At 43.5% G+C, this 144,179-nt stretch overlaps 2 protein-coding genes and 1 long non-coding RNA gene across 7 annotated transcripts in view; 1 reads left to right on the top strand and 2 right to left on the bottom strand.

The window, feature by feature from the left end:
• Positions 1–6,739, bottom strand: part of LOC110343737 — a 14,218-nt gene extending 7,479 nt beyond the window's left edge. The window contains exons 1-2 of the long non-coding RNA XR_005880695.1: positions 6,590–6,739; positions 4,707–4,963 (exon numbers count right to left, since the gene is read on the bottom strand). This is a non-coding gene — a long non-coding RNA (uncharacterized LOC110343737). The remainder of the gene's footprint in view (positions 1–4,706; positions 4,964–6,589) is intronic.
• A 49,715-nt stretch (positions 6,740–56,454) lies between these two features.
• On the bottom strand, positions 56,455–78,659 carry Map3k8 (mitogen-activated protein kinase kinase kinase 8). Of its 3 annotated transcripts, none has more exons than XM_040755356.1 (8): positions 78,639–78,659; positions 73,111–73,469; positions 67,237–67,404; positions 65,229–65,490; positions 64,124–64,230; positions 59,315–59,467; positions 58,470–58,716; positions 56,455–57,552 (listed from the first exon to the last, which is right to left on the bottom strand). In XM_040755356.1, exons 2-8 carry the CDS (start codon positions 73,444–73,446, stop codon positions 57,422–57,424), a joined length of 1,404 nt encoding a protein of 467 aa, XP_040611290.1. In that variant the 5' UTR covers positions 73,447–73,469; positions 78,639–78,659; the 3' UTR covers positions 56,455–57,421. The 3 variants fall into 3 exon arrangements, with proteins under 3 accessions (XP_040611290.1, XP_012979987.1, XP_005085228.1); XM_013124533.3 differs by lacking the exon at positions 78,639–78,659 and adding an exon at positions 77,076–77,461; XM_005085171.4 differs by lacking the exon at positions 78,639–78,659 and adding an exon at positions 76,777–76,922.
• Positions 78,660–102,876: 24,217 nt separating this feature from the next.
• LOC101833365 (mitochondrial poly(A) polymerase) lies at positions 102,877–125,078 on the top strand. 3 transcript variants are annotated; one of them, XM_005085170.4, is made up of 9 exons: positions 102,877–103,067; positions 107,007–107,179; positions 107,948–108,181; positions 110,256–110,480; positions 113,940–114,151; positions 116,530–116,756; positions 122,749–122,841; positions 122,920–122,993; positions 123,816–125,078. In XM_005085170.4, the coding sequence occupies exons 1-9, from the start codon at positions 102,908–102,910 to the stop codon at positions 124,173–124,175; spliced, it is 1,758 nt and encodes a 585-aa protein (XP_005085227.1). In that variant the 5' UTR covers positions 102,877–102,907; the 3' UTR covers positions 124,176–125,078. The 3 variants fall into 3 exon arrangements, with proteins under 3 accessions (XP_005085227.1, XP_040611288.1, XP_040611289.1); XM_040755354.1 differs by lacking the exon at positions 102,877–103,067 and adding an exon at positions 105,159–105,179; XM_040755355.1 differs by lacking the exons at positions 102,877–103,067; positions 107,007–107,179 and having other exon boundaries at positions 108,045–108,181; positions 110,252–110,480.
• The last annotated feature ends 19,101 nt before the right edge of the window (positions 125,079–144,179 follow it).

Genomic DNA, 144,179 nt, shown 5'->3' with positions numbered 1-144,179 from the left:
TCAAAGGACGACTATGGGCGAACACATAGTCACCTGAACAAGGCCAGGGAGGACCACCCTCACAGACCCTGCCAAGTCCCCTGAACATCACACAGGCAGTGGGTGACTTTACCCACTGGTCTGCACAGCTGTCAAATCCTTTCATTACAGCACTGTGATTTTTGCATGGCCACACTGTAGTTAAGAAAAGGGTTTTCACCATCTAGATATCCCCATAGAACTGTCCCATCAGCAAACCACAACTCTCCAGTTCCTCATGCATGTCACAACGTGTCAGTGCATGGATGCTGACCATGTAAGCCTGCCTCTGCCTCTTGGTTCTGACATCTAGTGCTGGAGAGACCTGATAAGCTTAGTTAACTTTTCAAAGACCCCCCTGGGGCCATCTATGAATCAGAGACAGCAATACTACATGCCTTACAGAGTTAAGGGGGATATTGAGGGCATATGTGTTTTCTAGCTTGTGTTCCCAAATGCCCATGCACTAGGCTTGCTCCCACATGCTATTACTGGGAGCCAGTGGAACCCTGAGGAGTTGAAGCATGTAGGAACTCTGGGTCCAGAAGCATGCCCTTGAGGGTACTTGTGGAACACCGAATTCCTCCTTTTCATGCCATGCAGACATAAGGTGAATAGCTGCAGCTACAATATGCTGCAGGCCCTGAAGCCCTGAGGCCAATTGATCAGGGGCTGAAACCTTCAAAGCTGTGTCCCAGTGCGCTTTTCTTCTTACAAGCTGGGTAACTCACAAGTCTGTCACAGCAATGAAACCCTGCCTGGAAAGGACACAGCGTGGCACTCTGGGTAGTGACTGTCAAGGAAGCATTGTCTGTACACAGTGTTCAGGATCAGCCTGAGCTACACGAGAGTCTCTCTCAGAAACAAATAAAAACTGGGGAAAAAAAGACAAAGGAAAGTCAGGCTTATGTGAGGGCACTAACTGCAAACATGCTACTCAACCCCATGACCAAAGCACACATCTCTCAGTGCCATCTCATCACTTTAAAGGTTAAAATTTCAATATGATGTTGGAGGCTACTCAAGTATTTATAGCAGGGGCTGGAGACACTGCTCAGTGCTTAAGAGTGATTGCTGTTCTCTAAAGACCTGGGTTTAGTTCCCAGCACCCACATCTGGTGACTCACAACCACCTGTAACTCCAGTTCCAGGATCTGATACTCTCTTCTGGCATCTGTAGTCACCTGCAGGCATGTGCACATAACACACACACACACACACACACACACCTTTAAAAATATTCATAATATAGCAATGACTAATTCCAAAACACTAGTATGCAATTCTGTAAAATTTCTACCCATTCCTTTTGATACCTCCTATTTTATTTTAAAATGTAACTTCACTACAGTGTATTGATGTAACAATGGATAAACTGTAGTTAATCAGTATGTGCCTGTTACTAAGTATAGTTAATAAGTATGTGCATTAGCCTAAAGTTTTATACATCAACATGCATAAGAATAATTCAAAAATGAAAATAGTAAGGCCACACAAATGTTTATTTCCTTTGACCCATACCTACAAATTTAGTCTAAAGCAAGTATTGCAGTAAAAAGTAGCTGAACATACACAGCTATTTCCAGTAGAAGTACGTACAATCATGAAGAATAGAAAACAATGTATAAATGAAACCATCGAGAAGGATCAGGTGAGTCTTGGATATTGCTTGATAAAATCATATGCAACCACAAAATGGTAAATATGAATACTACATGAAAAATTGAATGAACAAAATATGATATATATCATATATTGTGTGTGTGTTATATAAATTGTGTTTCTACAGACCAAAGGTAAAATTTTAGAACTCTATCACGAGCAAAGAAAGTATGTCCCCTTTTACCATCTCATTTCAACAGTGTAACTGGAGATCCTAGTTAATGCAATAAGATAAGAAAGAATAACGGAAAGTGTGCCAATCCATCAAGACATAAGAGTGTCTTTATGCACAAAGTTACTCAGAAAGTATAAAAGAACAGCAGCAAAAGACGCTCCCAGAAGTAATTAGCAGTTACCATAAGGTTACAGAATACAATATCAATGTAAAAAAAATCAATGGTTTTTCCACATGTTAGCAATGAACAAGCAGAATTTAAGATTAAAAATTCAATACTTTTAATATTAGCATTAGAAAAAAGTAAATGCTCAGGTATAAATCTAACAAAAAATAAGACCTTTACACACACACACACACACACACACACACCTCATGCTTTCTTTTCTGATTGGGAAGAAGAACAGGGGCTATTGAGATTTTTTTTTTAATCTCAGCATAACATATGGGCATCTAACTGCCTGCTCTTACCCATCAGGCTTCCCTTCTTCATTTTTCTCCTGACTACCTTTCCTTAATAATCAACCACTGAGATCCTGTCATGGGTGGACCTTGTGCTGTGCTCTAGCCTGTAAAATGGCTCCAGAACTCCAAGCACACCCTCTTTCACAGGAACTCAAAGCCCAACAACACAGGGTCACACGAAAGCCACACCTCATGCTTGTGACTGGCCTGTGGAGGCCCTGCTTTCCCTCAGTCTACAGAAGCCCAGCTCCCCTGAACCCACCTCTTCCATGACATCTTCCTCAACCTCCCTCATTAAAAGTGCTCCCATCGGCTTCTGTACTCCTTGGCAACCCTGCCTATCTCGTTACAATAGCACCTGTTTAGTTAGGGTCACAGTTTGTAAGGCAGGGGTCTTTGACTCTTGTTAGATACTGAGGTGTTGAAATCACAGAATTAATTTTACTCATTATTTATTTCTGAGCGCCTAGAGCCATGTAGGTGGCATCTAAAGATGCCTCCCAAATGGGCTGCTCTTTAGTCCTTAAGGCTTTTTGAGTGGTTATTTATTACCCAGGCAGGTCGAAGTTTCATGCCTGTTAAAGGTTCCATGACTAGTGCTGTTGTTACTCTTGTGTTTGTTTTCATAGAAATTTGATCATCAAAATTCCAAAAGTGAATTCCAGTTTCCCAAGTTATCTAGTGTAAGAGGTGAAGCTCTGTAAACAATTGACATGAAAATATCTGGTAGCTGTTAATGTCTGTAATGCAGGGATCTCTGAGACTACACAGCCAGCAGAGTTAAGATCTGAGGGAAGCAGAAGGTCATTTGGTACCAGGACATGTGTGCCTCCCACATATAATGAAAAGGCAAGTTTACGTAAAAGAAGACATAGGCTTCTTACAGGAAGTATAATTTTTTTAACCAGGCCTCTACTTAAATGGCATCATCCACTTATTCTGGCTTTCAGTGGAGGAAGATTTTTATCTCGTAGTGGGACAAGTGCACATATCATACATGAACATATTTACATGTATATACTACACACACACATAAAATAAAATTTTATCTAGGCAATAATGTTTTCACCTGGGCGGTGCTGAGGAAGGATTTAATTTATTATTATTTTTTTATCATTTTTTATTTTAATTTTAAATAGCTTGTTTTACATGTCAATCCTATTTCTTTATGCTTGTTTGTGCTTTATATTTCCTACAATAAAAATTTTAGAATAAGTAACAAACAATGTGAAGAAGAGGCTTGCCTGGAGCTTTCCTTGAAAAACCAAACAGAGAAGGAAGCGCATCTAACATGTGAGGCTGAAGAGGCTAAAGACCTGCCCCGTGCTAACCCTTAAATGAGCAAACCAAATGTCGAGGTCACACTGTCCTTGCCACACATCCAGTTTCACAGTGGACCTGTAAAACACCTCCGAGAAAATGCTGGTTTCCCCAAAGACTGCCGTCATGCTTTGAGAGTAAAACCACCTTCTCTGGAACAACAAATGATGTCAATCCCAGAAGAGTTTTCTCTTTCTATTGTAAGCTTGGCTCTACTCTGCCAGATCCTCATTGGCTGGTGACCTGGAAGATGCCTCAAGCTCGCCTCCAAGGCCACTTTCAACTTGTTCACAAAACCCACTACTTTCGCAAGATTTGAATTCCACACTGTGGTAATGGGGTTGGGTAGGGCTGCCTGACTGCATGGTCCAGCAGAGTAGATGGAGAGGGCCACAGCAAAGCAGTGGATGAGACCAATGCTGTTTCTTCATGTGTAGACACAGGAAAGACCAACATAATTCATGACCCAAAATCTAAGACTAAAGTGAAATGAACAAAGCATGACTTAGCACAAACCAGTCTATGAGTGACCAGTGCGCTGGTGAATTGTATGGCTAGCGTGGGTTTCTTTAGACAAAGTGGCAGATTCAGGGACTCAAATGGACACTCAGCTGTGGAGGACTCCACTGTACAAAGGACAGGAACCCACTTCCCTCAAAAGCATCAGTGACTGATTTTTTAATGAATTTTTTTGTATTTTTTTTTCTGTGCATTGTTGTATCTGTGTGAGGGATCCCTTGGAACTAGAGTTACAGACATTTGTGAGCTGCCATGTGGGTGCCAGGAATTGAACCCTGGGTCCTCTGGAAGAGCAGTGTCCTTAACCACTGAGCCATTTCTGCAGCCCCAACTAACGTTTTTAAACAATTTGAAGACTCCCAGGTAGGTACTCCAAGTACATCATCACACATATGAAAGTCCTTCTTAGACTCTGACGTCCTTCGAGTTTCCTCCTCTCCCCGCTCCTCCTTTCTAGATCCCGTTTTCTGGCCTCCAGCTAGGCATCTTTCCCCTTTCCAAATGGACCTCAAAATCCTCCCTACTTCTCATAAATGGAGGATTTTACCTTGGCCCGACTCCCCTTCTGATATTGCATGCTCCACACATCACTTCACCATGGTAGATGACCTACAGCCATCTTCACCATCCGCCACTGGGCAGGAGCTGAACATCTGGGATTTTGTTTGTTTGTTTGTTTGTTTTCATGTGAGCACATCAGTTGTGACCTCCTCTGCGCCAGTGAGAGCATGCTGCCTCCAGATGTAAAGATGTCAGCCCACAGGAAACTCCAGTCGGCGCTGTTCCTCACCTGGCTGTATGTGGCTGCATGACAGAGAACCGAAAGCTATTTTAGTGCATGTGATGTCAAAGCAGCAAAACGAAATTCTCGGTTTTCATGTTGTTGATCTGTGATATCTCAGAGATGAGCATCTAGTGAGCTAAACCACTTCTTCAGGCTGTGTGAAGGATGAAAGCAGAACACATATCAGTGAAACAGACTTGCTGTAAAGATGTTTTGCAGAGAAAGGTGTCTATTTTTTATTGAAAAGTAGAAATGTCTGAAAGGTTTTGTGTTTCCTTTGCTTTATTCTTATCTCTGTTAACTGCTTGTGTGCTCCATTGTTTGACTGGGAGAAGAGACACTGTCAAACAAGGAGTCTGGTAAGGGGAGCATAATTAGCCATGAGCCTTTTGCCATCAGCACGTGGCTGGTGTAACCAAAGGGGTTACTCCAACTCTCCCCAAATCCCTGCATCTTATTTAACTAAGGCAGCCTTTCTTTTAAAAAAATCTTTTCTGACTAATGGCTTCAGGAAGAATTGTCTTTCTAAGAAGACTCTGGGAACAGGAACCTGTGATAAAGGGTATCTCACCCTCGAGAGAACTCTTTCTCCCCACCCCTGCTGATCACAGACCACCATCCCCACACTAGAGTATCCATACCCCATACGTGTGTCTACCATCTGCTGTAAGTCAACAACTTTACAACAGAGCCTATCATTTTACTTCTGCCTGGCAGAGACCTTCCTTCCTCATGAACAGTAGAAAGAGGGGATAAAGCCAAGAGAAGCATTCCAGCTAGCCAGATTTAACCACTCAATTATGCACCACACCAAGTCAGGGACTGACACAGTTTCACTGCCCAGTTGTAACCCCAGTGCTGAAGGTCACCTGTTCTTCATGTGGCCCCTGTGCCCTTGTCATCCACATCTTCGCCAAAGCCAGAGCCTTGAAAGTCACTCTTAGCTCCTCCTTTATTTCCCACATCAATTAGTTGTAAGTCTGTATATTACATTCCTTTTCTTCCCTTTTTACCTTAAAATGCTGCCAGAGCAAATATTCATTCCCTTTAGCATGGACCTAAATGCCTGCAAAGTGAGATTGGTAAAATGTGGTGGCATACTTTGTGAGCTCATCCCTAGCTGTGAGTCTGCATCTCAGTTTTTCAAATATTACTAAAGGCTGCACCTGGGCATGGTGGCTGATGCCAGGGATTCCAGCACTTGGGAGACCAAGGCAAGAGGATCACGGAGAGGCCAGCCTGGGCAGAGAGACTGAGGGAAACTAAGTCAATGGATAGGTGGTGGTTGTGGTAGGGATGTTGACAGAGTAAGCCCAGACTTCTTATCAACTCATTAGACACGAGACAACTCAAGAACTATATTACTGCCTCTCGGTGCCCAGTGTGCTTGGCACATGAAAGGTCCTCAACAGAGGTGGCGTGCCTCTGAAGCCACTCTCCCACTGCTAGGGAAAAGCTCCCGTCTTGTGTTCCCCTAATAGGGCATCTGCCTGTATGGGATATCGATGTTACCCACCCCAAAGTTTCCGACTTCCAAATGTTTCTTCATTTATATCTCCTTCTCATTCCAGCTCTCTCTCCCCTATTAAGTTCCTTGTTCTCTCTGAGACAGACAGAGGCACGAGCCTCCCAGGATGTCTCCTCACCTCTTCCAATCAAGCGTGTGTCCCTCCACTCGGGTAGTCCTTGTCCCTCCACTCAAGCAGGCCTTTGCTCAGAAGCTCCCAGAGGGACACTGTGTGTGTGAGCTCAAGCATTGCTTGCTCTTCCCCATGGAACCCCAGGGCTCTGACCACTGGCTGCCCACTCTCCATCTGTCCTCTGCCCCAGTAAACCCCAACTTGCTCTTCATTCTTCCTCTATACCCCCGCCTCCCTTCACCATGCCCCAGACTCCAGCAACCCATTTACCCCACGCACATTTCGCACAGCTCAGCTAGCTCTGACTTGTAACATGCCACTTAACCCACGCATCTCCTTCTTTGCATACACATGCACACCTTGCTCCCACGATGTGTGATTATGTATACAAATGTCTAGATCATGGTTAGTGTATTGACTTCATATTATTTTCCTGTTTCTTATGTTGCTCTTTTGAAAGCAGATTGTATATCTCAACCACTACAAGCACCATGAAAGCTTGTCTAGAAGTCACAGTTTTGAGGGATTGCAAGTGTAGCTTAGAGGCAGACCACATGCTTGACATGAACTAGGCTTCCTGGAATTCAATCCTTATGACCAAAATAAAATCACATAGATAGATCCTGAATGAAGACACATTTTAGAGATGTCATTTAAGGGCTAACCAGTGAACGGGGATGGCTTGGTGATCAGGTGCCCTGTGAGGGGAATCTGATTTCTTTTTTCATATTGCCAATCTCGATTATATGGAAGATAGACTTGGCTAGAGACATCTATGAGTGATTTTTATAGTTTCAGTGGATTGTTATAATGGGACTGTGTATGAAACTCAGGAGAAAACTAAAGAATATATTAAGAAATCTAAAGATGGCTCTTTCCCAATTAAGGGATCCCTTTAAGAAATCAAAAAGCAGAAGCAATGGGGCTGCATCTGAACTGCTGCTGGAGTGTCCACAGGGCAGAGGGAATGTCAACATTCTGGTATTTCCCCGAGCAGAGAGCATACATGCAGGGTTAAAGTAACCCCAAGGGAGAATTTGCTGTAAAAGAACCAAGGAGGAAGAGAGGAGACAAGAGAAGTGTCAGAAATACAAAAACTAGCAACACAAATATTTTTCATTTGGTTGTTAAGATTAGGTCATAGTGTGAGCATAGTTTTCTGTGTTTTCAGAGGGTGGGGCTCTGTTCTCAACATTCCCAGGACTTATTCTATATTGGCATGGGCTAGGGACAGTACAGTGAGCTGAACCAATAGTTGTATCCACCATATGTTACCGTGTAACAGAAGATCCTAAACTCTAAGAGTTCCTGTTTATGTCTCTGTGGTGGCTCACATTTGTGGGCTCAACTAAGTGCCTGCTGGTCTCACTTGGGATCCCTCCTGAGGTCAATGTCATGTGATGGACTTTAAGGTCACTGATCCAACAGAGTCTCATATGTCCCACAATGATGATAGCTGAGAATGTCCATGTGTTCTTTCATTCTTAAGGAGGTCTGCCTAGACTTCCTTCTTTGGAGGACAAGAGAGATGAAACTGTATCACAGTCATGCTTTTGGAATCTTTATCAGGATTTACTACTTTGGTTAGTCAAGGCAATGGATGTAAGCATTTTGACCGATTGGATGGGATGGACAGGGATAGATTCTGGCACTCAGGAGTCACAGACTATTGAGTGTTGCTGCATGGGTAGAAAGGTATTCTGGCAATAGGGAGCCAAGGAATAACACAGGTCACAGTAAGCATAGCAGTTTACAGCTCTGCTTCACGGAAAGGCTCCAGGAGAGGGTTTTCCCCAGTGAAGCATTACAGTTCAGCTCCAGTCCCCTGCAGAGCAGAGTGTAACAACTTCGCTTTGCCAAGGGAAGGTTTCCCCAGGGAAAAGTGTTACATCTCTGCTCCACCCAAAAAAGGTCTCACCCAAACTTCTTCATACAAGAGATTTATTGGGAGGGAAAAATCCAGGAGAGTGCCTTCTGCCAAGGTCGTTTATATAGGGATTCTTAGGGGGCAGAGTTTTCCCAGAGAGTTTTCCAAGGTGGGGTCAGATTTCAATCCCTGAGCTCAGAATGACTAGATCTCCTGATCAGGGATTGGATGGTTTTCTGCACAGGTTTAGGGTCAGATTTGGCCTAATTTTAGGGCCAAAGTGTGTTTTTTTCACTGGTCCTTTTTAGCCTTTTGGCTCTAATTTTAGGGCCAGGGTATATTTCTTTCACTGGCTCTGATTCCAGGACCAAAGTACATTTCTTTGGCACTGGTTTTAGGGTCAGGGTACATTTCTTTGGTTCTGGTTGCAGGGCCCAAGTGCGTTTCTTTGGCTCTGCTCAGGGTGTTTTTCTTTGGCTGGCCCTTTTTCCTTACAATGGGAACGTAGAAAAGTCACACTACATTGGTGTACATAGAGAAAGAAGAATTCATGGCCATTTACCTATTGATTCCCAGTGCCTTCTGATTTAGTTCTGGGTGTCCTGTAAATACTGAAGGTTGGTAGAACTCACTTCATGAACTGTAGATGATGGAGTAACCTATTGGAAGCTGGCAGATGAAGCCAAGAAAAGCAGAATGCACACACCCAGATGTTTCTGCATGGGACAGTGTCTCCTGATTCCTCATGACACTGATCTGTTTAAAGTCGGTCATATGGGTCCTTAATATGGAATTACTAAGCTGAAAATCCTTGGTATAGCATTCAGACTTTTTCACAATTTCTCCCTGCCTTCCTCAAAAAGGTGGAAATCAATAGAGGAAGGACACTCAGTGTCTATTGCTAGCCTCCACATGCACACACACTGGTGTGTACACACACAGAGTCACACACAGTCACACACATGTGAATTATAGTAGTGTTTTATAGTATGACAAAAAATGAGCACCCTAAATGTATTATTGTAAAAACAGGGTTTGTTTTTATATTTTAAAAGTCAAAGGATGCATAAAACAAATCAAGCCATACTTGTGGTGATACATTTTTATGAAAATATCTCTTGACTCCAAAAAGAAAGAACTTTTGCTGGACTTTGCAGACAGGTTAATGATAGGCATTGAGACCGCTTAAGTCTATGTACTTAGCCTGCCATCCCACTGTGTACTCAGCCTGTTCAAATTTAGCTCACCTTATGAGAACAGGGCAAACAACCTCACTACACCTCAGATTTCCCGTGAAATCGGCTTTTACAAGCTAAGCTAAATACCTGGATTTAACCTTATGTTACATAGTTTCTACACTACCGATCTAGAATATAGTGTGTGTGTGTGTGTGTGTGTGTGTGTGTGTGTGTGTGTGTGTGTGTGTGAGTGCTGTAATCATTTTCTGGAAGCAGCTAACGGCTGGAAGCAAGCTTAAACAAAGCAAATATCCTCCATAAATGTTGAAAGCAACATGTGGAGATAGCTGCATTGCATCTGTTTACAATGCTGGGTGCTATTCCAGGTCAGTTGGGGTTAGTCTTCTCTAGTAGAACCCCGTTCAGGATTTCTGCAAAGAGTCCCTCATTTCTTTCCTATGTCATGTTTTCTGCTCTGTTCAGTAAGTACGGATCAAAGTCCTTTGTGGGGAACAGGCTCAATCTGTAGGCGTCTGACACAGACACACAGATTACAGACAGTAGCCACAGCTGTAAGCAGAATAAATGCCCAGGGATGGAAGTAGAGAACTCAGATGTGGGCTCTCTCTTAGTTAAGTCAGTCCAAAAAGAAGCTGCTTTGTTTTCATCTTTTAATGGGACAGCAACACATTTTGGTGGCCCCTCTTAGGCTGTCTTTAATGCAACAACAGATCCACATACTTATATGAATGAATGATTAAATAATACTAAGAGGCTGCACACAGTGACCTCCTTAAGAGTACGGTAAGTAAAAAGGATGAGGTGAGATTCAGCTCACGTTGGAAAAATTTGGCAGATCCCCTCACCAGACCATGAGCCAACATTAGTAGTGGCAAACTAGGTTGATAAGGTGTGATCTTGATATGATGTGACAGGAGTGGGTTCGTGTGTGGTCTTTCTCCCTCAAACACATAACTCTAGACTAACTGCAATAAACAAAACATCAGAAGAATCCCAGTTGAGAGATATTGAACAAAATGCCTGACCAGTGGGGCCTCAACATTGCCAAGGCCATCAAAAATAACGAAATCCTGGGACTGTCACAGCCCATAAGAGCCTAACCAGACATGGAATTGATGGTATCCTAGAACCAAAGACAAATATGAGGTAAAAGCTTAGGCAATATGAATCATGCACAGACCTTAGGAAACTCCAGTGTGTAGAGACTGACACCTTGGTTGTAATAGATGTACCACACGTGTGTAAGATCCACAGTGTGCCAGGAGGAGCTGCAGTGTTGTGAGACCTCTGACCTACCATTTTGATTTTTCTGCAAATCAAAAGTTATTCTAAAACTAAAGCCTCTTTTAGAAAATATACAGGATGGAAGAGAGTTATTATACACCCTAACCTGTGGGCTTCAGATTAAGGTCCCATATTGTTTAGCATTCATATTCAGTGGCTATGAGTATTCATCCAGCAACCATAAAGTAATCTTTTCCTTCCTGATTTTCACTTCCTCCAGAATAAAACCCAGGGGATGTGACCACTCAAAGAGGGTCATATTAGCTGTGTGGCTTCCTCAAAGGCAGGCGGTACAAGGAAACTTTTCTTGCTGATTTTAATAACACTGGTGCTGGAGATGGTCTCTGGAGCTAAGGTCTGTAGGGTGTCAGGTACTGTTTCAGGTCGCACGTATTCACTACTTTAGTTCTCCTGGTAGTGCTAATAGGAGCCATTTTCCCCACAATCTGAATTTCCCTTACTCCACTGGCATCCTCACACCGCTGTTTAACACACTCGTTCATCTCCTGTTTCCTGAGGACAGATATTTAGGGATGTTACTGAGATTCTGGGAAGATTCAAGTTCATGTTTTGGAAACATTGCAAAGTTCTTAATCCTCCCACACTGTGGAGCATACTATCTGGAGGTGTCTGTTTTGTGAGGATGACAGAAGTTGACCATATTGCCTAGATACATTGACTCAGAAAGAGTTTGCAGGAGGATGCGGTTCTAATCATGTTTCCCACCTAGAACACTTCCACTAGAAGATATTTCCCTTTCCTAGCTAACTGGTTAACATTTCCCATTACTTGCCAACTTTCAAAGGATCTAGCTCCCTAACATCTCCCAGCAGTGGCTATTGAAGGTTTGACATTTCCGTATTATATGATCCTAAGGAGGTTATAGATCAAACATTTCTATACTCCGCCTCTGTCCATCCCACTGGTGTCCAACCTGTGCTGTCTATTGCTAGGCGAGCAGTCTGCATGACATCTGTTTGAGTCGCTTCCTTCCTTCTGCTTGGATGGAGATGCTTTGGGTATCTGTGCACTTGTCTCCAGGGTTCAGTGACTTCTCCAAGGAACCCTTGTCCCCCACCACCTGCACAAGCAATTTCCCTATCGTACTTTCTGTGGCACCATGGTATTTTGTGATTATCTACTTGTCTATTCCTCACCTGGATTCCCTATCTAAGTCTTTAACTTTCCCAGGAGAAGACCTACACTTCTCTTGTCATTCTATTCTCAGTGAGTATGTTTTGATAAATGACATTATTTATTTTGTAGTGCATATATTAAATATGCATTTATTTCATAACATAAACAGAATGAATAAAATACAGCATGAGTATGTAATAATTTAGAGGATTAATGACTATAAATTAAGGTGACAAGTAGTCTAGTATTCAACATCTAACAAACTAGGTTGTATAGTAATTATATTCTATCTGTATACCTTTGTACATTTTTAAATATTGACTTCACATCTGAAAATAGTCTTAGATTTATAAGATTAAAATCAAAATGATAAGAGAGGTCTCCACATATATTTTGCTCCTATGGTTTCTAAGACAGACATCTTATATCACACACACACACATTTGCCCAATCAATTAATCAATATATACATTACTATTATGGCCATTTATTTTAATGCCATGTCTGGCTACAAGAAGTAATAGAAAGAGTTATTAGAGTACTAGTAGTTCATTTCTGTATTGAGCAGATGTGGTGGGACCCTCCTTTACCTTAGTACTCAGGAAGCCGTCAAGGGGATCAAACACTCAGGCTAGCTGGAGTATGGAAGGAGACCCTGTCTCAAAAACAAACCTTTTAATGTAGCCGTGTTCGGTGACACATCCCTGTAATTCTAGCACTTGAAAAGTTGGAGCTGGAATACTGCCAAAAGCCTGAAGCTAACCTGATCTACATAGTGAGTTCTAGGTCAGTCACATAGTAAGACCTTGCCTCAAAACTAAACAAACAAAGCTGGACGGTGGTGGCACACGCCTTTAATCCCAGCACTCGGGAGGCAGAGGCAGGCAGATCTCTGTGAGTTCGAGGCCGGGTTGGACCGATAGCCTCCAAAACAATACAGAGAAACCCTGTCTCATAAACCCCCCCAAAAACAAACTAAACAAACAAAAAATTGATATGAACTAGCTATCATTTTTCTTCTTTTCCCTTTCAGAAATTCCCATTTTTTTGTAAAAGGATGCATGACTTGCATAGTAAGGAAAACAAAAGCACATATGTGTTTAAGCCATCAGAACTTGGAATGTCCCCAGTATTTTTCCATGGCCAGTTCTTTGTTCCAGGATGAAGCTCTCAGCCTCCACAGTGAACTGCCCAGAGCTGCATGTACCTCACCAGTTCAAGTCCCTGGGCTGACTCATTCCCCGAGGTACCTCATTGCTTGTCACAGAGTCTTGGTCCCACCCAAGGTTTAGGAACATGTGAGGCAGGGTTGCTCAAGGCAGGAAGAACAGATGACAATTCTCTCTGAACTTCCCAAGTCACCAACTTCCGGGTTCCTTCCCACTGCACCTTCCTATCCTAGAAGTGTGACCACTCCAAGCCTTGCTGCCTTTCCTGCCATAGGTCTGAGCAGCCAGAACATCCCATTGCTGCCCATGCCAAGTGGACCATAAACTAGGAAAAGACCACAAATGGGCGAAGCATGCACGATACTGGGTGTTTTTTGCCGAAACTCTCAAATGGGACCTTTAGTATCGAATGCATTTTCCCAAGCCCAGCCGTGGCAGATAAACTCAGTCCCCAGCCAGATGAAGAGATCTCATTCTCCAGGCAGCCAGACAGAAAGGCAGTAGGGCCACTTGTGAAACTCTCAGGAGCTTTTTGAGCTGGAGAAAAAGCCTGCTGGAGTGAAACTTATCTGCTACCTCTAGTCTGTAATGTCAGAAAGGCCAAAGGGGAGAGGGAACTTTAAAAGGAGGAAGTTGCTGGAGCTCTGAGAAGTGGGAATACACTAGGGGTGACTGGTGACTCTCAGTGTTCTGAACTCTCAAATGTTGAAATCTAAAGATTGTGAAAAGACTACACAAGGAAAATGTCAGTCTTGCTTACAATCTGGGACAAAGGGCAAAGTGGACTGAAAGCCACACTAAGTGAACATTAATGTTCAGCACAGTGAAGACAGCGACTCAGCAGGTGCTCAGACGGGCACGGGCTCTGCTTCAGTCAAGAGAGCTCTCCCTTAGTCATCAGACAACACCTGGGAGTCATGGTATCCAGTGTGACACCAAATGAGATGAATAAATACCGGAATGCTGAGCTTCCTTTCTGCCCGAGGCTGAGTGACCAGCTGGTCACAGGCACACAGGATGATGGAAATTACGGACAGATTAAGTCCCAAGTAAGTGAGAGCATTCAAATGGCAGTGATGCCATACAAATGTGATTCACAGAGTCTGGCATAGTACATTAACACCCCATTCACGCCCAAAGATGGCTGCTTTGTGGTTTGGGGTAGAACTTGTCTCCTAACATCCAGAACTTGACTTTGTATCCAAAGGGAAATAAGTACATCTCAAAGTGCCACATCAGCAACCACTGAAGGCTGTGACAGTGTTTAGTCCAGACGGAAAAGAGAGGTAGAAGGAATAGGAGAATATTTGGATATTTCAAGCACTTAGAAAGTGTATCTGTGGAAAGCCACTAGACTGTCCTCAGTAGAGAAGACAGATCTATGTGAAATGAAAAAGGGAGGTGTTTCTGTCTCTGAAATTGCTAGTGATTTGGTCTTCTGTGGTGTGGATCTTAATTATCCAGAGACCCTCACGTTGAAGGAGTGGTCCCCAGAACACATTATGGGAAGGTCATGGGGGTTTTACAAGATAGTACCTGTGGGAGGCCTTTGGATCGTTAGCATTGTGCCCCTGAGTGAGACTGTGGAACTCTGCCGCTTCTCTTTCTGAGGTTCCCAGTCACGAGGGACACATTTGCTCTGCTGCATACTCCCCAACATTACAGGCCATCAGTTGCAAGCTTAGACCACTGGGGACGAACGATCATGAATCAAACCTTCAAACCTGGGAACCAATACCGACGTTTTCACCGCCTACGCTGACCATCCCTTCCAATGTGTCTGCTACAGTAACAGTCGGCTGACTTGCAGACCTTTCCCAAATGGATGTTGCTTCTAGAGGGGCAGATGTAAAGTAGATATGGGTTTTTTGTTTTGTTGTTGTTTTTGTGTTTGTTTTTTTGAGACAGGGTTTCTCTGTGGCTTTGGAGGCTGTCCTGGAACTAGCTCTTGTAGACCAGGCTGGTCTCGAACTCACAGAGATCTGCCTGCCTCTGCCTCCCGAGTGCTGGGATTAAAGGCGTGTGCCTAAGACTAATGCCTGTGTAAAAACTGCCAAACCAAGGAGCTTTTTACCCTGGATGACACAAGCCTTGAAATTCTCCATCCTTCTTTGATGCTGGAAGTCAAACAGCCTCCCCCCAGCAAGGCTCGGAGGCATTGCTGTCCCACTTAGTGGATGAGGCTTTGCAGCTCCAGCACAGAGAAGTTCACTGATCTTCCTAGTGTTGTACTTAATTGCTTTTACTTGCTTGCATTCATACTCTGGCTACTTCAGCTCCAGGCTCAATGACTTTCCCCACCCCAACACAGACAGACAAACAGATAGATACACACACACACACACACACACACACACACACACACACACGCACGCACGCACGCACGCACGCACGCACACACACACGCACCAGCTATCACACTAAATGAAAAACTTCCTTCTGTTCAATTTTTATGACAACAATTTACATTTTTCAGTATGTGTTTTCTTTATTTCCCCTCCTGTGTCAAGGACTCTCCACAGGCAAGCTGTCCTTTCTCTCAGTCTTGACGTGAAAGGTCTGTGTTGTATCTCCACTGTCCATCACTGACAACTCAGAGCAGCAGGAGATGGCAGGAATGTCTGCGGTAAAGCATCTAACACAACAACCCAGGGCCAGCCAGCCATACAGTCAGCAAACAATGAAAAGCTTGGCCTGGGTAGGTAGCCAAAACATCACAAAAGCAGACAGACCCTGTGGTCTGCCATCAGGACCCCAGGGATACTAAACATTAAGGAACATGTAAGTATTGGACAAAAGTCTTGGTACTCAGAGTAGAAGTTCTAAGAATTTCAAATGCTGTCTTGACAACCGGTATTCTGATAGTCTTTGGCAGTGGGAAGGGAAACTCTCCAGGGAAGTCCTTGGGCTATCCATCTGTGTCATTGCCCTCGAACAAATGGCTATTGGGCTATCCACAAAGGACCATCACAACAGAAAGAGTGTGGCGATGGGAATTAGCCACAGCTGAGTTTGCAATCCAGACTCACCACTCACCAGCTGGAGGCTCTCGTAGCCATGAATACTAGCCTTTATGAGTTTCAGTTACTCATCTGGAAAGGACGCCAAAGGCTTCGTGACTACCATAGAGGATAACCCATCGGACAGGGAAGGCCAGCAACATGGGGCTGTGCTGACAGGCAGGTGTTGAGACTTGTTAGCTCTCCTATCAGTCACACTTACTGGCCACCAGCTTCTGTCTACTAGTGATCTGTGTCCCAAGCCAGAGCTCAGCTTCCACTGGTTGGGCTATGGAGCTCTTGGCAGTATGGTTCTGAAGCCATGCCATCGATCTGTGAACTCCTGCCTGGCTGGGCTTCACTGTCACAGACTCCTGAGATCTGAGACGATCAGTTTAGGGAAACAAACAAACAAACACGTCATTCTGACTCAGCCTGGAAGGTGTTGGCTCATGGTAGCATAGCCCACCACGGCTTTTGGGTCTGTGGTGAGGCAGGTGGCCTTTGTAGAAACAGGAGATTTCCGATACAGTATTGAGAGGAAGGTTCTGAGGAGTGGCAGTTGCAAAATGGAAGGTCTGTACAACCACAACTACCACCGCTGTTGCGGCGTAAATGACTTCGCAATGTGGATACTGGTGTGACAACCAAGTCCGCTCACTGAGTGACCCAGCACAGACAGCTACCTCAGTCTAAAGTTGCACCTATTGAATTCACAAGTACAGTGGCCGTGCCGTGTCCAGAAGGCAGATTTCACAGCGTCCCTCCCCACCCTTCAGCTCTGATGTTCTGTCTGCCTCCTCTTCTGCTGTGTTTCCTGAGCCTTGGCAGTGCCCGTGATCCAGTGGGTGACTACACCCTTGGACATAGGGCAGTACTAGCTGGACTTAGTGGTTGTCTTTTAAAAAGGGACAGGGTCAGGAAACTGGGAGGGAGATGTATCTGAGGAGACATAGATATGAATTGGAGGGGGTAAAAAGGTATGATCATATTTCATTATACACATATATGACATCCTCAAACCATCAAATCTGAAATTAATAAGTAAAATGCCCCTAAGAAAAGGAAGGCTCTTTACCGTGGAGACAGCTTAGTTTCAGTTTGTGGGGCCCTCCATTATTATTCCCAGTGAATGGTGAACTATGTGGGTTGCCAAACTCTCACAGAGAAATCTCACTCAGCATCCGGGGACAGCCCAGGGTGTCCCAGGCACTTCTCATTCCCAGTATCCCCAACAGGCTCTAAGACTTTTACTGCTTTTGTTTTACAGATAAGGGAATTAAGATAAAGACATATTACGTATTGGTTGAAGGTTTCTCAGTCAAGGAAAAATCTAACCGGGGTCGTCCCCTCTCCAGTCCCTCAGGTGGCAGCCCTGTGCTTTTGCATTAAGCCTTCTCTCATAGCCTGTGGTGAGTACCTGGCCTGTCCCTGGCTCTGACTCAGGCAGTAAAGTCACAAACATCCATAGTCCCAGACCTACTTAGAGGAAGAGAGTCTCAGAGTCTGTTAGATGAATGCCTTATCTCATTCACTATGGCATACAAGGTACTGCACCAGCCAGGGGGAAGTTCTCCTGTGGCATGGTGGGAGAAAGAATTGGTTTACTGGGAAAAGGGAAAAAAATCCCATAGTCCAAAGATCAGAAAAAGAAGGCAGGGCATAAGACTCAGCTTGACAAACAGGTAGAAATAAATAGAATGGATATAAGCATATTTTAGAAAACACAGAGAAGCCAAAAGTTGAGGAATATTGGTTTCCCAGAGCATGTTGCATACAGTAGTTCCTTTATCCATTGTGACACACCCCAAGGCCTCCCCTGGATGTCTGAAGCTGTGGAAAATATTAATGCTGACATACACTATATTTTTCTATATGTATATGCATATCTAAGATAAAGTTTCATGTATGTTCTACACTGTAAGAAAAAATAACAAATTAGACAGGAAAATTACAATAGCATACCCTACTAAAGATGATTTAAAACTTGCAAATTTTTTCTTTGTGTGATGTTTTGGGGCCAGAGCTGACGGTGGATAACTGAAACCATGGCCGTGGGAAGCACTGTCTGAGTTCCTGTTACACCCTGTGGACAAATGAAATGCTCGGTGGACTTAACGGAGATAGGGTTGACTTTAGTTCACAGTTCTGGGGAGTTTTTGGTGGGCGGGCAGGAAGGCATGGCAGTGGGTAGGGCACAGAGGCATGTTCCCATGAGAGCGACAGGAAGAAAAGGCAGGCCTGAGTCTTCAGAGATAAAGCCCTGACTTATATGTCCCTGCCAGGCTGACCCTACCTCTTAAAGCTCCACAGCCTTCCAGGAGCTGGAACGTTATGTTCAACACCCAAGCCTGTAGGGAATGTTTCCAATTCAAGTTCTAACGCAAGGCACCCTGTACCATCTTCACTTCCAACCACGGAGTCTAACCTGTGGGGAAAATTTTTTCTCTGTTTTTGCATCTAGGACTCTTTACACATGGGGAAAAGTATCTCCCCTTTGCCCTTCTAAGGTTGGAGGCTAGGTACAAGACACATTGAAAAGAGACAAGATAACAAGAGAAAAACCGTGTTAATTATGTATGTATACGCCAGAATCCCACAAACCAAAAGACATGAGGATGGGTCAGATGATGGAAGCTTGTAGAGCATCCTGAGCTAGAGAAAGGAGGAGGGTTTGGGATTTCTATGGGGTAGGATAAGGCGGGAGGAAGGTTCTGGAGTGAGAAGGTTGTCATGGAGATGGAGTCATAGGTAATGACAGTCACTGTAGACAACTTCCTACACACACACACACACACACACACACACACACACACACACACACTTCCTGCCATAGATTTCCTTCATGAGCACAATTTCCCTTCAGAGACAGCTTTTCAGAACCATAGTTGTATACATAGTAAGAACAATAGGCTCTAAATATTCCATGTAGTTTGTTTTAGAGTGTCACAGTCTTGTCTCTTCCAGCCATATTTTGGGGTAGCATTTTCTGAACCCCAACATCTCTGTGGACAATCAAACAGCTCCCTTTGCTGGACGTGCCTCTACTCACCTGACCTCCAGCCTTCATGAATGACCCAAGACAGTGGTATTTTTCCCTAAACCCATTCTTTCTGCAAAAGTAAACCCTTTGCTGTGGCTTCCCACGGGCCACACCTTCTTGAGTTAGACCCTGAAAGTTCAGCCATTCCCCATATCCTTGTCAAGACCCTGTTGCATGTTCTGTTATAGTTCATTTTGCTTTGATCCCATCACATTGTGACACTATGTCACAACCCATGCTTCAGTAAAAGCTGTACGAGGAGCAAGGACCGTGTCCTTCCCGTTATCCGATGTATGTCTGTGTTGGGCGTGCCCCTGGGTTGAATTAATGAATAAAACAAGCAAGAACAGAAACATTTCAGTCACTGGAAACTCAAAAGCCACCAAGAAAGTAAAATTCCCCACCCTATAGAGCAGATCTGTGTTTTGGAGACTGAATCTTTTCATTTTTAAACATAATTTTTTAATGTCATCTAGATGGGGGCATAGAGCACATTAGCCTATGTTGAGAGGGTCTTAGGATTAATCCCTAGCACTAAATACTGCTAGCATTAATATTACCAATAAGCAAGAGTTGACTTCAGTTTATCATTTTCCAAGTTAGGATGCTCAAGATTCATGTTAAGGTTCATGTGTGAAATGCCCTGCCAGGTTCATGGGTTTGAACACATGATCCCTGGCTTGAAAGGCTCAGACTCAACACCAGAACCTTCAGGAGGATTATAGAGCCTTTCAACGACCTGCCTAGATAGACATGGGGTAATGAGGGATGGGCCTTGGGTGTGACCTGACCCTGCCTCCAGCCTGTCTGTGTTTCCTATCTGCCCCAGCTGTGACCAGTCGCAAGATGCCACCACCCCAGTCCCGGCCTTTCCAGCTGCCACACCTTCTCTACCACCATGGACTCTCTCCCTCAAAACTGTGAGCCAAGATAAACCTTCCCTCTCTTAATTCCTTCCTATCACCGCAGTGAGAAAAGTAAGCACTACAGTGACTGAATCTTTAACCCACAGGACCAGAGGAAATGCAAAACAAACCAAGACATTCAAGTAAAGCTATTGACATCTTCCTACAAGAGTGAAGGCCATAAAACAAAGTAATGCATCACCCAGATTCCCTGAGCTCTGTGGGGTTCTGTGAGGCTCCTCTCCTGTCCTGGGTGGAGAGATGTGAGTGGTGCAGAGATGTGACTGCATTTTGAAATCTTACCACTAGATGGCATCACACGTTTGCCAAGATAGAAACAGTTCTGTTTTCGTACCTCAACTCTAATTAAACACATGTGGATTTCTTTTTTAAAAAAAGAAACAGTCTACTCTGTGTGTGTGTGTGTGTGTGTGTGTGTTGGTGCACATGAACCATTGCACTAGCGTGGAAGAACTTTCTGCTGTCAGTTAGCTCCTTCCTGTTCAGGGATGGAATACTCGGGTTGTCAGTTTTGTAGGAAAGTATCTTTACTTCCTTCGCCACCTCAGTTGACCCACCACTAGAGTGTGTGACAGAGTATTTTCCCTAGTGGATAATGCCCTGGTGTGACTGTTCTTTTTTTAAAAGTGATTTTAGAATAAGCAACACTTAATCCTGAAGCAGACACCTGAGAATCCTATGCATGCAGAGCATGAAAACACCATCACCTGGATAACCAGACCCAGAGCTGTTCCATGAACTATTGTGATGCATTTCCATGCCATTTGCGTTCATGGGCAGACCTCACCGACCAGCAGCAGGAAGGTGTGCAAAAGCAAAAGCACAAACCCTGCTCAGAGCAGCACACATGGCGGCCAGGATCTGGGAAACGTCCCGTGCCGAGTCTGCCGTTCGGTGACAATCGAAAGCTGAAGTTTCGAGCAGGTCATGGCAGGTCACCTGACAGTTTGTGTTTTCTCTTCTTTTACCCACAGGCATTTCCTGAGTAGAGAATCTCAGAGCATGAAACACCAAGAAGGGAATCTTTAGCAGACAGCCAGAGTTGGCCTCTTGCGTGAACTTTGGATGCTGAGAATGAAGCTCCCCAAATAAGCAGCCACCCCAGCTTCAAATACTCGGGGCTCTGCTGTGAACTTTGTTCATCCTCCAGGCTGTGAAGAGAAACAGCCAGCAAAGCAGCTGATGCCTGTCCGGCCATGTGAGTCTGCAGTCCATCCCACAGAAACCTGGGAGAAAGTACATCAGACCACGCCCTTGCCAGGTGTGGCCATTCCTGTGATCCAGGCACTCAGGAAGCAAGGCAGGGGGACTGTGAGAAGAGACCACTCTGGCCTACATAAGGAAATTGCCAAAAGTCGAACCACTCACCCAAAGCTGAGGGTGTAGCTCAGTAGCAGAGCACCCGTCCGTGCTCAAGGCTCTGGGTTCCATCTCCATGCCATAAAAAAAGAGTCATGCTCATTTGATGGCTGATGGAAGAAAAGCTTATTTAGTGATCTTGCCCAAGGCGCCACAGCTCTGGACGATACAGCCAGACTCAGCAGCACTGCATTGTGCTACTCCCCAAGGGCAAAAGTTCCTTAAGTTAAAAAGTTTTAAGCTTCCTTGGGCAGTTTCACTACTATACGGCAGGGTTCCAGAGGCTGATCTGGAATTACAGCAGTACCTTTCTTTAGCCCTGTAACAAAGGAAACTGTAGGTACATGAGAAGGTTGGAGAATAGAATGTGTGCTATTACACACACATGGGATTCAAGATGAGCCAACATGATGTTACATACATGACACCCAGCCTAAGAGATGGCCTGCCTCCTTCCCCATGGCTCTCTACTCTGCACTCCCTAAATATCTTCTCTCCTGCCTCATGGATCTTGGATGCACCGTGACTCACGAGCGCCACCCGCCTTCTACAATAGTTAATGCAATTAATGCTACATGTACTAACCAACTGGCTTCAGGGGGACCTACCTGAGCAGTCACACAGGGCTACACAGCCAGAAGGCTCCAGAACTTGGGGATTAGTTCTTTAGAGCCTTTCTGATGGGATCTTCACTTCTGCATTTTGTAAGGGAGGTCTCTGAGACAGCAGAGCTTCCACCGGGGTCAGAGCATCAGCCTGCCCATGGTCTGGCCCTGGCCACCTTGTCTCTTGGTTCTCAACTACCTGATTCTCCACCACCAGGCGGAGCCTGGCATGAGCCTCTCCAACAAAAGAAACCCCTGAGAACTTACCTTACTTTGTTTTAAAATTATCTTTGCTTTTTACAGAAGAATTAATGGTCAAGTATCCTTAAGAAATATTCCCCTTGGGAACACTTAAAAGCCTGATTACATCGTTAGAAATGTGGGGCTCAAAGGGGATGAAGGCCGCATTGGGCATGAGTCTCATTCTGGCCCGTCAGATAGTTGACATCCAACACGTATGAACAGCTTTTTAGAAGTCTGTTTATCTCCACAAAGTTGAATCTGGATCTTTTCCCACATTCTTTTTAGAATCAAGTTCAAAGCATAGCACTTGAGATCAGCCAGGCCAGTTCTTGCCTATGGGTCAGTAGGTTATCTGATTGGACAGGCAAAAGGTAAACAGCAATCTTTTTAGTTACTGGAGTCTCACTTGCTGTATTTTACCCAACTATTTGCACATCTGATAGCTGAGGCTGGCCCAGATATCACAACTCACTGGTGAGCACTCAGGAACCCCAGCCACCGAGGTCAAAGAATATGAAAAGACTTTGCCTTCAGCCTCCCTCTTTGACTTGAGCCTAGGAATCAGGGGACAGGCAGACCCAGCCTCCATCAGGCCCCAGAAGTGAGCGGTCCTGGGCTGGAAAGCAGGAAGTTGCTGTGGTGAGCAGCAGCCTTCTGAGCTATGCCAAATTTCATGTGCATTTCCTGGAACCTGGATGTAGCTCTCGGAAAGGGCTGACCACAGAGCAGTGGCCCCAGCTGGCATCCTCTGCCCTGCTTTCCTGAAACGCCAGGCCAGGACATGCCGTAACACGCAGACAGTGAGCCAGAATATCTATTCTGCTAGCTGACTGCCCCAGCCCTCCCTGGATGCATCAGTCATATCAGGATACAGTCAACATCCAAGAAACATCAGAAATAAAGCCTTAATTACTGCAGCATCAACTTCACCCTGAAAACGTTCCCCAGCCACTGAGGCAACAAGGCTGCTTATCGTGGGACAGATAGCTGGGCTAAGCCAGGCACAGTATGACAACTACTTCATGATCTCATGCCTCTGAGATGTGGAGAGAAAAAAAACACCAAAAATCTCTGCATCTGAGAGCAGAATGATAGCTACTAGAGGCTGGGGAGAAGCTGGGTGAGGGTGGCAGGGAGAGTGGTTGATGAATGGGTGCCGTGGGCAGGTAGACTGGTATGAGGTGCTGTAGAGAGCGAACGAAGGCACAGGTGCGTGGCAGTAGACAACGGTGATGTGTACTGCAGCAAAGCCTGCAAAAAGCTACACACACACATACACACACACACACACACACACACACACACACACACACACACGTGCGCGTGCAGTGCAAAACCCTTGAGAAGATAGGCAGGTTCAGCCTGCCTTGGGCGTTGCATATGTACTCAACCTGTGCCAGAGCATCACACTGGGATTGGTAAGATGGCTCAGTGGTTGGGGCACCTACCATCCTGAATTTGATCGTCTGGGCCCACAGGATGGAAGTGGGGAGCTAACTTCTACAGAATGTTCTCTGACCTCCACAAGTACACTGTGGTATGTTTGCTCACACCCAAGTATGCACACACACACACACACACACACACAATTAAATTAAAGTGATAAAAGATTTTCTTTTAAATCACACTGCTCTGCAGATACTGTGCCCCTGTGTAATTTTTTGGCAGAAATTGAAAACCATCTCCATGAGCTCTAGTGGCCACTGACCAGTCTTCATGTCAGGAGTACCACAGAAGAGCATTTTAGTTCACAGGTTGTTCTCACTGCAGGCAGGAGTGACACAAATACCTGGAAGAATGTCTGCTCAAACTAAGGGGGCCTTAAACAGTCTCCAAAACAGAGTGCCCCAAAGCATAAGCCAGCCAAAAGCTAGACAACACCTCAGGAAACATGGTGGCATGAGGAAGAGTGAGTTGTACGAGAAGACACAGGACTCTTATCTGAAAGTGCGTCAAGCGGGGCAGGCAAGGTGGCTCAGCAGGCCCAGGTCTGATGCCTGGAACCCACAGAGTGTAAGGAAAGAACCAGCTCCCACAAGCTGTCTTCTCAACCGCACGTGTGCACAGTGGCACACCCACACACATGTGGCAAAACAAGTTAAAGCACTTCACTTGTTGTAATAATCAAATAAAGTATAATTCCTGCAACTAAAGACATAAGAGTATACAAAAAATAAGACACTGCTAAAGAGCTCATTAGTAAAATGGAAGACACTTGTGAGTAAATTACTTAAAATATATCATAGAAGCACAAATTTAAGGGCACCATGGCGTGCAGACACACACTCACACACACACACACACACACACACACACACACACACAGAACACATGGCAGGGAAGGTCCAGTGTTGAGCATGAGTCAGGGCTCAGAAGAGCAATAACAAAGAAATCAGGGCAGAAGTACTGGAAAACATGCCTGGACTTTTGGAGAACTGATTTAATTTATTCAGCAAGTCTGGCAAACTCAAGCAGCATAATCTTAAATGCATTTCTTTATAAGCTTTAAAATAATTTTCAAAATATCAAAAACTTGAAAAATTACTAGAGGAAAAAAGACATCTACAAGTAAATGAAAATAAAATGAACAGTTGACTTCTCAAGAGCAAAAGTAAAAATTGGAAAACTGTAATAATCTCTGTACTCTGGAGGCTGTGGTATGGTGACCATTTCCCTGGACTTGCCTGTCAAGAGAAGCCAACTTTCAAGAAAAAAAGCATAAACTAGAGGCATTTTCAGGGGGAAGCTGAGGCGATTGCCACCAAGCGAAGGTCAAAATCTCTAAAGTCTTTCAGAAGAAAGGAAATGATGATCACCAGAAGGTGTGAGCTAGAGCGGGGAACACCGGGGTGCAGGAACAAACTGAAAAAACAGCCCCGTGTGAAGTCAGAGCCACTGGACAGCAGCGCAGCCTGGGGAGCATGGGCGGATGCTGGGATAAATGCATCTCACGGTTCCTTAAATTTGAAAGGAGAATGAAATCATCAACCAGATTTTGTAGAGTATGCCTCAGAAACACAGGGCTGCCGACAGAAGATAGGAAGCAAGTTCACACAGTGCAGTGGGGTTTAACACTGACAGAAGCAAGTTCACACAGTGCGGTGGGGTTTAACACTGACAGAAGCAAGTTCACACAGTGCAGTGACAGAAGCAAGTTCACACAGTGCAGTGGTTGGTTTAGCACTGACAGAAGCAAGTTCACACAGTGCAGTGGGGTTTAATGATAATACAAGCAAGTTCACACAGTGCAGTGGGGTTTAGCACTGAAAGAAGCAAGTTCACACAGTGCAGTGGGGTTTAGCACTGACAGAAGCAAGTTCACACAGTGCAGTGGGGTTTAGCACCGAAAGAAGCAAGTTCACACAGTGCAGTGGGGTTTAATGATGGACACAAGCAAGTTCATACAGTGCAGTGGGGTTTAATGATAATACAAGCAAGTTCACACAGTGTAGTGGGGTTTAGCACTGACAGAAGCAAGTTCACACAGTGCAGTAGGGTTTAGCACTGACAGAGGCAAGTTCACACAGTGCAGTGGGGTTTAATGATGGACACAAGCAAGTTCACACAGTGCAGTGGGGTTTAATGATGGACACAAGCAAGTTCACACAGTGCAGTGGGGTTTAATGATAATACAAGCAAGTTCACACAGTGCAGTGGGGTTTAACACTGACAGAAGCAAGTTCACACAGTGCAGTGGGGTTTAGCACTGACAGAAGCAAGTTCACACAGTGCAGTGGGGTTTAGCACTGAAAGAAGCAAGTTCACACAGTGCAGTGGGGTTTAATGATGGACACAAGCAAGTTCACACAGTGCAGTGGGGTTTAACGATGAGCAGGACTAAGTGATACATTGACTATGTAGAGATACATAATATGTTGGTAAAAATCAGGCTTGTGTGCTTGGACAGAAATGTGAGAAGTTAGGGCAATGCTCTGTCTCAGTTGTCTATTGCTTGCTATTGAACTTCGTGGATGTGGTTGTGTTATACATACATCACTTTAATGCACACTTCTCACTTTATGTTTTTCCTCCAATAACTTAGTTCTTGTCATTTGTTTATTTTAAAACATTTTAATTCATTTACATTATTTTATCTGTGTGCTTGGCCTGCATATATGTATGTATTCATACACCATGTGGATGCAGAGAACCAAGGCTAGGTCCTCTGCAAGAAAAGCAAGTGCTCCTAAACACTGAGCTGTCTCTCTAGCCCCTCCATTTTTATGTTGATTTTATACTACATAAACAATATTAGGCAAACAAATTTGAGAAAATCTCTTATTCCCATTCAAAACTGGTCCTAAAGCAGAGTGGACAATACCCCATGCCTTCAATACATTTGACCCAGGAACTGCTAATGAATGTACAATGCAGGGTAATTCAGGAAGTTATGCACAAGCAGAACATTCAAACACGTAAAAGAAATAAAACGAATCTTTAGAAAAGAAATTTCACAAAATTGAGAGCCTTGAAGATTAGTGATGCCCAATGTGATGAGAGGATGGAGAAGAAACTCAAGCGTTTTACAAAGTGAAACTTGCATCAAAACTGGTCATATTCACTGTTCAGTGGTCAACTGAGGGTTTGATCAGCGACATCTTTGCAAAATCACATTACATCTGGGGAATATGCTCAATGAAATGCACCAAAACCTGCACACCCATACATGCTCACGAGCACGCGAGCGCGCGCGCGCGCACACACACACACACACACACACACACACACACACACACACACACACATTTAAACTCAGAGCCTGGAGTTCCATGCACTGTACCAAGTGGCAGAAATTATGTTCATGCCAGAACTGTTTAAAAAGCAAGACAGTCAGAAAAAGCCTAAATACCTACTTCTGAGAGAGGGGATCAATAAGTCATGATAATCTCTAACAGGCTGCTATACATCACCAAATTAGCAGCAACACACTAACCACAGCCACGCACATTAACATGAAATGAAGTGCTGAAAAACACTTATGACATAGCATCATTCCTGTAAAGTCTGAAATCAAGTAACAATTCTTAGCGCTACACATTGGATCTGGAATGTTCCCCAAGATCTGCATGCTGCCGGCTTAGTTTCTGGTACAGCCCCAGAGAGATGGTGAAAACCATAGGAGGTAGGGCTTAATGAGGTTCTAGGACATGGGGAAGATGCTCTTGCAGGGAACTTTGGAGCCCTGGTCTCTTCCTTTTACTGTTCTTCACAGCTGGTCATGATGAGAGGTGCTTTGCTCCACAGTATGTTTCTGCCTCATGGTCCTGCCTCACCACAGGCTCCCAAACAGAGGAACAAACAAGCGTGGCCTGACACCGCCGTGCCTGTGCATCAAACCCACCTTTCTTCTTTATAAGCTGATTACCTCGGGTAATCTTACAATAACAGAAAGCTGACCGATATATCCGTGGATTCTTAAAGACTCAAAAGTTCAAGGAAAAGCAGCAAAACAATTACTTCACAGTTAACTCCAGGAGGAACCACACAGAATGCTTAATGATACCAAACTCGTTAGTAATATGCCAGTAGACTTCCCTACATATCTCACAATTCATTATTTTAAACAAAAGCACAAATTATCAGGCCTCATCTCGGGCTGTGTACAACCTAACATGGAAAATCAGACATTTAAACAATAAACTAGAATACAGAACGCACGCTGCAAATGTGACAGGGCAGGAGAACCAGTTACAGTGTGGGAGACAAGGAAGGCACATAACCTCTGTGTTAAACCTTGAGGAGAATTCCAAAAAGTAAGGAGAGGGGATGGAGGGAGTCGACCACCCAAAAAGAGGGATGCTGAGCAAAACCAGAGTGGAAGGGAGCACTATGCAGAGGGTGGTAGGAGATGAGTGAGGCAGGGTTCAGTTACAGTTCTAGGTATTCTCCTGGCTTGGAGCAGGCCTTTGGGGGCAACCCTGACACTTCCCTCCAGCGTTGAAGCAGAGATAAGCAGCTTGGGTTGTCAGTTCTGCCCATCAGTTGTTCTGCAAGTGTGGATCCTCTTCTCCTTCTGGGAATATGGACCACACTCTCCTCCTGGGATCATGAACCACACTCTCCTCCTGGGATCATGGACCGCACTCTCCTCCTGGGAATATGGATCACATTCTCTTCCTGGGATTGTGGACTACACTCTCCTTCTGGGATCATGGACCGCACTCTCCTCCTGGGAATATGGATCACATTCTCTTCCTGGGATTGTGGACTACACTCTCCTTCTGGGATCATGGACCACACTCTCCTCCTGGGATCATGGACCATGTTATCCTCCTAGGAAAAATTGAGACATTTCAGCTGTCCCCACAGAGCTACTTCATGCTATGAAAAACATAGACAACTGTTCTTGCTCTCTTAGCTCGCATTTTAAAACATTTTATTATGTATTGTATGTATGCATGTATGTGTGTTTTGGGTGAGTAACAAGCATGCTACAGCACACGTGGGGAGGCTGGAGGACAACTTGAACTGGGGGTGGAACTCAGGTCACCAGGTTTGGTGGCAAGAGTGTTTACTTATGGAACCCTTATGCCAGTCTGCTTTCTCCTCTTTAACACATTCCTCTCAAAGGCTGTTGGTCTTTGAGAAATTTTCTTTGAATTCCATGTAGAAGATAGAACTTCTTGATACCTGAGGTGCAGCAGGAAGGGGACCTCCAAGTCAGCCCAGCCATGGAAGCTATGACTGTGAATAAGTTGTTCCATCTCCCTGAGTCTCGGTTTCCTCAGCTTGCTAAGCAAGAGGAAGAACACAGGCATACGCCACAGACTCCAGCCACTGGCCAGCGAAAGGGTAGCCCAGTGGTGGCGGGAATTCTTGCTGTACCACCTGGGAAGACTGTAGAAAAGAAGGTTCTTCAGTGAGGATCTTGTTGGCATGCTGGGAGCAAGGGGGATAGTCTGTGTCCTTCCTGTTCACTGCTTCTATGGTACAGGGGCAGCTGAGACAGCTGGAGGTAGACTCCTGAACTTCCAGCACCTTCTTTAGTGTCTTTAGTGCTGGTGGCTGCAGCCACTCTCATCCCTAGAATAATTGCAACACGGGTTACATTGCATCTTTAGGAAACAAACTCTCTGAAGTTCATAGCTAGGGTGACGTCATGCAGATGCTCCCAGGAAGAGATGGGTATTTTCTAGAGGAAAGTTTTGACCTTTAAAGGGGGAAGGGTGTTCAGTAGCCTGTCATCACTTCAACCCAGCCCAGGGTTCCAGCTTTGACGGTCAACACTCGCTATAGTTAGCTATGAATCTCTGATTTCAGGAATGATTCACTGAAGCCCAGGATGGCACACGGGGAATACCCTGTCCACTAGAGACAAACCTTGCAATGGGGGTTGGGCAGTGAGTCAGTCACCATCACCCTGGAGAATGCCTGGGCTGGTTTCTCCTCCCACTCATAGCCAGGGGCTTTTTCTTTGTGTAATAAACAACAGCAGCATCAAGAAAACTGCACAGGCCCAGTGTATCAGACAGGTTTCTAGTGCTAATTTCCATATGCTGAAGTGCTTTGAGTGGATCCCTTATGGCTTTTAAACAGAATGTCAAACACAGACAGAACTAAGGACTGAGGATGCCAGTCAATGGTGGAGAACATACTCTGTGTGCATGGTGCTCTGTGTTTGATCCCCAACACCACCACTAACAACAAAGAAAGTGTGCGACATGTACAGACACTGACATATACACACATACATGTGTGCATACATGTATAGAAAGAAGAGAGAATATTCATCTTTAGCAGCTATGACTTTCATGGACTACCTCATGACTTTATACATCGCTGACTTCTCTCCATGTGATTTTGAAGTAAATCCCATGAGGTACACACTTCTTCTGTAAACTACGTTGACTTTTAGAAGTGGATTTCCAGTTCAACAGCAATGCTAACTCAATAGGCCCAAAACCTTCTGCTACCTGGAGCCCAAACTAGTCTTTCTTCCCTTAAGGTGTTTTTGTCAGGTAATGTGTCACAATGACACATAAATAACAATCACAAGATGCAAGTTGTAAGATTACATTTCCTGTAGTCAGGGGAGGCATCCACCTCATGGGTCACATGCCATTCAGTCTTCAACACAGTTTGTCCTCTGCAAAGAAATGAGAGGGGGTTAGACCTTCCCGACCCCCTGCACTCCTGCAAAGGCTCACAAAATCCCCATCCTTTTATCTCAACATAGGGCCTCCTTGTGGTGCTGATGTGGGCAGTGTAGCTGGATGTGGAGTCCTCCCAGCAGTGTTAACACTGGTAAAACAGAGGTGGTGGTAAGTCATGGTAAGCGCCCTCTAGGAAAAGGCTGTGGCTGAGTAGTGGAAGAGCAGAGCACCTGCCCCACACTTACAAGATCCTGTGTTCCATTTCCAGCACCCCCCATATACACCGACGCAGATACAGACACAGATGCAGTCACACAGAGACACACACTCTCTGTCTCTCTGTCTCTGTCTCTGTCTCTGTCTCTCTCTCTCTCTCACACACACACACACACACACACCCCACCACCACCACCACCACCACTACCAGCACCCATCAATTCTGAAGGCCTAATTGCTGTGTGACTCAGTTCTAAGGAGCATAATAACAATGTCAACATAAGCTGTTGTCTGAGTTGTAGTTATGTTAGAAGTACCCATGGCATAGTCTGGCTGCAAAAGATAATGAAGTCAGCAGCAGGTTTCCCGTTCAGAAGTTGACAGTCGGCTAGCAGATAAGACGTGAGATTCTGCCTTGATGGGTGAATATTGCCCAGAGAATCATTTAAAGCTGTTGAAATCCGTCACTTGGGCACTGAGAACTTTGAGGAGTGGGTGGCTTAGGGAATTGCTGTTTTCTGCTTGAAAAGCACAAGGAGAAAGAACGATGAAGTCCTTCAACTTTGAAACACTTGAGCAACTGATGCAAGGATAATGTTTCAAACACGATGAGCAATGAGGACAAGTGTGCAAGGTGACTCAGGACAGGTGGGTGAGGCATAAAGGCCTTGGATGCCATGTGTCTTGGACTTGACTTTTAAAATCCCTTTGAGGGTTTTTCCATTCCACAGTATTTGAAGGCTAATGTGTTGGGGGAGATTGCAACAAGGGTGTGAAACAGGGTGTTTCCTATGCTGGTCTACTTGGGAATGCCAGTTACACATATGTGACATGTCTCAAAGTCAAACAGATGACTTGAAAATAAAGGACAGGAAGATACTCAGTGTCCCCAAGGATGTGATTTCCCTGAGGAGGTCATCTAGGGTAGGATGTCGTGAGCAATAGGAGTTACAGGGCGAGTGTAGCCTGACTGGGGAACCTCCACGCACATGTACTAGCCACTCGGGAAAGCAGGTTAGGACTCAGACTTGGGAATAGCCTAGAGAGAAAACCACTCTGGGCCATGCCCTGAGACAGAAGGAAGAGACAGAAGGAGGAGGCAGTACAGAGAGGGGGCTGACAAAAGTGTGGTGGGAGAGGGTGGATGGCAAGGGCCAGGGGCTCAGAACATCCCATGCTTCAGATACTTTGTGGGGCCAGAGGTCAGCCATACAGCAAGGAGAGCCTCCAGAACAGGTGGGTGTGACCCTGTGGTGGGGGTTGGTAGAGAACAATGGTCACTAAAGGTAGTGGCAGATTACAGAGTCCCTCTCAGGAACTAGGCAGCCTGGGGTGACACAAGTCACATAGGCTGAGAGAGGAAGGAATCTTAGGAAAATGCTCAAATGATCCAGAGACGTACAACAAGAAAATGGAAAGTTTTCATGCCATGAGGACAAGAAAGAAATGAACTAAACTTCGAGGCTAAAATGCCGTTCTCACCCGTGGCTTTGGAAGAAATTGATGTGACGCTAGAACTTGGGACCTCTTGGCTCTGTAGTTGTGCGTCATACGCTGAGACACAGTGGTATTATGTTCCCATGGGCTCACCTGCGCCACCATGACGTGTTATTGTTGGTGGCCCACTGTCGGTGGGAGGCCTCCAAGCCTGAGAGCAGCCGCTGTTCAAGGGACCGCCTGCCACTCTGAGTGAGGTCTTTCCTACATCAAAACCACTTCCTAAGTACGAGAAATGAGCTGGTTTTCTCCTCAGGTGAATCACCCTGTACACACAAGTGCGGCCTTCCTCCCCCAGGGAAGAAGAGCTGATTGAAGTTCTAGCAACTCTGAGGAGAGCTGCTTAACTAAGGTGTTCTCCCCAACTGCTGGGCCTCTTTACACTCTGTCATAGTCAAACACGCAAACTAGGACATATGTTATGCTTCTATATCTTTGCGTGGGGGCCGGGGGTGGGGGGCGGCGGCAGTGAAGCCATGTACAGGTTATGAATCTTTGGAAAGACTTGGGGGGCATGTTCTGCTTTGATTGCTATTGAGGCTGAAGAAGTTGAGATCACCTCAGAAGAAAACTGCCGGCTCAGAGAAGAAAAACTAGGGCATCAGAAAAATCACCTAACTGTGGTTTTGGCTGATATGGCCACCCGCTTTCTTTTCTATTTCCTGTCCCCAAGACAATTAGTTCAATAATGTGTTTGAAAACAATAACATGCTTGACTTTTTTATCTTTTCAAATTTTTGCATCTTCATTTTTATTTTTATATGTTGATGGCTTGGGAATTTGATGGGGAGGGGGGGGTAAACCCCAAATATGTTTGGCTACTTAAAAATCTGCATCAATTAGTAAACAATAATTTCAAAAAATGTATGCAAATAATCAGCTCATTAGAAATATAACGAATGACTCACAGCATCCTAAAGCTTTGGCCAAAGGAGGCAGGGCAGCTGGACAGAGCCCAGGCAGCACCAGGGAGAAAGCTGTAGCTAGCTGGGCTGTGTTAGTGGTTAGTGCTCAGCTCCCTGCTATGACTGCCTGGTGTCTGCTAATTGACTCTATCCCACATCTCTAACTGCCCAGGTTTCTGCTTCCCACCCCAGGATCAGCAGTCCTTGATGAGAACATCCAGTCAGCCTAGATTTGGTCAAAAGTTCACTCTTGACTCCAGAGAAACCGGCGCCTGAGCACTGTCTCCATTTTGGCTTCTAGAGACCAGGACAGGGCCCTGCTGTCAGGAAGACACACACACAAATGGACATTCCCTAACATCAGAAAGGAAACTGCAAAGAAAGAGTGAGGGGTAACAGGTGCATAGGCTGAATGTTCTCGAAGTGTCCTCAAAGCGTGTGGTGTCTACAACCTGGGCCTGGCAGGCCTGTGTGCAAGGCACTTTATTCTATTTTCTCCTATTTAATTTTTTGAGTTATTGTCATTTGATTTCAAAAGCTACTGAAGTTGTCAACCCTTAGATGGAGTGGGCGTGTTCCTGTGGGATGGGATTCAGGGTAGAGGTCAGCGGGGTGATCTTATCTCCCTATGGGTAAGTCTGCTTTCCTCACCACATGCCTCCATTGGTTCACACTCCAGATAAGAAGGAGTTTTTCTTTCCTATTGCAGACGCTCCTTTGACATCTACACCTTAGAATAGGAAGAAGTTAGGGATTTCTTCTGTATGTCAATCACTTCTACCTATGCTAACCCGTTTTGTATACATACATGTTTATGTGGGGGTAGAGGTTTAGAGGGTTTAGGGGTGTGTGTCTGTATATTTGTGCACCAGTGTGGATGCCAGAAGCTGACTGTCTTCCTCAGTTAATTCTCTAGCTTCAATTTTGGGCAAGGTCTCTCTCTAAAACCTGGAACTCATTGGTTTGAGGAGAGTGGCTTGCCAGCCCCCACCCCCAGGGCTCCTCCTGCCTCTACCTCCTGAGAGCATGATGAGTGCCACTGCTCCTGATTTCCATATAGATACTGGGGATGCAAATCCAGGTCCTCATGACTGTGTGGCAGGAACCTCGCCGGTGAGGCTTTCTCCCCAGACCTTGGTATCCCATTTTTTACCTCCATGCTCATGATTTAATCATTGGTTGCAACAATTTGTTGTTTGTTTGCAGTGATGGACATCAGATTCAAGACTTTGCAACTTACCAGGCAAGCATTCTGCCACTGTGCTACGTCCCCAGCCAGGGGTGAACACACTTCACCCCACTCAGCAGGTGAATATTTAGACAGTTAAGGTCACAGTGTTGTATGCTTTGGATCCACACCTGTTCGGTGATGAAGCCTGTGTCTCTCTGAGCTGTGGAATATTGCCCACACCCTCCAGTATATTGTCCTTCATAAACCCTGTAGAGGCTATGAGAGTGTCCCAGACAGGAACTCCTTTGACCTATGGCTTTGTGGGTACCTGATAGTTGGTACTATACCTACATTCTCTAGATGACTGTGTTGGTCTTGCATTCTCTGACCAAATGGCTTTCCATTGAAATCTTGTTATGTTTTACAAAGAAGGCACCCAGCGTAAGCTTTTTACATTTCAATTTCAAAGAAAAAAATCTGTCACTAATAGTCACCCATCTTTATCTCTCACTTAGCTGTGATGTACAGTTCCCTTTCTTTTGACCGCTGTTGTAGTAGAGCCAAGACTAGACTGGCAGTCCTAAGAGCCAAGAACCCTGGTTCTGACCTCTGGTAGGCCTAGACCATTAGACCACTGATTCCATGCATTAGGTTTTCTCCATAGCACCTGCTAAGTCCTTTCTCCAGTTTCCTTCTGATGTGAAAGCCAGCAATGCTTTCGCCTTTTAGCATATCCTCAGATCACTAGCATACCCACAAGATCAAAACAGAAGGAGACTGTTGGAGTCAACCCCGCATAGTTGTTGGCCCTAAGCGACTGGTGATGGGGCGGTGCAGTATGATTTTTAGATCAGGTGTTCATACGAATGCTTGGGTGTTAACATAAGATTTTGAGATTGGCAGGGGAGGTGTGGGAGGGAAGTGGTTAGAGTACTGTGTTTGTTGTCTATCCAGTCAGATGAACCGTGGTCACTGCAGGACCTGGGAAATTTCCTTCTCAAGTCTTGTTGACAGAGTTGCACACCACAGCGATTCCCCAAATGCCCCTGCCCAAGGTGCTTGCCCTACCCTGTGGTCTCTGATGACCAGAGTATTTGTAGTTGATGGCCGGAGATGTGGCAACAGTCACACGCACTTTTTCTTTTTTCTGTTTCAAATGGAGTTTTAGCTTTTCCAGCAGTAAAAAAAAAACAAAGTTTGGCACAATCTACAGATTTCTCTGTGTATAAACTTTCAGCTTTCATAATTGCAAACAAAGGAGTCTTCCAACTGGATAGTACAGCCACGGGGTTGCATTTTTGGCATCACACATCCTGGTGTACCATTCTCTACTCAGAGGTCAGAGTTCAATCTCTCATATATGTTACTGTGTTCCTTAGCTAGTAGAAAAACCACCCCCCAAGGCCCAAGCTTTTCTTAGTCTGCCTGTGCAGCTATCACAACACGTGGACAACTTATTACTTATAAAATAAATGTATTTCTCATAGTGCTTGATGCTGAGAAATCCAAGATCAAGACACTAATATACCTGGTGTCATGTAGGCCCAGTTCAATGATCAGTTATCTTCTTACCATCATGTGTGAATATAACAGAGGAGATAAGGGAATTCTGGGGGGGGGTCTGTTTTGTGTAAAAGTGAGTCAATTCCATTTGCCAGAAGTCGACCCATCTGATGTAAACAGCTCCAAAGACCTGCCTCCTAATTCCACTGATGTAGGAACTTGGCTTCAGCAGATGGCCTTGCTGGGGATGTAAACATTTTGTTTTGAACACGTGAAATTCACTATTTTATGTTTAGGGTAATTTGAAAGGCTAGACCAGTAAGAACCATTTAAAAAAGGAAATCAGGAGGTTGCTGGTGGCAACACAGAGCAGCTGAACACTAAATCAGATGGCAGCACAGCCATTCTCTGGGGACCTGGTAGCTGTTTTTAACCAGCCCATCATGGTGAAGGTTTGAAACAGGAAACACACACATATACACACATCATAACAGCCTTCTCACATTTGCAGATGGGTGGAACACCCAGTCTCCTACACAAAAAAGCACACTATGCAGGCTGGTTCCTTCCATCAAGCTTTGCCAGCCTGAGTCTCATTTAATTCAATATCGGACATCACATACCACACTTATTCTCTAGTACTCTACTGTGGTTTTATCTAAGGATTCCAAGAAACAAGACCAGTTGGGCGGAATGTTACATCAGCAGGGAAAGACCTTGTCCTCCAACAGATCTCCTGACCCCTACCACGTGTGCTTTATTCAAACCAAAATTCAAACAATATGACCACAAGTGGGTTTTCTTGTCAATAAATCATGGCAGCATCTTTCCACTATGACCTAGACATAAAAAAAGAGAGAAGAAACAAACCATGAATAAGAGAAAAACCAATGAGAAAATTACATAAATCACCCCCAGGGATGCCTGCCACTTCACAGAAGTTAAACAAATTGTTGGGACCCAGAGAGATGGCTCCCCTTCATCTTGGCTTAAGGTCAGAGAGTTCAAAACTATCCTTACTCCTCCAAGGTTAAAGTCATAAGACCTAAAGGTCTAAGGCATGGCTACTGTAGGATGTTTGGTCTTAGGTGTGGATGTCTTATCTAAATAACAAGAGACTTGGTCTGAAGTGTGGTTACGTTTAGCCCTCAAAGGCAGATAATGAGAGATTTAATCTAAGGCATAGTTACCAAAAGTTTGGAGAATTAAGGAAGAAAGTCTGTTTCTTCCTTGTATCTTGATAAAGAAACCTGTTGCCATTTTCCCCTTTTTGGTTGGGGTATTTAAGAATGTTGAAGGAATAAACTTGGCACATTCAGTATTCACAGGTTTGCTCTCCTGATTGTATCCTGTCTCTGTGTTTTCCTGAGCATCTTTACCTGCCATTTCTCAGTCTACACTCCACCCTCTCAGGCACGAACACGGATTAATACAGGCTGGCTGCAACAACAAATAAATATCCCTTCTTTCTTGATGGCTTCAATATCTCTACTATATTGATCTTCCCTGTTGTAGAATATTCCCTTAAAATGTAGGTTTCACGTCTGCAATGGCCAGCATTTCCACAATGGAGATCACAAGAAGTAATCCCATGAAGAAACCACTGTCATGAACTTTAGGGAGCACCTGTTCCTCACATCACATCCTGTGCTAATGGCTGTTTATTGGGTCTAATTGGTACGTGAGAGGGCACAAAGGCCAGCAGACTAGTGAGCTTCACAAATATTTGTATGATGGAGAATGCACAGGAGCCGCACACAGCCCCACAAGAAAGGTCATGTTATTGATTTTCTGGCAGCGCTGAGAACGGAACCCAGGGCCTTGTGCATGCAAGGCAAGTGCTCTACCACTAGACCACACCCTGCCTTCTGCCGCTATGACAAATGTGTCTGCAGGGTGGGGTGTGTAGATCCTCTAACTGTACAATATTGTCCCCGTTGCACAGTGGAAGAGCTCCTTACCTATACATGGCTGCATGTACCCCAATGGAAACTGACTTTTCCTGCTTCCTTTCTGGTTTTTATATTATTTCATTCAGAATAAACACGCCGTCTTCGCCAATTCTGCCAAACAAGAGTCCTTGTCATCATTCTTTTTCCATGTTGCTTCGAAAGCTTTCCAGGCTTGCATCTGTCACCAGCCCTCACAGCACCAGTGTGGTCCCATCTTCAAGCCCCTTTGTCTTTCCCTACTTCCTGGAGGTGGGGGTCTCTGCTTCTTCGAATCCTTTATTTCTGTTTTTTTTCCTTTGCTGTATATGTTTGTCCAGTCTGTATACAGGTTAACATTTTAGGGGCGCGCATATGTGGAGGCCAGAGGTTGACATCAGGCACCTCTCTGCATCACTCTCAACCTTATATATTTAGGCAGGGTCTGTCACTTGAATCCACAACTTCCCAATTCAGATAACAAGACTACTCAACATGTTCCCAGGATTTCCTGTCTCTTGCTCTCAAGTGCTAGGATTGAGGGTGGATCACCACATCCCCTAGGTTTTTGTGCCAGTGCCGGGGACCTGAACTCTAGTCCTCCATAGCAAGCATTTCATCAGCTGAGCCATCTCTCCAGCTCCTCTTCGAATCTTTGCTTCACTCTTTTTGCCTTTTCTGCTTTCTGTGTTTTGGTGCTAACCCTGGTCACTCTACTTCTTACTGCTGTTTTCTCCCTTTACGATTCAAGACATTAATTTATTCATCAACTCAAACACACATTATGTCCTCAGCACACAAATATAGGATAGGAAGGGCTCGGCCTTTCCTGAAGGGGGTTCAATTGAGGGCTACAGATGGCAGGGACTGGGGTTCTCAGAGGATGCTTGCACCAATCCCTAAGGGACCAAATACCATGGATGTGAGATGATGGAGCTAGTAGGGGAAGAGACATCCCAGGCAGAGAAAATGGTGTGTGAAGGGAGGAGGCAAGAGAGGGCTTGTGCTATGCTGGATGCCACGAACACTCTGGAATGAAAGGCTGAGGGTGTGTAGAGGACAGAGGCAGGGCCACTGTGGACTTGAAACATGAGCCCATGCTAGAAGAATGTGGAACCATTGCATTTAAGGGCCTTGCTGGCAGGGCTTGCTTGAATCGTTGCAGGAGAAGGAGGAGAGAGGAAGGGAGCGGAACTAACTTGAGGGTAGCAATCCCCCATTCCACTTCTTGGCTCCCTCCTGACTTCTTTTGGATGGTGCCCTTATATTCATGACAGTCTTTCCCACTTACTTTGCTGACCGTGTCAAGGTTTTCTTTGGAAACTTGCCCACAGACTTACCCAGACTATGCTTTGTTGATTTCTTAGGTGCCTCGCAACCCAGACTGACCATCGCAAATGGCATTAAGGATTTTGACAGTAGCATCCCTGGTAAAGAGGTGTCATGAAGTGGAGGGGACAGCCTATAATGTGAAAGCAAAGCTAATAAGTCTTTTCTTTAAATTAAATATACCCCGCCAGATCCTAGTCTGTCTTTGCAGTGTACTGTTCCTCTCTTTATGGCACAAGCCCTACCCTTTCCCTCCTCCCTCTCCTTGGAGAAAATTAAAGGCCATGGGGTTGGGAAGCAAAGTCTGGACAGTATGTGTAGCTGGGGAATTCTGGCATGAGGTGAGAGCAGGTGAGGCAGATGATAGTGAACCCAAAGTTCTTGGCCTCAGTAGTCCACAGCTCTTTGTAATCTGTCTTTATGTCCCCTGGGCAATCCCAACTGCTCTCTGCTGATTCCTCCATCTTTCCTGTCCCAAACCTTAATGCTTAATATTCCTCCTGCCTAAAACATTCTTTGGTTTTAACATATTCTCTACCTATAGGTCTTAAATGTGCCCAATTATGGGATGGATGCCTTCCATGCTCAATGACAGCACTGTACTTCCTTCCTTCCCAGCATTGGGAGAAGCCTGATTTATTATCAGACCTTATTTTCTGTCAATTCTTGCATTATTGGATCCCTGTCACCAGTGCCATGTCTGCACCCTGCAGGTACTCCATCAATACTTGCTGATGAATGAATTCAGAATTGTATTCAACAATGAGGTATGCATCACAAGGTCCCAGAAGCACAAGTCCCAGTGGCAGACACAAATTGCGAAGACTTTAGTAAAGAACCTGCTTACCAATGTGTGGGCAGAGTGCACGAAGCCACAGGCTTCATAGTGTAGAACTGGGCTTCCTACGCTCTGGACGTAGCTAAGGACGGTGGCTATCTGTTGTGTGAAAAGACAGCGAGTTAACTGGTAACAGTGTGAGATTTCAGAACCTCTAAACTCACTCCCAGTGACATACATCCTCCAATAAGACCACACCTCCTAATCCTTCACAAACAGTTCCATCAACTAGATACCAAGCATTTAAATATATGTGCCTATGTGGGCCATTCTCATTCAAACTACTACAGGTGATTGAAATAAACATCTATCTACTTACTCTCCCCAGATAGGGCACCAATGGCAGACCAAAATGTGATTCCAGCAAAGTCAAGCTTGAGAAACCCATAGCTTTTGGGCTTACTCAGAGCACAGGTAAAGGAAAACTTGTAGAATAGATGTCATATATATATATATATATATATATATATATATATATATATATATACATATATATATATATATATATGTTGAGACAGAAAGAGAGAGAAAGGAAGGGGGAGGCAAGCAGGAAGACGGGATGGATGTAGAGAGAAAGAATTATGTAATTAAGCAAACCCTCATCAATGTATGGTTCTGACTGTCTCCAGTCCATTATAGTCATGGCTCCTGCCTACTCTACAAGGTAGTCTGATATATTGTCAGAGCTGTGTGAAAGTTCTTCCATGGAGGCAAATTGTCCTCTGGCTGATATCAGGAACTCAGCCTTTCCCTTCCCAGCAGGGAATTCTTGGAAAACTTTTAGTTCTTTGGAGTCCATTGTTTCAGTAGTTTGATGAAGGGTCACAAGGGCTTCACTTTATAAAAACCTCTTTCTCCGGCCAGGGAGGTCACAAGGTCAGTAATGTGGTCCATATAGGTTAGCCTGCTTAGCAAGCAGGTGGCAGAGCTGGAGAAGGGATGTGGAGAGTCACAGCCTGTAGACCATCTCACCCAATAAGACTCATAATACATGGGCATTCTTTGTGGGAGGTTGTTTTTTTTTAAGACATGGTAGCCACCCTGATTCTCCTGTAATTCACTCTCTATACCAGGCTGGTCTCAAACTCATGGAAATCCACCTGCCTCTGCCTCCAGAATGCTGGGATTAAAGGTGAGTGCCACCATCACCCAGCACATGGACATTCTTACTTTGACTTTAGAAGTCAAGAATACTGGATGTCCAAACTCACAGTGCCTTTTTCATGGGATGAAATTGTATCCCTGACACAGAAGAATTGTGTTTAGGCAACCAATGACCTCATGTTTCTTATTTTCAGTGTATGTTCTTAGACCTGTCTCCCACAACAGTGATGGTCAGAAAATTCTGAGTTAAACTGAATTTCTCTACCAGGCCTCACAAGCTGTCAGCTCCCCGTTTTCCCAGCTAGTTTCCTAAAGGAACATTTTTTGAGGGGCTCTAGAAATGTGCTCTTTACCCCAGGACCCTCCTCCTGAAAAAGCTGAGGAGAACCCAAATCTAGATCCACCTCACTGCACACACACAAAGGCTCCCTTGGTCTCCTTTTCTTTGCCCAAGTGAAGGGGTTGATCTAGACATGTGTTCAGTAACCCATGCCTGTCCAAGAGTCAACATAGACCAATGAGCTAAGATTTCTTAGATATAAAAGCATAAACCAGTCACAGGCCTTCAGAATGATGGCTTCCTCCAAGAGTTTGCTGGCAGCCTTCTTTGCATTGACCTAGGTTTTAGTGATCCAAACTCCTTTGTCATCCTCTACAGGACTCAGGCTGTGATGACACATGCTTATCCAATTGCTTGTAGTGACTTATTCAGGCCCCGGCTACACCCAATCCAGTTCTACCTCCATGACTCACCTTGTCTCCATCTGTGACACTTCAGAATCCTCCAAGGTCACCCCCATTCTGCCAGGAACACGTGGTCCTGTGACTCTGAGCTCACCAGACCTGTCAGTGGATACACAATTCTGTCCTCAGCAGCTTTTCTGGTTTCATCTTACTCTTTTGTGATTACTCCCTTTTCTATCCTTCTAGCATGGATAGAGCTTTCTTTTTCTCTCATTCCAAAGCCACCGCTTCCATCTCTCCTCTGCTCTTTGGGTAGTAGTTACCAATCTGCTTCCACGTTGGAACCTGGAACCCAAGGCTCCCTCCAGTTATGACACCATATCTTCCTGTCTGTTCACTATGGGATGATAGATTTTTTACCTTTCATATCAGGATATTTTGAGAGTGAAAGTAAGTGCTGTTAGTACTCATACCAAAATAGCAGATGCAAACCAATCTGGTCCCCAGGGTGGCTTAGAGTGAGCCCACTGTTTGCAGACCTGACCTGTGGCCAGCCTCCTGAAGTGCCACAGTTCTCCTTTGTGAGCTCATCTACATCTGAGTCTTGCCAAAGCAAAGATGTCATTAAGCTGCATGCTACATTCATGTCTTTTGGGTCACATGTACTGCAAGCCTCTGCCTGTCTCCTGGACCAGCTGAAGTCCTGCTTTAAAGAACAATCTTCTGGAGTGAGTGTTTAAGCCTTGATGGCATCACAGCCAAGGGCACTAGGGGTGCACTCATACACAGCGGCCGTCCCCACAACCATAGTGCTGCCCCAGTGTCTAGGATTTGCCCTTCCCCAACTGCCACAACCTTCCACCTTTCGCTCAACATCTTACCCCAGAACTCCAGTCACCAGCTCCTAAAATACTTACCAGACCTGTCTCAAAGTCACATGAGAACTCTTGGGTCATAAATACCCAAACAGTCTGTGTCTGCAGGGACTCACCCCCGGAATTGTGTTCTGCTTGGCAAACACTAGCACTGTGGCTTGCTGGCTGGTGTGACTGTGAGAAACCATTTCTAAGTCAAACTAAGCTAGGTCAAGACAGGAAGCCAAACATCCAAGAAAATTCATGAGAATGAGAGGGCCTCAGATGCCCCTGAGCTTAGAAAAAGCACAGCTGGAGATCCATCAAGCACCTCCATGCTTGTCTCTTAGATAAGCAGCCTTCCTAGAGGGCAAAGGACATGGCTCCTGACATCTTGATTCTAGCCTTACCATAACCGTGACCCCACTCTGGATAGGAAACAAAACATTACTAAAGAGACACATGCGTCCCTTCTCCCAGCCATCAGAAGTATTGTACTTTTATTTTCACTTCATGTGTTGAATACTTATGCAGGAGACTGAGCTTGAAACAGGCCCTGGAAGAAAATATTAAAGGCACCTTCCCAGGAAGAAAATATACTTACCCCACCTGCTACCTGCACCAGTCAGAGGAATGATCCTGGGGAAAAAGTACCCCTAAATCTTACATCCATCATCTCATAAAACCAGCCTTCTACCTCTTTCAAAAGTAGGGGATGTCTAAGACATGACACCTATCCCATTTTCCCCGAGCCAGGACTTGAATTTGAAACAACAGTCACAACAACAACACGACAAACAATAATAACAACAGAAGTGTCTCTGACACAGATAAAGGACACTGGAAACAAACTGGGCCTGAGTCACCTCCACCCCAGGAAAAGAACCAACTAATTGGTCTCCACTAAGTTGACCTGTCTCTGGCCTCTGTTCCATGATCCTCTATGAGTTTTAAAAAGGTCACAGTGTGTGGGGAGAGGAAACTAGCCCTCACTCCCTTTGCTAAGTTTTGTTTCCTGATTTCTTTTGGAATACAGGGAAATTAAGGCTGCAAGTAAGGCCCAAAGTCATACACACTATGTGTGTATGACTCATAGTTCATCATCGATTATGTGTGAACTTGGAACATGAAACCCCAGTGGTCCTGAGGTCACCCTTGGCAGGGAAGACCTTCATCTGGATCCCTGTGAGAAACCCTGCTTGGACCAAAGTCTCCCAAGTATGCTGTTATCACTGTACCAGCCAGAACAGGGCTTTGGGTGGGAATGTGAGCCCCAGTCCCTGCCACAGTCTCTGCTAAGGTCTTCAGTCAGCAATGGCCAATGGGTTGCATAAGGGAGTGTACTCATTTTGTCCCATCAAGGCCTGTGATTATTGTCTGGCACAGCAATGCATTTGATGGAGATAACTGATTTCAGCATACTGGGTCTTTAAAAAAAAACAACGCAAGGTCTAAAACTATTGGCAGAAACCTACTTGGGGCTGTCTCCTAATACCTGTTTAGAACTGGCAGGAGGAGGGGGTAGTTTATGAGGGAATGAAGTTGCAGGGCTATGAGCTCCTGGAGCCTGCTGTTGGCCATCAGAGGAAGCCATCCAGGGCTCCCTCTGCTTCAGGCCAGCCACCCTCATGCTCCTGCCTGTCTGCCAGTAGCGTTCTAAGGATGCAGTTCCCTTTAGCTCCCCTTGCTGCTGTTACTGTTCCATTGAGAAGGCCCTGACAAATTGTCCTTCCCTTATTGCCCCAGCCTGCTAGCCAAGGCAGCTGTCCCTGACATGCACCTCACCCAGCTCCTTCTAGCACAACAAACAACTTCTCATTTCCGCCTGCTCACTGCCCGTTTCTCCAGTTCTTCCCGGGGTCAGGCTGTCTCTCTTGCTCACTAGGTTAGTCACGAGCATGTCAACTTTCAGCTGAGTTTCACCACGTGGGTCCATTTCCTCATCTTCCCTCTGCTCCCACACGTCCTTCACCTCTGACACCATTCCTTCTGACACCTTCAGCTCTCTGTCACATAAACTGGCATTCCCTCTGTCAAGGCACAGGCATCTCTTCTCTGAGTCTTCTTCCAGGGCCTTGTCCCCTCAGGAGCCATACCTGTCCCCATGCAAACAACACAATTGCTGCTATGTGATTTCCACAGTCTCTGACCTGCTCCCTTGCTCACCACATCCAGCTAAACCTAGGAAGCTCATTCTCCTCCCACAGCGAGTTATCTGCAGCAAGCTAACCATTGCTCCCACACTCAGGTTATCGCGGGCTACTTTCTCAGCGTGCTAAGCCTTCCTTCTCTCTAGTTCTTCTTTATCCTAAGGTCTGCTTCTCTCCCTCTAACCCCCTCCTTACCCACAACCTTCCCTGCAAGCTTTGCTGTCTTTCTCAGGGTGGCCCCTGCCAGTGACTGACAGCTGTCAGCAACCTGTTTCATTTCCCCACTCAGTGTAAAAGCCTGTTGTTGCTTCGTGCTGCAGCAGGATGGTTTCTAGAAACCTAACTTCCCTTCCCCCAGAACTTCTCTAGCCTTTTTTTCCTCTAAGCATGCTTACAGGCACTATGCTTTAAACAGTTCCCAACTGCAATGCTGACTTCAGATCGTTTCTCTTTTGGTCACACATTTAAACTATCGAAGTAGTTCTTGGTAATAGCAATAAATAAACTAAAAAATAGAAAAGAATAAAAAGGAAAAGAAAAAAGACAACCACAATAGAAATGCTGTAATGAAAATACTAACATTTTTGTCTTACTTGTCTGTTGCTCAAAGTGTACTCTTATTTTAAAAAAATGTAATCATGTGATGGTTGTTGATCTTGCATTTTCATTCCATATTGAAAGTCGTTAATTAAGTACTTAACTGGGCATTTGCATGTGTGAAAGACTCAGCTGAGCTGGAAATACAGCACTCCTGGCCACTATCTCCTGCTGTCCCATCGGCAAAAACAGGGTAGTTGTGACACTGAAGAAGCTAGAGTCCTGACTCTTCAAACTGGTCTTGTGAGGGTGGTAAGGGAAGGTCCAAGCAAAATCTGAAAATGTCAGGGTTCCCTTGTGCAATAGAGAAGGACATTCAGGGCAGAGGGAGAGTTGAATGAAGCCTCAAAGAGAGGGGGAGGCAGGCAGGGAGGGGGAAGAAGAGGAGAGGGAGGGAGGGAGGCTGTAGGGAGGGGGAAGAAGAGGAGAGGGAGGGAGGGAGGCTGTATCAGAAGGGCTGTAAAGGGCAGGAAGCCAGGCACTGAGTTTATATTCTGTCAGAACACCAAGGGAGATTTCCTTTATGCACTTTCAGATTGGTTAGCTAGGCAGCTCCAACAGCATATGAACAAAACCATTTTATGATTATTCTTCATGATAGAATTTTTATGTTGATAGCATAAAATCCGTATGTGTGTTTTGTTAAGTGACTCCAGTGTTTTTCTCTTGTTACCCATCCCTCACAACAACAGGAAATGCTGCAGATAACACGATGTTGCTCTCTCCACACCAACTAAAACATTCAGGACACTGAATAGCCTAGCCTCTTCTATGTGTCCATTCTATCATTCCTTTTTCTAACCCTAGTTCATATTGCACGTCAGTAATAAAAGTCACAAACTGATGTATTTGGTAGGGTTTACTCGGGAAGGCATAAAAAGAGAAATCCTATGTAGCAACATGTGTGAGCCTGAAAGAAACTGTGTTAAGTGAAACAAGCTATAAAAAGACAAGTTCTGCGTGACCTCACTCAGATGTGGAATCTCTAAACACTGGTTTCATGGAAGGAAAGTCTAGAGCAATGTTTACCTCAGGCTGGATTGGGCTTGAGAGTGTTGAAAAAAGGTTGATCTATAGGAACTCACACCACTCTTTTTTAAGCACTTCCTCTTTCTCTGGGGCCTTTTAAAAGTTATTCCTGATCAGCTCTTAATTACCATCAGTGAGAGTATAAGAAGAGGAAGGAAGCAAACTGCCCTCCTTCTTGAGTGGCCTGGCTCTTTTTGGTCAGATGAGCTACTGGATCTGCAACTGAAACTTGGTGCTGAGGTTCCCTTGAGCTGACTTGTTGTAATCACCAAATCTCATCTTTCAACTTTGGCTTCAGAGGGACAATGTGTGGGATGCTCAGTGATGCCTGGGGAACGTTGTACCCTCCATTTCTCTGTTATCTTTCCTGACCATTTGCTGCCTCTTACATGAAACATGTTTTGTTCGTTGAGGAAACAGCCTGCTTTCACGGTTTATAATTTCTTAAGAACCTGTCTGTGTACAACCAAAACACCAAAACCTCCACACCAAATTTTACAACCCTTCCAGAAATAGGACACTAATAAGCAAGCTTGCCTTCAGTGTCTTTTAAGTGTGTCTTCAAACCTTCTCAGTCCTATTAGGAATCCCACGTTTCTTTATGCACACAAAGGGCTTTCATAGAATAGAGTTCTTTGTGCATTTCTCGTTTGAGACACATGACTACAGACTCCAACACCTGTGAGCTGTCACAATCCTGTCACAATCCACCTGAGTCTGGGTAAAATTAAGTAGGAGCAAAGTTCCAGCCCAAGACTCAAACTTTGATCTACAGTTTAAGAACTTATTCATGGCTGAATACCTTTCCAAACAAGGCCTCCTCGCACAGGGACAGGTCTCCCATAATTCATCTACAGGGCAAATCATTTAACAACCTCTTTGCTTTCTATGATAAAATTATATTCGGTCATAGTCACAGAATGAAGTAGATTACAACTACAGTCAGAAATGAAGAACAGACAGTGAAAACTTTCTTCTATTAAGTTTAAAATAATGCTAATGCCAATAAAAACCAAAGGAAATAAGGAAAATATCACAGTACAAACATGCAGGAACAAATGATTAATTTCAATTGCGTGAGTGTATTTTTGAAAAATTGTCCACATATATTTTTGTCTGTGAGGTAAAAAACCAAAAAATTCATGTCTGTTCCCTAACTCTGATTCCTATAAATTTGTCAATGACTTTGAGAAATTGGTCTTATCATAGTCATCTATAATAGTTTTGCCCATCTTTTACTAGTAGTTGGCTGAGGCCATTCCATATTAATTTTAAGTTTTATCACTTATTTCATTTTTTCCTCTTGCTTCTAAAGTTAATCTATTTTAAATATTTTATTATGTGTATGCTTGAGCACGTGCATGCCACGGCACTTGTGTGGAAGTCAGAACAGAAGACTCTTATAGGAGTTGCTGCTCTCCATCATATGGGTCCTAGGGATTGAACTCAGGTCATCAAGGCTTAGTGGCAATCAACCTTACATGCTGAGCCATCATGCCCACCTGCAGACCACAGCCAATAGCTATATACTCTGTAAAGCTACAGGCAGTCATGTGCAGAAGGCTCTGATAGTACCTTCAGTTTCCTTGGTCTCTGCTAAATTACTCTTTAAATAATGGAGTTTTACCATCTGCTGGTACACACAAAGGTTGATGCTCAGCTGACCCACATTCAGTGCCTCTAGTAGACATTGGGTACATTAGATAGTTACCTCCTACAAGTAGGAAAGATGACTCAAAATGAACTTGAACATCAGTGTGGACACAGAGGCAGCACTGACATGGTCACCCACTCAAAGATTCAACAAGCATTGAACTGTGTGCTATCAAAACAACGCCAGTATGCCTTGCTTTTACTACTATTTATAACTTGGTGCAATTTCTCTGAAGATTAATCAATGAATTCTGACTTTAATAGGTAAGACATAAAACCATCTTCTAAAGGGACAGCAAGTGTTCAACAATAGATTGAAATGTAGGGGGTTGTGATTTTAAAAGCAGAGCAAGAGAAAAAGACAACATGCAACAGAGCTCACACGGAGGGACTTCTATTAGGGGAAAGTGAATTGGAAAGAGGGGAGAAGATGGGGGAGATGGGCCCCTGGGGACAAGAGCAGCAGAAGAGGAAAAGGAGGGCAGAGAGACAGGCAGAAAAGCAGAGGAAGGGGAGGGGGAGGTGGGCAGGGCCCTTTTAAAAGGGAACATAGTGAATGTGTGCAGATGGTGTTCTTAAGTAACCTAGTGGTTGCAGCTGAAGATATATCCTGTCAGAACCCCAAAGGCAGGCCAGTACAGATGCCTGAATACTAACATGGGGAACCCTGGGTCCAACCCCCCCCCACAGCAGTAAAACAAAACAAGCAGGAGGTAAACAAGAACCGGATTGCAATTTGAAACCACTTCCACCAGAACCAAAGGGGAGTAGAAGGTTTAGTCTGGCTGAAAACTCAAGTCCCTACCAAAGATGCCATAAACATTCTCAGCACTGGTCATGATGATTTTCACTTGATGGATTTTATCAGCAGCATCTAGCGTCTTCTGTCCTATTGCCAGATGTTCCCACTTTCTTAGCAGGGGAGATTTAACTTGACAATCTCATGTTTGGGAAACTGAAGACTCAGTTTTCATCTGATTCTCAAACTGATTATAAAGTTGCAATTTTCTCCCCCCTCCCTCTCCCCTCCCCCCACCCTTTCTTCCCAGCTTTTTTATTTTTTGGGTCCTGGAAATTAAACCTAGGGCTTCCTTCGTACATGCTAAGCATACTTCTTTTTAAAGTCCAGATGTGCACTCCATTAGGCTCTGCTCCTTGGAAGCCCACTCCCACTGACGACCCTTGGCACAAGACTGCTCTGTCCTTTTACAGACAACACGGTTGCACATGACAAGACTGGAGAAGTTTAAATAGTGTATCTCTTCTCTCAGAATGTTCCCATCAAAACCTCTGCCCACCGCACTGCTGTGAATGACTCATAATTCTCTTCCTGCCAGTTATTGCTGTTGGTTTAGGCAACCCCTGTATTCAGCAATACACACCTCTTACCTTTTCTTTTTCCATTTGGAAAACACGACTATTTGCTGTATGCTATCAGCACCTGAGCTACCATCAGCACCCAGGTGCATTTCTGCACTTCCTTAACAATTTCTCAGGTAGATTCCTGGGACGTGGCTTCCCTTTTTCCCAAAGGACTGGTTCAGCCCAAGACAAATGTTACTGTATGTTGCTTTCATTTCTAAGTTTAATAGCAACGAAAGGGAATGTAGCCTACTTCATTTCCAAAGCTTTTAAAATACAACCCTACCCAAATGCCACGTGTCTCATAATCTTCTTTTCTGTTAAAGGCAGTCCCTTTTAGGGCTCTGTAAACTCTTTCCTGTTGCTGGTCCTTCCTCTACCCTTCTTCTCTGGCCAGCCAACCACACTGTGCTCATACCCCCTGCTAGTCAGATTTATGTTGCTGTGACAAAATACCTGGATAGTCAGCTTTTAAGGATTAAACCTTTGTTTTGGCTGGTGGTTTCATGGGTTTTGGGTCCATGGTCACCCAGCCCTGGTGTCTTGAATCTGTGGAAGTACAGGGATCTTCAAGGGCAAAACCCTGGTGTTTTAACTACACCTAAAATGTCCTACCTCCTCAAAGGTCCACTATGTCACCAAGCACCACAGGCAGGCAGGTTTCAACACTGCGACCATTGCCACCATGTCACTAGGAGCCACAGAAGCCCCATTGCCTAGAGCTGACTAGACTCAAAAGGTTCTCATAAAAAGATTTAGATGAAGTGATAAACTATGGTCATGGAAACTGGTCTTTCAAGAAACTTCCCAATGGTATCTGCAGACAAAAATCCAAAAAGGGAAAGAGAATTAGTGCTGAGAAACGCTTGACCAATGAGAGCGAAGACTCGGAAAAGAGCAAACTTTCCTTTCCCTTCAATGGGATGCTCAGTCTTCACTGACATCTGCTACAGCTGGTGTCTATCTGCCTTGTCTTGTGCTACGATTCTCTGTTCCCTGGAACTGAACCTCCTATGTCACAGGCACTGAAGCTCCACTTCATGTTCTGTCTTCGGGAAGGCCAGCCTAAGAGCAATGCTGATGGTGCGGGTCCTTTCCTATTCTATGAGTTTCTGCAGCCCACGGTACTTACATTCTACATAGACACACATGCAGCCCACACCATTCATGTCCATGCTTAACTATGTCATGTGACCTGTGCTTGCTGTTCTCATGGCTCCTGATATCACTGCCCAATGAACAGATAAATGCTTTAGGAATGAAGAGCACACTTCTACAGTTAGTTCGTTTTACTATGTTACAGCAGTGTAATAATGTCACTTCTAAAAACTGAATAATGTCACCATACTTGGATTCCTCTGTCTTCCTTCCTTCCTTCCTTCCTTTCTTCCTTCCTTTCTTTTCATTTGATTATTTTTGAGACTGTCTCACTAGGTAGCTCAGGCCAGTTTTGAATTCATATTCTTTCTGCTTTCATCTCACAAATGTTGGGATTATATTTGACCAGTTTGGATTCCTATTTTAACAAGCTTTGACAACGAATTTTTTCCTTTTCCTCCAGTAATTTCACAAAGCAATACAAGGTTACTAATTTTGGTGCCAGATAGACCTGAGCTTCAATCCATGCACTAGCATGTGTCTCACCTGTTCCCCGGCCTCTCACATCTTCCGCTTGGCCAATGGCTCACATAGGGGATGTCACCAATAATGCACTTGGTAAATAGCCCGTTTCCACTGAGGTTGGTCCCCAGATTAGCAAAACAAAACTCTCACCGGACAAGAGGACAAGGTGTATTTTGAATGTTTCTAATTGAACTGACTCTGAAAATCCCAAGCATAGGGCTTTGGTAAACTCCTGCCTGCATCACAGGCCCATGACAGCCTCCATAATCGAGGCAATTTAAGAAGGAAACTGATACTCTGAACATACTTGTTATCTCCAACACTAGTCAAGTTTGGAAGAGCTTCTGAGAATATTAGGACCTCAGATTACTAGATTTATAGAGTTCTGAGATTCTTTTTCTCCTAAGTAGAACACAAGCACTGCAGTATGGCTAACACAAAGAGGTCTGTACTGGTTCATCTTATGTCAGCTTCACATACAAACTAGAGTTACCTAAAAGGAGGGACCCTTAATTGAGAAAATACCTCTATAAGGCTGACCTGCAGGCAAGTGTGTAGGGCATTTTCAGTGATTGATGGGAGAGGGCCCAGCCCATTGTGTATGGTGCCATCCCTGGACTGGTGATCTGGATTCTAAAGAAAGCAGGCTGAACAAGCCATAAAGAATAAGTCAGTGAGCAGCATCCCTCCGCGGCCTCCTCATCAACTCCTGCCTCGAGGTTCCTGCCCTGTCTAAGTTTCTGTCCTGGTTTATGTCAATGACGAACAGTGATATTGAAGAGTAAGCCAAATAAACCCCTCTCTCCCCAGGCTGCCTTAGTCACAGTGTTTCATCACAGCAGAAGTAACCCCGATTAAGACAATGTCCCTGAGTGCCTCTGAGTCAGTTCATGGAGTATGACCATGGAGCTCCACACACGGCATCTGAGCCCCTTGAGCATACACGGTTTAACATCCTTTCCCACTAACTTCTGTGAGGAGGCCATGACTCAGTTTTCTATCCCCAAACACTGTCACTTTTATAATACCATCTGGAATTTGGCCTCCCTTCCCACCTCCACCCTTTAGCCAATTCTGAATTACTGCTGGTGGCATCAAGTGGCAACAGGTCTGGCCCTTCAGTGTCATTACAAGAGAACTTTGGTCAGTCTAGCCAGATAGCTCCTATTGACTCCCCACACTCCCGCACTATACATAGGTGTAGTATGATGTTTTGCATGCTTCTGCTCTGGAATTTCCCAGGCAAAGGACATAGAAAAGGCAGTAAGCAGAAAACAACAGTGATTTCTGCTAGTAAAATCTTGAGGTTAGAACTCAATGGCTCAGGTCCCCAACCCTGCTCTCTGAACAAGTAAGCATGGACCTGACATAAGTTGTTTGCCATTCAATTTTGTTTCCTATGAAATGAGTCAATGGCAAGATGCAACTCTACCCCTCAATTTTCTGAGGAAAAATGAAATGTTGAAAGAAAGTCAAACCAGAGCCTCCTGCTGTGTGGAAGGAATGATCTGGGATAATTTTGCCTATAAAGTAGACTCATGCCAAGGGCTGCTCTCAGTGAAATACTTCTTTCTGCAATAGTTGGGGAACGTTCTATCAAAAGGGCATATTAATATGTATAAATTATGCTACTGTGTATATGTTTGCTGTTGTAGAATCACCAGTTCGTGTAAGCATAAAAAAATGGCAGTTACTCCTAGGGGAACATACTAGTGGATAATGTTGGAGAGGTTAACAACAGTGTGGGGAGCTGGATAGGCAGGTCCAAACATGCTGCTGGCCTGCTTGCTGGCCAAGCCTAAAAGGGTACTTCTTGGGTGTCAGTAAGAAAAATTGGAATGATTTTTTATTATTTTCCCTCTTTCTGGCTGTCTCAGGCAAGAAATCATGGATAAGTCTACACAGAGAAGTTCAAAGAGGATGCTTTAGCATCTCTAGGGCCCTTATCACTCTTTAGACTGTTCTATTGGCATAAAACATTTGGCAAGACCTGAAGATCCCAACAGAAGAAACACCTAGTCAGAGAGAGGAGGGGGCATGTGAATATACATGTACCATTGCATGCATGCATGCGTGAGTGTGTTTGGGGTGTATCATGTGCCATTTCCTTTTCATTCAAACCTAGACTATCAAGAAGAAACTCCTGTTGCCATTTGAAGGTCACCCCTGCTGCCCTCATTCTAGAGAGTTCAGAGAAGGTGTCTTTAGGAAGCAAATGAGCCCAATGTGCCCTCTATTCTAACTTTAAGGCTTCAGTGTTGTTGCCCATTAACCTTCTTTGTGTTGAAAATATTCTTCCTTTTCATCTCCCATGATGTCTCAGAATTATATTAATTAGGCAAAAAAAGATCAAGAGTATTTGAGTTTATACATGCCAACTACAAAGACATGTTCATATAAAACGTTCTGTGAAATTTTACCTTCATGGGGGGGGGGTGAGGCCATGCATGGCTCAGTGTTTAAAGTACTTACTGTGTGAGCATGAGGGCCTGAATTCAGATCACCAGTACTCACTCAGAAGGCCAGATGCAGCAGTGTGAGCAGTGTGCATCTACAATGGCAGTGTTGAGGGGGTAAAGACAAGCAGATTCCTAGATCTCACCCAGCAGCCAGTGTAGCCAAATTAGTGAATGTCATGTCTGGAGAGAGACGCTGCCTCAAAAAATAAGGTGGAGTATGATGGAGGAGGATACCCATTGTCTACCTCTAATCTTCACGTGCATGAATATGCACATGCATGTATACCAACATTCACTGTGCATACACATAAACATGCACACATACATTACACAAACACAAGAAATTTTGCATTCATATAGGAAGATGAAGTTTTATTGAATGGTTGGAATTCATGAATTAAAGATGATAATATCAATAAAACCAATTCTCTACTCTCATAATCTTAGGCTTTTTTTCCCCAATATGGTCCTAGATGACTACAGAGTTGTAGTGAGAGATTGCTCTGCTCACAGCCAATTGAACCTCCATTTATATTTTTAGACAGCCTTCTTCTAAAGTCAGTTACTGCTTTCTAGGTGACCAGATCATCCACTGTGCACACCTCTGGTTCTCAGGTTGTGGTGGAACAGATGTCTCTAATTTGGTCAAATCACCAGAGCTGATTCTAGCATGGAAAATAAGTGAAGGGCATGTTTTCTCCTTCCAGGAAATAGCAATGAGTTGCCCTTATTCCTGGAAATAGTCGCACAGCTTATATCCTACTAGGAAACAGGAATCTGCAGCTCATGAGCCAGCTGTTGAAGAGGCAGTTGTTTCTCCTGGGTGGTGTCCTTTAGAGCAGGAGCACCATGCTCCCTTCTCATTCTGATCTACCCAGCCTTCCCTCCCCAGTAGAGACACAAGGCCTGCTTCCCAGATGGATGTGCTGACAAATGCTTGTCAGGTGGATGGACTTCATGTTGGTCCTCTCTTAACCAAAGAGAACTGTGGGAGGCTGACGGAGATGCCTGATTATGTCACTGGTAATGGCCATGGTCTTGAGCATCACCAATGAAACTGGCTTCTAAAAAGAAGCTTTGTATTGCTGAGAGTGTGGCTCAGTGTTGAGCACTTGCTTAGGACATGTGAGACCCTGATCTCCATCCTGCATACCAAAATAAATATAAAAATTAGTTTTTAGGCAAAAGTTAAAACGTCAGTTAAATGCTTGACCAGAAGCATCTTTTTTTTTTTGAAATAGATATTCTAAATTGCAACAGAGAATCCTCTAATGATTCCAAAATGGAACGTGCTTCCTTTTTACTGGGGCTAGATAGTTCAGAGTGCCAGGATCTTTTTTGTTCTTGTGTGTCCTGCATGGCCCAACACAGTTCTTTGTTCATAGTGGCTCCCATCAGACTTCACAGACTTCAATTCTCCATTAACAGACCTAACATCTACTTGGGCACATGGAAGATATCTGTTAAAGTAGATCTTGGCAATCTTTTCTTTCTTTCTCTCCTTCTCTCTCTCTCTCTCTCTCTCTCTCTCTCTCTCTCTCTCTCTCTCCCTCCCTCCCTCCCCCCCCTCCCTCCCTCCCTCCCTCCCTCCCTCCCTTCCTCCCTCCCTCCCTTCTCTTCTTCTTTCTTATTTTTTTCAAGACAGGGTTTCTCTGTGTAGCCTTGGCTGTCCTGGAACTAGCTCTGTAGACCAGGCTGGCTTCAAACTAACAAGAGATCTGCTTGCCTCTACCTCCCCAGTGCTGGGATTAAAGGCCACCACTGCCTGACTTCAGACCTATAGCATATTTCCTCAGACCTTCCAGCAAACACAGGCTTTCACCTTGAAGAGTTATTTCGCACAGAAATGCGTCATCAACAGAAGATCAGTTACTGAGTTTTTCAGGCAGAGGACAATGCCAGGAGGTCCCAGGAGACCTCCCAATTCAGATCCCTTTAATAGAAACCTCCAAATCAAGGGCAGATCCAAGTCTTTTCAGGTCTCATTTGGGGTCATGGAGGAGTCATGCAAGTAAAAAGTTCTGAAGCTGAAGTTCTACCATCTTCTTGGTACCCACACCTCTGCCCTCGCCTAGGGCACTGCATCCTAGTGTGCTGAGCCTCCCCAGAGATGGTCCCTAACTTGCAGACGACCACTCCCTGAGCGGCAGACCGAAAATGGGCCCCAGTTTTTGGATTCAGAAAGGTCTAGTCTCAAACACCGTTCTCACCAATCCATTGCTCTGTGCTCTTGAGAAAACAAATGAACAAACAACCTCAGAATGCTTCAGGTTCCCTACGTAGAATGTATGTCTTTTATGTGTGTTGCAGGGATTACAAAACCCCATGGCATGGCATATTCGCAGTCCATGGCACTAGTGCGAGGCAGCAGCCTAGGGGAATAAAGTTAGATGTCTGGGGCTGGTATTCTTGAAAGGAATATTGGGCTCCAGTTTCTTCTCTTTTCTCTGTCTCCATCTCTCTCCCGGGAGCCTTCTCCACTGCACACTCCCACTGTGATATACCGCCTCACCATAGGCCCAAAAACAAGACAGTCAAGCAGTCATGAAAGGAAACTTCAGAAACCTTGAACTAAAAGTCCCTTCCCAAAAGCCGGGCATCTCCTGTCTGGCATTTTTTCACAGTGCTGCAATGCTGACTAATGTACACTGACAAGGTGCACTGTATCCAACACATGTGGGAAGTTGCATCCTCTTCACTTAGCGAATGAAGTTTCTGGTATCTGGTGAACATGATTTGCCTTATACAGAAGCAGTTAGGGATTAGTGTTAGCATTCATGAGTAAATAGCTTGCAAGCCTGCGTTCAAGGTGGTCTAACTGTATAAACACAAGACTCAAGACAGACTGGAATCCCACTTGTCCCAAATCAGTGGCTCACAGTTGTTTTTCTGCTTCAGCATACCCAAGGATGGAGCACTTCCCACTCACCATGAAGGTGGTCCATGGCAGCAGGAGCCAGCCAGTGGCAAAGCTCGTGGTGCCTGAAATGCACCATCCCCTCCAACATCTATCCCACGCGCTCTTCAAAAATTAAGACAAAATACTCAGTTTATCCAATTTATTTATTGGACCACAATGTTTTCATTTGCATAATGTAAAAATATACTTTAAATAAGAATACTCACAATTTACAATGTTAAAAGATATATATACATATATATATATGAAAGATTCATGAAGGAATTTGGAATAAAACATACATAGTATGCTATTTTAATATAGAAACACTTTAAAGAAAATAGTCATTACAAGTGTAGCATCACCAGGAATTTATAAAAGTTTCCACTTTCTTGAAGGTCACACTTCTCATCCTTTGGGATGTACAGAAATTATGTGGTTTACATAGTTCTATCCACATTTTAAAACATAATGTTTTAAATGTTTTAAGCATAGCATGTACAGTACACAGTGTTTCCATAGGAACATAACAGAAACTGTCACTAGTGGCCTGCTGTCAGGTGGCTCTGAGTGAATCGGCCATTTGTAAGACACTAGTCCAGTATATTGCTGTAATATTAAAGTTGTTCTATTCACCCAAAATATAATGAATTAAACTTATACTGGAGTCTACCCACCAGGGCTCAAAAGAGTTACCACATAATACACACCAATATATACACAGAACAGGTCTTCTGAGTTGAATGAAGTTCCCACACTTAAATAAGAACCGAGAATATGAGTTTTAGGTTAATATCTTGTAAGGGCTACTTTTAGCATGTCCGGCAAAGGGCACAGTGAATGGACTTGTCACCAGAATTGGTCCTTCCCTGAGCTCTTCACTCCCTCCCGTGCAATCCCACCACCTGAGAAATGAGAACCTTGGGGCCTTGGGACATGACAGAGTAGCTTCACAAAGGAGGGCATTGCAGGGACATTCATGTGTCACCAGAGGCCTCACTGCCTCCTGAAAAATGGGTACAATTCACTATCCAGAGCTGCTGTGCAGGGCCTGCAAAACCAACACCCAGGAGAGAAATGTCCATCCTAGTTTGTTGCCAACAAAGCCATCCATCAGCCATATTCCAGGGTTGGTGGCCCCCGAACAATATTGAAGTAGCCAGCCAGAGCACCGAGGTCTATGTAGAGGGAACGCTGTCTCCGGAGCACTTCAGACTCCTCAGTGCTACCCGTGCATGAAGAGTCTGCAGAAGGAACATGGAAACAACAAGAAAAACCAATGACAAAAATGACAGGGAGGCCCAGCAAGTAACAACTACATGTCCCTTCTGTGAAGAAACAACCCGAGAGACTCAAGAGACAGTGGCCCAGCTCTGGCTCTGTCACAGATAGCCTCAATGGAATAGCACATAGATCGTAGGGTTCCAATGGCCAGTGAAGACCAGGGATTGGGTAGAAATTCCGGCATGTTCTTCTGTATTTCATTTTTCCCCACTAGACACTGAGAAATTAGACAGGCATAAAGAAAAACATGAACTCCAGGCTTTACCTCTGAGTTTGGGTCTAAGTTTGTGCTACTGTCTGGGCAACCTTCCTATCTTAGCCTCTCAAGATGTGCCTGGTTCCTCTGGGGGTGCGTGCATGCATGTGTGCGTGTGTGCGTGTGTGCAATGCAGGTGACAGAACGCAGGCTTTGTGCCATGCCAGGCAAGTGTTCCGTGTCTGAGTTACAACCCAGCATCTGTTTTACATTTTATTTCAAGACAGTCTCACTAAGCTGCCTAGCATAGCCTTGAACTCACTCTGTAACCCAGGCAGGCCTTGATCTTGTGGTCTTCCTGTCTGGACCATCACATATATACATATGTATGTATGTATGTATGTATGTATGTATGCATGTGTATGTGTATATGTATGTATGTATGTATTGAGACAGGGTCTCAAGTAGTTGATGCTGAACTTGAACTTCTTAACTGCCCCATCCAAGTGTTGGGACTACAGGCATGTGTCACCATGCCTGGCCTTCATCCTCCACCCCATCCCCACCCCACACACAAGTGCTGCCATGACCACATCAGAGGTTTGCAGACAGGAGGAGGGAGGCCAGTGGTTGTACAGGCACACAGGCATACACCCATATGCACACAGTGGGGTGACCTACCAGCAATGTTCTCAGGAAGTTCCAGCTCCTTCCTGCTCAGCAGCCTCTTCCGTTCAAAGAGGGCAGAGTCCAGGCTCTGGCACCGTGGCTGGTCCTCTCTAGGGGGATTCAAGGCTTCGTGTTTCAGTAGGTCTGCTGCTCTCGGACGGTGGTTGGGGTTCCTCTCCAGGGCGGCTTCTATCAGCTCCCTCATGCCTGGACTGCAGTCACCAGCAATGTCTTCCAGGGGAGGTGCCTGCTTGTGGATCTGTCAACAGACCAGTTCTGTCAGCATGGATGGCACAGAGACATGCTCAAACAGTGAGGAGTGACCCCCATTGCATGACCCCTAGCAAATACCCTTCAACTTCCTCACAGCGGTTAAACCAGCTTTGGTTTAATGGCAAAAAGTACATTCTGGGTTTGAATTAGCAGTGACAGCTTCTCATGGGGGGACCACAGCTGGCTGCAGCAACAGGGAAATGCCTGCCTCTGTCTGGTTCCCACACCCTACTCTAGGACATGCTATTGGGCAGAAGGAAGGAGGTTTGGGAGTACAAAAAGTAATAACATATTTTCTTCTTTTAAAAAGACATCGTAAAGAACACACACACTTTCCTTGGCTCACAGAGTTGTAGGACTCTGATGTTTATAAGTGTGTTCTATCACACACAAGTAAAATGGGATAGCATACAAATTATATCTACTTCTTGTTTCAGACAGCTTCCATTAAAATAGACTTTCATTTTAATAATGGAATTGCAACCGTCTCTTGTGGGTCACAATTCTACCATCACTTCCTCTCTTTGGTGTGCTTTTGGGATGGTGGGACTCACTGCACCCCAGCCCAGCTGACCCTCACTTACTATGTACAGGTAGGAAGGATAGGCTGACCGAGGGTAGCGCTTCACCCAGGGTGGAGTGCCTGTCTGCATGTGGATGAGCGTAGCTCCAAGGCTGTAGATGTCTGCTTTTGTGGAATGGCCCCTGCACAGAATCACCTCGGGGCTCATGTATATCTGAAAAAAGACAAGGAAAGCATCATTTGCCTGGCTTCCTTCTCCCTATCTGGTTCTAGAAGCTGACTCCTTTGCCTTTGTGACATTTGCTGCATGCTCTAGAGGGAATGCTATCGCAATATCTCCTCAAGCCAAGGAGAATCCTGAGACATTCTCTAAAATACCTCTTTCCCACATAGCAGATCTGACCTCAAAGGGCTTCAACCTACTGATTCCCACTGATCTGAGTTCTGTAGAAGTTCATCAGTTATATACAATTGTCAATTAAATCACCAGTTCTCTTCAGACTTAAATGAGACTACACATATACTTCTCCCATTTATCATTTAATTGCCTAAAGGTGGCAGAATCCTGCAGGGTATCTATGTCAATGGTTTAGAAGGGAAGAGCCTGCAAAAATAAAGTGTAAAGCTTGGAAAATAACCCTAATGAGTCATTTATACATAACAAGTATCCCAGCGACTAAGCATCAAACGCCCTCTACAACAACAGAGTGTAAGTTCTGAGGTTGCAGCAAGAGTGTTGCCACAAGCTCAAGGACAGCCTGGGCTACAGACTGAGATCTTGTCCTAAAAATTTAACTAATAAACAAAATACAGCATAATTTGCATTAATTTCATAAGTCGGTGTTGAGTAAGTAGGGTAATTTTCTAAATGTTATTTTTCTAAATTTAAGATGGGAGAGGAAAACAGGAAAGCCCTAGCTACCAATAATCTGTAGTCAGGGCTGGCACAGACAGACGGCATTAGTACCCTAGTTAACAACACAGGCTGAACAGCTGTAATTTAAGGGTACAAAGGACTCCAAAACTGGAAGCTTTGAGCAGGATGATGCCACAAGTGGAAATTTCCACATATGACCTCATGTGAATGTCACAGTTAAAACACAGCCACACTGAGAATCCCCTGCTAGCTGTCTTTCAGGCTAATGAACCCTCTGCATCTACTTCAGTCCCATCCTCAGGATATTTCACAACACACAGATGTACCAAGATCAAGTCAAAGAAAAAAGAGTACGTGGAGGAACAGGAGAAGGGAGGAAGAAAAGAAAGAAGGAAGGGAAAGAAAAAGAAGAGGAGGGGGAGGAGAAGGGGGGGGAAGAGAGAAGTCCTCCTGTCCCAAGCCCTTCAGGTATGATATTTAACCTGCTTCAGCTTTCAAGAGTTTTTATGCTGTCATGAGAATATGAGGAAGGGGTTAGCATTCTCAGAATTCATTGCTGAGTAAATAAGTAGAAAAATTATCTTACAAAAAGTGGGGAAATTGCCCAGTTTCCCCATCTTAGCCTGCTCAACTCCTTCCCAAAACACACTTCCTTGTAGGCTTCCTTCTGCCCTCAGCAAGAAGGCTACACTGAGCTCTGTGTCCAACCACTTTCCCTGCAGACAATGAATAGCATGTGTCTCTCGACCTTTTTAATAACCACAATCTCAATCACAGGGTTAAAACATTGAATATCCAACGTTGTACACTATGGTCAACAAGGAGTTACACATCTACAACTTGCCAAGAAACTGGACTTCCTGTTGAAATGTCTTACCATAATCAAACACAGTTAAGAAATAAATGCTGTGTGCTTGCTGTCAGTAGAAGAGGTCTGCCTCCTCTTTCACACAGACTGGGGATGAAGTAAACCGTATGCATGGGTTCTACGTGCCTGCACGTCCAGCCTACGTTTGGAGCTGGCAGGATCAGCTGGTGGCCTGGGTGCAGGCCCTCTGGAACACAGCCAGGAGCTTCCAGCTCAAAGTTTCTTCCTCCTCGAGCTCCAGAAAGAACCAGACAGGCAGCTCAGAAAAGCCTGTCTTTGGGCTGGCTGCCTGGAAGGCTTGGGGCAGAACTGACAGCACTTGCTCCAGAGTTGTCTGCCCCCACTTCACCCCCACCCCCAGGAATGAGTGAAGTGCAGGAGAACTTGAAGTCAGAGTCAAGGCCTTTGTGGGGTTTTGTTTTTTGTTTTTTGTTTTGTTTTTTTTTTTTTTTTTTTTTGGTTTTTCGAGACAGGGTTTCTCTGTGGCTTTGGAGGCTGTCCTGGAACTCACTTGGTAGTCCAGGCTGGTCTCGAACTCACAGAGATCCGCCTGCCTCTGCCTCCCGAGTGCTGGGATTAAAGACGTGCGCCACCAACGCCCAGCCCAGCCTTTGTGTTTTATAGCAAGGAAAAGCGACTGTCATGGGTATGTCTGCATGAACACATGGGCACATCTTTATTCTATACTGACATATAAAAGTTAATACTAGAATCAGAAGAAAGTAAGAACTGTAAAAATAAAGAACAAAACCATAGCAAAATAATTCTTGGATGTTATTTATAGTTCCTATTTTTTTTTCTCTCTGAACCATGTAACTAAAAACAAGTAAATATATGCCAGGCTAACCTTGGGTATATATATGACATGTTACAGTATAAAACTCTGAATATGAAGGGAGGGAGGGAGATGGAAAGGAGAAGGGGGGGAAGGGCGGGAGGGAGGGATCCAGAGGTGAAGTTTGCATTTGTGAGCTATACTGCAGAGATCTGAAATATTCACTGACTTCCCAAGAGCCAAGTAATCACCTTCTAGTGGAAAGCAAATCTGCATGCATGCCTGGCTAGTAATATCTAATTTGCTCTTCAGTATAAGGAGTAAAAGCTGGCTTGCTGAAGAGTTGCATCAGGACTTCATAATCATTTTCCCACTTCAGTTTGTGGGCACTGTGCAGACAGTACGAGAGACAACTGACAGAGTGAGGCGCAGAAGAACAGACAGCAACATCAATTTATACCAAATACACAGAAACTATCATTAGCTGAAAACACTTCATCTAAACACTACTCAGGGGCTAGATGGGTGCTCTACGCCCCATAACTCTAGTACACCGGAGGCAGGGGCAAGAAGACATGAGTACAAGGCCAGCCTAGGCTACACAATGCATTTGAGGAATGTCTGAGCTACCCCAAACTCAAATAAAAAGAGACCCTACTGATGGCTGAGATGTGTGACTCTATGCTCAGCCATCCTGGCTGAGAATCCCAGAAACACAGGCTTTTCTCCAACATTGCATAATTTTCAACTTGACTGCATTGCCAGGAAGCAAAAGGTATTTTTTCCTCTAATACCATAAATAGTTTGTTTCTCAAACTGGTTCCAGGGAAAAGGGTGGAATGTCCCGGATCTGAACTCCTGACTAGTGCCAAAAAGTGCTGAAAGGCCTTCCAAAGACAATGGCCTAAGCATCAAGGCAAATCAGATTTTCTAGAAGTGGGAAATAAACATTCTTTAACTTAAAAAGATGTCTACAGAGCCAGTATGGCCTCAGCACTGGGTAGGCTGAGGCAGGAAGATTATGCATTTCAAGTTGGCCTGGGCTGTATAGTGAGACTTTGTCTCAGAAATCAAAATAAAGTAATTCCAGAAACTCATTTTCCAGGTTTAAATTTGTTTTTAGTTCACAGATTAAATATTACCACTATAGCTGCAAACAAGGTGTGTTGTGCTCATGACTCCAGGTTAAACTATCCCTGGGAGAAGACAGCCAGGCCTTGCTGGTCAGTCCTCAATGAATGGAAACAGCCAGGACAGTGAGGATAAACTGAGCCAAGACTTGGAGTAGTTATCATGTTAGTTTGTTATCTAATAAGATGTTAGTTAAAAGGCTACCCAGAATCCAGAGCTCAAATTCTTAGAAAATAAGGACTAAGAACCTAAATCCTTATTCTCTAAGAATTCAAGCTGGGGAATCTGTGTAACTGTGTACTTTCAGGTTCTGTTTTAAAGTCTCTCCATGTTTATTACCTTATTATAAAATGGGATAACAGCAATCTCCTATCTGCTATAACAATAGTATTCACCAACAATAAAGTCATATTAGGGAAAAAATAATTCAGGTGAACTATTTTAATTATCATTCTGTAACAGTTTTAAAAGATGTATTCTGAATCTACAAGTTCAGTATCCCATGTCTGAGACGCTTGGAACCAAAAGCCTCTCAGATTTGAGAGTTCATATTTTGGAATATTCGCATACATATGTTGATTTTATTAAAAACTTTTGTGTGTCTGTCTGTCTGATGTGTGCATTCCTCTCTCTCTATGTATGTTTGTGTGTGTGCATGCATGTGTGTGTGTGTGTGTGTGTGTGTGTGTGTGCGTGTGTGTGTGTGAGACCCTGCATACTGGGCACTTGCTACCTCGAGCCAGGATCTCTTACTTACTGCTGTGTATTGCGGTCTATTTGTGAGCTTTGGGGAACACTCCTGTCTGCCTCTCATTTAACCACAGTTGCAAGGGATTACCACACTTGGCTTTATGTAGGTTCTCAGGGTCTGAACTACCTCCTCTGGTTTGTGCAGCAAGTCTCACTGAACTCTCTCCAGCTCTTGAACAGTTCTCTAGACTTTTGGGTTAGGGATGCTCAACTGTTTCAGCACTGGATTGCTTGCAAGTGTTTTGTGCTGAATGTATAAACATAGTAATAGATAATGTCTATAAATATTACATACATATTTAAAAGTTCATCATATAAACAGTACAGGGAAAATGTAAAAAGTAAAATGATTTGTTCTGGTGACAAGGATGATTTAATGCTGTCATTTTACCCCCTGCTTTGTCCTTCACAGCATTTCTAGAATTTATTCTTAATAAGATAATAACGATTTTCACACTCATACAATTACCTCTGTTCCTCGGAGATCCTTGGGAAGATAGACCTCTTCGGTCATTTGAACACTTAGGCCAAAATCCACCAAAACAGCTTTTGTAGACATGAATACAATATTGCTAGCTGCAATGGGAAGGATTTTTAATGTGAGTTAATAGATCCTAATGCAACATGACAACATCATCTAGAAGAGTGAGCTCTAATCACAGCAGAATGAAATGCTTCTGGTAATCACACAGGCATATCACACCCAGAAGAGACATGCTGGTGAGAGGTCAGTTGAAAATCACTTGAGGCCTGTCAAGAGCCCATGCAGTGTGGGCTTATATGAGTACAGCCATTAGGAAAGCTCAAGGCTTGGGCTTCAAATTCTAAGACAAGCATCTACCATCAAGCCACTGTCGTTAAAAAAATAAATAAAAGTTAAAATTATTTTTTCTGATTAAAGTTGTGCTTGTCACTAGGTATTAAAGATTTATAGTGAGCCTGTTTTATTTCTATATAATATCTGAGTTCTAGCAATTTGTTTTTTAAGAGATTGTTTAATGAATTGTTACTAAATTATGGCTCAAAATTAAGATATTTGTTCCTCAAAAATATATGCCTACATGTTTGCAGTAAGTAATCTCCCTCTCGCCCACTCCCTCTGTGTGTGTGTGTGTGTGTGTGTGTGTGTGTGTGTGTGTGTGTGTGTGTCTGTATGGTGTGCATGTGTTTATTTGTATGGTGTGTATGTGTGTGGTTTGTGGCGTGTGTATGTGGTGGGGATCAAACCCTGGGCCTTGTGTGGGCTAAGCAGGAATTCTACCACTGAGCCATATTGTCAGTGTTGCATTATTGTTTTTAAAGCACTATACAAGGACAGAGGCAACACACCCAACAGATATGTGGTCGTATCCTCACTCCATTGTTTAGTCACCACCTTCCCTTCTGGCTGCTAACATTCTTAGTGACCAGGCTGCATTCTTTGAGCTCTTTCAGGGGCACAGAAAAGGAAGATGATCTGTTGTTTGTAGGGAGCTGTACTGCCTGCCACTGAGTGCCTTTGGATTAAAACATCTCACCTGTCTCCAATCCAGTGAGTCCCATTAAACCACAACAAGGTAGACACCACTACTCACGTTTAATATCATGGTGGATCACTCTCTTGGAGTGCAGGAAATCAAGTCCCTTGAGAACGTGCTTCGTCACCCAAATAATTTCAAATTCTCTCATGGGTCCACAGCTCTCCAGCTTCTCCAGAACAGACCCTCCCTCTCCTGCCTCCATGAAGAGATGGACAGTGTCACCCCACAGGATGGCGCCATATAATTCAGCAATGTTCTCATGCCGGAAGCAGGCCTGGATTTCCACATCCGATGGCTTAAACTGATCCACAGGGATCTAGCAACATAACACATGGTCAAGAGTCTAAACAACCTCAAGATGATAAAATAAACAATGCAGATCAACCCACAAACCGGAAGTCAAATTAAGACAAAGACACTTAAAAGGTATATGACAGGGCTCTGTGGTATCAAAAACTGTTTAGTATAGAGTTCCTTCTACATTATGTCATCTTTAGAGAGAAATCTTTTAAAAGATAAAAAAATAAGGTAGGGAAAAATTCATTTCATTTAGAGTTTTGAAATCCAAATGAAGTTTACAAGTATTGAATGAGCAGAGGATTTCCTATGGTCAATATACATCATCTTCACGGCCCCAGAACTCTGTGTTATTCAAAAATTTCACCTGATTGTGTGATGCTATGAAGTCATTAGTACCTAACATGAGGTCACAAGTTCCTTAGTTCACACTCTGACCACAGCTTTAAGGTAATGCCCACCCATCCCGATATCCCATGAAAACTTAGTCCTCTGTCAATAAGAGCTGTGATAAGAGGTAGTGTTCATAGAGCAGAGAGACTCTTTTATCTCCAAATACTGTGCCAGGGCAAAAGGTGGTATTATTCTGAAATGATGATGTGCACATATCTGGAAAACAAGAAGTTCCCAACAGTGGTCGTAGCAAGGAAGGGGGCCCCATTCATGAATCTCCATGCTTTTGAGCCTGTCTGGGATTTTTAATTGTATATTTGATTTTCTTAAGAAAAAATACTCTCCTTAAATATCTAAATATAACAAACACTAAAAGGGCAACAAAATCACAAAGCCAGTTTTCCATGCTTTTGTAGTAAAATTTTAAAAAAGGACACTGGGTCTCCAATTTTTAAAAAAGGACTCTAGATTACAGTTTGGATGGGCTGCCCTCGACAGAAGCTTCAAAAAGCTTTCTGTAAGTATTATTTTTCTTCTAATAATAGATTATCTAGTCAATCTTTTTGTGTGTGGTAGTATCTCACTATGCAACCTTGGCTGGCCTGGAACTCACGACATAGACCAAGCTGTCCTGGACTTCAGAGAGATCTACCTGCCTCTCCTCCCAAGTACTGGGTGGGACACATGGGGTGTCGCAAGGGTGCCCCATGACCACAGCCTCTATCTAGCATATGAATTTGTGGTCCTGTTTCTGCACTTAATATACATGGACCTCATGCAACAGATCTTATTTTGTGTCTAGCTGTATGAACTTCAGAGTTCTGAGACACATCCGCACTGCTTTAGCTGTGAGCCATCCAGCTGTAAGCCATCCATTCTCTTTGTGGCCTGATGTTCCATTGCAGGAGTGTCCACCTATTGGTATCTGGGAAGTTCTGAGAATGCTACTTCAGCAAACAGTGCTGAAATGAACAGCCCAGAATAGTCACACACATGGACACACCTCTCTGCTGGGTGTAACTAAGCAGTAAAGTTACTGGGTCACTCCAGATGTGTACATCTGAGCTGCCAGAGTCTGCCCAGCAGGCTTCTCACATCGCAGTCATTAAGAGATGGGGCCCTTTCAGTACTTGGTACATTTGAATTCAGCCCTATAAATCTGCAATCCCAAGCTCCAAGACACCTAAGTAGAGATACAGGAGGTCACAATCAAGATGTAAGAACTGAATTGTCCCAGGTCACCAGGCACGCCAGAAACGGCAGACACTTTGGGGCAGGAACCTTAAGTACAACCCAGTGTAAGGGTAGAGCCTTTGGTTATGGTAGATAACCCAAAGCCAGGAAGTCAGATACACAGCGTGGATGTACACACCAGTTTGCACGCCATTCTTTTCTTGGTCTTCATATCTTGTGCTAAGTACACTTTTCCAAAGGCCCCCCGAGGAACAAAACCAGAGCCGATGTTCCTGTAAGTCAGCTTCCAAGGAACGAGGAGGACATCCGAGTCAATTTGGTAGCGTCCGTTCTGGGGACTGATTACCTGCAAGGAGATACAGATGCTAAGGTAAAGTCCACTCCACAGAGGCTATTTTAGAAGCATCCAATGCAGTGGTGCTGTGTGTCATTCTGACATTACAGGCTATATTTAGAACTTGAGCAAGACAGAGAAAGCTTGTAACAGACACAAGTTCCTGGTCCAACCTGCTCATATTTCCAAATGCTTATGAGTAGTAAGCTGCCAAAGAGAAGCTGAAAATTTATTTATCTAGGGAGTCTGACGACTGTGACCCAAAGACTGCAAATATAGGATGCACTCGTGCCTGGAGGTTGACTTGTTTCTATTAAAATGCACTAACCTGTTTGTCTGCATAGCCATTACTCACACATGATGCACACACAGAGAGAGAGCGTGGAAATTAACTAGGGCCCAGGGAGGACTGTGGAGCCAATGTGCGATGCCTGAGTCGTGAGTTGACAATGCTGCATAAATAAGGAGGGACAGAGCTGTCCCTCTTTAGCTGTCTCTCACTTCATTGTGCAGTGCCTATTATGTGCCCTGGGATGGGCTTGGCACTGAGGAGGCAACCACAAGCAGAGAGACAGGAGGCTCCAGACTTCTAAAGGTTTGTGGGCAAAGATAACCTTTAGATCAGGTCTTTCAGAACCAGTGGGCTCCAGGCTGGAAGTGTGGCTCAGTGGTAGAGCACATGCCCAGTATGGACAAGGTCCTGGGACTGACGCCCAGCACTACATACATGAACGATAAACAAAACACGCTTCAACACAAAGAGAAAAACAAAACCAGCCAACTCAGGCATCAAGAACTATATCCTGAGAGCAATGTGGGATCAGAGGGTGGCACCCACTATGGTGGGACACTACAAAAATGCCAGCACTGGCGAGGCTGAGGCAAGAGAATGTTGAGGGCCCCGCCAGTCAGGGCCACATGGCAAGCCTGTCACAAAAACAATAAATAAACAAATAAAAGTGAATATCACAATTCAAATAAAATAGTATCCCATGGGAAACATGGCCTAGAACACATGCTGTAAAACATGTCTAAAGTGTTCTAAGAGATAGTCTCCCCAGATGCCAGCTGTTTCCTCAATGTGATAGTCCTGTTATGGCCTGAGATATCAACCCAGGACTTCTGATTGAAATAGTATTGAGCTACCTCAAGAGTTGAAGAGATGTGGAACCCCTAAGCCTATCCCATGGGAGAAGAACAAGCATCCAATCCTACTATGGGTGCATCTAAGCTTCCACTCACCATTATAGCCATAGGCCTGATGACCAAAGGGCTGAACACTCAACCTCCATCATTGCTAATTAGTTCTACGATCTACAGGAAAGGAAGTAAAGAATAGCCCAATACTTGGAAACACAAAAATCACTAAATCTGAAACTTAAATATGTACAGGGTGCCTTTGCTGAGGGGGGACCCCATACAGGTCCTTAAAGGAAGTAAATGGAAAACACTGTCCTGTCTCATTTAAAATAATGATGACCAACCAAATAAAAGTCACTTCCTGTCCCCGTAGACCTCATTTTGCACTGTGCTAAGGATAGTGTGATGGTGGGCTCTTCCATGTTTAGACAGAGCTATGGCCCTGGCAGCACTGGCTTGGGGTCCCTTTTCTTGTCATTCACAGAATAACTCTAGTGAACCATCTCATGAACCCATGTTCATGAAAGTTTGGCTTTTGACCAAACTAAGTGTGTGAGGACCCATCTCCACCCCCTTATACTATGCAAGAGGACAGAGGGAAGGAACAGCCACCACACTGAGAGCTAATTAGGGACCAGGTGCAGTGCTGTTGCTTTGCATTATCTCATTAAAGTCTACGGCCATCCTGAGCTAGGCTCTATTTTTATTTCCATTTCATAGCCGAGGCTGGCTTCCAGGGGTGAAGCAACTCTCTAATCAGTGCCAGAATTAGGATTTGCACTCAGGTCTGCCCAACCCCAAAGCCAGAGCTCCCCCTCTTTGTGTAAGAGCCTTTGGGGTTCCAGAAGGCTGTAATTAAAGCCATGCTAGGGTGCAGGCTCAGTTGTTCAAAGCCTCTGGAACGCACTCACTGGGTGAGGCCCAAGACAGTGTGCAATTCACAGAGGTCTGGCTCTTTCCCTAATACCAGGTCTTCACTGCTTGAATTTGACCTGCGTTTTTATCTTTAACTTCCTCTTTTCTGGGGTCCCCTCTAAGCAATCTTGTAGAACCCTGTGCTGTTTATTTCTGTCAATTCTCCAACTTATTGAAGTCACTTTCAAGGGCAGACACTAGACATAAGCTTTCTATTCCCTCATACAAATTACTGTTATCTGTACTAAACAATACAGGGGACAGTACTTGGGAAATTCCTTAGGTATTTTATTGAGTGAGCTGTGTAACCTGGTTCCTATGAAGCGAAGTGATCTTCAGCTACATGCATGGAAACAGATTATCTAAAAACAAAGACAAAGCTATGTCTCTCCTACCCTCCTGGTGACATAAGTGGAATCTATGTTCAGGTTCCTATTGGTAAGGCAGGTAGTAAGGGTTTCCATCTCAAAGGCAAATGGCATACCAAGTTCTTAATTCAGAACTCTAAGGTATCACCACTACTCATCATATACACTTACTAGGGATGGGAGTGGGGCAGTCAGAGATGGATTTGGTTGTATATAAGAAGAAACTTCCTTATGGTCAGAATTTGACAGTGAGGCACTGGATGCAGGGTGGGAATGGCTCTTGCTAATGGGTCTGGAGGAACAAACCAGAATGTTCTACCCAGTATTATGAATTGCCTGGTTCAAACATCAGATGGAGAAGGCTGGACTCTTGAATTTGAGAAACTGTGACTCCATGTCTAAACCCTGAGGATCATCATTCCAAATAACACACCAGCATGTATAGTGAACAGATCCAAGGTGGGGGTATTCAGATCCACATACAACCACCAGAGTTGAATGCTTGGGGACTGTTTTATAATTCTATCCAGATTATGTATAAGCTGGTTATAAATAACTTTGCAGTGACATAAAGTAAATAGTTCCTAGGTGAGTCTCCTGGAATTCTTTCCTTGGATTTTGTTGGATACTAGTAGAATACTTAACATATATTATTTTAAGGGAAATAGCACATACATAAATACACACCCAGGGAGAACCCATCCAATATGCCCATGCTTTGGGATATTGCTTTAATCTGTAGTTGTCCACCCTGTCTAATTAACTTTGCAGCACCATGGGTGTTGGCTGCCTCTACACATCAGGTCTCTATGCCTCTGAGCCTTTGCATTTGTTGTCTCTTCACCAAAAACAATCTTCACTTCATGTAGCTCCAACTTGTTGTTTGTATCTCGGTATAGGTACCAAGTCTGGGAAGCCTGTGCGGATATCCTCCTTTTCCCTTCCCTTCCTCACACTCATGGGTGTGAGAAATCTTGCCTAAGCATCCCCAAGGCTGTCAGGGTGTAGATATATTGTGGCTGAGCACACCATGCTATGTTACCTGTTCACTTGCTTCCTATACACACTAGGCATTGAGCTCCCTGTGGCACAGACTACTCAGAACTCTTATCTAGCACCTGGAATAGCCTGATACACTGTAGCTGTCCCAGCTAGGTCTAGCAAATGAACAAAGGAATATTTGAATAAAGGCTTCTATCCCTATGTAGGAAGCTTTTACGGATATATTTTACTAAGGACCCAATCTAGGTGGCAGTTAATTCTCTAATGCAGAGAAAGCAAGAACAGCAAAGCTACACAAAGCTAGCAACGCAACTACACAGCTTTGCCAAGTATGTAGATGGAGGATGAGAAGAGAAAGGTCTTGACTACAGGATAGATGGGTTCACAGAAACACCATGCCAGAATCAATGATATTACATGCAAATCATGTGTCAGACTGGCTCTGACCAAAGACCAATGCATAGGCCATCACTTATAAAGCACTGAGCTGTGGCAGATTACCACCAGCTTTAGAGAACAGTTTCATTTTTAATGCCGGTGACAGGAAAGTTAAACACAGTCCCAGAGGCACAGCCCCAGGCCTAATGGGGTCAGATCCATGTGCCTGTGGGCTATAATTCCATTCTGTTTCCTATCATTCCTTTCATTTTGGCCTTCTTGCTTTATATTTTATATTCTTCAGCATTAAAAAAAATACAAGTGCCTATTAAGATTCTTAAGATTCCTTTATGGTATCTTTGATTCCTACATTTTCTTTTTAGTTAATTTGCTCATTTATTGAGCATGGGCTCTTTGGCAGGGAATGACAGACAATACTTCACTGACCAAATTTTTACTTCCTTCTAATGACTGTGGTTTCCAGCCCTTTCTGCATTAGCTCTCCTGGCTCTACTCCTAAACCAATGTAAGAAGCTATTTTTTTGGTGGTGTTCTTTAAAATTTCCTAGCATTCCCTTGTGTATACGGACGATGGTCCATCTCTCCTCAGTGAGGGTGAGCACACTTAAGTTTCTCTATATTTACAAGCAAGGACGACTAGTTTATTCTGCTTGTCTTTATTTATCAAATATGTAAAACAATGGAAGAAATACATCAGCACTGAATTTGTCACTGTCCACATGTGTGTTACTTTAAAGCATACTCCTCTAGTTTTACTCTGGCTGAGGAAACCAGGTATGGCTCCTGCTTCAAATGATGAATTCCCATTTATAAAATGAAGTCATACTCTAAAGACTGCTTTAGTTCACTGCTAAATGTAGCGTGGTAGATCCACACCAAAGGAAGTCAGTCACGCCCTGATGCCGAACGGTGAGCTTGCTTAGTACTGAGCCAAACACAATTGACTGGTAACAAAACAACTCACTACATAGCTGACCTAAATTACTGTGCTGTTTTTCATCAAATAAATGTGGGACGATTAAAAAATTATCATTGTTATTATTTCCTTTGTCCCAACTCGGGCTCTTCAGCAACAGCTCCCCCAGCATGGGTCACACTGCCATTCGTACACACCAAGGGAAAGAGAGCTGCCTCTATCAACAGACATGTTTGTGACTCACCAACGACTCTTTTGCAAGCTGTCCTTTTTACAGAATTAAATCGCCTTTTAACCATCGCCCACGTGTTCACCTCTAACACACTAGGGACATGACAGAATGCCAGGCACACCTAAATGCTCCACCTGACCAACTCTTGCGGCAACAAAGAGTCGTCACAATATTTTGGACTATCTGCATATTTGAGATGACTAAGTAACTCTGTCACTTGTGGTGCATTGCCACTTACAGAGAGTGAATCTGCAGATAGTTATTTGCTACCTATCAGCTGCATTTCTACAGGAACCAAATTTAGCCAAATGGGATGAAAGGAGAAAATAATTTAGTTTTCAGCATTATTAAGACAGCATTTATTCGTCTCTTGGCTGGTGGGCTCCCATTAAGACCCTCTCTTTTGTGTGTATAATGAATCAGCCTTTAAGTGAATTGTTAAAATACATCTGTAAGGGCTGGGGTGTAGTTCAGGGGTGCAGTGCTTACCTAGCATGCCCTACCCCTGAAAACACTAAGTATATTCTTCATAGAATTACTACTAAATTATGGGTTTCTGAAATGGAGCTTGTGTGAAGATTTCCTTCTCGTTTTTTAACACAGAGGGGATTCTTACCAATAAATATATTCCTTAAAACTTGTACCATGGCAGCCATTCTAAACCATGTTCAATGCCACTCTGCATTCAGTGAAGCCATACCAGTAAAGCTGAACACACAGCACTCAACTGTCCAGAAGAAACATACCATATTTAATAAAATCCCAGATTCTTGAGGTCGACGTCCATAAAAATGTTTTCCAGTATTAGATATATGGTTTGCAAATGCAAGCAGATCCTCAACGGTCCCATATCTGACAGATGACAGCCAGGGCACCTCCGGGCCACTCCGAAGCAGCGACTCTGAGTGCTCCTTGTTTTGATTACTGTCTGGACACATGGTCATCAGGCTGGGCTCGTAGACTGCTGGCTCTTCACTGGCGTAAAGGTTTTCCATTATGCCTATGACTTCCGACACATTTAAATGCTTAATTAATAAATCAATCTCTTCTTTCTCGTCACTTCCAGTGCTCATGTACTCCATCCCTGTGGTGCCTGCTGCGGAGTCTACAAAAGAAAGACAAACACTTCCTTCACTATGGTGTGTCTAAACTGGAGACCGAAGAGTCTGGGGATCTGCTCCTCTGCACCTCTCTTCTTTATTCAAGTGGGCAGTGCCAAGTTCAAAGGGAACTTAGATAATCTTTAGCCCAGCTCACTTTGCAGGGGGAAACCTGAGATGCAGAGCACTTGCAAGTTACTTACTGTGGCATCAGCTCCAGCTACTGAACACAAACTTTCACTAAACACAAACACAGTGAAGAGCGGTCCAGGGTTCTCCGAAGACTAAGACTCCTCCTTCTTATAACTATTGACCTTGCACAACTTCAGTGTCCCCCCAGAAAGATCACAGTGGCTTTGAGGAAAAATGACTTGAAAGAAAAAGAACTACTTGACTAAAATTCAGGAACTAACCTGGCAAATACGCCAAGTCCCAAGAGAGAAGAAGGCATGTAAAACAGAAGTTAAGTTTGAGGGGAAAATCTAGTGGGGATAGATTAAACAGCTCTTTAGAAAGGAGCAGGGACCTGGGATCTTAATGTGCCAAAGATAAACAAGGATGAGAGAGGTGACTCATCTGTCAACCTGTGAGTCACAGCTCCCTTCTGACACCTGAAATCCTTTAGTAACACAAAGCACTCATCTTGAGGGTCCCAGAAAGCTAACACCTAGATCAACTGGCCTGGAGAAACTCTAGTAGAAGAAAGAAGAAGAAAGAAGTCAGGAAAGCCAAATCTGTTATAAGCAAGCCACGGGTGAAGATCAGCTGACTTCACTAGCCAAGGTGACATTTTGGTCCCACACCATCAGGCACCACACTTAGGAAATGTGGGTGACAAAAGAAGGCAAACACAGTAATAAAAAGTGACACTGTTCCCCCTGGGTCTTAAGATAACTCAGCTCTACTACAAAGGAGAAAAGATAAGAGCAGCTAAGAGATCTAAGACAATTTCAAAGCCTGTCTGACTTAAACCACTCTGCTCTAGAAAGCATAGCCTCTCTGGAAGACACTTCAGGTGTTTGGCATGTATCACAGTGCTGTGGTATGGACACAGGCGGCTCCCTAGAGCTCACCAGCTAGCAACTCCAGCTGAACCCATAAGCTCTTGGTTTAGTGAAAGGCCTGCCTCAAAAAGTAAGGTGAGAAAGACACCCAATATTGACTTCTAACTTCACACGCACCAGCACATCCATGCACTGTGCATGTACACCTGCATGATATGTATACACAAACATGTATACTTACATACATTACACCAAGACACATACACAAAGTAACAAGATACCATTCTGCCAAAGCCATGCACCTGTGTCAACTTGGAGCTTCAGTTGAAAGATTCTGGAAACTTCCACCCAGGGCCACCTGCACACATGACCAAGTCATGTGCCTCTGATTTACAAACTGCTTCAGAGGAAAGCATCTAGCATCAAGGCCACATTAAGAATTCCTCTCCTTATGGCCAAGTTTCACCATCAACCTCATTGCCCATGAGATGTTGGGCAAGTACTCAAGCTCTCTGTACCTTGATTCCCCCCCAACTGCAAAGTAGAGATAATAACAGCACCTACCATCCAATTTAAGAAGCTCGTGTGCACAAGGTACCCAAGTCTGGTACGTAGTAAGTAAAGCTGTGCCAAGTACTGAGATGTGTACCTAGCTCAGCAAACACCATGCCAGCCTCCTTTCTCATCTGGAAGTGGGATTTGTCTGCCTATTCCCCAGACTTCTCCTTGGCAAGCTTTTAAAGACTGTCTCTATGCTGAAACAAAGGTGAGGGGAGCCCAACCCAAGAAGTATATTGACGCTTGCTACCAGCGCACGTAAATCTGGACAACGGTCCAGACAGTACCGTCTGAAACATCTCACACATCCTTGAGAGGGATTGTGATTCAAGTCCCTAGCTTGTCAAGAGACACAGAGAGCTCTGTAAGCTGATAGGAGAACCTTTGACCTCAGCTTCACAGAGCTATCGGTTGCAGTTTCTATCACTGTAGAATTTACTAGGAAAACAGAAGTTAAACGTGGTTGACTTTAGGGCCCCTTGAGTAAAGGGAAGACCCAAGGCTCCCAGACTGAATTATCAAATAAATAACCAAACAGAAAATAAAGTTCTTGACTCAAGAAAGGGGGGGTGGCAAACAGTTCCAAGTCACTGCACTGTTTTAGAAAGGAAAACCAGTTGGAGGTTTTAATCCTGCAGAAAATCTGCTCTTTTCATAGGCCTAAGAAACCACACACACACACACACACACACACACACACACAGATGAGACGGAGAGGAGAGACATAGGGAGATGGAGGAGTATTTAACTTTCTATAGGGCTTGCTCAATTCCTAAGAGGCTCTTGTCACAGAGATCTGCTGCCCAGCAACCCAGATGCACCAACAGCCTGGAGAACATGAAAAGGCCCTGAACCCTCTTGCCTCAACTAAACAGACCATATACTAGGATCTCTGGCCACACAAGGCCAGAGCCCCTTTCTGTGCATGGTGAAGGCATTCCATTTTACTGACAAACATGCTCAGCTTAAAGTGACTGATCCTGGACTCAGGCATAACAATCCTCATCATAAAATCCACACCTCCTAGCAGATCAGAGAGTTAGGACAGTTTTAGAGGCACTTGTTGCAAATGCAGTCGAAGATTAGTTTTTGTAATTAAGCGTCAAAGCACTGATTAGAAATTAACTTAGAATTATTTCAGAAAGCAGCTATAAAAATCAAGAACAGGAATGTGAGCTGTTCAGCTGCTTCCATCCACAGAAACAAACCTTTCCAGCAAGTGAATGCAGACTACAGTCTTGATATTCTGCCTGGCATTGGGGGTTGTGGTGGTACTTCCCATTTTTAAAAGGATTTTCCCCCACTAAAACAACCCATTACTCCTCGGAATACACTTCTTAACATATTTTTCTTTTGCAAAAGTCCCAGAAAGACACTTTCCAGCCCTGTAGAATCAAATCCACTTCAACACTTACAGAAGTTTTGAATCCTGTTCCTATTCTCTTATAGGACACTCTTTAAGAACCAATACACACTAACCTTGATACAGCAGAGTTGGACGCCTAAGCAGAAGGCCTTATAATGAATGCTAAACAAGTATGTTGGCTGTTTTTTTTTTTTTTTACTTGTTTGTTTTCAATCAAAATCCGATTCCCCTCCCCAGACCCAAATATGTTTTTCCACATATGTTTCCCTCCCGGTCCACCTGGTCCCTTAAGATAACAGAGTCTTAAGGCGGTTGCATATAGTAAAAGTGCCCAGCGACAGAGCAATGGTAGTTGAGGTCCTTCAGCCTCCAAGTTGCACTCACCCAGGCTCAGCAACCAGAGTGCAGCTGTCCAGGCAGCGTCCCCCGCAGGAGACGCTGTGAGCGCGGGTCCTCACTTCCCCCGCCACAGCCCAAGCCGGCACTGACTGGTCACCCGGGATCCGGGAAGAAGGAGGAAGGGGGAGGAGCCGTGAGTCCACACCTCCCAGCGGCCTTGCGCAAGGTGCTTTCCAGCTCTACCTGCGTGCAGCAGACCACCCGAGGCTCCCCGAATGGGAGGCACGCTCCGTTTCAGAGTGGGAACCCCCGAAATAAACCCAAGGCACCCCAATCCCTGTTACCTGAGTGTTCCGCGTGCTAGCCCGGAGCTCGGGCTCAGTAGGCAGTGAGAGGCTCGCCTGCGAGAACCAGGCGTGCGGGAGTCCCGAGGGCGGGCGGCGGACGCCGGAGATGGGCGGTCGGCCGCGGGAGGACCGTGCGCTGCGGACCCCTGACTCTCCGCGTCTGAGCCGGCCCCGGGGCGGTGCAGCAGACGCCAGCCTTCTCCCCGCCTTTTCCATTTCCCCTTTCTCTCCGTAAACAGAAAGGGCCTGCCGGCTGCCCGAGAACACGGGAGCCCCCGCGCTGGGAAATTCCGTCCTCCCACCCTTGGGCCCCGGGGCGCGGGGTGGAGATGGAGGCGGGACCGGGCGGAGCACCCGTGGGGATCCACCCCGCCCGGGATGTCTGTGCCCAACCTGAGTCCAGAGAGCTTGCGGTTCCAGACCCTCCCCCGACCCGCCCCGAGGCACTCTCATAGTCTCCGCGGGAGGCTTGAGAGCTGTCTGACTGCGAGTAACCTGGACCGGTCTCGCCCGGATTCGGTTGAGACGTACAGGGAGTCAAGCCCGCAAACTCCGACTCCCCGCTGCGCTTTAAAGTTTCGGCGAAAGTCGCCTTCGCTGTTCTCTGCCAGCACAACTAGTTTTGATCTTTGGTCTAATGAAAGCGGTTGTTTGGTGCCACCGCTCTAGTGTGACAGTTGCCTGCTAGGATCCATCTGACCCTTCTTAGCTCCTGGTAATAACGTAGGGGCCTGCTCCTTTGTTGGAAAGTTTAATGAAGGTAAAGCTCAAAGACATTTTTCTAGGAGAAAAGCGCCAAGAACTCCACCCCACCACCGCTTATCCTTCTCCTCCCTCCAAATTCCCCAAGCATCAACAACCTATTAGGATCTGAGTGCTTTGCAAGATCCCGGAGAACAAGAGGAAAGGTCATGTTGACATTATCTCCATCCCACCGATGGGATTTGGGGGTCCCAGGCCGAGCTATGAAGCCAGCACCCCTATGGCCGAGTTGCTCGTTTGTTTTTTGCAGTCCCCAGGCTCATCCGCCCTCACCAAGTTCAAAGCACCCCTTAAATGGATCTCTCCACATTTCTTCCGTGGAAAGTGAATTGCTCTTTCAACGACGTCCGAAGATCTACTGGTAGAGGTAGGACAGGAAGCTGGGGTGAGGAATAGCGCCCGCGTTACAGATCCTCAAAGGTCATACGAGCAAGAATAGATTATATCGAGAGGAAAGCAGACTGGTCATCTGCAGGTTTGGTGGTTTTTGTTTTTGTTTTTTTAACGTGAGAACACTCTCTGTGTGCTGTGATTGAGTAAGGCAGGGCATCACTTTGGTGGTTACAGGAACCTCTCTGTAGCTCCCTTTCTCGATGCCTTGGCCTTTCTGATCTCACAGAGAGCAAGCCATCATAGTCTGCACCAGTCAAGGAGCCTGTACCCGGCTGTTCTAACGCCTAACTCCAAGGATTTTAGCACTGGCGAGAGAGCTGATCATTCCGTCTCGGTTGAAACTAAAGTACTGCTACCCTTTCGTTTTTCTGCGGAAACCCAGATTAGTACAGAGGTTGCCTCTACCTGCTGCGTGAGATTCGTCTCCCCCGTGCCTGCGGTCTTTGGTAATAAGGGATGGGCTTATAAACACTTTAAAAATAGAACCATGGAACCACGCCCCGCCCCGCCCCCTTGAATGAGCTCATTACACCACATGTAATCTGGGAAGTAAGCCTCGGATTTCCCTAAAGAAGTCTCCCCAAAACAGCTGTGCTTTGATGAATTGAATGTCCCTGCCTTAAGCAGTAGCTGATTTTAAATTGTGGGGTGAATTAGAAAACTTACTTTCAAGCATTTTATGTTTTGTTTTTTGAGACAGGGTTTTTCTCTGTGTAGTCCTGGCTGTCCTGGAACTCTGTAGCTTAAGATAGCCTCTTATTTGAGACCCACCTGTCTCTGCCTACTGAGTGCTAGGGTTAAAGGCATGCATCTCTGTGCCCGGCAACTTTCAGACATTTTTTTTTTAAGTCTAACGCAGCATTGACTTTTGCATCCCTAAACCAGACCGAAAAGAGAATGCAACCGCAAAGACGTGTGCTCACTCTTTTATTAGATTTACTTTAAGGCACATGCTAGCAAAGCTCGTGTGTGTGTGTGTGTGCGTAGCTGTGTCTACAAGTATCTGGGACTATAGGTGTGCACCATCATACAGGGCTAAACAACTTTTAAACTTTCCAGATGAGAAGTCAGAGTATGGAGAACCACTGGCTAGGGTTTGGAGGAATTGGTTTTATTTTATGTATGTTCATATGCATGTTAGCTTATAATTCACTATTGTAGTCCAAGCTGACATTGGATTCTTGTGGGATACATCTGTCTTTACCTCCCAAATACTGGGATTCCAGTTCTTTGCAATGGTTTCTACAGTGACCAAATTCACTTACAAATTGGATTGCAACCAGTTGCAATTTACCTAGAGCTTTTTTTCCCCTCAGGTTGGGACAACATTGAGTTTAGAATCTGTAGTTAGAAAATCTGAATTTGTTTTTGCTTACTTACTCATTCAGGAAAGAAAATTGTTAACAAATAACCTGACAGTCCACTGACCCATGTAACTGGAAATATGTCTGTGTTTTGGTATATGCATTGACAGATATTGTTTTCCAATCTTTACCATCTGTATAAAATATAGCCAGGCGTGGTGTGGTGGCACACATCTGTAACTTTAGTCCTAGGGAGGTTGAGGAAGATTAAATGTTCAAATGTCAAGGACTGGAAACACAGCTTCGCAGTTAAGAATGCTTGCTGTTCGTGTAGAAGACCTAAAGTGGATTCTTAACACACACAAGTAGCTTACAACCATTTACAGGATATCCAGCACCTCTCCTGGCCTCTGCAGGCATTGTAAACACACACACACACACACACACACACACACACACACACACACACACGGGGGGGGGAGTGAGACAGAGACAGAGACAGACAGAGAGACCAACACACATGCATATAATTACAATTTAAAAAAATAATCTTTTTTTAAAGTGCAATACCATCCTGGGTTATATAGCAAGATTCCATCTCAAAAGGGCAAAAATAAAATAAAATGCAGACTTTTTTGAGCAAAATAAACTAGAATAAATTGGAAGATGATTATATTCACTCTATAAAAATGGTTCAGTATTCAATATTTAAGACTATGACAAAAACAGAAAGTATTGAGGAAAGAAAACTAAATGTTCCATTTTAAGAATGCGTTGAATAAGATATGCTTTAGATAAAGAGGAAGTTGAGCTTAATTTGTGAGTACAACTTTTTTTCTAGGTTGTTCTATGTTGAAGCAGTTGCATTTGTTACTAGGATATTCCAGGAATGATCTTTTCGAACTTCAGACAAGAATCATCGGTAAGAAACTATGCACATATACAGGTAATAAATATAAAACTATTATCTTATTTAAATTATTTAAACAGTTGAACCTGAATTTTAAAAATCCATTAGCTTCTTCCTTTTTCTTTCATTAACATTAAATTTCTTGTAATCATGTGTGAATTCAACTATGAAGAACTGTTTCATCTTTAGTGTTTCAGCATAACAAGCTCTTTCATGCAGAACACATAGGTTTTGTCAGAGCAGATAGCTAGGATACCCTAAAAGGCAACCCCAAGGATGGAATATCCTCTAGGTACCAGCTAAGTGTCAAGGCTTTCTGCTCTGTACCCCACCCTCATTTTTAGCCATAGTCCTCTAGCACTGAAAATATTTTCTTTCTCTAGCACACTGTCTCCTTTTCATCACCACAAGTGTATTCTGCTACTGCTGGTTAATAAAACATCTATTCAATCACACTCTGCATCTTAGGGTGGACCAAGGATGCTCATCAGACTTATGTGAGCCACAGCGTGTATCGTAGATTCTACTCTGCCCCTGAAATTCACTGAGACTTTTCAAATGCTACCAGAAAGGGGAAAGGTCCCAGAGCTTCAGCCCTCACCTGTACCCCTTTGGGGATGAAAAAGTGAGTCTATATGGCAACAGCCATAGCTCGTAAGCCAGCGAGGCTTTGTTCTCTTTCAGACCTGCCCTGAAACTGACTGTAGCAGAGGAGAGCAAATGAGGATGGAAAGGACAGTCCCCTCTGGCCGCCTTCTTTTGACTTTTCCTCCACGAACTCGTCAGCTTTTGACATCAGCCTGTAGAGTTGGAAGACCACTGAAAGGGGGACTCCGGGCCTCATCGGAGATGGATTCTTGAGGTTGGGGGAGTCCTGAGGGGCAGCCATAGGAAGGGAAGGGGGTTCCCTGAATGTGCTCAGGCGTGGCTGTTGTCTAGCTACGAAGGCTGTGCGTGAACTCGGCCTGTGTGTGAGCAGAGACCACCTGTTAGGTGCAGAAAGCTAACACTTAGGATTTAATTCTAATTTTACTTGTTGGCTGTTGCAACTTCCCCAAATGTGAGCTCCTTTGGCCATACTTGGAAAACAGAAACTATTGCTTTGGGCTTCTTCATTCACCCTCCAAAATGGAAAGCTCTTGCACAGTGTTTCTTAGTAATGGCCTTCTAAAACGACCACAGAGTGCAGGGTGTCCCCCAGGACTGTAGAAGGCTCTGTCCTCAGATGCTGCATCTGCTTTATTAGTCAGACTTTGAGAGGGGTGGAGGACAGCAGTAGTGATCCTCCTAAGGTCTGGAGCTAGGGTATACAGAAGCCCCCCCTTGGATTTGAGGAGAGTCAGTACCAGCAGTCATTCCTGCCTCCTACCTCCCCCTTTCCTCCTAACCACACAGCCTTCTCTTCTCCGAGTGTGTACACTGCAAGGGATACACACATGGAGCAGTGTCCATCTTGCAAGGGACCTGGTGTCCATGCACTGTTTGGGTACGGGGAGGAACTGGCTAAAGGACTGTAAACAGCCTGGCCCTGCTCCCGTATATGGAAGCATAAATGGTCAGTGAAGAAAAAAACTATTCTTTCCTTCAAAAAAAAAAAAAAGACATGTTAAGCCCCCATCAAAATGATGTTCTTTTGTGCAATGTGAGAAGAAACCTTTGTGATTGTTTCTACAGAGTTTTATGTGCTTAGCCTTTTTGGGTTTGGGCTTTTTTTTAAAATTTATGTGGGGATGTTGCTTTACCCGCACCATGTGTGTAGTACCTGAGGAGGCCAGCAGAGGGTACTGGGTCCTGGAACTGAAGTTGCCTGTGATTGTGAGTCACCCTGTGTCCTAGGAATCAAGCCCAGGTCCTTTAGACCACTGACTGAGCCATCTCTCCAGCCCCGGCTGCTTTGTAAACCAAGTGAGTGAGGTTTTAAAAAAAAGAACAAAATGCTCCGTCTTTTCCTTTCCTACTACATTTTGTGTCACTACATCACAGTCCCAGAGAGTGGGTAATTTGCAAAAATACTTACTTACTCACAGTTTCAGAGGGGCTGGAGCTCTAGGCATTCTTCCTGTTGAGGACCTGCATCTGCTTCAGCCTAGCACATTGGCGCAGGCAAGATGGGTCACTGGATAAAAACACCTGCCACCCAACCTGTCAAACTGACTCAAATCTCTGGAACTCATAAGGTAGAAAGAGAGCTGTTCTCTAACACCCACAGGTGCGTTGTGGTACATGCACATGCACAAAATAAACCAAATGTGCCAGAACTTGGTACCTGCTTACTGCTGGAGGGAGCTAAGGCTGTGTCTCCACGTGGTGATGGATGAGGGGCAATAGGCCAAACACCACATGACACCTGTTTTATAAGGACCAAAATCTCACCTGTGAGGGCTTGTGAGGAACTCTCATGGCTATTCACTCCTCAAAGGCCCTGTTATCGTGCTGGCGAATGCACATAAAGGGGTCCATTCAAACATAGGTGGTAAGGCAGGCGACAGGACAAAGCAAGACCGAAACTGCCATGTGGAAAGAAACGAGGTGGGGTCCGAAAAGATGGCTCAGTGAGTAATGGCACTTGACACACTGCTGACCCTCAAGGGCTACACTCAGTACCCAGGCCATACATGGCAGAAGGAGAGAATCAACTTCCTCAAGTGTGCTTTGACCTCTAAACCTCAGCCCTGACACACATGCACACACAATAGCAATCACACTGAAATTTAGAAAGACAGCCAAGGCCCCATGTGGCAGAGCATGGGAGAAAAAGTATGATGCTGTGCGAGAGAGCCAATTCCTGTGATACTAGGAAACAGACACCCGGAATCCTTGGTTCTGGGAGATGGTTTAGTGGGTAAGAGCATTTGCTGTATGTGTTAGTTACTGTTCTAATCCTGTAACAAAAACCATGATCAAGGCAACGTTTAAAGGAAAGGGTTTAATTTGCGGCTCACAGTTAGAGTCCATGACTGTTGTAGTGAAGAACAAGGCCACAGGCAAGCAGGCATAGCACTGGAGCAGTAGCTGAGAACTCTCATAATGAGATACAACCAAGAGGCAGAGAGAAACACACACACTGGGAATGGCACTAATGTTTTGTAACTTCAAAGCGCTGCCCAGTGACACACCTTCTCCAACAAGGCCACACCTCCTGATCCTTCTCAAACAGTTCTACTAATTGGGGACTAACCATAAAAATTAGCTTTTGGGGCCATTCTCATTCAAACTACCACACTGTACAAGCCCGAAGACACCCATGTAAAAGGGCAGGCATGGCCACACCTGCCTATAGCCTCAGTGCTGTGAGGGCAAAGATAGGAAAGGCTGCTGAGGCTTGTTGGCTGCCAGCTTAGCTCCAGATTCAGTTAAAGACCCTGTATCAAAGGAGTAAAGTGTGTGTGTGTGTGTGTGTGTGTGTGTGTGTGTGTGTGTGTGTGTGTGTGTGTGTGGTGGAGATGTGATGGAGCGAAACACCTGACCTCCTCTTCTGGCCTCCACATGTGTGCACATACCTCTATCCATCCATCTATCTATCTATCTATCTATCTATCTATCTATCTATCTATCTATCCATCCATCCATCCATCCATCCATCTATCTATCTATCTATCCATCTATCTATCTATCTATCTCTACAATTCTCACACTTATCAATCTTGATGCTTTGTACAGCATTTGCTAGTGAGTTTCTAACCTTTTTCCCAGCTCTGGCACACATCCTTTCCTGATAAACTGTTTTTATTCTGTTAATCTGCACATGTCTAATGTTCTGTTCAGAGTCACAAGAACCTGGACACCCTGGTAAGCACCAGCCAAACTCTGGCATCCGTAAGCTAACACTGAGGAGATATTTATAGCATTTTCCCTCCGTTTCCCAGCACATATGTACACATGAGTGCGTTTGTGTGGTGTGCATATTTTTGTGTGAGTATATACATTCATGTGAGTTTGGTATGTTTGCATGGTTGTGAAGTCCCGGGGTTGATGTTGGGAATCTTTCTTTGATGACTCTTTCACCTTATTCATTGAGGCAGGGTCTCTCAATCAAACTCAGAGCTCACTAATCTTGCTAGACAGCTTTCTTTGGGGATCTCAGAAGCTGGAATTAGAGACCACCATGCCCACCTGGCACTTAAATGGGTTTGGGGGATCCAAACTTGGGTCCTTACACTTGGGTGGCAAGTGCTTCAGCCAATGAGCCATCTCCCTGGTTTCCTTTTTCAAATTAAGCTTATGTTCTAATGTCCAACAGAACTTTTTCTGAGACCAGAGCGGCTTCAGTTTCCCTGTTTCCCAGTCATGGTGTGTCTTCACAAACGCCAACCAGATTCAACAGCATTCATAAGTGTGGTAGTCCATGCCTATAATCCCAGCATTCTGAAGGTGGAGATAGGATCAGAAGAGGTCAGTCTGAGCAAATTATAACTCCCCTGAGCTGCAAATCAAGACCCTTTCTCAACAAACAATAAAATAAAATTGCACTTTGCTTACTTGACCACCCTGGACACTCTTCTGAGTGCTTCAGAAGGAGTATCAGTCTCCTCTGGCCCTTTGAATAAACCTGAGGTGTGAACTGTCACCTCCGCTTTCCTGTGGGATTTAAGTGAGTTTAAAGAAGAAACCAAAGGAAACCATGCGCATCTGACCTTAAAATCAAACAATTTTCTGTATCCACGGGCACGTGGGACAAAGCACATCTGTTCCCATCTGGTGTTTATCTACAGCAGCTGTAGGAGGAAAACAGCCTGGGGTAACTTGGAGAACTCTCCAACTTCAGACCTGTCTGCCCTACTCCCTCGGGGTAGCTGCCTCAATCCTTCTTTCTACTAAGACCCCTCTGCTTCCTTCACCTCTACCTCTCAAGTGCTGGGGTTGCATGCAGGCTCCCTCGCTCTGCTCTTCCATTTTGCTTTTCTGAGAAGAGATAATCTGAAGGAACACTGGTTCTGTTTGTCTCTGAGGAGGAGACATGCTTTGCTTTCTTAAGGCCTATAGGAAGTGGAATGGACTGTCTGTGGTACTGTGGATCTTTTAGTATGGGAAGCACAGCTGGATCACCCAAGCCAGACCTTTAAGGAGTATAGCCTGGCATTCCCAGAATGCTCTCTGCTTCCGATCCAACAAGTTGTGAACAACAAACTGTACCACAAGCACCTGCCATCATCAGCCAAGCTGCTCCCGTTTCCTTCTCCGTGATGGACCCTACCCGGTGAACCGGGAGCCAAAATAAACCTCCTCTCCTTAATTTGTTCTTCAGATATCCTGTTACAGCAAGAAAGTGATGAACCAAAACACAGCCACTCAGGATTCCACTCTATGCTTATGGCTTGCTTCCTAATCGAAATGCCTTGGGTTTGGCTCAAGGGTGACACTCTGAGACAGACTTTCCTTTGGGGTAAGGCATTCATTAGGATTAGTAAGGCTATAGACAGACAGAAGCACAACAGGGACTTTGATGAGAGTTCAGGCCCGGAGGCGGAGTCTGGGATTCTTTTCTTATGGGTCTCAGAGAAAAGGGGTGGGCTTCATCTCAGGAACCCAGCATAGCATCTCTGATTCCCAGGATTCTAGGCTTCTAAGAAAGTGAAGAATTCTGGGGAAGGAGTGTGTGATTCCAAGGATTTGAGGAGGTGGGATGCGTCTACTTGAGGTGTAACCACGATATGTTTGGGGAGATATGTGGGGTGAGGGGGTGAGTCACAATCAGCAGCCTTTGGTATCTGGGGAGTCTGTTGATGGACTGATGGACTCCTAGACAGGCTTTGGGGATTGAATCTGTCCCTCCTGAGCAGCTGGGATCCCAGAATCAACCACTAGGGTGGAGCTAGAGAGCCTGCAGATGGACCAAAAGTGAGGTCTGGGAATCTGGCTAATTATCACCTAGGACATTTCATGCAGCAAGGTGGAGGCTTGTGGGTGTGAAATGGGAATTTTACAGGGAGTGAGGGGCTTGGAACTGAAAACTTCTAGCCAAGAGAAAGTACTCTTTCAAGCTCACATCACTGCTCCCCTCTTTCCCCACCACATGATCTGAGAAAAATCACTTAATTTCACCAAACCTTGGTTTCTTTGTTTCCATAAAGGGGAAAAGGTGATTTTGTTTTCTTTTTTCCTTTCCTAATATCTACAGCTCTAACAGCTGGAGGAAAGTGAAATCAACTCTGTACACATTCATGTGGAGCTTTTGAAAAGTACAATACTTTCACTTACTTGTTAGTTATCATAATAATAAGTTAACCCTGATTTATCTTTGAGTAGTATGAATTTAGAAGTATTAAGTGTTTGAGAATGCTCAGATAATAGATAAAGCCAAAATTCTAACCTACATTTACTGACCTCAAAATTATGTGGCCAGTAGTACCTAGCAGGTGTCAGGCTCTAGGGCTCTGTATCAGTGCAAAGGAGGACCACATCACCCGTGCCTGCTGCAGAGGGAGGACCACATCACCTGTGCCTGCTGCGGAGGGAGTAGGACCACATCACCCATGTCTACTGTGCATAGAATACCACATCACCCGTGCCTGCTGCGGAGGGAGGACTACATCACCCGTGCCTGCTGCGGAGGGAGTAGGACCACATCACCCATGTCTACTGCGGATAGAATGCCACATCACCTGTGACTGCTGTGGATCATGAAGCCACCCTTGCTTCAGAGCCAGTTAGACCAGGCCATCCTCCCTCTCCTTGCTTCTTGAATCCACACTGCTTACTTAAAATAGGTGTTCATCGGCTCCTCCCAGCACCACCCTGTTAGCCAAGATGCCCTGAGCATAGTCATAGGGCACAGATGTCTGAACAGGGCTAGATAAGGTGCATCTTCCTGGCCCCGGTCAATTAAAGATGGGGAAGTTTCTGAGGTCCCCTCCCAGATGCAATTCATCATTTCCAACCAGAGTTCAGTTTTGTTATTAGTTAATGTGGATAGGTCTTCAGCATAAGCAGAGGTCTTCAAGGTGATTTAACACACTCATTTTATAAATGCTAAAACGGGAGATGCATCAAGTTAGGGAGCTCACCAAAAGTTCATGCTCCTTTTTTCTTGGAAGTGTAAATCTGATTACAAAACAGTTTGTGGTTATAAAGATGTTCTGGAAAATCAAAATGATGGTGCTAACTTACTCCCAGTCATTACAATGTGGCCAGAAAAAAAAAAAGCTCTTAATGCTCATTACTGGCTCTGCCTCCAGTCCCAGAGGAAATGACAACCTCTTGTAACCTCTGTGGGAAGCAGGCACTAATGGGGCGCACAGATATACACAAAGGCAAAGTACCCACACACATTTAAAGAAAGAGAGACAGAGACACAGACAGACAGACAGACAGACAGACAGAAAGATGGGTTCTCATTGTGTAGCTCTGGCTTGCCTGGAGTTGATTACGGAGACCAGACTGGCCTGACACTCCTGATTCTCTCTCTCTCTGCCTCTCAAATGCAGGACCTGCAGGTTGTACCCCAGAGCCAAGCTTCCGCTGTGCCATTTAAAAGTCACTTACTCGTTTATTCGTGCATGAGATGAAGAGTTGAGAATGAGCTGTAAGCTTGTCACCATGCCCAGTGCTGGGGACAGCACTGCACAAGATTCAATGGCCTACAGCTGGGTCAGGGATAGAGCAAGACTGGACAGGTAAACAGCTGTGTGTAAGACTACAGCTTGGGACAAGTGCCCTGGAGGATGTGGACATAGTGAAGAAAGGGAAGGGGTGGAGACTGATGATTCTCTTGACCTCCCTGAGGTCACAGGGCATCCTTTGAGAAGATGCCCTTACACAGAGACTGTGTTTGGAGATGACAAAAACCTGGTCAAAAGTCACTGGATGATGATGTGGTGAGATCCCACAGTAATTAAAGGTCCCTGAGGTGATTAAACTCAGTAACTTCTCTTTACACATGATCAAACTGAGGTCCAGGGGGACACAGCTGGACCCCCACTACTAGCAAACAACAGAATCAGGGCCCGCAGCGAAGGCTCAGTGGTCATGTGCTTGCTGTGTGTAAGAACCTGAGTTCAGATTCCCAGAACTCATACAAAATCTGCAGGAGGAGGTGGGTGCCTGGAACCCTAGGGCTAGGAAGAGCATGGGAGGATTACGGGGACTTGCTGATCAGCCAGTCTAGACAAAATGGCAAACTCCAAATTCACTGATGAACTCTGGCTCATCGAATCCAGTGGAGAGCCATAAAAGACGCCCAGTATCAGCTGTTGGCCAGTATGTGCATGTGATAACAGAGTGGTGTGACAAGGTGTTACTCCATAGAATTCCCACTAACACGCTGGGATAGAATCTAGTCAACTAGCTGCACTCTCTCTCTCTCTCTCTCTCTCTCTCTCTCTCTCTCTCTCTCTCTCTCTCTCTCTCTCTCTCTCTCTGTGCTATGGAGAGTCTGGAAAACACACCTTCCATTGTTGGATCCCACAGGGATGCAGATGTCTGCTTGGCCTTCATAGTGTGTGCTTTGGGAAAACAATGTCCTCCTTCTGGACTCTAGATTCATTGTGTAGGACATAAGACACTAGGCACATTTGCTGTTCCAAAGTTAAATAGAAAAAAATGGAAGATTGGAAGTGGAATGAGGTAAGATCTCCTGAGCACATTGGGAACATCGGGGGAGGGGAGAGGGAACCAGGAAAAAGAGAGGGGGATAAGAGGAGAGGAGAAGAAGGCATGGGGGAGCAGGAAGGTTGAGTCGAGGTAAGAATAGAGGAGAGCAGGATGAGAGATACCATAATAGATCGAGTCATTATAGGCTTGAGGAGTGAGTTGACTCTAGTGAGATCTCCAGAGATCTACAAGGTTAACACCAACTGGCAAACTAAACAATAGTGGAGAGACTACACTAGTAGCCCCTCCTTGATGATAGGGTTGATGACTACCTTATATGCCATCCTAGAACCTTCATCCAGGGATTGATGAAAGTACAGACAGATACCCACAGCTAAACACTGAACTGAACTCTTAGAACCTAGTGACAGAGATGGAGGAGTGATGAGCAAAAGGGGTCAAGACCATGATGATGAAACCCACAGAGACAGTTGACTGGATAAGGGGGAGCTCTTGAATCCCAGACTGATGGCTGAGAGGCCAACAGGAGACTGATCCAGACTCCATGAATGTAGTGCCAGGGAGGAGGCCACAGAAATCACTGGGGCCTTGGGTAGTAGATCAGTGTTCACCATGGTTTATGAATGAGCTTAGGGAGCCCATTCCAAATAGAGGGATGCTCTCTCAGCCTGGACACATGGGGAAGGGCCTAGGTCCTGCCCAGGACAGACTTTAGAGATCTCCCCAAGGAGGGTCTCACCTTCCCTGGGGAATGATGTGGGGATTGGGTGGGGGGCTGGGAGGGCTGGTGGAGGGACAAGGGAGGAGGGGTGGGAGAGGGAGCTGGAATTGGCATATGAAGCATTCACATTTCTAATTTAAATAAAAACATATATTGAGGAAAAAGTGGAAGATTGTAGTTTTCAGATATCACATTGAGAAGACATTTAACCTCTCCCATGCAGGAACAATGTAGGCTGATGATGGTTGGTTTTCCTTTCAAGACATCAGGACTACAGTTACCAACAGAAACCCCAGCTCTGTGCGTGGAGAAACCTGGTCAGCAATTCAGCAGGCCAAAGCCGTATCTGTGTGGTTTTTCTCTTTAAGATACCCAATCTTCCGGTTTCCTTCAGAGCCTCTTTTACTACATTCTCTTTATTATATCACGAGGTCTGTGGGGTTTCATTTTTAGCATGTGAACTGGATTATCCCGTTGCAAATCTCCCTTGAGTTCTTGGGAAAATATGTGAGATTGATAAGCAGCAGGACATTTTAAAGGAAATACCCAACTAAGAAAAGGTTCAGTGTTTGACATAGTTTGCAGGGACATTGGGGACATTGTAAAAGGTCAATTTTAAGACCATGTTTTTTTTGTGTGTGTTGGGAACCTCCAGTGAGTGATTACAGTTTTAGACCACAGAACAGCTAAGAAAAAAATAAAAACAGGATTTTAATATCTTTGGGCCTTTCCATGAGGCTTATTAAGCAGACTTCTCTTGTCCTAAGTCTGTTAGGATACCACGCAGCAACTGGAAGTAGCTGAACTTAAAATAGCTATACTTTAAATAGCTGTGGGTAGGGGTTGGGGAGATGGCTCAATTAGTAAAGTGCCTGTGGTACAAATACAAGGACCTGGGTTTGATCCCAAGCGTACACATAAAATGTTGTGCATTAACCCCTCCCCCTGCCCCCAGGGCTGGGAATATAGAGACAAGACGATCCTTGGTGCTTGCCGCCCAGCCAGGCTAGCCAGTCACTGAGAATTAGGTTCAGTGAGAGACCCTCTCAAGAGAGCTTAGCAGGTGAAAGTACTTGATCTACTAGTCAGGTGACCTGAGCCCTATCTCAGAAGGCTTTCGGAGGTGGAAGGAAAGACCTGACTCCACAAAGCTGTCTTCTAACAGCCACGTGCATACCGTAGCTGGTGCCCCTCCCATCAGAAATGGATAAATAAGGTGGAGGATGATCAAGGAAGACAACCAACATTGATCTCTGACCTCTGTGTGCACATACACATGCATATGCACACATGCAGACATCCACGGACATGCACACCACACACGCATACACACACAAATATGGACACACACATCACGAGCACGGAATGACATTGTTCCCATATGGCTGTGCTGCCACCATTGAGAGGCCTATATTCTGGGTGTGGCAGGAACCAGCCTCACTGCAGCTTGCTGGCCACAGTGTTTCCTAAGGGAGCCAGTGCCATTGCCAGGGACTCAGAGCTGCAGAGAAGGGCTTAGTACAGCGACATCAGCCCTCAATTCTGTCCTCTGAGGACCCTTTCTTTTGGCCAGATGTGGTATTACACATCTATGATCCTAGTACTTGGCATGATGAGACATGAGAATCTCTAGTTTGAGGCCAGCCTGGGCTGCATAGTGAATCCTAGTCCCACAGGTCAATTAAAATTGTGTGTGTGTGTGTGTGTGTGTGTGTGTGTGCATGCATGTGTCACAAAACTAGAACAGGGTTGTGGCTGCAGAGGAGAACTTAAGGGAAGAGAGAAAGAGAAATGGTAATGGAATGCATGTGATGAGAAAGCAGGAGATGGGACCAGCTGGGGAAGGAAAGGGATCAGACAGAAGGTGGGGGAGGGCATGCTGGGGAGGGCAATGAATGAGACTGAAGTATGATGAAAATGCCATGATGCAACTCATTGCTTTGCACACAAACCCAAAGTAATAAATTTTATAAGAGAACAGACACAACAAAATATCACTGTGGCAGGAATGTGATGAGTAATCCCTTACTGCTGCTGTATTCAGTTCATGGACGTGATGGTTCAAGTTCAAGCACTCCTTGTTATAAACAGGCTTCCCCTTAAGGTGAGCCCTTACCTAGCATGTACCTATGTTTCACCACCACCGCCAACTCCAGATGTAAAACCCTGCTCCTCAAAACAAAGCTTCTCTGAGGAGCAAAGGCGATGCAAGAGAGACAAGGAGCCAGCCTCTTCCGCCAGGGTTCTGATCTCAGACCGGAGGTTTCTCCTGGTCAGTGGAGGGGTTCTCAGAATCTGAGAGCTACTTCAAAACTCCATTCAGCAGCATGTAGTTCAAAGTTATCTACTCTTCCTGTACTTCAGTTTTCTCAGCCAGAGAATGAATGATAAGATGATTATTTGATAATTTCAGATGTTTAGATTTTATAACAATTACCAAGCTATGGAGATGGCTCGGTGGGCAAGAGCACTTGCTGAGAAGATATTAAGACCTGAGTTTGAATTCCTAACACCCATGTAAAAGTTACGTCATGTGTGCCTGTAACCCCAGAACTGGGGGGTGAAGGGCAGAACCAGAACCAGGCAGATAGATTCCCTGGAGCTCATCAGTTAGTCAGCCTAGCTAAAGCATAAGCTTCAGAGTCAGTGAGAGACTGTATTCCATTTCAAGGGAATAAGGGGAGAATGGCTTCCACATGCAGATGCTCACCAGTGTATTATACAACACACACACACACAGAGAGAGAGAGAGAGAGAGAAATGGGGGGGGAGGAGACAGAGACAGAGAGACAGATAAATATATAGGGAGAGTGGGAGAAGGATCATTATCCATTCTAAGCCATGGATTTTTCATATTTTAATATCCCTAAATTTCTTACTATCAAAAGTCAAATAAGAAAACAAAGGCAATTGTTCTGTATGTGCCTGTGTGGTGGTTTGAATGAGAAACGCCCCCACGGATTCACGGATGTAAACAATGCTTCATCTCCAGTTGGTGGTACTGTTTGGGGAGGCTACGGAACTTCTCTGACAGCAGCCTTCTGAAGGAAGTACATCACTGGGGGTGGGATTTCAGGGTTATGGCCTCGCTCATTTCCAGTTTGCCCTGTCTGTTTCCTGTATGTGGTTGAGATGTGTCCTTTCAGTTTCCTGTTCTTGCCACCATTATAGACATCTAGGCTGTGTACGTCACTCACAATAAACTTTCTTCCTTAAGTTGCTTTTGCTCAGAGTGTGTTATCACAGTAACAAAAAAGTAACAGATATAGCCTGCTTGTTGGTGTGCGCACCACTGATGTGGGATAATCCTTTTGCACACTGTGAAGATTTTTCACTTGGATTGGTTTAATAAAGAGCTGAACTGCCAAGAGCTAGGCAGGCTTTGGGGGCAGAGAGGACACTGGGAAGAAGGGCAGAGATGTGGAGAGTCACTGGTCATGCATGGAAGTAGGTAATAAAGCCACGGGGCAAAAGTAAATTAATAGAAATAGTCTAGTTTAAGCTGTAAGAGCTTGCGGGGAAAGCTTAAGCTATTGGCCAAGCTTTCATAATTAATAAGAAGTCACTGTGTCATTATTGGCAAGCCTGTGGTCCCAGTGGGAAGGGCTGACTACACACCATTTGTGTGCATTTGCTCTTGAAGGCCAGAAGATGGCTTCAGGACCCCTACAACTGTTTTTTGTTTTGTTTTGTTTTCACGATATGTTTTTATTTAAATTAGAAACGTGAATGTTTCACATGTCAGTCTCAGCTCCCTCTCCCACTCCTCCTCCCTTGTCCCTCCACCAGCTCCCCAGCCCCCCACCCAATCCCCACATCATTCCCCAGGGAGGGAGAAACCCTCCTTGGGGGGGGGTAATCTCTAAAGTCTGTCATTTCATCCTGGGCAGGACCTAGGCCCTTCCCAATGTGTCCAGGCTGAGAAAGCATACCTCTATTTGGAATGGGCTCCCTAAGCTCATTCATACACCATGGTGAACAGTGACCTATTACCCAAGGCCCCAGTGATTTCCGTGACTTCCTTACTGGCACTACATTCATGGAGTCTGGATCAGTCTCCTGTTGGCCTCTCAGCCATCAGTCTGGGATTCCAGAGCTCCCCCCTTATCCAGTCAGCTGTCTCTGTGGGTTTCATCATCATGGTCTTGACCCCTTTGCTCATCACTCCTCCATCTCTGTCACTAGGTTCCAAGAGTTCAGTTCAGTGTTTAGCTGTGGGTATCTGTCTCTGCTTCCATCAATTCCTGGATGAAGGTTCTAGGATGGCATATAGGATAGTCATCAACCCTATCATCAAGGAGGGGCTATTAGTGTAGTCTCTCCACTATTGTTTAGTTTGCCAGTTGGTGTTATCCTTGTAGATCTCTGGAGATCTCACTAGAGTCACAACTGGGGTTTTACATGACTGTAAACACCTTTGTGGGTGCTAGAAACCAAATGCCTATCCTCTGCAGGTGCGTCAAATGTTCTTTACCACTGAGCCATCATGTTAGGCCCACGTTGTTTGTTTTTGTTGTTTTGTTCTGATTTTTGAGACAGGGTTTCTTTGTGTAGCCTTGGCTGTCCTGGAACTCACTCTATTGTTTAGCCTGCCCTGGAACTCACAGAGATCTGCCTGCCTCTGCCTCCTAAGTGCTGGGATTAAAGAGGTGCACCACCACCGCCACCCGGCTCCCACACTGTTTTTTTAATCAGCAACCATGTTGTAATTGAACCTAGGACCTTGTGCACGCTGGACAAGGGCTCCATCTGAACTATGCCCCAGTAGTTCTCAGTGGTTCAGAAAAAAATGGGGGCTGCCAAATACTGTTGATATCCTAGATAGATGGAATGTGATTCTGTTTGGGGGGCTGGACTGAACGAGTAAATGAAATTCTTAGACCTGTGATAACTAGTATTATCATTATCACTCACTAAGTGTGACCTGTAGTCTGATTTGTGGGTAAACTGCTTTCTACTGTTATATCTAGCACTGAAAATCCTTTAGTACGTGCATCTCTAATTGGGTAGGTTTCCAAAGGTGGACCGAAATTCAGTCAAAACTGGTTTAGAACACTCCCTTTAACTTGGTCATTTTAGGTATACTTTTTCCACTTTTGATTCCATAAAATGGGGTGCGTCATAACATCTGCAGGCACAGTTAGACACAATGCAGTACTGGTGATAGAAAGTTCAAGAGAAAAGTTAGTTATCTTTATCAGTACAGCCCGGGCTGAGTTCCCTCCAAGCTTTGAATGGGACCGCGAATGAAATAAAACCCATGCCAACAGTGACCCCGTGTGGCCCTAATGGAAATTAGCACAAGTGATCAGACTTTTCATCCTTTATCTTGGTTTCAGTTTAGGGGATTGTCCATTAGATGGCAGGAGCGGCTCCTGAGATCCATAAATAGTCTGATATACCCAAACCTCAATAAGTGGAAAACAGGCCTCAAAACTTGCCTAAGGAGGTCCAAGCCACTGCTTTGCTTGGTAAGTGTGGCAATGGCATTTGGATATGTATATAAACAAACTCATCAGCAGACAGATAGGTAGGTAGCTTGGCAGACAAATAGACAGACAGACAGACTTTTTTACACATAATTTCACTTTCTTCTGTCCCAGAGACCCATGGTCAATCTCAGTCGGAAAATATTAAATGGAAACAATTCACCCATTTAAAATCACGTGTTATTCCCGAAATCTTGTACCATTCTGCACTACACACCATCATCTTCTCTGAATACAAACCATCTATCTGTCTGCAGTCTCCAGGCTGTGTGCTCCTCCCCATCAGTCAGTTGGTACTCTCTAGATATTGAAATTTTAAATTTAAAAAAGTGTATATATATGTATGTACATATATAGATATATTTACATATAGATGTGTATATTATATATTTATATGTGTATATATAGAGATACATACATATTTGAACTTGATAGTGAACAACTGATTGCTGTGCTCTTCCCAAGAGGAGACAATCTTTCCTACTCTCGCATCCCTTAGTTGCCTGTATTTCTTTTGTAGGGTTGAGACTTTGTGGTATCACTGTGGTGCTTGTGTCCAAGCAATCCCTGCTGTATTTAAAAGTGGCCCCCAAGTGCATGAATATGGATTCTGGCAGCTTGTATATGCCTCAAATGCAAAACTGGAAAAGTTTATTGTATCATGAATTCTAATTGGTCTTAATAACAAAAAACGCAAGTCAGATATAGAGGTAAATGCTGAAGGATCAGAGAAGTAGAATAGCCAGCCTAGTTCTTACCTCTACAGATTCTGCAGACCAAAGGGACGATCCTGTCCCTACAAACCCTCAGTCTGAATGCCATGAGCTTTTGTCTTCTCCCGCCTTACATACCTCCCTCCCTCCAGTCGTATCACTCCTGTCTCCACCTCCCCAGTGCTGGAATTAAAGATGTGTGACTCCCAGGTACTGGGATTAAAGGTGTGTGCTGCCACTACCTGGCCTCTATGGCTAACTAGTAACTAGCTTCACACTCTGATCTTCAGGCAAGCTTTATTTCTGAAAGCACAAACGAAATATCACCACAGTTTATCATAGTAAAGTGTGTATGGAAAAAGCACAGAGGACACAGTAGGATGTGCCGTTGCAGGTTTCTGCTGAGGGATCTAGGACAGTATCCCACCATTGAAGGAGAGGTGACTTCTGTACCAACAGCAAACACTCTTCCGGGTGGGAGAGTAGAGACTCAGTGCAATGCCATATACTTCCTTGTCATTTTATGTAAACAATATGCTCCTGCTGCAGGTCTGCAGACATCTGTAAAACTGTTAACGACAGCTCAGCTTTCCTAAGTCTGTGACATAGAGTCTGGCATTTGCAGAATATGGCCATGGGAAGTTGCCTTTTTATCTGCTACTTACACTCAGTCTATCTCGCTGAATTTTAGTGTGTGGTTGGAACTGGCATGGCAAAACCTAAGATGTCATTCCATTCAAGTCATTGTGGCTTGAGCTGCTGCTGGATGCAGGAGGCCCGGGCTGTAGCAGTGTAACCAGTAGTAACAGTGCATTTGGCAGTAACAGATAGTGGGTACTTTGCACACACTAAGTAATTGGCTTGCTGGATGAGAAACATAGTTCAAAACTTTATTTCATAGAACACAGTATCCATCTTAGATAACTGTGGTTTCTCTAATATACTCAACAAGAGCAAGAAAATAGGAGTTTTAAAAAGTTTATGCTTTTAAGGTACACTTTGGGTGTCTGTTACCTGAAATGAAAGGCCATTACTGGTTTGAATTTTTTTTCATATTTGGAGAACTTGCATATGTGAGATATTTGAGGAGGAGGCCTAAATCCAAGTATAAAATTCATTTCTGTTTCATGTACACTTCAAGCAAACAACCTGAAAGTTAATTTATGCAGTATTTTCAGTGCCCCAGCATCTTAACTGTGACTCATCCCATGAGGTCAGATGTGGAACTCCCCACTTTCGGTGTCACACTAGAGGCCAGAAAAGTTTCATATGGAGAATATTTCAGAATTCAGATTTTTGGGTTTGTGTGCTTAGCTAATAACTTCACATGGCAGTTTAAAATTCAGGAGAAACCCTATAACTGCACAGTTAGAATAATAATACAGTTTAAATACATAATTATAAGGTTCACGATTTTTTATTTTTGGTTTTACGAGATGGGATTTCTCTGTATTGTTTTGGAGGCTGTTGGTCCAGCCCAGCCTCGAACTCACAGGGATCCACCTGCCTCTGCCTCCGGAGTACTGGGATTAAAGGCGTGTGTCACCACCGCCTGGCTAAGGTTCACGATTTTTAAAGTGTAATCTGAGCACATTATTTGTTCCCTTTGCTTACTTAGTGAGACTGAACTCAGTGTTATCACACACAGTAAGCATGTGATCTATCACTGAGCTATATGCCAAGCCCGAGGACCTGGGTTCCCAGTCCTAGAACCATGTGAAAACTGAAAGTGCACACATGTGTAATCTCTGTGCTTCTGTGGGAAGATGGGAGTCAAAGACAGAAGAATTTTATGGACCTCGTGGACCAGGTAGTATGTAGTGATGAAAAATGAGAGAGTCCATCTCAAACAAGGTGGAAGATGAGGCCAACACCCACAGTTGCCTTCTGACCTCCACATGGGTACTAAGGCACACATGTCTACACACACCTACTACAACATACAAGAACACTGTCTTTTGAGCTTAACATCAATCAACCCATCAGATCAGCAGTGACAGTTCACAAGAGGCCCCAAGATTGGGGTTGCTGACATTCCTCACAGAGCATGGGGTTTGGAAGCTTTACTAGAACTCAGCTGAGAATCCAGCCACCCCTTCCTACACCTCCCTGCCAGCTGTATATAATTCTGCCTGTGCGGCACAGTACGTGGATACGTGGGTCTTAGAAGGTGCTAGAGTATGTAATGTGTGGAGATTGACTGAAGGGGGGCTATGGATAAGTCATCATCCATGTTGCCGTGAGGCTTTTTGGTGATGTGACTACTTTGGGGTCACCTATGCTCCTGTAGCCACCTCTGTAAGTTATAATAAACCCATTGGTTCACTAAGCCACATTGGATTGAATGAATGATACTTTGGTCTGTTGTTGGTGCCCTATCTGACAGAAATAGATATTTCTTCACATCTTCCCTGGAAAAGCACATGCTATTGTGTCTGTCTGTATTCTGTCTGTCTGTCTGTCTAATATATCTATCTATCTATCTATCTATCTATCTATCTATCTAGTAATCTACCTATGAATAAAACGAGTTGGAGGACTCCATGGTGCAGCTTCCAGAAAATCGTCATCCATGATGGGTGAGATTCTGTGATGAAACAGTTTTTGGAGGGTCACCCATGATTCTGGTTCCCTGATATTCAGGGATGCGGTTATAGACTTTCTCCCAGGAAGAATGGAAATGCCTGGATCCTTCTCGGAGGCCTTTGTATGGGGATGTGATGTTGTAGAGTTATGGCAATCTGGTCATTAAGAAAGCAAAATCAGAAGCTAGATGTAGAGGCTCATGCCTTTAATCCCAGTGCTCCGGAGGCAGAGGCAGGCTGATCTGTGAGCACCAGGCCAGCCTGGTCTACATTGTGAGTTCCAAGATAGTCAGAGTGAGACCCTATCTCAAAAAATAAACAAAACAAAACAAAAATCCCAAACAAATAAAATAAAGAGAGTGATAACAGGAAGTGGACAGGAGTCCTTTGTGGGTAAGACATTTGCTGCCAGCCCTGATGTCCTGAGTTCAATCCCTGGTACCCACATGGCAGTGGAAGAGAATCAATGCCTGCAAACTGTCCTCTCATTTCCACATGTGCCCCTGCCACATGTGACAGACTGTTTTCAAAGTGAAAAGCAACTACAGAATGAAATCAAATACTCACAAATCAAATATAAGGGTCTTGTATCCAAAATAAGCCTTTTCTGAGGACTATATAAAGAACATTTCAGAAGCCAAAATTACAGTTCAGTATAGAGCACTGCATAAAGGTACAAATTCTTGGGTTCCTGATCTTCATAGAACCTATTACAACTCTTAAATACAAAGGGCAACCAACCCCCACCCCCACAGACAAAAATCCCTCTTCCAGATCTATAACAAGAGATAAATCAAGCTTTTTTTGTTTGCGTGTTTTTGTTTTTATTTTTAAAGCAAAACATGGAAATAGACTTTTCTCCAGAAAGAATACACAAAGAACATTAATTAAATTAAAAGATGCTCAGCCTCCATCAGGGAAATGCAAATAAAAAACCTGAGCACTATCTCAAAGCCACTAGGATGTGGTGTGTGTGTGTGTGTGTGTGTGTGTGTGTGTGTGTGTGTGTGTGTGTGTGTTTGATTGGCAATGTTGTCCGTAGGCACAGGTGTTTGAATACTTAGTCCCAGTTACTAGGTTTAGGAAGTATGGCCTCGCAGGAGGAAGTATGTCACTGCAGGTGGGCTTTGAGGTTTCTAAAGATGAGTCATTTTCTGTGTTTTTTCTTTGCTTTGTGCTTGAAGTTCACCATGTGAGCTCTCAGCATCTGCTCCAGTCACCGTGCCTATCTGCTCTGCCCTGCCACTATGAGCTCTAACTATCTTGAACTGTAAACCAAAATAACTCTTCAATAAGTTACTTTGGTCATGGTGTTTTATCACAGCAACAGAAAAGCTACTACTACACAAACAAACAAACATAAATACCATGTACAAAACTTCAAATACTCATGTATTTCTGGTGGCAGTGAAAGAGGTATAGTCCCTTTAGGTAAAACCCTACTATTGCAGAATATTTGTTTACACTTTGAAGATGTGTCTCTGCCTAAGGTGCCTTCTGATTGGTTTAATAAAGAGCTAAATGGCCAATAGCTAGGCAGGGGAGCATACGCAGGACTTCCAGGGAAAGAGAGAAACTATAGGGAAGAGCAGTCTAGGCATGCAGGAGATCCAAGGGAGACACTGAAGAGGCCAGACATTATAGTACAGTGTGGAGGTAACTGAGTTACATGATAGGATGCAGATTAACCAAAGCAGGTTAACTTAAGTTATAAGAGCTAGTGGAACAAGCCTAAGCTAACAGCCAACCTTTCATAATCAATAAGAGGTCTTTATTTCATTATTTGTGAGCTGGAGGCTGACAAAAAAACCCACTACAGTCTAGGAGTTCTTTAAAAAGGTTAAAGCAGGGGCTGAGAGATTTCCTGCTCTTGCAGAGTTCCATTCCCAGTATCCACACTGAGTGGCTCACAAGTGCTTATACTTCCAGCTTCAGGAGATCCAATGCCCTCTGGCCTCTGTGGGCATCCACATATGTGTGCATATATACTCTCTCTGTCACACATATGTACACAAATAAATAGCTAAATAAATATAAATATATTCTTAGTGTTAAAACAGGGGCTGGGTTGGTGATCTAACAGTTAAAAATACATGCTGTTCTTGCAGAGGACCCAAATCTAGTTCAGTTGCTCCAGGTGAAGGAAGGCAGATATAGGAGGATCTCAGAGACTCACTAGTTAGTCAGTCCAAACAAAACTGTGAGCTCCAGATCCATGAGTGACACTCTATCAAAAAAAAAAATAAAAAAGAGAGAGAGATAGAGAGAAATAGAGGGAGACACCTGGTGTTGACCTCTGACCTTCAGATTCACACATTCACACATACAAATCATACAGGGATATTCTTCACTTCATTAATTAAAATAGTCAAAAGGTAGGAAAAAAGCACCAAGGTCCACAATCTGGCAAATGTAAAAGTACATTTGGCACATCAACATTGTATTGGTTGGTTTTGTATGTAAATTTGGCACAATCTAGAGTACATGAGATCCAGCTGTAAGGCATTTTCTCAATTAGTGATCAATGAGGGGAGGGCCCAACTCTTTATGGGTGGTGCCATCCCTGGGCTGGTGGTCCTGGATTCTGGAACAAGCCAATAAGTAGCACCCATCCATGGCCTCTGTGTCAGCTCCTGCCTCCAGGATCTTGTGAGATCCTGACTTCCTTCAGTGATGAAGCAAAGTAGAAGTGTAAGCCAAATACATTCTTCCCTCCGTAACTTGCTTTTTGGTCATGGTGTTTTGTTGCCACCTAACTGAGACAAAATCTATGGGACATCGTTTGTCTCCCTGGCTGTGGCACGGGAGAAAGATTGAAAACATTGTCTATATGAAAGAATCTGTTTGTGAGAGTTTGCATGCTACATGATTTAAATTAAACGAAATATCCCAAGTTGGCCATTCTGCAGAGAAAGAGAGTCAATGCGTAAGGTTGTGGTGGGGCAGATGAATGGAAGTGAGAGCGAAAGGGCTTAGACACAATGATTAAACATGTTACCAATGCGATCAGGGTGTCTGTAACAAAACTGTAAGTCTACATAATAATTAAAAAAGAACCACTTGTGTGGGTCACGCGGATTTAGCTCCTGGGTGTAATGTCAGGAGTGTTACCTTCTCTCTGCCTTACTTCCTCCATAGGCGACAGATGGAGGTGATAGTTTTCACCTCACTGGCTTGTAAACACTGAAAGAGTAAATACAGGTTTCACCCCCTGAGTTATAGAGACTGAAAGAGTAAATACAGATTAGAGCAATGTCTGGAAATAAAAATGAAAACTGCTCTGTTGTTTATCCTAGTCACTGTATAAATAACTTACTCCACTATATATATTAGAGTGTCAATGATAAGGTATTTACACATAATATATGTACATATGTATGATAAAACCTTTGAAGTTATCTTTTTCTTGGAATAAATCTTTCATTTATTTAAGACATGGTTTGATGTAGCTTACTCTGCCTTGAAATGTCTATGCACTAGACCTTCAACTTCTGATCCTCCTGCCTCCAACTCCCAGTGCTGTAAGATTACAGGCCTCACTAGTATTCAGAGTTTCTTGTAGTAACTTTAAGTATACCATGTTCAATACATTTTAAATATTAGGTGTTATATTTATTTTGATAATTTACATTTGTTTGTTTTTTATATTTGACATTTATTTAATTGACATTTATTTAAAAAAAAACTATTGAGGGTCTGGGAAGAAGCTCAGTAGTTAAGAGCACGCATTGCTTTTGCAGAAGACCAGAGTTTGATTCCTAGGACCCATGTGAGGTGGCTCACAGGTCAGGGTAACTCCAGCCGCAGGAGAACTAATGCCCTCTTGAGGCCTCTTCGAGCATTGCATGCACGTGCACAATCCCACATACAGACACATATACACATAATTCACAAATAAAGAAAATTTGAAAAGTTCCTCTGTTGTGAGGTGGAATACAGGCATATAGGTCAATTAGTAAAATCTGCTTAGAAATAAATGGAGAAAGTTGGGGGGAATCCAATTAAAATTTGAGTCAGTTATAGAAGTAACGTAATACTCATGCAAACCTAATAAGGTTAGTAGCACTTAGCACTTATCAAAAGGTATTGAAGTGCCTATTTGGGGACAAAACAGTAACACTGAAAGTCCGACCTGAGCCTGACTCCTGAGGCTCGTTCATTCTCCTCCTCAACAAAATGTGAATAAAACACAGGCTAAACTCTGTGTAATGGAGTAGTAACACCTCACCAGAGTACAGTGAAGTAAGGCATACAGATAGTTAAATTTGCCATCTTTTTTTTTTCTTTCAACGCGAAAGTTTCTTCCTAGTTTGACCCAAAGGGCTTCCCGTTGTCCCCGCCTCTAGGCGTGCATGCTCAGAAGCCCGCTAACCTTTGGCGTTTACTTCCTGCTTCCTCGACAATGGCGGCTCGCGGCGTGGGGCTTTTGACCCGTTTGCCCCTGCATTCCCAGAGAAGGAGCCGAGTCCAGCGCTCTATCTCCTCCAGGCACCTCAGTTGTCCAGGGACTGTAGCCGCAAACTTTGGGAGCGAAGAGCAGCCTTCGGGGGGTGCGGAGACAGGTGACCGGCCGGACGAGGCGGGAGGAGGGAGCGCGGCACGGGCTCGGGGCCGGACCTCTGAGGCCTGTCAGAAACCCAGGTGGAGGTTTCATCTCTGTGCGGGACGATTCCCGTGTACAGCAGTGAAGTTGTTCAGGCCAGGGACACGGTTGGCGAATACTTTATAGCTCGGCACAAAAAACGTGTGATAATAATCATAGTTAGCAAGTGATGGTAGTAATAATATTGCCTGAGCCGTGCGTCTGCTTTTGATAATCTCTTAGTTAAGGTTGTTGATGCTGTGATGAAGGACCATGGCCAAAAGCAACGTGGGAAGGGAAGGGTCTATTTGACTTTCATATTTCCACTCACAGTTCACTGAGGGAAGCCAAGGCAGGAACTCAGGCTGGTCCGGAGCCTGAAGCATCTGCTGATACGGAGGCCATGGAGGAATGCTGCTCACTGCCTTGCTCAGTCTACTTTCTTATAGCCTCCAGGACCCACAGTGGGCGGGTCCCTTTGACATCAATCACAATTATGAAAATGCTCTAGGGACTTGCCTGTAGCCCAGTCTTGATAGAGACATTTCCTCAGATGAGGTTTCTTCGTCTCCGATGACTCTAGTTTGTGTCAAGTTGACATAAAACTAGCCAGTGCAATGCCCTAAGATGTCACTGAAGGCTGAACACATCAAAGCTTACTGAACAGCCAGTTTTCCTGACTCCCAGAACCCTCTGCCTATGGAAATATCCGTTCTTTTGGGGTTTCAGTACAACCTGTTTGGCAAGTTTTTCATCCATTGTTTTAACAGGAACCTTCTAGATGTACACACCTTGTCTATTGAGATCCCATTCTCATTGAACCTTTCCCGTGTCCCAAGAACGTGTGGATGGTTTTCAGAATTCTTAGAACAGCCTTGCAAGAAATTTGCTGCGTGTTGGAATAGTGATTGGATTGGACTTAGGAGAAGCTGCTCCTGTTGAAAAATTTGAAGTAACTCTGCAAATTCAAATAAGGATTCTGTTGAAGTCTCTTGTATGGTGGCTTAAGTTTGAGAACATTTTTACTTGTTCTTTGGGACACAAAGCAAACCTCTAGAGTAGAACAAAAGGAATCATTACTCCATTTTTTTTCATTTTCGGTGTGTGTGTGTGTTCATGGTAGCATGTGTATGGACGTGTGTGTGTGTGTGTGTGTGTGTGTGTGTGTGTGTGTGTGCAGGTACATGTGGGTATGAGTGTGTGGCTGGTGTGGAGAACCGTCAGCACTGCTCTTCCACCTGGCTCGTTGAGGCAGGGTCTCTCACTCAAACCCATTGCCTGAAGAAGTGGGCCTCCATGTCTGGCTGGCATTTACTTGAGTTCTGGGGATCTGAATTATGGTCTTCAAACTTCTGTGGCAATCTCTTACAATACCAAGCCATTTCTCAGCCCCATGACCCCATTTTATAGATGAGAAGGCAAAAAGAAAAGCAAGTCTGACTTTCCAGTTCAAGCTTTCCCATCTCCACAGTGGCAAGAGCAGCACTAAAACTCCTGACTCTGAGTCCATCCTCTTTTACTATAGATTTTGTTGTACAGCTGTATCATTTTTAGGGTAATGTAAATGAATAAATATGCAGGGACTCTGGTTACTGCATAGCAAGTAACCAGATGCTCAAAAGAGAAGAAAGTGTACCTTAGCTATTATTAAGGTAATAAGCCAGGAAGAGACTTATGCTTTCAATTTATATAGTCCTAACTGTTTAATTTACCTTTATAGCAAGCAGTTGGACACCAGTTTAGACTCAGAGTAAAAATGAGAAACAAGAATGTCTAAGAGGTATTTACAACCAAAAAATGTTCAGGTGACCCAGGCAGCGACTATTGCATAATAGAGAAGAAAATGAAGCCAGAGAGGAAGAACAGTCCGAAGGCTAAGCTCAAATTGTTCTTAACTGGGGAAGAAGGCAGTCTTCGGGACTGTTACATAGATATTACGTGACTATCCTATGCATTGCACTCCTTCATAGATACTAAAGTGGAGGGACACGGAGGTGGAAGACAGTCTCCTGTGGAGCAGCAGAGGTCTCCACACACCTGAGCAAAATTGGAAGGCTGAGTGGAGGTTGGCCAGACAGAAAGGGAGCAGCAGGTGGGCATTCCAACAGGGCATGAAAGCCAGAAAGTTCTTAGCTAGCATGAGGTGGGATTGTGTGTGCAGTGCCATGTGTGAGAAGTGTGAGAGCTGACCCTGAGGAGGAGAGCGGTGACTTAGGCTGTGGCATTTAGACTTCAGTGTCCAGGTAGAAGAGAAGAAGAGGTCATGTTGGCAGTAATGTGGAGCATCGATCAAAGGAGACGAAACAAGAGTGCCTGAGACCAGTTTGGTGTCAGGCTGTGTGATGGCACAGGCAGGCCTGATGAGAGTGGACGACTGACATGGAGTGGAGAGGGAGGCACATTTGAAAGAGTGTGTCTGCAGCTAGCACACGAGGGGTAAAAGTGATGTGAGTGTGTCTGCAGCTAGCACACGAGGGGTAAAAGTGATGTGAGTGTGTCTGCAGCTAGCACACGAGGGGTAAAAGTGATGTGAGTGTGTCTGCAGCTAGCACACACGAGGGGTAAAAGTGATGTGAGTGTGTCTGCAGCTAGCACACGAGGGGTAAAAGTGATGTGAGTGTGTCTGCAGCTAGAGCACACGAGGGGTAAAAGTGATGTGAGTGTGTCTGCAGCTAGAGCACACGAGGGGTAAAAGTGATGTGAGTGTGTCTGCAGCTAGCACACGAGGGGTAAAAGTGATGCGAGTGTGTCTGCAGCTAGCACACGAGGGGTAAAAGTGATGTGAGTGTGTCTGCAGCTAGAGCACACGAGGGGTAAAAGTGACATTTCCACTTGGTGGTTGCCTCTCATTAAAAACCATGAGGGGTCAAGGCCACAGTTCTCTGGTGTGCTGTAAGGAGCTTGACTTTGAGCTGGTACTGATGAGGACAACTTAGGATTCAGCAGCTTGTACTGTCATTAGCCCAAATTTCCTTCTCACAGGAAAATATGAAAATGTACTTTTCACACCCAGTTTAGACTGTAATGAGGATTGAACCCAGGACCTTGTACATTTTAGGCAAGTACTGTACTAACTGAAGCACATCTCCAGCCTTAGGTTTTAGGTTTTTTTTAAATTTCCCTGTGATAGGGTGCCTAATTGATGGCAACTGGGTATTAATTGTTTGAGCCAGATAAAGACTTCAAATGGAGAAAATGATTATAGTAACTTAATACAGTATGTTAAATGCCTTAAGATCATAGTTTGATTACACTTAGACTTGTATTAATTTCTTTTAGGCTTTTCAGTATTATAGATTGTACAGGTTTTGTTATGTGTGTGATTGTGGAAGTGTTGAATAAATGGTTTACTTTCTCATTTTTTGCTTGTAAGGCCTTGCAGAGTGGTTTTCAGTGTTACATTTCAAGTATTCCAAATCACAATTTTAGTGATAGTCACAGTAAAATAAGCCAAATGTGGTGGCACACACCTTTAATCCCAGCACTTGGGAGGCAGAGGCAGGAGGATCTCTGAGCTTTCACCAGCCTTGTTTACATAGTGAGTTCCAGGCCAACCAGGGTAACAGAGTGTCTTAAAAAAAATTATTAGATAAATATTAAAAGCAATTTGTCTTAATAAACCTTAAAAAGAAGAGGGGACAAAAAATGCAGCTAGGCTAAAAAGGTGCTCATAGCTGAGTTTGATCACCTTTGGTTCCCAGAAGCCACATGGTGGAAGAAGAGAGTTTATCCCAAAAGTTGTCCACTTACTTCCACATGTGTGCCAATGCACAGGCATGGATATGCACACACAGTAGATAAATACATTCTATGGTTAGGATAAAATTGTTTTAATCACATGTATAATCTATATATACTTTATCAGCATGTTTTAAATTTTATTTGTGTATTAGTAGAAATGTTTTTGTCTCATTTGTAGGCTCTGAAGACAAGATCCCCAAAAAGAGATTCTCTGAGGTGCAGGAGGAAAGAAGAGAACAGGCTCAGCGGACTGTTTTGATACATTGCCCAAATAATATCAATGAGAAAAAGTTTCTTAAGTATTTATCCCAGCATGGACCAATTAACAATCATTTCTTCTACGAGAGCTTTGTATGTATCTAGATATCTATCTAGCTTGGTGGTTATACTTTTGAAATTAGTGTTTTTTTGCTTTTTGTAGTGTGCAAACAAAGATCTTTTGATATTCTGTCTGTTTGTTGATTTCTTTATTGAGGCTTTCCCTCCTTGTGTATGAGGAAGGAAAACTTCATTGCAGTGTTTTCGAATTGTATCTGGGATGTAGCTCAGTAATTGAGCACTTGTCTAGCATACTTGAGACCCTAGGTTCAGTCCTCAGTGTTACCAGAAGAACAGCAACAACAAAGCAAGCTAGAGTTGTTGGTAACATCTAATGGAGATTCCATAATCTGAAGACCTTAGACCAGTGGTCCTCAACCTTTCTAATGCTGTAAATACAGTTCCTTATGTTGTGGTGACTCTCAACCATAAAATTATTTTCATTGCTACTTCATAACTAATTTTGCTACTGTTATGATTCATGTAATGTAAAAATCTGATATACTGGATATCTGATCACAACCCATGGTTTGAGGACTGCTTCCTTAGAGTCAAGTGCTATAGAAATTGACAGCGAAAGGGATCTGAGCTGTGCGCTCTATGCTGTCCTATTACAGTGTTCTTTTCAGTATAGAGCAAAGCTATGTTTCATTTCCTAATTTACTTGTAATGAGTTGTGTTAGAATTGTATCATTTATAAAATTCAAAATGGAGTATTTTATAACAGTATAATTGTTTTAAGGATGCTGTGTTAATGTGTTGAATATAACATTGTCAAACATGCTTTTTTTTCTTTTTCAGGGTCTCTATGCTGTTGTAGAATTTTGCCAAAAAGACGGTGTAAACTCATTGCAGAATGGTACACATATTCCAAAACAGAGTACAGAGCCTGCAATTCCGTTTAAGTCACGCTTCTTGAACTTAAAGCTAAAGAATTCATCTAACCAGATACCTGAAGAGTTGCATGCACAGACAAACAACCAGTCACCTCCTTCAAGCAAGAAGCTCTTTGAATTACTGAATTATGCAGAAAACGTAAGTTTACATGTATACTTCAGATTTTTAAAGTATATATTTGTGCCTTATAAAAGTTCTGCTCCTCGGCTACATTATTGTTTCCTTTTATATGGTGAAAGGAGGTAGAGGTGAGTGATGATGGTGGGTGCATAGTGTTACCAAGGGCAGCTTTCCGCTAAGAGTTGGTGGATGCATCCTGTGGAACAGGTGTGAAGTTTAGTTTGTCCTCACAAACATCTTGATAACTGCTGTATGATCTCAAAATTCTTGTATGTTTTTCCTCCGGATTTCTTTTAGAGCAGTGAATTGCAGTCTTAAATGTCCTCACTACAAGCTATTCTTCTATTCACAGACTTTATCTATTTGGTCAAGATATACATTACAACATATGTTTGCTTGGCTAATTTTTTTTTTATAACTCTTAATTTTATCAATGAGTAGAAATGCTTTAAGAATGTTCTTTTCTACTTGGGAGCTGGAAAATGACACAGAGGTTCTGAGTACTTGCTACTTTTGCAGAGGACAAGTTGGATTCCCAACACCCATGTCAGGTGCTTACAACTGCTTGTAACTCCAACTCCAGGGGACCCAACCCTTCTTCTGGCTCTGGGACAGTTTATACACAGACACACACACACACACACACACACACACACACACACACACACACACACACACAAGTAATTAAAAGAAATGTACTCTGCAGAATTTGTTGAATGAAAAATAAGTCTCCCCTTTCCACTTTGTGACCCCATGCCATTGTTCTCCTTACCTTGTGGGTAAACCACATGTTGCATAAGTTTGGGACCCTTTCCTCTCAACATAATAGTTGTTTACATTGTGTTCTATAAATGCTAAAGTATCTTATTTCTACTTTTATATCTTTATCGTAGTGTTTTTATTATTCTAGCTAGGTTAGTGATCTTTAAAAGGAATCAACTTATCTACTGTTTTTTGGATAGATTTTCTGTTTTTTAAAATTTTGCTTCTAGCCTACACATTTCCTTTACTCCACTGACTTATTTTTTTAGTTAGTGCTCAATTCCTTTACTTGCAGGGCTGTTTTCAAATAAAGGCATTCAAAGCTCCAATTTGTAGTTTGATATCCAACTCTAGTACAGATTTGGCGTCTTGATTGTTTTAACCCTAAATGTCAGTCTCTAAGAAGTCAGTGGTTAGTGGGCTCATTTATGAAACAGAACTGTGGGACTTTTTTTTGTATGTTTTCAGATACAGGGTTTCTCTGTATTGTTTTGGAGGCTGTCCTGGAACTTGCTCTGTAGACCAGTCTGGCCTCAAACTCACAGAGATCCGCCTGCCTCTGCTTCCCAAGTACTGGGATTAAAGGCGTGCGCCACCAACGCCCTGCTACTGTGGGACTTTAAATACTTGAATTCTAGTGTTTCTTGCCCTTTGATACTGGCTTCCTTTCAACTGTGACCTTTGTGTTTGTTTTGACCTCTTTTGAGATACTTCCTTACTTTTTCTAAAACAGTATTTTTTTACTGATTGCATACAAAGCATATTTTAACCAAGTTTTATTTTGCTAGTATTTTTAAGAATCAACTTTTAAGGGTGAGGGGATGGATTGGTAGAAAAATTGCTCACTGTGTAAGTATGTGGACCCAGGTTTGGATCCCTAGCACCCACATGAAAGCAGAGCATTGTGGCATGTGCCAACAATCCCAGCACTGGGATGGTGGTGTGAAGACAGGTAGATCTCTGAAGCTCCCTGGCCAGCAAGTCTAGCTAAAACAGTCATCTCTAGGATAAAGGAAAGACTCTGTCTCAAAAAATAAGGTAGAAGGCAAATGTGAAAGACACACAATGTTGACCTTTGATCTCCTTGTGAACGAAGAAGTAAAAGCATCTGTGTACACTAATGTACCACATACACATCCCCTATACCCCCACATACACACATATGCACACCTGTGTGAGTGCACACATGCAAATACATTTTTTTTGTTTACTTTTAAGACTGAAGAAAAAAATAATTGTATTTTTAAGGTAAATCTCCAAAGCTGAGGAAATGACATTATTTTACGGACCTAAATATCTGTGTATTTTGTTGCTTTCTTTGGCCAGCTAGATAGACGATCAGCTGAACACTCTCTTGAAGGCTTTCCAGCTCACAGAGGAGAATGTCAGGCTCCGCCATCTCACCTGCTCTCTCGTTGAGGACATAGCTGCTGCATATTTTCCCGGCTGTGTCGTTCGGCCCTTTGGCTCCTCAGTGAACACATTTGGCAAATTGGGATGTGATTTGGACATGTTTTTAGATCTAGATGAAATTGGAAAACTTGATGTTCACAAGGTAATGATTATTTCTTTGCACCACTATAAGAAACTAGAAAATTTAGGAAATCTTTGAATCTAATAAAGTTATAGCTGTTGATTTCTATCTATACTAAAGAATGAAGTTTATCTGCTAGGGCTTGTTTGGGACTATAAAGAATGCCTTTGTGTTGGTCTAGCATCAGGTCATTTACTGTGTCTCTTCTACATGCGCAGTAAAGTTTCTTTCTCAGGGTTTGAAGTGCTGATGCTCATGTCTGTACACATAGGTGTGTTTCAGATATTAGTAACATTTTAGTTTTGCCAGCTGGCTTCTTTTACTTGTTTTAATTTACCTGCAATGTTGATAGTCACACAGTCCCTTATATGCTTTCAAATAGACCTTGAAACATACTATTTTCTACTTTTTTCTATGTGCCACTGTCTAGGAGTTATCATAGATTGTTTTTCCCATTCTTGAATGGCTCATGTTAGCACAGCCTTGAAAAGATTTGTCTCTTAGTTTTAAGACCTGCTTCTACTTCAACCTTCTTGAAGCCATCCTTTCTTTTTTCTCCCCCCACAGTCTTTCGTATCTTACTGGTATTTCTGGCTTTAGGGTTTCTTCCTGTCGTGTTAGTTAGGGACTGATTTGATTGTCTCCCACTGTGTCATAGCTGAGCAGGGCAGGTGTGTGCTGTAGATTACTTCATTACAGTTCTAGTCATGGACCCTGCAAAGCTGTGTGTGTTCATGGAACTGAAGTTAGCAAGGAGTAGGAATGGCATCAGATTGAAATGGGTCAGATTTAGTGAGACTAGCATGCACTGGAAATTGAGTTAAATTCCTGGCATGGGCACCTAAATTATGTGACACTATTTTTATTTATTTATTAGATATATTATACAGAATATGTGACTCAGACATTTAACGTGTACAATTTTGTATTGGTGTTATTTCTGTATTTGTAGAGTGATATAACCCTCTTAGATTATTTTTATCACACCAAAAAGCACCATCATAGGTGTTTCAGACTTTTTTTCCTCAAGGAGCATAGCAGAGTTGTTGTGGTTAGAAAGCCTGGGCTCTGTAGCCAGCTGGAGTCAGATTCTGCTTACTAGCAGGATGGTCTTGGGTGAATGGTTTTCCAAGTCTCCAGTTTCCCAACTGAAATTTGGACGTGAAACCAACGCAGGGAAACCTAAGTGATTGGACCTAAGTGCTCAACTGTTGTCCCCATCCGCAGAAAGATTATTATTTTACCTTTTTATAAGGAAGAAGTATTTTTTTTCTCTGTTGGAAGCAGAAGTTTGTAAATAGCTTTTAGTTTTAATTCTTTAAGTTTCTGAAGTATTGTGGTAGTATTTAGGAAAAACTAATTTTAAAAGGCTTTCCTCCATTGTGATGAAGTAATTTGACATTTGTATATCCTCATTGAAGATTATCATAGATTTACCACTAGAAAAATTAATAATCATACAATGACAATGTAAGCACTCTTAAGTTTGCCTAGTTTCCAAAATATTATTGATAGTTTGTCCAACTATAAACTTGACACTCCATCTTGTCTTATAATTCTTTGTCTGGTGGTTTTTTCTTCAGCCTGAGTTTAGGGAGTTAGAAATTGTATGTTGACCCTTTTTCTACATTTCAAGCTACTGTGTATGATGCCCAGTGAAAGACAGGTACTAACAGGTTGTTTACTGATAAATAAATGAAGAATCACTTACTAATTGAAATAGTAAAATTTCAGTGTCTCTAAATTTGTTCCAGTGAATGTAACACAAAAGACTCTTTAGAATGAAATAGTAAGCTTACATCTTCCATTGGTTTTCTTTAGTTCTGCTTTTTCTAATAGAAAGTCAATATACATTGCAGGATTTAGGCAATAGAAGTGAAAATTAATAACTATGTCCCAAGTAGTATTTTCCTGATGTCTGACTGATTTGAGCTGTATGCTTAGTTTCTGTGTTTCCTTCATTAGATTTTCTTCTACTACTATGTAGTGCAATATTAGAAGCATTCATGGAGTTAGCTGTTTCTTCATTTTTTTTTCTGAGTATGTAATGTATGTGTAAACATGGAGTATGCATGTATATGTGTGTGTTTGTCTGTGGAGGTTGAAGTTCAACATGGAATGTCTTCCTATGTCTCTCCTGTCTTGAGACAGCCTCTCTTACTGAATTCAACACTTACTGATTGGCTAGTTAAGCTGGCTAGCCAGCACTTTACCAAGGGAGTTGTTTCCCTTCCCCCACTTTGTGTTTTGTTTATTTGATGGACAAAAGTAGTTTTTGAGAGTCTCTTAACTTTGCCCATTATTGATGTGCTTTCTGTCATCTGTATCTTCCATAATTGCATTTTTTCTGTGTGTGTGGGTAGGGTCTATTGATCTGATTATCCTACATGTTTTCTTGCTTTTTGTATTGTCCATCTAAGCTCATTTACTTATGCTTTGTTAACAGACAATCTCACAGACCTCAGTGGGTTTACCCATCAACTGTCCATCTCTTGCTGAGGCTGAATCCAGTGACAGTACTCTAGTCATCACTCTTTGCAGCAGCCAGACTGACTGTCACTCATCTCTGCCTATGTTCTTTGTGTCATTGAAAGTAGTGATGAAACTATAGAGAATGAGATGTGGCCCTTTATGGATCTTTCTGGTTCTACCTAAAAATGATCCGGGAAGCCTCTGCTTCCATACAGAGCACACCCATATGGACGGCACCCTACATACCTGCATGGAGCAACTTCACTATCTTGTTCCTAGTCTGACCATTTCTCACAGCTCCAGTTCTCTGTCTCCAAGTCCACTGCTCAGAACTGTTTTGTTTTTGTGTGTTTGTTTGTTTTGCTCTTGTTTTTTTATAGTGTCATTTTGTACATCTTTCACTTCTTTGCTTATGAGAGCGAGTCCAGCCTCACTCTTCTACTATCTGCTCTGATTCAGATCTGCTGGTTGGTGGCTTTTTTTTTTTTTAACCATCCTGGAATGAGTTGATTTCTATTGCATTGTTATTATTTTTAAATGGATGGCATTTTTCTTTGTTTACTTTTCCATTGACCTTCTCTATATAAGGGAACCTCTGTGTTTTATTTTCTTTAGTTGATCTGCTCTTCTTCTGTCTGTATTCTCCCCACATTGTGAGTTGATAGGTCTGTTGAGGTACAGTGGCTGTATGGAAAAGCAGGTGTATGTTCAGAGAATGTATGTAGTAAGTGACTCTGTGTATATCAGTACTTTATGTACACATTTGACTGTGGTGGTGCATATGTTAGTTATAAAAAGTCAGTGTTTTGTAAGTTAGCGCCTTATAATTTACAAATCTCAAAGGCTACCAAGCACCCTTGAGTCTGTTTTATTATGATTGCATGTATGACTGTATTGATTTTGCCAGAAGTTATTTAGACTCTTAAGTTCTAAATCATCCTTTCCCCAAAGTTTAAAAATTCCTTTTTCCAAAAATTCCCTCATAATTATCAATGTTTTTATATTCAGAATGCAGGGAATTTTTCAACGGAATTTCAAATGAAAACTGTTCCTTCAGAAAGGATTGCAACCCAGAAGATCCTATCTGTAATAGGAGAGTGCCTTGACAATTTTGGCCCTGGCTGTGTGGGTGTTCAGAAAATACTAAATGCTCGGTGTCCACTTGTGAGATTCTCCCATCAGGCCTCTGGATTTCAGTGTGATTTGACTACTAACAACAGGTATTACCTTATGAATGTATTTTCTTAAATGTGATTATTCTAAGGTATCAGTTTAACTTTTCTTGTTTAGAAATAGTAGCTTAGAACTCTTTTAGACATGCTTCTTAAATGTGATTATTCTAAGGTATCAGTTTAACTTTTCTTGTTTAGAAATAGTAGCTTAGAACTCTTTTAGACATGCTTCAATAAAGACTACCAACAGACCTGTGAATTTACTAAATTGGGTATAATCCCAGTTCTGGGAAGTCAGGAGGATTGTGTATTTGAGGCCTGCTTGGCAACATGCCTGAGTTATATCAAAACTCTCAAACCTTTTTTTTTTTTTTAAGGTGAACAGTTAGATTATAAAGTAAGAAATCTTTTTTTTTAGTGTTCTTACTTAATACACTTTTTATTATACTCCTAAACAAAACATTAGAGTATTGTGTTACAATGTTAATAGGACAATGAGATTCCCTCCCTCCCTCCCGCCCCCCTCCCTCCCTGCCTCCCTCCCTGCATCCTTCCCTCCTTCAATTGTTTTACTTTTGTTTAATGTGTATAGATGTTTTACCTGCGTGCAGTCTGTGTGTGTCTGGTTCCTGAGGCCAGATGAGGGTGTCAGGTCTAATAGGACTTTTACAAAGGGTGAGCCACCTTGTTAGTCCTGGGACTTGAACCTGGGTCATCTGGAAAAGAAATCAGTATTCTTCACTACTGAACCATCTCTCCAGCCCCAGAAATGTATTCATAGGCATGAACCACCATACCAGGCATAGCTCTGAGATGTGATTTCTAATGGGTGCTGTTGCCTCAAACTGTTTTTGTATTTATACATTGGGCTGGAGTAATTTTGGCTGTTTCACAATTAAGAATTCTGTCTCCTCCCCTCCCCTTCAGTATCTTACATCTAGTTTCCACTCCTTCCAGTCCCTTCCCCCAATCTCCTCTCTCTCCCACATCCACTCTTCCTCTATTTCCCTTCCTAAAAAAGCAGGCTTCCTGGGTATCAAGCGAACACAGCATAACAAGATTCAGTAAGACTAGGTACATACCCTCATATCAAGGCTGGACAAAGCAACCCAATAGGAGGAATACGTTTCAAGAACAGACAAGAGGCAGAGACAGTCCCCACTCTTATTGTTAGGAGTCCCACAAGAACACCCAGCTACACAACCATAACATACATTCAGAGGATCTAGCACAGGCCTGTATAGGCTCCCTGATTGTCACTTCAGTCTCTGTGAGCACCTATGAGCCCTGCTTAGGTGATTCTGTGGGTTGTGTTCTTGTGGTTTCCTCCACCTCTAGCTCCTCCAGTCCTTCCTCCCCATCTCCCGTGGGTTCTCGAGCTATGTCCAGTGTTTGCCTGTGTGTCTCTGTATCTGCTTCTGTCAGTTACTAGATGAAGCCTCTCTGATGATGATTAGGCTAGGCTCCAGTATTTGAGTATAGCAGTAGAATATCACTAGGAATCATTCCACTGACTTATCCAGATTGGGGGTCAAGTCATTTTTGCTTCTATCCTAAGTCTCTGGGCTATCTAGTCCCTGCTTCCTGTCATTGGTTGGCTATTCCCACAAGTTCTATGCTACCACTACCCCAGCACATCTTGGAGGTAGGTTTTGTAGCTGGTTGATGTCCCAGTCCTACCACTGGAAGCCTCGCCTGGCTACAGAAAATGGCTGGTTCAGGCTCTATGTCCCCTATTACTAGGAGTCTTTTCTTGGGTCACTCTCGTAGATTCCAGACAGTTTCCATTGCACTATGTTTCCACATTGCCCATGAAATACCCCCCAATTCCTGTCGTCCCTCCTCAGTTAAGAATTTCAGGAAAATTCTTTGATGATCAAATGAGTAGAATGTTTTCCCGTGTGTTTGCAAAGGACTGAGGAAGATGTGAGGCTTCAATGCAGAAGCCTTTCCCAGTGTTCCTGTCTATCATGTAATCGTGAAGAGCCCTTAGACACTTTACTTTTTATTCAAGAAATTATGTTTAGAGACTTGACTTAAAAACACATCTATGATTCAGAACTTGATTGTGGACATGGATGATTTTAAGACTTTTGCAGTTGCCCTGACTTTGTTTGATAGTTGAGCCTTTACATTGGATTATGAGTGCTGTCGGTTGGTGGTTCTGAGGCAGGCTTTGATGTAACCTGGGCTGGCTTCCAGCTTGCTTCATAGCTGGGCTGTCCTTCAGCTCCTGGTCCCCATGCTTCCACCTCCTTTGTGCAGTCTGGCTGCATAATGCTTTTGGTTTAATCATGTGTTCAAAATATAAGCAGAAAACAGTGAGATACTTAGATCTGTTCCCAGTTGTATCTTTAATTTGACTTTTGTATCCTAACTTGGGGTTTGAAATTTTGTTTTGTTTTTTTAACTTTTCTGTTTTGAAGTATTGCTTTGAAAAGTTCCGAACTCCTTTATATATATGGCTCCCTGGATACAAGAGTAAGAGCCTTGGTGTTCAGTGTACGATGCTGGGCTCGAGCACACTCATTAACAAGCAGTATTCCTGGTTCGTGGATTACAAACTTCTCCCTAACGGTGATGGTCATCTTTTTCCTTCAGAGAAGATCGCCCCCCATTCTTCCAACTCTGGATTCCTTAAAATCCCTAGCAGGTAAGACTAGAAGTGACCGCCTTCTTTTTGACACTGGATAGACATTTACCATGTATAATCAAAGCACATATATTTGTAAATCATGTCATTTACTCCTTGATTTTTAAATCTTAAAAAAAAATATGGATGTAAATTTTAATGCTGAATCTGAATTTTAAGTGTTGTGTATTCATTCAGTGACCTTTTAAATTTTTTTTATTTATTTATATTTTATATACTTTGGTGTTTTCCCCATATGTATGTTTGTGTGAATGTGTTGAATCCCCTGGAACTGGAGTTATAGACAGTAGTGAACTGCCATGTAGGTGCTGGGAATTGAACCAGGGAACTCTGGAAGAGCAACCAGTGTTCTTAACTACTGAACCATTTCTTCAACCCCCTCACCAGTGGTCTTAAGAAATGGTGTTGTCTAGCTAGGCCTTATGGTGTCAGTTGTCAAGTGGCTTACCATAGCCTTCGCACAGCTGAAGCCTCTCACTTAGTTTACCCAGTGTGAGATGAAGTTGAAAAAGCACTTAGCAGGACCAGCTATGAATCTGATCACAGTCCCTTGGCTTACTAGATTCGATTCTCTTCAGACAGCACTGGGGTGCCTGAAACTGCTTCCTGGTGTTCCAAAGATTCTCTATGTAGATGTATTTGAGTTTACAATCAAGCCTAGGTATGAGGTGTTTTAAATTCAGCATGCTATTTATGTTATGAATAAATGGAAATTTGAGTAGCTTGTTGGAAGAAACAGAAAATATCATTCTAGGGGCACATATGTAGAAAGTAAGTACATACCTTTATAGCTGTCCTATTGGACATGTTGCTCCAAGGTAATTCTTAAGTGTATATTGGTCTTCTCTGTTTAAAATAACTCTGAAAGGAATTTTATTCCTATATAATGATTTGTGAACTGCTTGTTAATATTTGAAACCATTTGATATCTAAGCTAGTATCCTCTGGTATTCCTCCTTACATGTTCTCATACCCACCCCCATACTATGGTTGTTCTCATTATATTTTATATGTGCTCCTTTAGTCATAGCTAAGTTTTCTGCCTGGAATGTGCTTTCTCTTCTCTCAGATTAAATTATCTTTCTCTGCAACCTTCCTTTAATTCAAATTAAAGTAACTCTTCCTGGAAAGGCTACAAATGTTAATGTGGTTTGCAGTTGAGCTAAGAATGTTACCAGAGTCAGCAGGGTGCAGTGGCACTGGGTCTCAGGGCTGAGGCTGAAACAGAAGGCAACAGCCATGCCTGTGGGCCCCACCTCCCTACTGTCCTTCCATTACTAAGTATTTAGTGATTGCATGCTATGTGTCAGATAGACAGTCTCCAATAGCTGACTTACTAAAAAGAGAAGGCATATTCTCCTCATCAATGAACAGTTTGTAAACTGCTCCTGCTGGTTACACTGATGTTTTAACATTGAGAAATCATTATAGAAAAAAATCATGGAGCTCTTGGGATTTGGAAGCTGAAAAAATAACTGATGCTAGTTTGTGTTAGGAGTGGACTGCTACTGAGCATACCATTCATTATTCTGTTTCAGTCTCAGGTTTATCAGCTTCCCCTGGGTCCCCCAACCCCATAGACTCGTCTCCTGGCATGGCTCCCACAGTCTTCTTCCCAATCCCCAGCTCCATAGTGCTAATGGTGGGTTTTCATAAACATGTGTGTGATGGTAGTGTTCTCTTAGAATTCATCTTCCTGTATCTACCAGGAATTTTAGTAAAAGAATGTGGTTTATAAACAAACTTAAATATGTATGTTGAGGAATGGGATTGTAGCTCAGCTGTAGAGCACTTGCCTAGCATATGTAAGGCTCAGAGTTCGACCTCCAACATAGCCTCCCCTTCCCCCACAAGTATGCTGTTTCATCTGACTCATTTAAAAATGTACCACAATAGATTATTTGAGGAATTCCTTAGTTTTCTACTTAAAGATACCCAACTTGATTTTTCAGGTCGATTATCAGTTGGTTCTTCTATAACACATTGTAGGTATAGTTGTCAATCAGTACAAAGCAGAATTTACTTCTTACTTTCCTTTTAATTTTGGTTTTAAAATTACCATGAAAGAATTTTTCTTAGATGAATGTCTATTAAAATGTGATGGAAATTACTTTGAGGTAAGCTTATAAAAATGTTTTTCCCTATTCATGTGTTTAAAGTTATGGCATTAGTATTTGTTGGCTTTAATAAGGTTAGTATTAATGTCAATTAAAAAGTCTGTGGCTAAGAATAAAAACAATGTCAAACTCAAAAATGTAAGAGCTCTGTCATTAATTAGCTGAATGGCTTTCGTATTTGGTTTCTTCTGTGCCTCTCATTTGGTACCTAGGATAGTCTTACCAATTTATTCTTCTTAAGATTATTTTTGTTGTCTTGCTTGTATTTTGACTCCTGGAACTTTGTAAACCCCTGTTTAGAACCTAGGCAGAGGTTAAAGCTCACATTTTTTTCAACAATCATATGCATGTCCTTTGTGACTGTTCTCTTCTCTTGGCCTCTTCTGTTAACTCCTGCGTGCATCCTCACTTGCTATCTCATGTGACTGTGCCCCTCTCTCCCTGCGTGTGCACCGTTCCCTGATGTGCCCTCTCTGTATCATACTGCTCTCCATGAGTCTGGGTTATTCCATGTGCATATCTTGTTTGCTGTGACAGTCATTGCAAAATATAGTCACGAATCAGCTGTCCACCAAAAACATGTAGAATTACTTAAAAGCACACATTCTGAAGTTCCTCCAAGTGTCTGATTCATTAGCTCTGCAGCAGGGACTCAGACCTGCTTCTACAAACTTTGGGAGCATTGACTCCACTTTTTGAAAGCCCTGTAAACGCATAGGATTTGATTCTTTTGGCATTTGCTCTTTAATTTTAATGGATCTGAATAAATCAGTTTTTTTTTTTTTATGGATTGTAAAACATTGTAAGCCCTAACCTTAGGTCATGATGATGTACTTAAATTTCCTTGGTAAGTTCTGTGCACCTGTTATCCATTTCAAGTTAGTTCTTTTTGGCATGTGAATGTCTAGTACACTATTTGCTTTAAAAATAGGCTACACTTTCTCTATAAAGGTCTTTTTGTACCCTGACCAAAATCAATGACAATAAATTTTCCATATTTGTGTGGGTCTGATTCTAGACTGACAAATTTCTTCAGTCGCTCCCCCTCCCCCCGCATGACTTTGCTGTAGCACTGTAATACTTGGTACAATTTCATTATTTCAAAAATTATTTCAGTTACTTAACTTTCATTTAAAAATTTCAACCCTGCCTATGTTATCTACAAAGACTTCTGCTGGGTACTCAGAAGAACAGTTGTCCTACTAGGTGTAGTTCAGTGATTGGTTGGTTGGTTTGTTTTAATTTAGTTGACAGTTTCATGCACGTATATAATACATTCTGGTCACAGTTGTATTCTCCCCCCACCTCCAACCTTCTCCCTTTCCCCCACCAAATCTTCACCCCACTGGTGCTTATCCTCTTGGACTATGTCTATGATATGTGGGTGGTGTATATCTGAAATAGGAAAAGAGCAGGGAGAGAGAAGGGAAAGACTAGAGAAGCAAACCATTTGTTAGGCTTGAATGTTGCCAAAGTTTGGAAAAAATAAAGATAGCCTTATACTAAATCAAATTGCTTTCATGTTTCAATATTTCTGTACAATCTTTTTAGTGAAAAAAACACGAATAGAGAAAGTCTCTGGGTTTTATTGAGATTTATTTATAGAAATATTTTTAATGTGGCTCATGTTTCTGTGTTAGTAATTTTAATTGAAAATATATATTTTTTGCTTGTAATACATTTTGATTATGGTTTCCCCTTCCCCTACTCTTCCCAGATGTTTCCCACTTCTCCACCAATCCAAGTCTACAACCTTTCTTTGTTTCAATAGAATACAAACAGGCAGATAATAATAATAATAGTAATAATAATGAATAAGATAAATAAAAACAAATAGAAAAAACAGCTGAAGAAAAAGCACAAGAAACATACAAATTCTGAGACACACCTTTGCATATACAGAAAACCTATAAAAACAGATTTGGAAACTGTAATATATAAGCAAAAGGTCTTTAAAGGAAAAAAATGTCCAGACAAAGCATTGTGAGACAACAATCCTCCAAAGATAGCATTGAGTTTGTTTTGTGCTGGTTGTCTACTGCTGGTTATGGTTTGTGTATCCAGTGAGACGCCATTGGAAAAGAAAATCTTTCTTTTCTGATTGGTTATCAGTTGGATTTAGCTTCAGGTAGGCTAAGGGTGGGAGCTTGTATCTCTTTCCCCTCTAAACTCTGGGACCTCATCTACTACAGACCTGTGTAGGCACTGTGCATGCTGCCCCAGTCTCTCTGAATCCTTATATGTGAATCAGTCCTGTCATGTGTAGACATCGTCTTCATCCCCTTTGGTTCGTACCATCTTTCTGCTTCCTCCTTGCAGAGTTCCCTGAGGGCAGAGATTTGATGAAAGCATCCCATTTAGAGCTGAGTGTTCAAGGTTTCCCACTGTCTGCACATTGTTCAGTTATGGGTTTCTATGTTTGTTCCTGTCTACTACAGGAGGAAGCTTCTCTGATGATGATTGAGCAAGATATTGACTTATGAGTACAGCAGAATGTCATTAGGAGTCATTTTATTGCTACATTCCTTTTTTTGTTTGTTTTGTTTTGTTTTTCAAGACAGGGTTTCTCTGTATTGTTTTGGAGACTGTCCTGGAACTCACTCAGTAGACCAGGCTGGTCTTGAACTCACAGAGATCCGCCTGCCTCTGCCCCCCAAATGCTGGAATTAAAGGCGTGTGCCACCAACACCCAAATATTGCTACATTCTTTTAGCAGAACAGTCATAATTGATTTTCCCCTTAGGTCCATGACCTATCTAGTCTTAGATACTCGGCCACCCAAGCATTGGCGGGCATGGGTTCTATCTCATAGAGTGGGCCTTAATTCCAGACAGATAGTATAATTGGGTGTTCTCACAGCTTAGGTCACTGTCATAGATCCCAGAGTTTGTAGCTGGGTCAGTCTTCCCTTTCTCCTCAGGTAACGTACAGAGTACTTCTAGTACTGTGAACACTAGTCAGTAGGGGTGAAGGTTCAAAAAGGCACAATAGCTAAAAGATGGTGAATATATTTAACTTATGCTGTCACAGAATGTGTAATTTGTTAGTCACTTGACATATTAAAGCATGTATATAGATTTCAAAGAAGTAGAAGTGTTTATATGGTTATGTGGTTGATGTGTTGTTGGCTTTGTATTATAGCTTTGGGCATGTGGTAAGGCTACACACTGTAATGAAGAATGCAAACATGAGCAGAAGAGAAAGGAGTGGGTTCCCGTGTTGTCTTCAAGGACATGCATGTCCTTAGCATGTTTCTACCACATCCCAAGACTCTGGGGAACACTCTGGATTCAAACTGTAGCAGTAGAACACATAACATTGGGGGAGGGAAATATTTCAGTAAGATAGTTCTTATCCTTTTTTTTTTAATGTTCATTGTATATTGTACATTGTATATTGGGATGTAGATAAGAGTAAGTAAGAGATTCCATGGTGCCTGAGGACTTAGCAAAGTAAGGACAATGATTACATTTCACAATACAATGCTAGTAGGAAAGTGAGTGGGTGGTCTAATGTAAGCCTCTTAGAACAACTAGTTTGTGTCTTTGGGTCAAAGCATAAAACAGCATTAAGGATGGAAAAGGAAATCAATGTTGATTAAGGATGTCCCAAAGTTTGTTGAATGGAATGTAGAAACTTTGTGTTTTCATTTTTAACTAGAAAACTGATTAGTTCAAAAGATGGATTAAAGGCATTGAGTTGCTAGAAGTTAATTTTAGTACAATAAAGGAAATGATGTAGCATTAGTTTCTCTGTTGTCTGGCCATCTCAATTCCTTTTTAAGTGGAGTTTTAAAATCTGTGAACTAATTACATATAATGTGACCAATGATAGGAACTACTTTACAGTGTGGAACTCTGTTTCTGTGTTTTAAGATGCTCAAGATAGATGTATCCTAGATGGACACAATTGTACATTTGTTCGGGACTTGTATAAAATTAAACCTTCAGGAAACACAGAAACATTAGGTAAGTCTTTTTCCTTTCTTTTTGTTCCTTTTTGGATTTAGATTTTCCTCTTAATTTCTTTATCTTGTTTTCTTACAGAATTACTACTGAAGGAATTTTTTGAGTATTTTGGCAATTTCGCTTTCAATAAAAATTCCATAAATATTCGACAGGTAAAGAATGTGTGGGCATTTGTTGTAAACTAGCTGTCTGCTGTGCCAGTGTTCATTTCTAAAGCACTCTAAAGAATGCTTGGGTCTAAGTAACAGTCATGAGATGGAACTAAAATGGTCTATGGCACTTGAGTGAGCGCTGTCACCCACAGAGCTGCAAGAACAGAGGCAGCTCTTATCATCTGCTGTTGTCACAGCGCCTGGTTTGTTTTTGAAGCTAAGACTGTATCCTTCAAGATGTAGAATAACATCCCCAGGGTTTACATATGGTTGCTTAAAAAAAGTTGTGTTCAGTGATAGAATTTATCTTATTTTTGAGACAAATTTTGCCATGTACATGCAGTTGGCCTTGTCCTTGTCCTTTTGCCTGCACATCCCAGTGCTTGGTTGCAGGCATGTGCTGGGAGTCCTAAGGATGGGTAGATTGTACTGCCTCCCTCACTTTCAGCTGTTGGGGCCTGATTTAGCACATGCCACTTTGTAAAGATTAGCTTTACTTATATTCTCTCTCCCTTCCTCCCTCCCTTACCCTCTCTCCAAGCCCTTCTTTTTTTAAGTAGTTGTATTATGTGTAGAGGATTTTTATTGTTGACCTAGTCCAGATACCTATCACCTGAGCATTGACATCATCATTTGTAGATTACAAACCTAAGTAATTTTCTTTAGAGAATACTCATAAACTAGGTGGTAAAAAGAAAAGCTGGTTATATACACACTCATATAAATGCATATGTAGCCAAGACCAACCTGGGGAAAGCAGTTCTTTGCTCTCTGGCTTATGTGTCCCTTTTTACATGTGTGTATCTTCTGTGTTGTCTGTAGGGAAGGGAGCAGAACAAGCCCGACTCCTCTCCACTGTACATCCAGAACCCTTTTGAGACATCTCTCAATATAAGCAAGAATGTGAGTCAGAGCCAGCTGCAGAAGTTTGTGGATTTGGCCAGAGACAGTGCCTGGATCTTGGAACAGGAAGATAAGGGTCAGCCTTCCCTTTCAAGTAAAAAGCCCTGGGGCCTGGCCACCCTCCTGCTACCACCTGGGGCAGTCAACACACCTCTCTCCAAGAAGAAGAAAAAGCCGGTGAGTGAAAAAGTCAAAGGCTTATTAGCATCCATAAAAAGTAGCACTGCAGACAGTTCCAAGGGCACCCATGGAAAGAACACAATCAGTACACAGGCGTGATGGCGACTGCTTTGGACTTCTGGGAAGAGCTGCCATGAAACTTTGACAGGCCTTAACCTTCATCTGACACCGTCTGTCACGATCTCATCACCCTTTCACTTGATCTGAAGTTCTGGATAGTTCTTTCCAATCAGGTAGAGCTTTATTAAAATATCAGTGATAAAGAATATGTAAAAGACGTATTTGAACTCTGCAAAGTGAATGGTAAAAATCAATTTTATCAGCAAAACAGCTGATATTTCTGTCAGGCCCTAGTTGGAAATCATTTCAAAACTCTAGTTAATTATCTCCATGTATAGGTGATGAATGCAATAAAGCTCCAAAATTTGGTAACACTCTGTTTTCTATTTTTCAACCGAAGTTCTCTTATTAGGTGTTTTGATTTCTGGTTGGTAATGAGTTTTACAATGGACTGCTATGTATACTCTATTTTTGGTGATCCCTCCCTCCTCCCTCCTCCTTCGCTCTCAGCACTGCCTGCCACCCACCAGCCCTCTGTTCAGTTTGCTTCATTTGTGAGTGAATGTTCAGCTACTCCCTCCTCTTCCCTCCCCGTAAGGCCTTCCCCACAAAGGTCTCCAAAGCTTCAAGATCTGTATCCCTACATGTTCCACACTTAACATTTTCTACACATACATCACGTGTAGCCCAAGGTCCACACAGGAGAGGAAGAGTACAGCTGTGACTTTCTGGGCCTGTGATCCTTCATCAAGTGGAGTCTCCTCTTCACAGGTAAACAGGCTAGCTCTGATTTTTCAAACTGCCTCTAAAATGTAGACACTTAGTCATGGCGTCTGTGTTCTAAGATATGTAAATATTGGATATAGTATGCTTTAAAATATATTTTGTTTTAAAATTGAATTTTACTTTTGTTTTCAAAAATAAAACCCTGTTTCTACTGAAGTGTGGTAGCAGTTTTTCTAATATTTCTTCACTTCTCTTTTTGAAATTTCTCCCTTCCCTATAAGAAATTGATACACACATAGAGACATATTTTACAGTGTATTCTTTGTAATAGCTTTCCTTGTGAGATATAGATGATGTCAAGTTAAAAATTGGCAGGTCACTGTCCTTGGCTGAGATTGTTACAGCTACGGAATGAAAGTAGTAATAGTGCCCACTGCTTTAGGATGTGTAACTGAGGTACAAGGAAGGTATTAGTCAAAGCCTGGCACACAGCCAGTGTTACAGGCCAAGCCGCTGACATCACAAATGCTGCAGACACAACTCCTAATGACAAACGTTAAGGGCAGGACCAGGTACAAGCACTGCATTCACTTTCGTTCCCTGTGATCTGTGTACATGCAACCTGCTGGCACTTTATTATTCATAATTTTAGCCATGAATCTAGCTCACAGCGTGGCATTTTCCACTTGTGGGGTCATATTATTCCTGGAGTTTTAGCACTTCAGAGGCTTTCGGGATGTTTGAGATTAGGAATGCTCAGCCTGCATTTAGTGATACTGCTGCTGCTCATTTGACTTTGGAGACATTGGAAGTGGAACCCAGGGCCTTGCATGTCCTAGGCAAGCACTCATCTCAACGTAAGTCCTCACCCCAGCTGCTGCTACTCTTCAGAGTTCATAGTCTACGGTTATTTTAAACTTTTAAGGTCTTAGAACAGAATTCTAATGAATTTGGATATTTGGGGGAAGTCAGCAACAGTGGGTTTCTAAAGCAGATCTACTCACAGGCATTGCTCTTGGCCCTCACACCCGATGCCAAGCAAGTGGCAGTTTTCTTCTACCAGTGATGTCCAGCAAAAGCTGCTTTCATTTGTTCCTGAAGCCTATTTTTGTTGAGATAGAGCTTCGTTTTTTTTTTTAAAGCAATTCAGTTTCTAACTGAAGTGATTTTCCCTAGTCACAGATGTTTGTTCAGATATTTTCATTTGTGTTGATTTTAAATTTAAAGTTATTTAAACATATAAGGTGCATGTATATGTTGTTGTTTTTTTACATTTTCATCCTATTCTCTTTTACTGATAGTCTGTCTTTTCACATTAAGATGTGATTTATGTGATGAATTTTAAGGTACAAATTCTATTTTTGAGATAGGATCCATGTAGCTCTGGCTAGCTGTGAACTCACTATGTAGCAAAAAATAACTTTGAACTTCTGCCTCTGTCCCCAAGTGCTAGAATCACAGGTGTGAGCCCCACACCTGACTAAAGTTTTTAATACACAATTTTAAAATAAAGGTTCTATGAACATTCCTGTTACAGCAAAGTGTGTTTTGCTGCTGCTATTGTTTGTGTTTTGTTTTCTTTTCTTTTTGATACTGGGGTTGATTGATGCCTAGATCCTTGCACATTCCATTTAGGTTGACACTACCACTGAGCTATATCCAAGTCCCATAATAAATAGTTTTAAATTGTATTTAACTGAATGTAGACTACAGAAAATGTATTTCCTCCTTCCTTTAGTGTATCACAGCCCCATTGTCTGTGTGGATGCTCGTGCATGCACTGGGTTGACCCTGGCTATCTTCAGTCACACTCCACCTTGATTTTTCATCAGTGTGTTGTGCTGAGCTGGGCCAGCAAACCTCAAGGGTCCTGTCTCTGTCTCCTTAGCACTGGAATTGCAGATGCACATTGCCATATCCAGCTTCTGTGTGAGTGCTAAGCATCAAACTCAGGTCTCTATGTCTCCTCTGCTGACTGAGCCATCTTCCCCGCCCACTGCCAAACAGTTTTACTAATTTTATTTCATCATAAGAATGTATCAGTGTTTTGACATTGGTCTTACTGAATTGCAACTAATGACAAGGATAAAGAATAAGGAAAAAGGTGTGATAAGGCTTTCCTTGTATAGTTCTCACCTACCTTGGCTTTATTGAGTATATGAAAAAAATGTTGATAGATTACCTAGATCAAATTGATTTGAGCTCTGCAGTGTTCAATATTCGGTAGCACAGCAGGATAATCCCTGAGGTTATTGCCCATCTTTAGGAAATTTGATAATCAGCCAGAATTGGTCTGGGAAATAAGAAGGAGCCCAAGGCAGTCTGGGAAAACAATAAACCTGTCATTCACACTCATCAGTCATGTGTGGGAGAAAGGGAAGTAAGGACAGTTGGGAAAAATTTCATTCCTGTTGTCATTTTCTGCATGCCTCTCCTTTCCACTGTACACTCTAGACAGGGGAGGGCAGGATTAGATTTTTCTGGTTATCCTATGTTCCTAGGAGTTTATAGCCTTAGCAAAGGGCCGTTTTGAACTCTTGTAGCCTGCTGGCATGGCAGTAGAGGAAGGGTGCATTTGCATGTCTGAATAAGACCAGGGACCTCTGCACTAAAGCCCTGGGAAGCTGAAGCAGTGCAGAGGCGGCAGCTGTGCTCTGAGCTGTCGGCTTCCCACGTCTGGCACCAGACAGTGAGTAGCTGTCACTGTGTCTTCATTCAGCCTCGGATAACTGGTAATGGATGCTTCAGAATGCTATAGAGCATTTCTGTCTAACATGATCGGATCACCTAGAGAGAGTGGTAGACAGGGAGGGACTGGGGGATTATCCCAGAAGGAATGGCAATCCAAAGGAGAGAAAATGTTGGGAGACCTAGAGATCTGTATTATTGCTCAGAGTTAAAATTGAGCAAGGTGGCTGTTCTGGTTTAGTTTGGTTTTGGTTCCCAACTTGACACAAACATAGATATATATGGGAAGAGGAGATCTTAACAGAGAAAATGCATCTGTAAGATTGGCCTGTAGGCAGGTCTGTCAGGTATTTTCTTGATCAATTATTGATGTGGAATGACCCGTCCACTGGGCAATGCCACCCTGTGCAGGTGGTCCTGGATGGTATAAGAAAGCAAGCTGAGAAGACACGAGGAACAAGTCATAAGCATCAGTGCGTGAGACTTCTGCTTCAGTCTGCCTCCAGGATCCTGCTTTACTCCTGCCCTGGCTTCCCTCAGTGATGGACAATTACCTGAAAGTGGAAGACAACAAACCTTTCTTCCCCAAATGGTCATGGTATTTATTTGAGCAATAGAAGCCTTAGCTAAGCTAGTCTTAAAGACTGCTGATTGCAAAATGGGGTATTTTCCATGGCAACAGTTTTGCGCCAGAGCATTACCTGTGTTTTCAGTTGATTGTTAGTTCTCACCAACTAGTCGTAATGGCAGTGAATGGCATAGGCGCCATCACTAACTTAGATATGTTTGACCCTTCGGTTTTGCCTGAATATTTTCCCCTTCATGTTTGTTGAAGAGGAAAGCTATGGGAATCCCTTGGAGGAAGTACCGGGTATTCATGTGGAGCCTTGTTGGCCAGGACTTCTTTGGGATACATACTTGGAAGAGGTTACAAAACATACCTAGAAATCATTTTTCACCTTGGTGTGGCATTGGGACTTATATTTGAAATGTTTAGAAAGCTTATTTTGGTTTCCATGCTGAATCCAGTTATTTTTGGATACGGATTACAAAGGATGTAAACATGACAGTGATCCTCAGGAATTCCCATGGAACAGCTCCAGACAGTGTCTGCTGCAGAGAGAATCCTTGATCTGTAGTATCTGATCCAGGGTGCATGAACACCGCTATTATTAAAAATGCCCTTTGCTTCTAAATGTGATGTTACCTCTCTGGTGTCTCCACCCACCCTTACATACTCACTGGTGCCAAAACTGCCAAAGGCAAACTTTGCTTTTTGTTTTGTTTTTAATGTATGTGAAAACATTTTCTAAGCTCTCAGCATGTGGTGCTGAGGTATATTTTTTAAAGAGTGTCAGACTGGTGGATGGCTCAGTGGGTAAAATGCTGGGCAAGCGTGAGATCCTAGCCCCCATAAAGGTATTGAAGCCTGGGGGGGGGGTAGGGGGAGGGGGCAGAGACAAGCAGATCCTGGGAACTTGGGGGTCAGCCAATCTGAAGAGCTCCAGGTTCAGTAAGGAATCCTATCTGAAGGGAATAAGGAGAGTGGTAGAGCAAGACAGTGACACTGACCTCTGGCCTGCACACAGGCTATACACCCACACGCTTTTGCAAACATACACATGCAACTTATATCAGGTAGTGGTGGTGTACACCTTTAAACCCAGCACTCAGGAGGCAGAGGCAGGCAGATCTCTGTAGTTCAACTCCAGGCTGGTCTACAAAGTTAGTCCCAGGACACCCAGGGCTGTTACACAGAGAAACCCTGTCTCGGGGTGGGGGCACAGGATTAAAGAGCGTGCTTGAGACCGGGAAGCAGTGCACAGTCCTGCAGTCCTAGCACTCAGGAAGCAGAGGTGGGAGAATGAGAAATTCAGGGCCAACCAGGATTCCATGGAGACCCAGACTCAAAAACTAAAGCACCAACAAAAGTGCCAGGTGGAACGTGACTCCAAACATACTGGGATGGAAATGTTCTGTACACAGGCTCATCCCTAAACATACTGGGATGGAAATGTGCTGTATACAGGTTGACCATCCCTATCAGTGCCCCAAAAGCTTTTGACTGCAGAACATTCCTGGTTTTGAATTTTGGATTAGGGATGTTCAGTGGGTAAAATCTCTGTTGTCATTCCCATCTGAAATCTGAAGTGCTCTGGTCCCAAGCATTTTGGATTAGGGATACCCAACCTGCGCCAAATCTGGAGTTCATAGTCTAAACTAATGAATTCTAGATTGTTGTTTTGTCTGGCTTTCTTTTGAAGTGTGCAGCATTGAAAACTTACCGTAATGGATGCACTTGAATCAAATGAAGCAATTTAATGAAAACAGTATGAATCTAGGGCGCATTGTGTTCCCTGCCACCAACACTTTTAATGTGTAAACTGGTTCGGTCCAATTAGGGAGCTTCTCCCGGGACAGTTACTGGTACTTGGCACAGAGGGATGCAGTTGAGGTTTTCACTCAACTTGGATTTGTTTATTGTGCCTGGGCTGAGCAAGAAGGCATGTTCCTTCCATTCTGCTCTTAAAACTGACAGTAAAACGTCCTCGAAGCTGGATGATGGCTTTCAGGGAAACAGGCTTACCAATAATCATATCAAACTTATGGGGTAATTTTGAACATGATGAAAGTAGACTGAAAAGTATAATGAGTCTGCACAGGTCCTTCACATGTTTGGACAGTTAACGCGTGGCTAATCGTTTTGAATGTATAACCTCTGTAACAGTCTACAAACTCTCTTCAGTAGCGTGCCAGTGTCTTAACCATAGTGCCGGTGATCACTTCTAAGAACAAACCATCAGCTTGACTAATACCAGTCTTCTGGGGAGAATAGAGGTTCTCCAAGTGTGTTTGTTTGAATCAGGAGCCCATTGACTTTACTTTCAAAGATTGCTCTGGCTCCATTCACTTGTATTCTAAGTGTTGAGCTACATCTGCTAGAACTTTTAAGCCTCTCCTTTTATCTCTCTTTACTTCTGAGCTGTGTTACAGTACGTCATTTTTTTTTTACATCTAACTTTAAACTTACTAAACTGTATGTGAATTTAGTTTTTTTATTTCTTTTTCAGTTCTGTACCCCCCCCAAAAAAAAACCTTGCAATTTTTGGGTTAGAATTCTCAAGTGCCCGGTCTTCTTTTCCCGCGCATAGCTGCTTGAGGCCTGAGTGGCATACCTCGGTAACCTGTTCCTCTGTGGCTCTGCGTGCCTGTGTAGTCAGAGCCCACTGTGCTCACATTCTCTCACATGGTGCCACTGTCTGCAAGGGAGGGTGATGTACCTTCACACAGAGGCTTTGTTTTACTTCTAGGAGGTGGGAGATACTTACGATGTTGGGTCACCTTGTTAGAAAGGGCATGGTATTTTTGAGGATAGATTCAGTTCTGAGTCTAGTTTATATTTACCCAAGTTGTTTTTTTGTTGTTTTGTTTTTGTTTTTGAGACAGGGTTTCCTTTATGTAGCCCTGGCTGTCCCGGAAGTCCTTCTATAGATCAGACTGGCCTTGAACTCAGAGATCCGACCCCTCTGCCTTTAAAGCTGAGATCAAAGGCATGTACCACCAGCACCTGACTTCTAAGTTGTAGCACTGGTGGAAAAGATGCAGTCCCAGGCATGCATGCTCAGCAGGTGTCCATCCTAGCATGCCAGGAACTAATTGCCTGCTGGGTCTCTCGGCTGGGAGCTACTGGAAGCATGAGTCTGCCTGCCGAAGTTTACTTCTGCAATAACGTTTCACTCCTTGTAACATTCCCACACTTTGAAGCTGCTGGCTTTTGTTTTGCCGATTTTTTCTCATTTGCAGCAAGAGAGGCTGTGAGTACTGCCTATCTGCTTGGTTTTTACTGGAAACCTTTTAGGTTTGAACCCTGGTTCATGGTTCCTGTTCAGGAGTGTGTACTGCTCACTGGTTTCTCGTCCATGTGAGGAGAGTCCAGTGCTCTCTCACCACCAGCCTGGTCTCATGGATCCAGTGCAAACATTTGACTGGAGGGAACATGCCCTCTAGAAGTTCAGCATTGCCAAACTGACTTCTGGCCTGTGGTTTTTCTCAGGATCCCACCCATCTCAAGTCAAGGCTGGGAGTGTGCCATGTATGAATGTATACAAGTGCCCAAGCACACTGAGACACTCCAAACAACCAGAAAACAGAAGTTTTCCCCATTTTTTCAAAATACTTGTCTTGGCAAAGATGAAGAATGAAGCATTTCAGTTCTTTAAAATGGTATGATTTGTGAGAGCAGTTAGCTGGAGACATCGCTCTGCCATCAAGAACACTTTCTGCTCTCATAGAGGACCTGGGTTCAATTCCCAGCATCCACATGGCCATTCGCAACCATCTTTAACTCCAGCCCCAGGGATCCAATGGCTTCTTTTGGCTTCTGTGGGCATATACATACACACATACAAACATACATACATACATACATACATACATACATACGTGGGCAAACACTCATACACATACAATTAAAAGGAAATCTTTAAAAAGAGAAATTAGAAAATCTCTTCAATTTTCAGCACAAGTTCTTAGGATATGTGTTTATTTTTTGTTTTGTTACAGGAGGGACATGTGCAGGAGGGGGATACATGACATGTGGGAGGCCAGAGGAGAATGTTGAATGTCTTCCACTGCCACTCTGCCTTAACCTTTTGAGGCAGGTTCTCTCACAAAATGTAAAGCTTGCTGTTTTGACTTCTGGGGTTAATGTGTCCCTGTCCCTCAACACTGGGGTTGCAGGCACACAACCTGTTCCTGTCCCCTAACACTGGGATTGCAGCCATGGGCAGCTTTTTTGTAGGTGCTGAGGATTCAAATTTACTTGCACAGCAAGCACTTTTGCCCACTGACCCTTCTCCTAAAAAGGTTCACTTCTCTTTCCTTACTGTGGCAGTGATGGGGAATGTTCTTCTTGTTCTTCTGTGTATTTGTTTCTCTTATTGGTTAATGAATAAAACACTGACTGGCTGATTGACCAGACAGGAAGTGACATAGCTGGGCAGAATCAGAATATAAGCAGGAACAAACAGGAAATCGCTCTCTCCTCTGGAGAGACACTGAGCAGTCATCATGTAACAACAGGCAAAGGAGTTGCAGGTCTGGCATTCTTGGTAAGATAAGACCATATGGAAATACTTAGATTAATAGAAGTAGATTAATAATTAAGACAGAGCTAGCCAATAAGAAGCCCAAGACACTGGCCAACAGTTTAATAATTAATATAGCATCCATGGGCTTCTTTGGGGCAAGGCAGCTGTGGAACCAGGCTGGAAATTCGGTAACATGGTAGTTTGAATGTAATTGGCCCCCACAATCTCATAAGGAGTGGCACTATTAGGAGGTGTGGCTTTGTTGGAGTTGGTATGGCCTGTTGAAGTAAGTGTGTCACTGTAGGGGCTGGCTTTGAGGCTTCCTATGTTCAGGATACTGCCCAGTGACTCATTTAACTTCCTGTTGCCTATAGGATGTAGAACTCTCAGCTACTTCTCCAGTACCATGTCTGCCTGCACTTCACCATGCTCCCTGCCATGATGACTGGATCTCTGAACTGTAAGCCACCAGTTCAATTAAATGTTTTCCCTTATAAGAACTGCTGAGGTCATAGTGTCTCTTCACAGCAATAGAAACCCTGAGACCAAAACTGGTACTAGGGACTGGGGTATTGCTATAACAGCCTTGACCTTTTCTTTTGTTTGAAGGAATATCAACTTTGGAGTTTGGGTTAGCAAAGCAGTGCAATACTTTAAGTACTGCTTAATGGGGCGTATTAGTAGGAACATGGAAGACACTGGTGCTGTAATGTGATCTGATGAACTTGAGGATCAAGCAGTTTCAGAGAAATGCTAGTGTGTGGCCTAGAGACTGTTATATTTTGGTGAAGAAAGTGACTGCCTTTTGCCTTTGTTCAAAGACTCTGCCTGAGACTAATGTGAAGAGTATTGGATTAATACAGTTGGCAGAAGAAATCTCAAAACAGCCTAGTACGGATTCTGTCCTGCGGTTATTAGTGTTAACTCTGATGAAGATTTATAATGAAAAGGAGCAAGCTGAGCAAGGAAAAAATAAATTTGAGGAGAAAAAGAGCATCAGGAAGCAAAATAGAGTTAAATCCTGTGTTCAGGGAGATAAATGGATTAAGAAATGGAATAACAGGAGTGGTGGCCTCAGGGCAAGATCCCACTCAGCTAAATTTTAAACTTATGAAAAGGAATTCAAGAAAAGCTTAGAGCCAGATGTAGTGATACATGCCTTAAATCCCAGCACTGGGAAGGCAGAGGCTGGCAGAACTCTTGAGTTTGAGGTTCTCTGGATATTTAAATGCCAAGAGGCAATGTAACCTCATCATATAGTAGCTCTATTTTTTTTTTTTTTTTTTTGGTTTTACGAGACAGGGTTTCTCTGTATTGTTTTGGAGGCTGTCGGACCAGCCTGACCTCAAACTCACAAAGATCCGCCTGCCTCTGCCTCCTGAGTGCTGGGATTAAAGGCGTGTGCCAACATCGCCAGGCTAGCTCTATTGTTTTTGAGAAATCTCCATATTGATTTCCGTAGTGTGTAGGTTTCTTTTCTTTACATTCCCACCAGAAGGTTCTCCTTTTCCACATCCAGGCCAGTATTATTGTGTTCTTAATGACTGACAGTGGGACTGGGGTGAGCTTGAATCTCAATGCAGTTTTAATTTGCGTTGCTCTGATGGTCAGTGAGGTGAACATTTTTTCGTGTTTATCGTTTCTTCTTTTGAGAACTGTTTGTTCATTTCATTAGTCCATTTATTGGTTGAGTTACTTGAGTTCTTTTCTAGTTTTTGGAGTTTCTTTGTATATATACATATTAATCCTCTGCCAGATGTATAGCTCACGAAGATTTTTCTCCTATTTTGTAGGCTGTGTCTTCCTTTGTTTCCTTTGCTATGCCAAACCTTTTAATTTCATGAGGTCCCATTTGTCAAGTTTGGGTACTACTTCCTAAGTGACGACTGTCTTTGCCCGTATCTCTATCTAGAAGTATCCCCCTACTTTCAGGGTTTAAGATCATTTATCCTCGGAGTTGATTTTTATATAGGGTGAGAGATGAGGGTCTGGTTTAATTCTTCTTCATACCATATTTTTTTAATATTATTGTTGGTACCTTCAACCATGCTGTGGTATTTTGTAGGTACACGGAATTCCCCCATGTCAGCTGCAAGTAAAGATGATGTTTCTTCTGCCTTCAGTCGAGTTGCTTTCTGTCCCTTTCTGACTTACTTACTTAGGATGGCCATGACTTCCTGTGGAGCTAAGTGGGATTGTGACAGTATCCTTGATTTAGCAGGAGCTGATTCATGCCTTTATCATTATGTGCCTGTGAACTGTGATTTTTTTAGATAACGTGTGTGAGCTTTCGATCATAATCTTTTAATATATTAAGATCAGATTTTATTAGTTTACCCTGTTTTCACCAATTATTTTATAAAGCAAGCTGATATTAGTAATCTTATAACTGAGAAAAGTGGCATTACTTTTACTTGAAATAATCTTAATAATGAAAATGACATTATTCGACGGGCAGTGGTGATGCACGCCTTTAATCCCAGCACTCGGGAGGCAGAGGCAGGCGGATCTCTGTGAGTTCAAGGCCAGGCTGGACCGATAGCCTCCAAAACAATACAGAGAAACCCTGTCTCGTAAATACCAAAAAAAAAAAAAAAAAAAAAAAAAAAAGACATTATTCAAGGAAGCATTCTATTTTTTAGTATAATGAAAAATAAAAATAGCTTTATACTGATTGTAATGAGTAAGATCTTTTGTCTTTTCTCCAACAAAAGATAAGAAGGATAAAACTGCATTTGAATTTGTTAACAAATATCCATTTCTAGTAAGCTCCTTTTGATATTTCAAGAAAATAATTGTGTTGTTCTTGTTTATTGTGAACTTCTTGTCGTTTACAATGACAAAGAAAGAAAATTTGAGCAGCATTGTACATGCTAATCAGAAAACAGAGCAATTGAAAATGTAGTTCCGAGAGGTGGCACACGCCTTTAATCCAAGTACGTGGGAGGCAGAAGCAGAAGGATTTCTGTGGGTTTGAGGCCAGCCTTGTCTTCTATGGAGTGAGTTCCAGGATAGTCAGGGCTATACAGAGAAATCCTGCCTCAGGAAGGAGCATAGTTGGAAGGATTTGTTTGATTTTGTTATTTCTTAAAGATTTACTTTATGTGTATGAGTGTTCTGTGTGCATGTATGTCTGTGCACCATGTATCTGCTGAGATCAGAAGAATGTATCGAATTCCCTGAAACCGAAGTTTGTGAATGGTTGTGAGCCACCATGTGGATGCTGGGGACTAATACCAGGTTCTCTGCAAGAACAACACCTCTTGGCCATTGAGCCATTTCTCGAGTCCCCTTTCATTTTAATCCTTAAGTAGCTCTAAGCTGGAGAGATGGCTCAGCAGTTAAGAGCACTTGCTGTTCTTGTAGGGAACCCGAGCTTGTTTTCAAACACCCGTGTCAGGTAGCTCACAACTGCCTATAACTCCAGTTTTAGGAGATCTTACACCCTCTTCTGGCTTCCACAAGTACCTGAATACATGTCACACACACACACACACACACAAATAAAAACTTAAAAAAATAATGTTTGATATAAAACATTCTAATTTAGATGGCAAGAATCCACAGATTTGGATATTTTATATATTTTTAGATTTAATGATAAACAATTTTATGTCTGTATCAGTGTCTGCTTTCTTCCTCAGAAAGCTGTTTTTGGTGGGGATACTCCACTCACTTTTTACTTTTGGGGAAACAAAGCTTAGGGTCTGTGTATAATGTGTATGTGCTGAGACATTCACCCAACCCAGATCATTTAAATGACAGAAAGCTGCAAGCAATGACAAAATAGAAATGTGACTGTAGTCGTTTGTTTTTGTCAGGACTACTGCCAGCCCACAAATAATGACATGGAAACTTCTTATTAATTATGAAAGCTTGGTCTTCAGCTTGGGCTTGTTTCCAACTAGTTCTTATAACTTAAACCAACCCAAAAGTTTTAATCTACATTCTTATATTTTTGGTTGTGAGCCTAGTCTTTAACGGCCAAGCCACCTCTCCAGCCTGTTAATCTACATTCTTTCATGTGGCTTGTTACCTCATCTCCATACTGTGCCTCCTGCTTGCCCTGCAGTTTCCTGGTGAATCTGCCTTTCTTCTTCCCAGAGTCTCCTCTCTGGCCAGAAGCCCCACCTATTTTCTTCCATCTAGCTATTGGTCATTCAGTTCTTTGTTACACCAATCACGCCATACATCTTCACCCAGAGTACAAATAGCCCACAACATGTGATGACCTAATAACATTGTTATGTGAAAAGAATACAAAAACAGTGGTGAATATTGCTTTAACTGTACCAGTATTGGGTGCAGTAATATCAATATCACATAAACTTTAGATGTGTTTGTAGAAACACACTACTTCAAACCCTGTGAAATAGTAAGATGTGGTCCTAAGATGCACCAATAAATTAGGTTACATTTTTGATACAATATCCATTGTATTATTGTGTGTTGTGTATGAGCGTAGTGTATGAACATGTGTGTGTAGGTATTTACACTCATGTGTACATGGAAGCCAGAGAATGTTATCAGGTGCCCTATAAATAACTAGTCTTGGCCAAGAAAAACTTAGAAATGACTTTAATGGTAACAATGGCTAATAAAAGTTGCAGTATAGCATATCAATGCAGCTATCACATTTTCTGATGGCTTACTCATGTGGCAAGAAAATGCAGCTGGGTATTAGTAATCAGAACCAGAGAAGCAGAAGTCTTGTTCTAAGGCAGGTTGTTTTCTCCTCCCTTGCTAGTATTGGGATTGAGCCCTCAATAGTAGATTTCCCAATAAGATGATCACCAAAGGTAACCAGGTGAGATGTCCAAACCAAGAGATGTATGAATCACAACATAGAAACCTAAGAAAACGTGAAGAAGCAAGGCAGCATGGTTTCTCCAAAGATCATAACTCTAGTATTCAAAGGCACAGAAGTGGGCTAAAATGCTCATAGTCGTTAATTTTCTCATTGTTGTAACAAAATGCCAGGCAAACAGAACTTCAAAAGGAAGGATTTGTTTTGGCTCACAGTTTAGAGTATAGTCCACTGTGAAATCATGGTGGTGGGTATCTGAGGCAGCTGATCACACTGTATCTGCAGTCAGGAAGCAGAAAGAGACAGATGCTGGTGCTCAGCCTACTTTTCACTTCTGTTCAGGACCCCAGGCCATGGAATGGTACTGCCCATACTTAGGCTGGTGCCTCCTACCTCAATTAACTTCCTCTAGAAACCCCTTTACAGACCCCTCCAGAGATCGGTCTCATAGCTGACTCTAGGTCCTGTGTGGTTGACAACCCTCATGATGCTTGGTGAAGATTTCCAAAGTTTACTGGTGATCCAGAAGAGGAAACAGACAAGTCAGTGAAAATGATCAGTGATCTGGAAGAGGATACAGACAAACAGATGAATTCTCTGGAAAGAGAAGTCAGGGACACAGCAGAAAGACAGAAAACTGGGTGGGAAGATCAATGTGGGAGAAGACACCAGTAACATGGAAGAAAAACTGTGAGGAAATTTTGATTTTGATAAAGAAATGTTGGAAACAGAAAGATTCAATGAGTAAGAAAAAGAAAAAGAAAACCCAAAACACCCTCCAGTGGAAAATGTCACTAAGAGGGTCAACCAAGAGAAGAAAGAAGATTGAAGACAAGGTTGAAAGACTACTGCACTCCAACACCAATAAAGAAAATAAACAAGCGTGCATAGTAAACGAGTCTAGGATTTGACTAAGATTCCTAATGACCCTCAGAATTCAAAGGTAGAAGAGGGTATAAGTGAGTAACTAAAGGCATATGAATCTACCTAGTTAAATAATAGCAGAAAGGTTCATAGATGGATGTTCTACACTAGCGCCATTCTACCCATGGAGCGGTCCCATTGGTGGTTTCACCGACTCTTGCTACCATTATTTAGCTTCTGGGAATGAAATTTGAGGGAAATGTATGGAACTGGAGATCATAAACCAAGACAAATATATGTTTTCTCTCGTGGAGTGTCTAGACTGAAGTGTGCGTGCATGCATGCTCCCATGTGCATGCGTGTGTGTTTGTATGTGTGTGTGTGTGTGTGTGTGTGTGAACAGGGGGAGCAAGAGAGAGTGAGGGGAGGGAGAAAGAGAGAGGACATGGGGGTGAGAAGTTTTGCAGTGGAGGGGGGAAGGGAACGAGCTAGGGTAATGGAATATGTGTGACATGAAGGCAGGAGGGTCTGTTTGTGGGGGAAGAAGTTGAGGGAGAGGGAGGGAGCAAATTAGAGCAAAGCATAATAAGTATTATGAGAAAGTCCCATTGAAACCCATTGCTTTGCCTAATAACAGATTTAAAAAAATAGAACCATAACTGTCTGTCATAGTAACACATGTCCTGTGGTTATGTGAATGCATAAAAATGTTCTAGAGCTGGGTGAATGAACATAGCAAACATGCAGTAAAGGACTGGTTGATTGCTCATTTAGGAGAATTCTCCCTGGTTCACAGCCTTCTGTGTCTGCTTCAGTCCCGTGTGGGGGAAGTTTCTCTGGGCAGAGGTCATCTGAGAAGGCAGGTGGAGGGTTGACTGTGGTGTCTCTGGGCAAACTACTCAATATGACCAAGACAGAACAACACAGTGGTGAGCAGGAACGCTGCTGGAGAGAGAGGGAGGGTTGACATTCTCCACAAACAAGGTGGAGGCACAGCTGCAATGTGGCTCTCAGATAATGACTTTATGGAGCTTTCTAGAGCTCCTTCAATGATAGTTTTTCTCCTCTGTGTCCTGTGATTTTAGAGTAATATAGGCCTTTCTAATGTTAAGATGCCCTGTTTGATCACTCCAGCAGGTGGCACTGTTTCAAAAGGTTCTGGATGCTGTAGGGTCTAGTTGCCAGAAAGGTTGCCTGGGCCTCTAGGTTAACAGCTTGTAAGAAATATCAACTATGAGTTTTTTTCTATCAAAGTCTATAAAACTTGTATTTAGGAGGAGGAATTAAAATCTTTTTATCTCTCCCATAAGACTTCTTATGCAAATGTTTCAATCCTCCCCACTTAGTAAAACCTTTGTTTACTCAAAGGTCCACAACTCTATTCTAGAAACCTGATGGCCTGGAGCAGTGACCCTTAACTCCTTGGAGCAATGACCGTTTCCCCTTCCTCTTTCATTGTCTGTGTGCCAATACTTTCCAGACTACCCAACGAATAGTATTGTGAGGTTGGACCCTAGCCAGTGGGAGAGAAATAGCCTCTACCTGAGTCAGAAAAAGGCACTTACAGTCTCAGAATGCTCGCTCATCCCAAGCACACACTGTTGGTCATTCAGCTGGAATGGTGGTCTTTTTCTTTGTGACTCTGAACTTATTTCTACTACAGCCCAACCTAGCTTCTTTAAAAAAGTGTGTGTGTGTGTGCGTGTGTGTGTGTGTGTGTGTGTGTGTGTGTGTTTGCTTGTTTGTATGTATGGACCTGTGTGTCTGTGTGTCCATGCATGTGGAGGTCAGAGGACTGGTTCTCACCTTCTACCTTGTTGAGTCCTGATGATACGGCCATGCTGCAAATTCCACAATAGTGGCCAGGTGACCCCCTGCTCCAACTCGCTTCTTGTGATAGTGGTGCTGGGATTAGAGATGCAGGCTACCATAGAGATGTGGGTTTCAGGGATTGAACACAAATTGTCAGACTTTCACAGCAGGTGTTTTTACTGGATGAGCCATCTCCCTGGCTCCTAGCCCTGCTATCTTTCCTGTCTCTGTCTCCACAGCGATATGAGCAAACAGCCTCATATCCTTGCCCACACCCACCAGCCATGTTCCCTGCCTTCCCCTCTTATGATATACTGGGCCCCCAAACCATGAGCTTAAATAAACTCTCATTCTCCTTCCCTTAGATTGCTTTGTCAGGTATTTGGTCACAGCTAGGAAAAGAATAACCTACAGACCACACCATAGTTCATTCTTCACTCAGAACCAGGCTGGATGCTGTTTGGGGTGGGATTGGTGATAATTTCTGTTTGGTTAGAACCTCCATCTGCCCTTGTGGTGTCTAGAAAGCCCCATTCCTATCTCTCCCTCGAAACCCTGCCCATTCAGAGAGTCTTTGAACAAAGGGAAGGCACCAAAAAGCCCAGTTCCACGTTCTTGGCAGCTACTACAGCTTCATCCCCTGAAATTGCCTCTGGCCAAGTCCCCTCCTGAGAGCTCAGTTTTTGACCATACTTGGGCACAAACCCAGCTTGTGGCAGACATGTTATCACCCTCAACTATAACCTATGAAGTCTCCGTGCTTTAGTTCTGGGACACGACTTCTGTGGCCTCTACCTTCAGGACTGGAAAACTTGCCTGGGAGTAGCTTTGCTTAAATAAGCCCCTTGTTATACTTTTTCAGTTTGACTTGTTCTAGTATACTGTGTCGTCAAAGAAACCTATCATGGGGGGGGTGGCAGAAAACCTATTACCTTTGTGTGTGTGTGTGAGAGAGAGAGAGAGAGAGAGAGAGAGAGAGAGTGTGTGTGTGTGTATGTGTGTAACTTGTGTCTCTTTCAGGTGTGGAGGTTAAAGGGTCCTACTATGTTTTTTAAATGGATTACATGGGCTGGACATAAAGTTCAATGGTAGTGCTCTATATGCTAGGTTCTATGCCCTGCCATGTAAAAGGCACAGAAAGTCCCACATAATGGAATAAAAAGGAGGATTTGTCCCTGTACAATTTCAGGGTTCTTCCTGCCCACCTATCCTTGGAATCACCTTCCAGCCCATTATTTTTAAGTCCTATGGTTTTTCTTAAATTCTTAATGAAAAATAAAAAGTTTGCTTGATTTATTCCCCTGCCCCTGCATCCAGAATCTGATTCGTGAATTCCCTTCCATTCGCTAGTCCTGTGAGCCACGCCCCTGCCAACCCATCTCTATTCAGCTAGGGGCCCTTGTCTCCTCTCTGCCTCCTCACTTCCAGTACTGTCTCCCTTTTCTTTCTAACACTTTCATTTACTTAATATTCTGTGTGGGGTGTATGTGCAAGCCATAGGCAGTACACATGCTGTGGACCAGGGGACAAACGATGGGATCGATTCTTTCTCCCTCCCCCACCTTATCATGAGTTCTGGGGATTGAACTCTACCCTTGAGCCATTTCACTGGCCTTACGTTTTCTATTATCTTTTTCCTTGCTTTACATTTTTAAGCACAAGGGCAATTTTATTAGAGTCTAAAAGAAAACTTCCAGGACAGAGAGCTGTCTAGAAAAGAGAGATGGTGAAGATGAAGAGAGAAAACCATGCCATTGGAGTTAAGCCAGCATGAAGGTCAGCCACATGGTGAATACGCAGCCACATGACAGGGAGGGAGGGATGTTTGAGAGAAAAAAATGGAAAAGCTTGAAGTACCACTGGAGGCATCCAAGGTGCTGATCAATGTCTGAAAGAAAAATAAACACAAAAAAAGAAGAGAAGAAAAAGCAAATGTTATGTTTTTCTGAGTCTCAGAGACAGACCCAACTAACAAAGTCCCATGGTGGTTCTTTAGCAACTGAACTGAGGGCAGACATCCAGGAAAGGAAAAATACATTATCTCATTAAAGGGATAATTATTCCTCCCATCTCTTTAGCATGGCTTACTGTGAATCTGCCTTCCTGAGTGTGATCCCGCAGCCAGGGCCAGGTGAGTGACTGGTGCAACTGGGTAAACTATTAAGGAAGGACACAATGATATGTTTACCCCTGGGGGTAAATTCCACTCTTTACCATAAAGACCTCCTTCCCCCAATAAGAAGAGATAACACTAAAATTACCTAGGAGATGGGCTGGAATTCGGGGAGTAGATACAACCCATTTCTACCATGAAAATCTATAGACTCAGTTCCAAAGCTGTTCACCAGAAGAGACTAATGTCTACACTGGCGCTTTAGTTCCTCCTTCACATATACTTTCCCCTCTCCTTTCTTTAACACATAGTGGTCAGTCAGTATTACTTTGCCCTGGCTGCCATAACTTAATGTAAAGACTGGGAGTTTACCAAAGTTTGGATGCTTTGGTCAAAGCTGGGTTCAAAGCCATCAGACCTGATCCAGGCAGTCTCATTCTTTTCTCCCAAGACTAGTTTAGCATAGACAGTAAGAGAAAGACATTCTCTGATGCCTTTTCTTTCTGACTGATTTAGCACTCCACCATTATGACTTCATCTAACTTTCCTTCCTTAACAGTCACCTGGGGGTTAGAACTTCAGTATATGAACTAGAGAGAGGAAAATTCCAGTTCAGTTCATAATAGAAGGGTCTTAAAACACTGCCATTGGGTCAAGCTTGTTCCCTGGTTAAGCCCACTATCTCTCCCCACCCCCCCCATTGCTCTGGAATAAATCCAAACTCATGACCTTAACGGACAGGGGTCCATATCATTTAGTCTTGACCTGGCCCACAACTCTAAGGGTCATGGTTCCCATTGATATAATGAAACCATGGAATGCAGGGACCATCATCAATTCCAACTTGAGGGTTCTGATACATAGGAAGGTCCCTGTTATGGTCACCTACAGAAGTTAATGGACTGTCCCTCCAAAGACTGATTCAGAAGTCTAGGTTGGCAGTAACACACACACACACACACACACACACACACACACACACACACAAAGAGGGCACAGAAAAGTCTGTTACATAACGGAGGCCATTGGAAACAGAGTCCAGGCCTCCCAGGTAGGTATGTACTGTGGCCAGGAGGTAGGACTAGCATGATGTTATAGTTTGGATCTTGAGTAGCTTCTGAAATCTCAGCCTTGGTCATACTAGGATACCATGGAAACAGTAGGTGGGACCCAGTAGAAGGAGGTTAGCACATTGAACATGTATCCTTGAAGATGCCACTGGGATCTGGTTCCTGTATTCCTTTGTCACCTGGTTTCTGTGAAGTGGGGAGATACTCCATCCTATGCTCCCGCCATGCTGTGCTATGCTGCCATACCAGCCTACAAAGCCGGGGGACCAATGGCTGAGACCTCTGTAGCTGTAAGCCATAACAAAGCCTTCTCCTACACACCGGTTTTCTTAGGCTTTTGTCACAGTAATGGTGAGAAGCGCACATGCTTGCAGATTCTACCAGCATCACCAGAGCAGGGCCACCAGGTGGAGTCGGGTTTCTTATTGATTCCCGGTATTCATTGCTGTTCTCATTGGGATAAGATACATGATAAACGCAACCGACGGAGGGCTTGTTTCTTCACAGCTTCATCATGGTGGAGTTTGGTGGTGGCGCAGGAGCCTGAGCAGCCGCTCTGCATCTGCAGTCAGGACGCTGAGAGAGATGAATGCTTGTGCTCAGCCCACTTTCTCCTTTTCATTCAGCTCAGGGTTCCAGCCCCCGGAATGGCACTGCCCTCGTTAGGGAAGGATTTCCTACCTCAGTGAATTCCCCCACAGACTCACTGGGGCCTTGTTTCCATGGTCATCCTAAACCTCACCAAGCTGACAATCCAAATTAACCACCACACTGCCCCATCTCGTTCTTCAAGAGATCTTGACTGATTTTGCCCCTTTGCTCTTCCTTATAATTTTAGGGATCAGCACGTCAACGTGTATGAAAAGCCATTTT

Source organism: Mesocricetus auratus, unplaced genomic scaffold, assembly GCF_017639785.1.
Source record: "Mesocricetus auratus isolate SY011 unplaced genomic scaffold, BCM_Maur_2.0 Super-Scaffold_100013, whole genome shotgun sequence".
Lineage (NCBI taxonomy): Eukaryota > Metazoa > Chordata > Mammalia > Rodentia > Cricetidae > Mesocricetus > Mesocricetus auratus.
This window is presented reverse-complemented; position numbering and strand designations above follow the sequence as displayed.

Coding starts and splice junctions, on each gene's coding strand:
- Map3k8 (XM_040755356.1), bottom strand. CDS start 73,446: ATGGAGTACATGAGCACTGGAAGTGACGAGAAAGAAGAGATTGATTTA. Junction 67,405..73,110: donor CTGGGATTTTATTAAATATG/GTATGTTTCTTC, acceptor ATCTCCTTGCAG/GTAATCAGTCCCCAGAACGG. Junction 58,717..59,314: donor ATCCTTCCTACCTGTACATA/GTAAGTGAGGGT, acceptor GTCTGTTGACAG/ATCCACAAGCAGGCACCTCC.
- LOC101833365 (XM_005085170.4), top strand. CDS start 102,908: ATGGCGGCTCGCGGCGTGGGGCTTTTGACCCGTTTGCCCCTGCATTCC. Junction 108,182..110,255: donor TACTGAATTATGCAGAAAAC/GTAAGTTTACAT, acceptor TTGGCCAGCTAG/ATAGACGATCAGCTGAACAC. Junction 116,757..122,748: donor TTCCTTAAAATCCCTAGCAG/GTAAGACTAGAA, acceptor CTGTGTTTTAAG/ATGCTCAAGATAGATGTATC.